The following is a 121896-nucleotide window of genomic DNA, read 5'->3' as shown; positions in this document are numbered from 1 at the left end:
TTTCACCTCTTCTTTGCAAGGGCTTCCTTCAGTTTAGACTTCCTCTTTTAAATGACCCGAGGCCCTCAAGTTTTCCCACATATGAGAAGTGATATATTCGCCCCCTTGTCTTCCCGGGCCACCCTCCTCGAGTGTATTTATGATCACCCCCTCAAGTTTTCTCATTATATAGGAGAAGTGATATATTCGCTCCCTTTTCTTCCCTGGGCCACCCTCCTTAAGTGTATTTATGATTACTCTTTTTACAATCCAATGGGATGGCCCAGGGAAGAAAAGGGGGGGCGAATGTATCATTTCCATATAGACATAGACATAGGCTACTGATGTCTGCACTACCATGTTTTGATAATGAGACTAACAGACCTTGTCTTTTATTTTTTAATTAGCTGCTGAGAGTTTTTTGGGTATTGCAATAGCTTTTGACAGATGGTTCAATAATAAAACGCAAGGTGAGTTATTCTCAGTGTCAAGACATGGTAGAGGGAATATCATTGGCCTAACTATAGGAATCTATTGGTTATCACAAGAAAGGCGCATTAAAAACTCTCAACCAAAATGATTTGAGAGGAGTTGGAGTTGTCGATCACCTATGGTCTGTTTGGTTACCTATTCTTAAGGAGATTGAGGGGAGAACATCTTCTTGAGATCTTCTTGAGATTGTTTGGTTGCCTTTTAAGGTCTTTGACCACTAGAGCTGTCGGACGACGGTCGGGTGATGTGGCACGCTCGAGATCTTCTCTCCAAATTTCTTCAAATCGGTGAAATTTGTGGAGAAGAACTTGGGGAGATCTTTTTGCCCTTAACCCAAATCCCCCTAATATTTGCAAGACAAACCAAACAATGTTTCTTTATGAAGAATTTTAGAATACTTCACTAATTCTTGGATGATTTACAATAGAGCTCAAGGTGTGCTTATATTGAGCACATACATGATAAACATAGAAAGAGATCAAGCAGACTATGGAAAGAGATAATGATCGAATATTCTAATCTAATCTACTTACTAATTAAATCTAGCTGCCTATTCTAATGGGTTGCCTCATTAACCAACTTGCCTAATTTCCCACAAGAAGATCTAACAGTGAGGTCTACACCTAATCCAACGGTGGATCTCACATATTCTAACACTTTCTTCCACCCCTAATCTCCCCGTTGACTGATCTGCTTTAGATCTCCCCTTTAATCTCTCCTTTGACCGTTGGGATATAGATCTCCCAACGAATTACCGGCATCCAAACAGAGCATAGTGCATTCTTTTCGAGGTGTAAAGGGTTTCGTTTAGAAAATAAAGACTGAAGGCTATGTTCCCCACTTAATGCAAAAAACATCATCGAAATTACCAAACCAAATCTCAATTTGGAAGTGTCTCCTTTTTCTAAATGTGGGGTTTTAATGAGAGGAATCAGCAGTTGAGATTTGAAATTGGGGGTGATGTCTTTTACTTAGAGGGCATTTAATATTCGTTATTTTTCTGTTTTCTTCCTACTGGGGAAAAATAATTAAAACCCCTTTACTGCAAACTATAATCTACCTACATTTTTGGGTAATAATGAAGATTCTTTTGAACGTCACTTCTTGCACTTTGTTTTTATAAATGGAATGCTAAAATCAGGAGCGCCCTTGAAAAAAACACTGCTGTAAGGGCGCCCCATTATATCCACATCACCCACATGCATTTATCACGTCCTGGAAACAGTCAAGGAATGATAAAAGGGCCTTTGTTAACGGGTATCACGGGGCACTCGTTGAGGTGTATTGAAAATGTAAATCTACACATTGTTTGAGTAATCCCTATGTAAATTTATTGTAGATTTACATTTTCCACGCACCATAATGAGTGCTCTCGCGTTACCAAAACCCATGATAGATAAAATGCATCTGGGCAAAATGGATGCAATGGGTCACCGTTGTGGTTGTGTTTTTACAATCGACCTTCAAATTCAGCGTTCTTCTTTGAGTAATGCCAGGGAAACCGAGAGTACGATGAAAAAGGAGGCCGGAAATATTCATTATCTCCGCATCATCACAAGTGACATGAGCTACCCTTGGGTTTAGGGAAATAACCAAAAAATTTAATTTTTTTGCACACATGGCATATTCTCACTGTAGGTCCCCTGCCCGGTCGTACTCTCGGTCTTCATATCATTTTCCTTCCTCTTTATATAATAGAAGAAATATATCTAGAGAGAGAGAGAGAGAGAGTATTGCCGATTTTCCAACCTTTTCCTTTACCCGGCCACCCTCTTTTTGTGTGAAAAGAGTAATCATAAATACGCTATGAGGGTGGCTGGAGAAAAAAGGGGGCAAGTATATCACTTCCCTTATACTTATGTTGTAGTCCCACACTCCCACATGATTCAAGGGTCTACCTAGGCTATACAGTTTTGTTGTGCTCTGGCATCATGTTGCTGCTTGAACCCTTTGTTAGCAAGACAATCCTCTAAGCCCAATTTCACTTTACTGAAATGCCCCTGTAAATTTCTCCATTGCCCGGATTGTCCTTGTCCCGCGCCATTCATGCCTTCCTATTATTTTATGTAATTTTCTTCTCACCCATGGAACCATTTCAGTCAAAGCAAAATCGTACATTATATAATGATATAGAAGGGAAGTGATATATTCGCACCCTTTTTCTCTCCGTGACACCCTTCCACTGTATTTAGAACTACTCTTTTTGCACCAAAGGGGGTGGTCCTGGGAAGAGAAGGGGTGGAATAATATCATGGACCTTTTGAGAATCGTTTGATTATTCCAAGTGAAGAAAGTAACCTAACACAGCCATATAGAGAGAGAGAGAGAGATTGATTGATTGGAATGGCCAATCTATTAGACTTTTCCCAGTACTTCCTTCTTATTTAATAGCCAACTAGAGAGAGAGAGATTGGAATGCCCAAGCTTTCAGACCTTCCCCAATACGCCTTTCTTATTTATTAGCCAACTAGTCTGAAGTAGACATGTGATCCCACACTAAGACTGTTATTAAATATTAATCAAAACTTGTATTAGGCACGGTTCGTTTTGGATTTTGAGAATGATACAAGTCCAGAACTAATTATTGGTCTCAAAATTAAGGTCCTGTTGACTCTCTTCTACATTTTGACAGCGGATTAAGAGTCCAAAACTGACTCTTAGACTCAAAATTAAATGTAGATTTGAGTCACTATCAACTCTCAAAGTCGCATGCGTGTGATTTTGTCCAATAATCAGTTTTGGACTCAAAATCCAGTGCTTAAAGCCGGATTAGTCGGATCCGATTCAATCCAAACATCGATCTGATGGATTTAGGCGTGCAAAAATCAATGTCTTTAGGAAGCCTTTTAAATCATTCTTGATCGACGGTCTAGAATCATTCGATGAGGGTGGTATCAAGTGCAATAAGGCGGAGTCGTGATAGCCAACAATACACGCTATATCCGATCGGGCATACATACACGCTATATTCCATCTCCATAATCACTATGATTTGATATGCTTAATCAAATAATGGAAGAAACGTGCTGGCAACCATTGAGGCACCAAGAACCAACTAGATTATGGCCGTTTGTAATGAATTTTAAATCGGCAGCAGTTCCATGACCTCATCTACTAGTGATAAATGCTTTACTGACACAACATTGGGGCCGTTTGGATACAAGCGAAAACCAGGATTTTATAAGCTAAAAGCCTAAAACTGGAATTTTTTAATCCAAGATTCCCCGATTGGATACGCGGATTTTTGAATCTTGGATTTCCTAAAAATCGCAGATCGGAGACGAGAGAAAGAGGCCATCCGTCGTTTTCTGATTTCTTACCCTTCTTTCCGTCAGCAAGAGAGTAAGGGGTCATCCCATGTTTCGAGGTTTTAGAAATCTCATGATGGGCGAGAGATTTCTAAAACCTGGATTTCTTACTTAAAATTCAAGATTTTAAAGAGAGCAAAAAAGACCGTGTGTTTCTTCTCTTTTCTCCCATCTAGGATTTTGAAGAATTCCAAGATTCTAAAATCCGCGTATTCAAAATACTCCCAGTTTTAGTTTTTAAAATCTAGGTTCTGGCTTATAAAATCTATGTTTTAGCTTGTAAAAATCTTATAAAATCCATGTTTCTAGATATGGCCCTTCGTGGTGGAGTTTTTGTGGGCCGGTAATTGGCCGGAATAAACTTTACGTACGAATCCTATACTTTTACTAGCGGCCGCCGGTAAAACCCAAAACTTGTTGTAGTCAAACCACAAAACCAAGGGGGACCAATAAACCAATTTGAACACGATGAAGTTTTCATGCGATTCAGTGAACTCGTAACATTGGCTGCAAATTTAGGTGACCTAACTCCGCTTAGACTTAGCTAAAAAATAAAAATAAAAACAAGAGCAAACTATTAAAATTAATTTATCTAGTATATTAAATTGGCTTATTTATTTATTTATTTATTTGTCATCATCTCCCATCAAAATATCAAATCGATTGAGCTACCAAATTAATTGCGGAAAAATTAGAAATATTTTTGAAATTAAAAAACCAAACAAAAGCAATGATTATTTTACCCCACCGCCCCTCTAAGAGTGGGGCTCATTATCCTACAGAGGGAGCGAAAAGATAAACTCTCCTCATCCTCCGTCAGACAGCTTAGACGGTCGAGGGTTCCGGTTAAGAGCTGTACATTACCGGCGCAAGTTAGTAAAAAGCCTCACGCACGTGCAGTGAGCCCAAACCTAGTCGGCGGCATTTTATCTCTCTATCTTAAGTAAATCAAATAATCAAAATAAAAAAAAAGGAAAAGGACGAAGATATTTTCACCCCTCTGCAGTGCGCATTCCCCCCCCCCCCCCCCCCCCCCTTTTAACGTGATTTGATGTCAAAAAGGGTTGAGTTGCCCACTGTTCACGTTATCAGTGGGGCGAATGATTACTGCAGGGGGTGGGGTGAAAAAATATTATCTCCCGAAAAGGGGGAAATCAATCATTATCCCTGGCAAAATCCCGTCATTAAATATAAAAAAGCCAGAGCAGTTTTAATAGAGATTTTGAAAAGTATAGGGGCATTTCAGTCAATAAAAAATGGGTCCTCGAACGAAGGAGAAATTGAACGAGAGAGGCGGGACGCCCAGGTGATTGGTGGGTATATAAAGAGAGAGGGGGGTGAGCGACAGCAAAACCCCCTCCCCACCACCCAAAAACTCGAATTTTTTTTCTTTTCTAGCGTGGAAAAGTTTTTCCACAGAAAAGAGAGACAACGATAGAAAACTTAGAAAAAAGATAGAGAGAAGAAAAGAAGAAAATCTGAAAAAAAAATGGGAAAGAGAAATCTAGCCATGGCGAATCTTCTCTTCATCTAGACGTTCTGCGTTTTTTTCTTCTTTGTATTTCTCTACTTCTGACAGGTGCGGATATTCTTTTCCTCTGCATTTATATTTTCTTATGTTTTTCTTTGGATCTGGAGCTTTCTGTTCTTTTTACAAGTTCCTTTTTTTCGATTTTTAATTTGTTTTTTTTGGTCTGGAAACAGGTATTCGGATGTTTTCTTTTAGATCTGAATTTTTTAGGATCTCCGTATTTTATTTTATTTTTAATTTTAAGAGACCTGTTTTGAATTTTTTGTAGTTTTTTTTTTTTTAATTTTAGGGTTTTGAACTCTGTTTCTGTTGGCGATCACGGAAAAAGGTCGAGATTTTTTCCTTTTTGAGTTCCTGCCTGCCTTATTTCTAGTTTTTTTTTGTTCCTTTTTTGCGCTTGATTAGAAACTTGATTTTATGAATTTTGAATTCCACTACACTTTTTAATTTGTTTTCTCGTTGAATTCGTTGGAAAACATTTTCCTTTTTCTGGTTCCATTACTCGATTTAGAATAATTCTTTTCGTTACGATATGATTCCGATAGCGGAAAAGAAGTGTTAAATCCTGTTTTTTTTTTTTTTAATTGCTAATTCTCTCTCTCTCTCTCGTTTTTTTTTTTTTTTTTGTCGTGAGTCTGTTTTAGGAAGTGAGATAATGAGATTATTTGGATTCATTTATGCGCGTTTATGCTTAAAAACTCAAGAAGTAATCTAAACCTGTTCTTGCACTTTTTAAAGATTGAAATTCCAGAGTGAAGCATTTTTTATTTTTTATTTTGTTCTTTTTTGTGTCCAATTTTTTTGTTCTTTTTTCTTTTTTTGGATTCATTTATGCTTGAAACCCTAGAAATAATCTAAACATGTTCTTTCATTTTTTGAAGATTGAAATTCAAAGTGTGATGCATTTTGGCGGAAGCTTTGCCAACTCAACCCCCAACTTTTGGTAGTCTTACCACAAGGTGCCGATCTGTGATTTCCATCCTCTGATCCAACGGTTATTCTCTTCTGATCTGTGATTCGCATCGGCCGATCCGGCGGCTCTTATCTACCTTCCTCATCATGGTTGCCACAGCTGCCGCCTCCGCGTTCTTCCCAGTCACTTCTTCTTCCACATCGTCGGCAAAAGCATCAATGATGCTTAGTGGTGGTTCTGATAATTTGGATGCTCGCGGTATCAAACCTAAATCCGCCTCATCAGGGGGTTTGCAGGTTAAAGCCAATGCACATGCTGCTCCTAAGATCAATGGTACAAAGGTGACAACACAGACAGGGAGTGCTAAAGACGAGGATTCTTCCCATTCGCCTCCACCAAGGACATTCATCAACCAATTGCCAGATTGGGGCATGCTACTCGCTGCCATTACAACGATTTTCTTGGCAGCTGAGAAGCAGTGGACAAATCTCGATTGGAAGCCAAGGCGGCCTGACATGCTCGTTGATCCGTTTGGTCTGGGGAGGATCGTTCACGATGGATTCATTTTCCGGCAGAACTTTGGGATTAGGTCGTACGAAATAGGCGCTGATCGTACGGCTTCCATAGAAACACTAATGAATCATTTACAGGTAGAAATCATGCAAGTTGTATTTTGAAGTTCTTTTAATGAATAAACCAGAGATGCTGAGTGAAAAAGAAAGAATTTACTATGTTGAAGGTGCACATCATATTCTTGAAGTTCCAATAAAAAAAACCCTACTATTTGCCCTTGTTTCTGGTATTACATATATACTGATCTGTTCATTTTGATAACATATGTGGCGTGTCTTTAAGTATATTGCTTCCTAACACTCTTAGCATGTACAGGAAACACATCTATGGTGTGTCTTTAAGTCTGTTGCTTCCTAACACTCTTGCGCGTGGGCAGGAAACGGCTCTTAACCATGTGAGGAGTGCGGGGCTTCTGGGTGATGGATTTGGTGCGACGCCAGAGATGAGTAGGAGAAATCTGATATGGGTTGTCACCCGGATGCAGGTTCTTGTGGATTGCTACCCTTCTTGGTAAGTTTCTTCTATAAAATTACCCAGCTTACTACTTTTCATTTTTGTTTTTTTTATTACTCCTGTTTTTTGAAAATTTGATTAGATTAACCTGTTGTGTTAAAGTTTGATACTCATCAATTTGGTACATTTTTCTCCTGTGATAGAAGCTCTCAGCTGAATGTTTAAGCCCAAACCCTGAGGCTCACCTATACAGCTTGTTGGTCATGGAGATCCTGGGCATGACCCTCTCTAACTTGTATCAAGTTGTTTTGCTGCCTTTTATTGATTGATGTAGTTTGTGTCTTTCAGGGGTGATATTGTTGAAGTAGACACTTGGGTTGGTCCATCTGGAAAGAATGGGATGCGTCGGGATTGGCTTGTCCGTGACTTCAAGACAGGCCAAACTCTCACACGAGCTACCAGGTTGGAATTTGATGGCAACCAACTTAATAACAGTGCTAACGCTTAGTAATTAATCCATTTGTATAGTTATTATTAATTGGAGTTTAATAAAAGTTCTAATTTCTCCATGTCCCTGTTGTCTTTCGTTTCTTATTTCCTGTTTTGAAATCAATCATAGTTTTCTTGTTTTCTTATTTCCTGTTTTGAAATCAATCATAGTTTTCTTGTTTTCTGATTGGAGTTCTGGCCTTGTTATTGGTTTTAATGTCAACAAGCAGTGTTTGGGTGATGATGAATAAAAAGACAAGAAAGTTATCAAAAATTCCTGAAGAAGTGAGAGGGGAAATAGAGCCTTATTTTATTGAGCATGCTGCTATCCTGGAAGAGGACAGCAGGAAACTACCAAAGCTCGATGATAGCAATGCAGATTATATCTGCAGAGGTTTAACTGTAAGTCTGGCAAACAAAGTTACAGTATTGGCGTTCATCTTTCATTTCTGCTGTTCCAATACACATTAGTTTATATTGCTAGCAATCACTCTTCCTTCCCTTTTGCCAAAACTGCAGCCTCGGTGGAGTGATTTGGACGTCAATCAGCATGTGAACAATGTCAAATACATTGGCTGGATTCTTCAGGTAGTTCTCACTAAAATTTGCCACTAAGTTGCATTCTTTTGTTTATTTTCAGTTATGTGTATCTGCCTATGTTCAAGTACTTTGGTGTATACATGTCTCTGCCTGAAACAGGTTTATGCATGTCTTAGATATTCTTACGTCCCATTTCTTGTTTTTTCCCCTCAATTCTGTAGGTCCTTACAAAATTATGAAATGGAAACTGACTACTTGGGGCCCACATGAGATCTTACAAATATGCCGTGCTTACTTTTATCTTTTTAGTACGGGTGTTGCATATGATTTGGATTTTCTATTCTTTTTACTCTCTAAGAAATAAAAAATAGATTTTCTATTATTCTCTCTATTTTCTCTCAGTTCTGTTTGCAGAGATATAAACTATGAAACGGATAGCTAATCAATTTGGCAAACTCTCAAGGGTCAGAAGGCCCTACAAGTAACTTCTTGTTGAGACAGCAAATAGAAGCTTTATTAAAAATGAAATACAAAAAACAAGATTACAGAGGGAGGGGCGGCCTCAGATTGTTCAGAGGTGGGAGGCTCCACCCATTGGGATGATCAAATTGAAGTTTGATGGTTCGAGTCTTGGAAACCCGGGACCGGATGGGGTTGGCGGTTTGTGTCGTGATGATTGTAGTAATGTGGTGTGGGCTTATTCCAGTCCTCTTGGGATTGTAGTAATGTGGTGTGGGCTTATTCCAGTCCTCTTGGGATTTGTGACGTGGGGCCGAAGTGAAGGCGGTATATTACGGCATTAAAAGACTTGATAAAGGGAGTATGGATCGATCCATTGTGGAGGGGGATTCACTTAATGTGATTCGTTGGTTGAGAGGGGCGGTGGTCCCCCCTTGGAGATTCTCCTCTATTTTTTATTAAATAGAAGATCTAATCTCAGGCTCTGGCGGCTCTGCTATAGTTTTCAATCATGTGCGGCAATCGGCTAATGGGGAGGCGGATTCGTTTTGGGGGGGGGGGGGGGGGGTGTTTAGTCGTATGGGTTTGGAGTGGTTTGACTTCTTTCCTCCGTGAGAGTTGTATTTCTCCTTTTCTGTTTTTGTGTTTCTTGTTCTCTTGTAGTGGTCCTCCTCGGCCCACTTTCTCTTTTCATTAATAATATTCCTCTGCCATTTCAAAAAAAAAAAAACAAGATTACATACGGGCATATATCACTGATTTTCTATGGGGATTTAAGAAATCTTATTTTACAAATCCCTTTAATCTCATAAAAAACTCTTGCTAGTCTCCATGGATCCGACATTTTATTTTTGGCACAAGATATAATTTTAGAGGAATCACCCTCCACAAGAAGCTTCCCACCAAGACTGGTAATGAAGACCTTAGAATTATCAATGAAGCACGCCCTTCGCTTCATTAGAATCCTCATGCCTGGTCCGGAGAGTGCAACATTAACCCCCGCGCGTGCGAATATAGTAAAACCTCACATTGAGGTTGAAGATATGGTGGATTAACAAGTGCAACGATTAGAGCACTCACAGGAAGAAGTGGAGCTGTTTGTGTGCCAAGATTGGAGTCACTAACATGAGAAGGAAACTTCCATACATTTTTTTGGATGGTATAAATGCATTCAAAAGAAAGGGCAACTTCCATACAAAATTTTTGCAGATCTGAACTACTATTGTAATTAATCTTGTTTTCGATCTATTTTGCAATAGTTCATCTTCTTGGATTTGTTATTGACCTAAAGGTGCTTCCTGTGATTTTCTACAATAAATTACTTCTTAGTTGATCCGAGTTTTGGATTATCTTGTTGAAATCTGTAACCAAGAGCTGTCCATTGATGCTTGGATTTTATTTCTTTTAGAAGCTTCACCCCTCTCCCCCAATCAACAAAGTCTTTCAACACGACCCCTTAGAGTAACCTATAAGGACCGAGCATTGTTTTCAAAGGCATTTGAGGCATACGCCTCAAAGCGAGGTGTTCCAAAAATGCCATGAAACGTTTAAAAAAAACATTTTCCCCTTGAGGTTTAATAGTACACCTTTCATTTGAGGTGTAAGCCTCCAACAAAAGGCGTGATGATTTTCACGTTGACCTCCCTATTTCTTTATTTTTCATCTATTTTGTTTTTCTTCCACGAAGTACCTACTAATGCTTAAGTTATATTAAGTATGGTCTATTAAGATCAATTTGAAGAAGAAACTGGATTTTAAGAGACCTACGAGGGTTTTTGTGTTTTAAGAACTTTTTCTCCATACTTTGTTTTTGTGATTTCTCTCCAACTGTTCAACTGCATCATTATCAGTTTCTTTTCAGTGGTTTTCTTTCATAAAAATGAAGTTTGTGGTAATGAAATAATTTGTGAATGTGCACTCTTTTTTTCTGGAAGGGATTTGCTAGACAATTTCGCGGAAAGCTATTTCACGGCTCACTTTTGCTGAGAACAGCCACACAGGCTCACTTTTTAGCAGATTTTGTTTTATTCATTTAATTCATTAAAGGTGGCTATTCTCTTTTGCAAAAGTCAGCTTCAAAATGGTTTTCTGCAAAATTGCCTAGCAAATCCCTTTCCAGGAAGAAGTATATAGTGTTCGAACCTGATGAACAATCATCAACAGAATACAAGGAACTTGCACAGCAACCTAGATTATTTTATTTGATGGGCTATGATTATGTTTTTTTTTATTTGAGGAGTTTGGGAATGCACACAAATTTGTTAATCACCCAACTCTCTGCTTATCTACTTTTTATTATTTGGTTAGTAACTTGGAAATGATAGTTAAATACTTTATTTTGCTAATATATTAATGGTTGAATGATGATAATTTGTTGAAAGTCAAGCACATTTTTAGATTTTTTTATTAACTTTTGTATTCTGCATTATTATTTTATATTTTAAATTTTTATTTAAAGATTTGAAAAAATCATGAGGGTTACCCCTCACGCCTCCCCTTTTACGCTTCATGCGTCAAGAGGAGAATTTGGCTTACGCCTTATGCATTTACCTCTGAGAACACTGGGACTGAGTAAGCATGAATAAAGGCTCTTAGCTCTGTCACAAGTCCTCCTGAAACCTTACCCCACCTACCTCCTCCCTCTAAACATAACTAACTAACTGCACACTGATCACCATGCTTTCAAGTCTCCACATCTACCTAGGTCTGTTCCCACCTCACCCATTCCGAGATTTTACCATAATGATTATTTTCCAAAGGGCAATGCGCTTCCAAAGCCATTCGTTGAGGAGATGGTTATTCCGCAAGTAAATATTTTCAATCTCAATATCCCATTCCACTCTTGGCCGGCTAACAATCTCCCATTTAACTGAGTGTTTCTATCTCTTATCTTCTTCCTTATGTTCCCAAGGAAAGTCTTTATGGAGCTTTCCAATCCATGTAGCGACACCACTAGTATCTTGGTGAGAGACATATAAGTAGGGATATTAGCCAAAGCTGCCTTAATAAGGGTGACCCTCCTACTAAACAAAAAAATACTCCTATTTTGCCAAACTCCTTACAATACATTCCATTGAGAGACCATATGCGGGTGTTTGAATCTAGGGAACAAAAATTATGGAAAATAATTTTTTTCTTGGAGATTTTTTTATGGGTTTTGTTTCTCTAGAATTTCTTTTTCTACATTTTGGTTCCTATCCATTATTTTTCTATTATTCTAAATCCTATTTTTTGGAGAGAGATGTTCCCAACTCAAATTGTTTTTCTAAAACATGAAACCTAGAAATCTCTTCCCTATGTTTTTTTTTTGAAACCCAGATTTTTGAGGGTTTTTGTTCTCGCGATGACGACGCTTAAGAAGACAAGAATGGAGGACAGCGTCGGCATTTTATTGTAACATTGTTAAAAGTTTGAATTTTGTTTTCTCTGGCCTTGGAGTATGCTCTTGGCTATTCATACTATGTAATACATACGTGTTGGGACCTCTGGTCTCCGATGCAATTTTCATGGTATGAATAAATTTGTCATATTTCCAAAAAAAAAAAAAAGACGAGAAGAAGCCCTTGGTCGAGCAATGGCGGATGATTCTTTCATTAAAACAATGGTGGATGATTCTGAAACTCAGAAAAATGATTGGATGAAACCCTAATTTTCTATGCCCCAGATTTGTGTGAATAATGGTAGATTTTTCTTCAGATGACACAATAATGCATGAAAAACTGACACTATACACATGGAGTGTGGTCTTGTGGCAAAGGCTTTTCATGAAGCTCTTGATAGCAGTAGTTGCAGAAATAATTGCAAATATTGATGTGCTGAAAGGACTATGAGCGAAGTTTGAAGAAGACTTAGAGCCAAAAATTGTGAGAGAACTCCGATCGACCAAGGTTGAAGAAGACTCAGCAGCAATTAAAAAACTCAAAATCGGACCGATTTTTCCAGCAAAAAGGAGATGAAAACATTATCTCAAGGGATTTCATGATTCAGTTATTCAATTTCCATTGCTGATTGATCAATTCCATTTTTTCCCCATCACTGCACTTTACTTATATCTTTTCCCAACATTTGCCTTTGCTCCGCTATCATGGATTACTCTGGATTTTCTATCATGGATAACTTTAGATTTCCTCACTTCTGCTTCAAAGTCATTTGCTCAGAGAGAGAGAGAGAGAGAGAGAGAGAGAGAGAGAGAGAGAGAGAGAGAGACGTTTTTTTCTTGGAAAAGAGAATAACCAGCGTAGAAAGTTCTACTTTCTCAATTTTTAGGAGAAAGTTTAATCCCAGGATTTTAGAAACTGCATTTAAGTAGTTTACCAAGCATTAGATTTTTCATTTTTTAGGAAGTTTTTTCCAAGAAAAAAATTACCCGGATCCAAACATGACCTATAACTAACCAATGTAATGATTTCTCTAGTTCTTGACATAAGTCAAAATTAGTCTGTGACTCTGTGGTAGCTTGTATGTAATTGGAACGTGGTAACCTGCTAAGCTAGAGGATCGATCTTGAAACCCTTGCAATCTGGTAATGTTTTTTCATTTAATAACCCACACTTTTCCACATCGGTCTCCTTTCACTCACAATTGAACTATCGACTTATAGAAGTTGCCTTGGAACTCCCTAAATGGTAACATTTTTCTAATCTTCAATGTTTCTTGAGTCATTTATATATCTCTAGACAGTTACCTCTTGAAACTCAAAATCTGTCTCCCATAGATCATCACTAGCATTCATTTCTATTGCTTTTATCTACCTTACCAATTAATCAAGAAACCCCAAAAAAGTATATATTCTAACTCCGATTCTCATATTTTGCAATGTGATCAAATAATCTTAGTTGCTAGATTAAGTTATTTTATCTTGGATATGTGTTGTTTTTCATTTACGTATAATTTTTTTTGATTTAGTGATTTTTTTTTGAAGGGCTTTAATCTCCTCCTGTACCAGTCTTGAACCCTACACCTCATGGCAATAGTGTACTTATTGCCTCTACCACTGGAGCATGTAGGATATTGGTAAATTGATTTACTGACATTTATATAGCCTAGATGAGGGGATGTCCACATCAAATTGTGGCCCCACCATAGCCCACGTACCCTTTTATGCTACGGTGAAAAACCGTAAATCTTAGAAACTTATTATCTTTTCGTTCTATTGGCTAGTGTAGGGCCCACTACTTAACCTTAAAACATTCCTCTATATAAACGCCCATAAAACCCTTCTAAGACCCAATCTTATAAAAATATTAAAGAGCTCCCCTCCCTAATCGACCTTCTCTCCCCCTCTCTTCCTTCGCGCTCTCTCCTAATCGAACCCCCTCTTTTGATCGATATTTGTCCTCCATCTCGTCCTTTTCATTCCATTGATTTCTCTCCCTCTCTCCCATCTTATCTCCATTTGATCTCTCCACTTCTTTGTCTTCTCCTTCCCTCCTTATTACACTTTTTTCACATTCTCCCTTTACCCTGCCATCTATTTCACCATCTTTCTCTTTTCTTACATTCTTCCCTTCCACTCCCCCTTTCCTCTTTGTTTCTTTCTTTGTAGTCCCATCTCTCTCTCTTCCAATTCTCCATTTTCTTTTGTTTTCACCCACTCATCTGGTTTCATAAACCGTTCTCATTGAGTTGGGTTCATAAATCACTTTCCTTTCTATCATTATCTTTCTTCTTTTCTTGATCTTGATTTCTTTTTTGATCTTGGCATCCTTTCATGAGCATGATCTCTATCTTATTCTTGATTCCCTATTCTTCTTCTTTTGGAATTCCCTATTCTTCTTCTTTTGGAATTCCCTATTCTTCTCTCTCTCTCTCTCTCTCTCTCTCTCTCTCTCTCTCTCTTGCTTGAGATCAGCCCTTGTCTCTATTATACTCTAATAAGCTATCCCCCTTCCTCCTTTTGGAGACTGCTTGCAGCAGGACGATGCCTGAGGCTGGTATGTCTTCCTAGGTATGGATCTCTTATTTCTTTTTTATTCAGCCACATCTTTTGGCAATTTGGAGCTAAGGGATTTTGTTGCTAATAATTACGTCTATCTGTAGCAACATATTCGATTTTTACCATTCAAATAAAGCAACATATTAGATTTGAGATTCTAAGATATATTTTTAGGAGTTTTATATCTTTAGTAGTTTCTATATTTTAGTAGTTGGAAAGTTTACTTTTATTAGGTGTATTATTAGAGGTTTTCCTATTTTTTAGAGGTTTAGTAGTTGTCTTTAGAAAGCTGCTAGGATGAGGATTTTTGTTTATTATAAAAGATGTATCGAACATTTGAAAGGGGACTCTTATTGATTTTATGAAATAATACAGAGAAGGGAGAAACATGGACATTTTCCTTTTATCTTCTTCTTCAATCTGCAATAGTAGGTGTGATTGTAGTTCATCCTTGGTAAAACGCACACACATGTGTAGCTAGGCTACATCACTTTTCATATTAGCCTGCTCTTATTTCCCCCGACTCTTCCCCATAACCTTAACCCTGTCCTTTCCCATCGCTTCTCACTCTGAACATATCAACCCAATTATCTTCATATCCTGTTAGCCTCCTTTTGGGCTTTAGTTAAGCATTAGTTTGTAGATATGATTTATTTGATATATTGTTATTGAGGTATGATTTCCTTGCTTAGTTGATTTCTTTTTTATTACAACATAATTTGTTTGGAACTCTTACTTGGATTTATCGAATTCTATTGATGACTTAATTTTAAAGCTTCGGATCTTTATGAAAATTCCAGTTGCTTTGATTATTATATGCTATTTATTTGATTTGGGAGTTATATGCTATTTATTTGATTTGGGAGGGTACGTTGCTTATAATCTAAATTTGAATCCATTTCTAATCTCTTAAGTTCCCAAAAAATGATCAGTGAACCCTAAGTTTGCACCAATTTGGTATTAAAGATAGGTGTGCATCATTTTGTTTCAACTTTCAAAGTTATCTGTCAACTGGGTTTGAGAAAAGTATTTTCTTATGCTGCTACTAATCTGAATTAGAATCTATTTCGAAGCTCTTAAGTTCCCTGAAAATGATATGCGAACCCTAAGCTTGCACGAAGTTGGTATCAGAGCTAGGTTCACATTGTTTTAATTCTAGGTTTTCTTTCACTTGGGTTAGAGGAAAGTATTTCTATTATTTCCAAATACCTAGCTACTCTCTCTCTCTCTCTCTCTCTCTCTCTCTCTCTCTCTCTCTCTCTCTCTCAGCCGGGCGCGACTGCTTTTTAAAGGTGATGTTAGAAGCCTGGAGATTTTAAAAAGGTGTGGCTACTAGCTTTCCTATTATTATTTTGTAGTATTTTTTACTTCCAAAATGGTAGAAGTGGCACAATTTTCATTGCATGGCTGCATTTGTCCTCTTTTTCTCGTTTTCATTCTTAAAGTGCTTGACAAGAATAAACTAGTTCTGCACTCGATGAATAACAATATAATAGAGCTCTCAACTCAACTCAACTAAGCCTTTGTCCCAAACTAGTTGGGGTCGGCTAATGAATCCTTTAGAAAATTTTCACGAAGAAGGTGAAAGAGTCTACATGGCTCAAATTGACTAATTCTAATTCTGACACTAGTGGATCATTTTCTTCCATTCTCTCCTATCCAAGGTCATGTTCTCTGTTATGTTCCTAGCCATCAAGTCTTTCCTCACTGTTTCTACCCAAGTTGTTTTTAGTTTGCCCCTTCCTCTTTTTACTCCATCAACTTGGCATGAGTCACTTCTTCTCACTGGAGCATCCAAAGGCCTACGTTGGATATTCCCTAACCATCTTAAGCGGTGCTCTCTCATCTTCTCCTCAATTGGTGCCACCCCCACCTTTTTAGGGATGTCTTCATTTTTAATTCTATCTAACTTTGTGTGGCCGCACATCTATCTAAGCATTCTCAATAACATTATAATAGATTTGAGTTATGCAAAATATATCTTGACCAATATTTAGAAACTAGCACCGACAATAAATAATAAGAATTAACTCTAGGCATGAGCTGAATCATCAGACTTTTCTTTCATATGAAGGTGGAAATGTCAAATGGTCACTCTGCTTAGCGACAATAATACCAGTCTTAAGTGTCCTTATTTTATAACAGCCAAAGTTGTCTTTGTCTTTTATCTTCAAAAACCTGACATGCTTAACTCAAGTAATTTGACTAATCTATGCAGTTGATTTTAATTGTTTCTTTCCACCTTCAAGCTTTTTGGTCCTCTATTTTTCTATATGCCTGTCTTTGATAAGGTTTTCATCAAGTTATGTTAATATGGAACAACTTTATGTTAAGATATGTTTGGTATTTCTTGCTCCAATTGTTTCACAAAAACCCTTTTGACTCTAGGCCTTCATCATGGTATATTGAGTTTGCTTGTCCTTTGCCTTCTTACTAGCTTCACTGATCGCAAACTCCTCACAATATCTAGCTTCACTAGATATTGTAAACTTCATACACTAAGTCGGAAGACTACATCAAAATTTGCATATCCTTTGTGTATACAAGCTATAATTAATGAGTTATCTGCCCCTCAAGATTCGCCTACACTTTCCAGCAACAGTGTCCAGTTTGGAGATTAGTCCTGCCCTACGAGTGTTGATCATGGAGCTAAGAATCTCACCTACAAAACACTAATCTTTCATTATCTAGTTGGACTTTTGGGGATTAAAAGTTCGAATCATCACAAAGTTGTGTTAGGATTCTGATTAGGAATATTTTATCATTCAAAAAAAAAGAAGCAATTAACTCAGATGGTTCTTTCAATTGTTAGTGATTTAGTCAATAACCTGATTGTAGGATGGGTACTCTACCTGTAGCCCAAAAGAATAAGCTTATGCACTATTTCAACCCTTGACCTTTATGCAGCAATTGTTTTGTACTATTCACAAACATTTGAATATCTGATATGCTCCAATTCTATAAAAGCTTTGATCAAGTATAGTGAACTCACATTTGCGAATTGATTTTGGAATTTTTTTTCTTCTGCCCACATGGAAATTATTCTTGTTCCACCAAGCAGTTATGTATCCCATGTTATGTATCTCATTTCTTCGGAATTTCTTACCTGTCATACTTATGCCCTGTTCGTTTGAGATTGTGGCAACCGATTGTGGGCCCCAAACCGATTACAGGACTCAAAATCAAACGTAATTTTGAGTCCTGTAATCGGTTTGGAGCCCACAATTGGTTGCCACAATCCCAAACGAATAGGGCCTTAGTAGTTTATCATTAGAATCTAGTTTCGGGTTATTTCATTATATCAAAATTTCATGGATTCTCATTTTTTTTAATCCCTATGGCATTTATTAACTTGAGACTGGTTTTACAGAGCGCCCCAATTTCGATCTTGGAGAGTCATGAACTTGCTGGCATGACTCTCGAGTATAGGAGAGAGTGCGGGAGGGACAGCATGCTGCAGTCTCTCGCCGCTGTCTCCGTGGACTGTGAGGGCAACTCCCCAGAAGGTGGAGTTGAGTGTGCGCACTTGCTTCGCCTTGAGGGCGGGGCCGAAATTGTGAGGGGAAGAACAGAATGGCGGCCCAAGCGCACCCACAATTTCAGAAGCATGGGTCAGATGACTCAGATTCCAGCAGAGACCACATAAGAAATGTATTGGGTTTTCTTGCTGGTGTGTAGCATCTTATAGCTTCTGCGTTTTCATCGCTTGTGTAGAAATCCTTCGTGCTCTGAGATAATTTTTTATTTGGTATTTCTTTTCTGTATTTTTTTTTTCTAATATTGGTTCGATCTCCTGCTTTTTCTTGTCTTTATTAGAAGCCAGTGTAATTAGCGATCCTCTGTTTTCATTTCCCCAATTTAGTGGTTGTTTCTTGCTCTGGAAGAAGGTATTGTTTGAAGAAAGTGATTCAGAAGTTTGAAGAAAGTGCTTCGGAAGAATTTCTAGTAAGGGACTGAAGTGTTATTGTATATTTGATATTCCTTCTCTGTTTTTTTTTTTTATTATTTATGTTTCGATTTCCTGCTTTTTCTTGCCGTTATTGGAAGAAAGTGTAATTAGCTATGCTCTGTTTTCATTACCCAAATTAAGTGGCTGTTTCTTGCTCTGGAAGAGGTATTGTTTAGAGAAAGTGATTCATACTTCTGCTTTTCCATGTCACTTTTTTGGAAAACTTCTCGTGTATGAAAACTTGTGTGGTTAAAATCTACCTCTTTAGGCACTGTTTTTGGACTTTGAGAACCGACTGGGAGTCCGAAAATGATTATTGGACTTATGTTTGGCCCCTTTGGCGTGTTTGTTCTGGATTTTACGAACTAATTGTGAGTCCAAAACTGATTATTTGACCCACACAAAATCAATTCTGGCCCTGTTTGTTTTGGATTTGGGTCCAATAATCAGTTTTGGACAATTGGACTCAACATCGGTTCTCAGAATCCAATACAAACAGAGCCACGTTTTGGACTAACAATCGGTTCTCAAAATCACAAACAGTGCCTTAGTCATGCAGCTCCTAACACATTTTATACGTGATTGATGCAAAATCACTTCTTTAGGAGGTAACAGCTATAACTCTTTCATGGGACGAAACCACATAAAATTTTCACACAGAATTCATATCTGTTTTTTGATGAAGAAAATCTACAGTGAAAACCCACACAAAATTCACAGGACGTGAGAGGAGATTTTCTTCTTTTTTACACAAAGGAAGACCCGCATACGCCTAAAGTTTAGGTGACCAAACCCCACTTAGACTTGGGCTAAAAAATAAAAATAAAAACATGAGAAAAAAATTAAAATTAATTTATCTAGTATATTAATTTATCACCCATCAAAATATCAAATCAACTGAGCTACCAAATTAATTGCGGAAAAAATTAGAAATATTTTTCTCTTGGAATGACCATTGAAATTAAAAAAACAAAACAAAGCGCAATGAGTTTTTCATCCCCCCCCCCCTCCGCCCCCAGTCTAGGATAATGCGCTCCCTGGTGATATGACTTGACGTAAGAGATGTACATTACCGGCACAAGTTAGTAAAAAGCCGCGCGCACGGGCATGGCCCCGCAAACCTAGTCAGCAGCATTTTATCTCTCTATCTTAAGTAAATCAGTTAATCCAAATAAAAAGGAAATGAATCAAAACCAAATAATTAAGGGCTTTGCTAAATAAATAATACAAAAGTGCGCCTACGTGGCTGCTCCCTCATGCAACAAGCGGTCCTCCAAATGCGTTCTACGATGGTCCCTAGCAAATCCCGTAATTAAATATAAAAGTCAGAGCAGTTTTTAATGGAGATTTTGAAAAAGTGTAAGGGCATTTCGGTCAATGAAACAGATTTTCGAGCGGAGGAGAAATTGAACGAGAGAGGCGGGAGAACAGGTGGTGAGCGACAGCAAAACCCCCTCCCCACCATCCAATTTTTTTTCATTTCTAGGGTTGAAAAGTTTTTCCACAGAAAAGAGAGACAAAGAAAAAGGATAGAGAGAAGAAATGAAGAAAATCTGAAAAAATAAAATAAAACCTAAAAAAATGTGATGACCTGAGATGTCTTTTGAAGCTTTATGGTGTCGAGTATCCACGAACAATTGCTGATCCTTCTACCATCAATTCTAAATGGACAATTTATCAAGCGTGAGCAACTGTCCTTTAGATGAAGATCATCTGGAATCTTACGAGTATTTCTATAAGTACCTCATCTATCACATCCAATGATAACTTTCTTGTCCTTTTCCGATTTCTTAATGCTTATAATGTACCTTTGGGATTTTGCAAAATTGGACACATGCTCAAGAAGCTCTTCTCGATTTTCAAACTCCATCTTTAGAGGTAGAAGTATTTCAATATTCTTAGGGCATTCTTCTTGGCTTTGAATGTCCATCGTAGGAAAAAAAAATCTGTTATAAAGTGAAAAAAATATTAGTGAGTTAGATTAAAATGAATAGCACATGCTACGTGGTTACAAACACATCAACTTAAAAGCAATTGATGCAATTCTTCTTGGGAATAAAAAAGAAGATAAAAGCCATATAAGCATTATGTACAAACAAAACAATTTAACATTTCTCTTAATCTATAATTACTACTTGTATATTAAGCCGAGATCAAAGAATAATATCGAAGCAAATCAGAAAACAAAATCCAATAAACAACCTAGTTTTATTTATCTTCTAACTTCACATCTAAAATCATTAACTCATTTCCAATCTAATAACTGTTGTTAATAAATGAAATCTCACAGTCATAAATAACTAAGCTCTAGTCTTAACAAAGAAAAGCAACTGAAAAAATAAATAAAAGCATATGCAGCCATTAATTAACAACAACACCCAATATCTAAGCCAACAAGAAGAAAATCTAATCCCTCTGGTGCATTTCACCGAACACTTGAGAAGCGAATCTAATCGCCCAAAATGAAAAACTCCGGGTTACATAGTCATTGGATACTCTGTGTGTGTGTGAGAGAGAGAGAGAGAGAGAGAGAGAGAGAGAGAGAGAGAGAGAGAGAGAGCATGAAGCTCTCGATTTTGGTCTTGCAAGAGAAAGTGGTAATGAGGGTGACAATAATGGATGCAAATTTGGGGCGAGAGAATACGGAAACTAGGGGGGGATTCTGATCGTGAGAGAGATGGAATTAGGGTTTCATGGAAGGGTATTCACGTCATTGTAGAACTAGGGTTTTTGTTGTAACCGAGCACCCATTTCAGCCTGTCAAAAGGTTTATATGCGGGTGTCCGCATAATGAAAAGGGGCGTAAATATCAGCTCCCATATTTATTTATTTGTTGTCATCATCACCCATCAAAATATCAATCAACTGAGCTACCAAATTAATTGCCGAAAAATTAGAAATAATTTTCTCTTGGAATGACCATTGAAATGAAAAAAACAAAACAAAGGGCAATGAGTTGTTCATCCCCCCCCCCCCTCCGCCCCCACTCTAGGATAATGCGCTCCCTGGTAATGTGATTTGACGTCAAAAAGAGTAAAAGTCTTACTACAGTTCACGTTAACAGTGGGGCGCATTATTCTACAAGGGGGGTCGGGGCGAAAAAACTATCTCCCCTCATCCTCCGTCAGACAGCTTAGACGGTCGGGGGGTCTAGTTAAGAGATGTACATTACCGGCGCAAGTTAGTAAAAAGCCGCGCGCACACGTGCATGGCCCCCAAACCTAGTCAGCAGCATTTTATCTCTCTATCTTAAGTCAATCAATTAATCCAAATAAAAAGGAAATCAATCAAAACCACATAATTAAGGGATTTGCTAAATAAATAATACAAAAGTGCGCCTACGTGGCTGCTCCCTCATGCAACAAGCGGTCCGCGAAATGCGTTCTACGATGTTCCCTAGCAAATCGTGTAATTAAAAATAAAAGTCAGAGCAGTTTTAAAGGAGCTTTTGAAAAAGTGTAGGGGCATTTCCGTCAATGAAATAGATTTTCGAACGGAGGAGAAATTGAACGAGAGAGGCGGGAGGCACAGGTGGTGAGCTACAGCAAAACCCCCGCTCCACCACCCAATTTTTTTCATTTCTAGGGTTGAAAAGATTTTCCACAGAAAAAATAAATAAAACCTAAAAAAAATGGGAAAGAGAAATCTAGCCATGGCGAATCTTCTCTTCAGCTAGACGTTCTCCGTTTTTTTTTTCTTTGTATTTTCTCAGTTTGGGACAGGTACGGATATTCTCTTCATCTGCATTTCTATTTTCGGATGTTTTCTTTTAGATCTGAATTTATTAGGAGCTCCTTATTTATTTATTTTGATTTTAACAGACCTGTTTTGAATTTTTTTGTTTAAAATGTTAGGGTTTTGAGATCTGTTTCTGCTGGCGATCACGGAAAAGATCGATATTTTTTCCTTTTTTAGTTCCTGCCTTTCTTATTTCTATTTTTTTTCTTCTTTTTTTTTTTAGCTTGATTAGAAACTTGATTTTATGAATTTAGAATTCCATTACACTTTTTAATTTGTTGGAAAGAATTTTCCTTTTTTCTGGTTCCATTACTCGATTTAGAAGAATTCTTTTCGTTACGATATGATTACGATAGCGGAAAAGAATGTTTAATCCAGTTTTTTTTTTTTTTTTTTTGCTAATTTTCATTTTTTTTTTTTTTTGTTCTCTTTTGGCGTGAGTCTGTTTTAGGAAGTGAGATAATGAGATTATTTGGATTCATTAAAGTGAGTTTATGCTTAAAAACTCAAGAAATAATCTAAACCTGTTCTTGCACTTTTTAAAGATTAAAATCCCAGAGTGTGATTCATTTTTTTTGTTCTTTTTGTTTCCAATTTTCTTCTTCTTCTTCTTCTTCTTCTCCTCCTCCTCCTCTCTCTCTCTCTCTCTCTCTCTCTCTCTCTCTCTCTCTCTCCTTTGATGATTTGTGTTTGATTTTTCGTGAGTGTTGCTTCTTGATTTGATCTTTGTGTGAACAAGTGACATCAAAGGTTGTTGCTTTGAGCTCTTGATTTTTTACACCGGATGGGAAATTAGATAATTTACTTGGGTAGAATGCTCAGAGATGATACAAGATTCCTTTCGAAACTAATGAGGAACTTAAATAAGAAAAAGGATTGAATAATATACCTTTCGTTTTAGCTCCGAAACCACTTTCATTGGTTATTTGATATTGCTTATTCGAGATTCTTACATTACATTGTTTCGATTTCCTCACAGGCATAACGAAGAGCAATGTCGACTGGATCAGTCCCTCAGGGCCTAACGAGAAGGTCCTCTCGAAGTGCAGCCATGACAACATTCTCTTTGGAGGTTTTTGACCACGAGGTTGTGCCTTCCTCCCTCGGGAGCATAGTTCCAATCATCCGAGTAGCCACCGAGATCGAAACAGAGCGCCCCAGAGTCTCTTATCTCTGTAAGTAGTTGAATCCCTAACCAACAAGACCCGAGTTAGACGTTCATTTTCTTACCAGCTGGGGTTTTGCTTATTTTTTCAAAGGTCGGTTCTATGCCTTTGAGAAGGCTCATCGATTGGACCCTAGCTCCACTGGACGTGGTGTTCGTCAGTTTAAGACAGCCTTGTTGCAGAGATTAGAAAGGGTATCACAATTTCTCTCTATTTCCATTTTCATTTCCCTTCACACACTTGTAGCTAATTTGATTTGAATTGGCACAGACAATAAATCAGGCGAAGCCTAAATCATAGTGAGATCAGAGTTTTTACCCGGTGTAAGCCCTTCTAGTCCCTTATTTTTCAAAAGGTACTGTACGGGCCACACTATAGGATGATCCAAACCGTCCATGTGATGGGCCACAACGTAAATAGGTTGTGCCCAAAAAATCATTTTCTATAGGATGATCCCAACCCTCCGATCTATAGAGAACTGCATGTTATAGAAACCTCTATAGATCGGAGGGCTAAGATCATCCTATGTAAATGATTTTTGGGGAATAACCTATTTACGTTATGTTCGATCACATTAACGGTTTGGATCATCATATGATGTGGTCCGTACAATACTTTTTGAAAAATATGGGACTATTCGGATAGACAGTCAAACAAGAACAAACTTCACTTTACGCAAACGAAGGATGGTGGCGAATAAGGAGAGAGGAGGGATAAAAACCTTAGAAGGAAGGGGCCGCGGAAGCGCCTGTTTAAGCGCATTAGGTATAGCGAAAACGCGAACCTTACCTGCTCCCTTCTCCTTGAAGCCGAGTCTCCCTACGGGGTACTCTGCCATTAATTCATCGTCCGTCATGGGTCGACACCGTATAAAATCTCATGAGATCATATGTTTTACACAAGTGGGCCCTTTCTTGAATTTGTTCCAAACCAATAACCTTGGGGATGGGGTCATGCTGTGGGCCTGAAATGCATTTATTAGGTAAATAATATATTTGCCCCTTTTTCTTCATCAGGCCACCCACTTGTAGTGTAAAAGGGTAGTCATAAATACACTAGCTCATTTGGTTGCTAGTAAAAAAAAATTCCATTTGATTTTTGTGGGAAAAGGGAGGAGACAAGAGAGGGGACAGGCATTTATTAGATAATGGTGTTATTATGAGTGGTGAGAGGGAAGAGAGAGGAATAGAGAGCACCATTACTTAAAAAATTACATCGGAGACTTTCGAGGTAAAGCTGATGTCACCTCCTTTGTTTTTTTTACTAGAAACCAAACGAAGCGGGCATAAAAAAAAAAAAACACTTCAGGGTACTCATAACTCAAAAATAAACCAGTGGCTGTCCCAGGTGAAAAAGGGGAACAAATTTATCACTTCCCACATTAAAAGGGGCGTTTTAAGTTCCTGTGGATTTTGGCTGTGGATTGATATTGTGACTCTTAATTTTGGCATTTGCTAAAGATGGCATTTGCCCTTGTGAAAGTGATAAATTTGGGCTTTTGTTTATGTGTGCTGAGAAGCCAATTTTTTGAGTGGCGAAATCAGTTAACAACCGGGGTATTTTCTCGTTGTTTTCTTTCACACTTCAAGTGTTGGACGTTGATGAAGGTGAGGTGAATTTATGTGGTAGGAAAATGCTACGAGTCTTGCTGCTAGGGTGAAAAAGAGCGATGCAAGAGAAATCGAGAGCTTCTATCAGCAGTACTATGAGCACTATGTCAGAGCACTGGACCAAGGGGAACAAGCAGATCGGTATGTACATCATATGTTTGCATATATTTCTCAGAGAGACATGTTCTCTTGTCTTGAGCTTCATATCACTCTCTCTTGTGTTGTCAATTTTCTATAGAGCCCAACTTGGAAAAGCCTACCAAACCGCAGGAGTCCTTTTTGAAGTGCTCTGTGCTGTTAACAAAACCGAAAAAGTCGAACAAGTTAAACCAGAGGTTAGTGCTTTCTGGTCATTATTATTATGGGTCATTATTTTGAAAACCAAAACTCAGAGTCGCGTATTTATTATTATTTCAATTACTTTGAGCAGATTATCGCTGCTGCAAGAGATGTCCAAGAAAAGAAGGATATCTACACTCCCTACAACATTCTTCCCCTGGATGCTGCAGGGGCTTCCCAGTCTATCATGCAACTTGAGGAGGTATTTAAAACCCAGAGTCACATATTATTATTACAATTACATACTATGTTTTGTAAAATCATGGGTTTTTATTTACCAGATTAAGGCTGCTGTGGCTGCTCTGTGGAACACTCGTGGCCTGAATTGGCCAACATCTTTTGAGCAACACAGGCAGAAAACAGGAGACTTAGACCTTCTCGATTGGCTGAGGGCTATGTTTGGATTTCAGGTCTGTAAGAACAACATTAGGAATAGTGCATTGATTAGTGATTTTTTAATTCGTTAAAGAAACTATCCTGTTGGTTTCATTCATTTGTTCTATGTTGATTTTTCAGAGAGACAATGTCAGGAACCAAAGGGAGCATATTATTTTACTTCTTGCTAATGTCCATATAAGGCTGTTACCCAAGCCCGAGCCTCTGAACAAGGCACGTGCATTTATTTCCTTTTAAATAGTCATTGGAAAGGATTTTGAGACTTGTGTTTGTAGTAGCATTCAATGTCCTGATTATTCTCCAAAAAGCATCTCACTCATAGAAGGATCAGTCACTTAACTTGTCTTCCTTCTGGTTAAAAGTTCAACATTTGCATTCCTAGATCATAGCAAAAGAAGTATTATTTTTTGCATGTAAATAGTGGAAATATTTTATTAGTATGTTCAAGTGGCTAGGCAATAGAAGCTTAAATGACATTTAATTTTGGTATCTGTAGACTGGGTCCTCTGGAGATTGTAGCTTGAGTGTTCCTGTTTTGAAATTTTCCTTCAAATAGACGTTGTAACATAGCCCGTTTGGGAATCACTTATGTCATCCTTATTCAACATTTTATGCACTGTTTCTCTAATTCAGCTGGATGAGCGAGCTGTAGATGCAGTAATGAATAAACTGTTTAAGAACTACAAAACATGGTGCAAATTTTTGGGACGGAAGCACAGCTTACGGTGAGACACTATCGCACTTGCTGGTTCATTTGTTCTTTCCTTTGTGTAAACGTCCTAGGTTCTTATCAAAATCATGGATGGTTCAGACTGCCTCAAGTGCCACAAGAAGTGCAGCAGAGAAAGATACTCTACATGGGTCTCTATCTTCTTATTTGGGGTGAATCAGCGAATATCCGCTTTATGCCAGAATGCCTATGCTACATTTTTCATAATGTGAGTTTTTTTTTTCCATCCATTTTCATAGATTCTCTTATTCATAGTCATCAACCTTTTGTTTTCTGACTATCAGCTATCAACTATATCTTATGTACTAGTTTTTAATGGTAAAATCTCTTTTATTTTCAGATGGCATATGAACTCCATGGTCTGTTAGCTGGAAATGTCAGTATTGTGACCGGAGAAAACATTAAACCTTCATATGGTGGGGATGATGAGGCTTTTCTGAGAAAGGTTATATCCCCATTGTATCGTGTGATTGACAAGGTATATTTCAGTGAAACATGGTGAGCACTACATGATTTTTTTATGGATACAACTTAAACTATGATGTGTCGGTGATGATTATCCAGGAAGCCAAGAAAAGCAGAAATGGAAAAGCTCCTCTTTCATCTTGGTGTAACTATGACGATCTAAATGAATATTTCTGGTTTGTAAGAAATTTGATATACCAAAGATTAGAATCACATTCAGTCAGCTGGTTGCTTCTGTTATTTGCCCCTAACATTTGAGTTGTGTTACATATCATTCAGGTCAGCTGATTGTTTCTCTTTGGGCTGGCCCATGCGAGATGATGGTGATTTCTTCAAATCGACACGTGATTCAAGGACAACAACGCAGGTTTGCAACTAATTATTTAATGGTCAGTGACACTTTTTTGTTTTGTAGGATATTAGCTCCCTTCTTACTAGAAATGGTATGCAGATGGAACAACCATCCCGCAAAAGATCTGAGAAAAGCACTGGGAAGACCAACTTTGTTGAGACCAGAACATTCTGGCACATCTTTCGAAGTTTCGACCGTTTGTGGACCTTTTACATATTGGCCCTGCAGGTATTGGTTGCAAGGCAGAGGTCTACTAGACCAAACTTAGTTATTTTTTTCCCTTTTTAAACTCTAGTATGTCATTAAGCAGCCAATATTCTTGAGTTTTTTTTATCTGCAGGCAATGGTAATCGTTGCATGGAGTGGTTCTTCACCATTGGATATTTTTAGAAAAGATATCCTATTTGCCGTCTCTAGTATCTTTATCTCGGCAGCCTTCCTACGCTTCCTCCAAAGTATGAATATCTTATTAAAAGATAATCGTTATAATTCTTTTGAGTTGTTAATGCCTTTTGCCTTATGTACTTCCTACGCTTCCTCCTTGATTTTTTGTTCTTTTGAGTTTTTAATTCCCTCTTGTACTCTTTTGGGCCCCTGGCCCCTTTTATATATATTGTACTTACCTTTCAAAAAAAAAAAAATGCCTTATGTAGCTTTATACAATATCAATGAATATAGTCGGGAATGGAAAGTAGCTGCTAAAAAAAGTTATGGTCAACACTATGATCCGTCCAAAAATTTAGGGTATGTTATAGTGGACACATTCATGAATTGAGCCATGATACTATGATTATTTCTATTAATCTTAAGGACATTTTGTTATTACACATTATGGTGAGAAATTCATGGGAGTTGCTTTATTTAGAAGTAACCAAGCTGATTTGTAGTGATCTTCTTGATCGAGAGCATAGTTTCAAAACTCGCCCGCGCCATCATGGAATCGCCTGAGTCGAGTCCCTTTTACCTTGGCTGCGTTCTTCTATGAGTTCGCATTTTGCCCTAGAAAGTCAATCAAAGCTCCTTTGACTCTTCTTAGTTATGACCGTGTGAACCGAGTACTCGTCCTCATCAACCGAGCACTCGACTGCGTCATGTCGACTCGACTGCGTCACGTCGACTCGACTGCGTCACATCGACTCGACTGCGTCACGTCGACTCGACTGCGTCACGTCGACTCGACTAGGATTTTCTTTGGCCATCTGGATTTTGAAACACCGATTGAGTGATGTTAGGAACTTACGGTGTACGGAAGGATTAACTTTGTTTGATCTGTTGTAGCGCATGATTGTTAAACCACTTTTATTTTATTGGATTCTGTGTGTGACATGTAGAACCAATTTCCCAAAGATGATGCAGTGGTTAAGGTTGGTTCTCTTCCTAGATGGGCTTCTATAGATTCTTTGCTCCATGAGTCTTTTGGGGGATTTTGATGTGGACTTGGGGAGTTTATGAATTTTTTCTCATATATGTTTTTGACGCATGAAGGGATTTAATCAACTTTCTTTTGGACTTGGTTTGTACTGATAATGCGAAAGGAACGCGGCATTTAATGGGCGTCCGAGTCTATTCGGGCATGTCTAATTCATTGTATTAGTTGATATTTTTAATATAAAGACTTATCACCTGAACATGTTTAGCTTTGAATGTGTATATATATATATATATATATATATATATATATATATATATATATATATATATATATATATTTGTGTGTGTGTATTGAATTCAACTTGTTTCTAGTTCCATTGATTTGGGCTCACTGGGTATTAATCACTCTCATCCTGAAGAAACTGGGACTCCTTTTTTGCATTCTCTTCTTAAATTTTTGTAAAAGAAATCTGCAATACTATGACATGTTATCAATTTATTCGGTGACAATTTTTTATTGAATTAGACAATGTCCCACGAGAAACTCAAACATTTCATAAGCTTCCATCACTGGAATAGGAATACCATAGATGGCTAAGAAATACATATTGCCACATATAAGAGATTAAGAACCAAGTGAGCATCTTTACCTTGAATACTTAACAACGTGACGCACAAAGATATCTAGGATCTACAGGGACAATTTTCAACTCGTGCAGTCATATTTTGCCAAGTGAAATTATAACAGAATGAGGCTAGTGTTTTTTTCCACCTCAGCTCTGAATAAGGCTGATCTATGATCATGATTCCACGTGAGGATGTGCAAGAACAAGAGGACTTTATGTTTTAGGATTGCATGATCAATGAATTGGAAAAACAATAGAAATAATGGAACTAGGGCTAATGTTTTGGATTTCCATGGCGCGCTGAATCTTGAGGCCCTCGACAAATTGATGCACAGCAGTCAAAAGTTCTTCAATGGGAGTCCTTATAAAATGCTAAATGATCTGAAGTTGGTGGCAACAATATTGAAGGGAGATGCATCGACCTGATGGGATTAAGCTCACATGAATCGAGAGAGTGAAGGAATTGAAAGACTAATTAGCAAAGAAATAATGAAATTCGTCAAATCCTAGGCCCGCAGACTATCCAAATTTGGGTTTGTTCATATCTTATTACTTGGTTCAGTGGAAGGATCACCTAATGTGTGCTATTAGATTGATTCCTTGTTCCCCAATCGATGAGAAATCATGTAGCCAAAGGAGGAAAGTTGTCTATGTTCTAAGCATAGCTTCAAAAATCCTCTATGTCATCATGGACTCCCCCCCTAGTCGACTCCCTTTTACCTTGGCCGCGTCTTGTCTAAGTTCGCGTTTTTCCCTACAAAGTCAATCAAAATTCTTTGACTCTCCCAAGTATGGCCTCATGTACTCAGCTGCGTCAACCGAGTAGTCAACCATGTCGTTCCGATTCGACTAGGATTTGGTTTGCCGCATTTTGACCCTTATCCGTGTTTTGAAATACTGGTTTTAACTTTTAAGACATATTTAAGATATTTTCTTTTAAGGATTCGTAAGTGTCCGAAGTTAGGTTTCATATAGATTCATTTAGATTTATTTCTATGATGTGATAGGCTTATGCTAGTCACTTACATGAGTTGCCTTTTGACTGGTCAGTCACGTTATTCTTCAAGGAAAGTATTCTATAGTTTTCTCTTTACCCTACAAGTGATTTTTATATGATCCTAGTGTTTATCTAATTGATCCTAATCGAATTACTACTGATGCATCTTCGTTGTCCTCTATTGATATTTTCTCCTCCATTGATAATAACAGCGTTAGAGGTAAAAATGCTACATCAAAGTCTTGGGTAGTTGGTTTTATTGCATCGTAATTGCTCATCTCTATATATTTTCTAGCTAACAGACCTCCAATGGAATTTTTTGGGGTGGTTAAGAGGCAATGACACTTTCCTATATTATCTGTGTTTCCTATCTTGCTATCCTACCCACTCTCGCATATTTGGTCAAAGGCGATTTCAGTTTGGCTAACAACAACTAGGATACTTCACCATTTTAATTCTCTTTACATTAGTACTTTACATCATCATTGTTAGATGTATGTATATGCCTGAGGGCATAATGGTCATTTGTAACATTCTCTCTTTATATAAATACATAAGTGAGGGGGTTTTCCCTAACTCACTTTTCCTCTTCTCCATCCTTCTCTAACATGGTATCAGAGCCATAGGGTTTTGATACCATCGACACCCCTCCCTACCTCTCCACCCACCCCTCATTGCGACCCCCCTCCTCCCCGACACCACCATAGCCAAGCCCGCGGCCCTTACACCCCTCCTCCACTTCTGTAAACCCCCCCTCCCCCAATGCACACTCCCTCACCCCTCCGTAACCCCAATCCCTCCCCTGCCACCAAAGGCACCCCCCTCACCCCTCCGTAACCCCCCTCTCACCCCTCACCCCTCCGTAACACCCCTCACCCCCTGCACAACTCTCTCTCTCTCTCTCTCTTTTGGTTTCTCTCTCTATCTTCCTCACCCTAATGCCCTATTTCCATACCATATTCCTTAAGTTTCAAACCCTAATCCCCTTTTCCTTTCCTCATGTTTTAGATCCCTTACCCCCTTCTTCTCTTCTCTCCATGGCTCCGACTCCTTATCGTTTCCTTCATGCCTTAGAGGCTCTCTCATGCCTTCTACCTCTGTTGTTTCCTCTTGGAGCCGCGATCTCTATTCTTGACATCTCCGATCTCCATTCTCGGAGTCGTCCCTTATCGTCGTTGGGCCTCTTAGCTTCGGTTTCTAAACATGGATTCCCCCATCAATCCATCATTGAGGATCCCTCTCTAGGGCAGCCTTCTATGGCTCCTGCCCTCCGCCTCGCACATCCTACTCTTCGTATAGTCCCTCTTTTTCGGTGGATGGTTCATTCCCACCCATGACCACAGTCAAGCTTGATGGATCCAATTACTTGAATTGGAAACTGGCCGTGGAGACTTACCTCCTTGCTAGGGGGAAGGTGTCCCTTATTCGTCGTGATCCTTCTGCTACCACTGATCCCACTTATGAGAAATGGGAACATGATGATGCCCTTATACGTACTCTCCTCTAGCAGAGTATGACTACTCAGATTGCGGGTACCATGATGTACCTTTCGACTTCCCGCCATATTTGGGATCATACTGATGCCCTCTATTCTGGGGTGCCTAGCCCACATCTGTGCCACCTATTCACAGTGGATGCATCTTCGGCGTGGTGACACTCCTCTTTCTGCCTATTATAGTCAATTTGTTTCCCATTACCATACGCCCCTTACCACTGATCTGACTACGGCCGCCCAACAGCGTGATAAACTTCGTATTGTTCACTTCCTCGAGACTTTGGGCCCTGAGTTCCTACATCTTCGACAACAAATATTTGGCTCTGGCACTATGCCTTCCCTTTAGGAGTTTGTTTGCGTGCCCAATAACGTCTTCTTTGTAATTCCGTGCCGTCTCCTTCTGTTGATAGCACTGTGACAACGGCATATGGAGTGGGTGATCATGCTACCCGTGGTGGAGGCACCTTTGCTATTTTATGTCCTCATCATGAACCTTTCCCTCTCACTCCTCGGATCTTTGGTTGTGTGTGCTTTGTTCACAACATTGGTCCTAGTCTGGATAAGTTGGATCCTAGATCTGAACGATGTATCTTCCTTTGTTTCGGCAGATGTCTCCTTCTTTGAGACCGAGTCTTACTTTCGCAACCCTCAGGATGATACACCCCACTCTCCTGATTCGGATTTTCCTCTACCTATTCCCGTTCCTCCTGCCCCTGTAGTCACTCCCTCTCCATCTCCTCCCTTATCGTACTCGTTCTCGTAGTACTGCTCATCCTATCTCTTCTGTTGTTTCATATGATTCTCTCACACCTATTTTTCATAGTTTTGTGTCTGTCTTGTCCTCTGTTTCTTTGCCACATTCATTGCTTGAGGCACTCGATCACCCAGGGTGGCGGGCAACTATGGATCTCGAGATGGAGGCCCTTTAGGTCAATCAGACTTAGGACTTAGTACCTCTTCCTTCCATTGCTCGTCCTGTTGGCTATCGTTGAGTTTACACGGTTAAATATTTACCTGATGGGTCTCTTGAGCGCCTTATGGCGTGTTTGGTTGACAAAGGCTGTACTTAAACCTTTGGCGTGGACTATTGTCAGACTTTTTCTCCGATTGCGAAGATACCTTCTGTACGTGTTCTCCTGTCTCTTGCTGTCAACCATGGATGGCCTCTATATCAGTTAGATGTCAAGAATGCCTTCTTTCATGGTGAGCTCACGGAGGTGTACATGGAGCAACCTCCTGGGTATATGTTGCTCAAGGGAGATGTTCTCCTCCGTATGTCGATTGAAGAAATCCATCTACGACCTCAAGGAGTCCCCTAGAGCATGGTTTGGGAGGTTTAGTGATGCTATCATGCGCTTTGGCATGAAGCAATGCGCAGTTGATCACTCTGCCTTCAACTATCAGTCTGCTGGTGGTTGTGTACTATTGATAGTCTACGTTGATGACATCATCATTACTGGCAGTGATTCAGTGGGGATCCAGAAATTGAAGATCTTGCAAAAAGAATTCTCTACAAAAGATTTGGGCCATCTTAGATACTTCATTGGCATTGAGATAGCGTATTCCACCAGGGGGGTCTCCCTCTCTCAGAGGAAATACGTCATGGACTTACTTGAGGAGACATGTTATCTTGGAGTGAAACCTACCTCAATTCCCATGGACCCAAATGTGAGATTGCTTCCCGAAGAGGGAGACTTATTAGATGACCCTGACAGATACAGGAGGTTGGTTGGTAAACTTATATATTTTACAGTCACTCGCCCAAACATCTCCTTTGCTGTTGGTGCTGTCAGCCAACATATGAGTTCACCTCGTACTTCACACTGGGCAGTAGTTCTTCAGATTCTTCGGTACTTGAAAAGTGCTCCAAGTAGTGGTTTGTTGTTCAAAAAGTATGGACATTAGAAGATAGAAGGGTACACAGATGCAGGTTGGGCAGGATCTCCAGCTGACAGGAGATCTCAAGGTTGCCAGAGCAGGAATCGAAAGCGGGAATCGAAACGGGAATCGAAGGCTCCCAGGGAAGAATCCTGCTCAAGGTTGCCAGAGCGGGAATCGAAAGCGGGAATCGAAAGCGGGAATCGAAGGCTCCCAGGGAAGAATCCTGCTTCCTTGGGAGATCTACCACAGGATATCGCGCGTTTGAGGGAGGTAACCTTGTGTCATGACGAAGTAAGAAGCAGGATGTTATCTCTAAATCTAGTGCCGAGGCTAAATATAGAGCCATGGCCCACACAAGTGGAGAGCTTATTTGGTTACGCTCTCTTTTCTCAAGATCGGTTTTCCTCCGTCATCTCCTTCTCAGTTATATTGTGACAACAAGGCTGCAATTCATATTGCCACAAATCCGGTCTTTCATGAGAGGACCAATCATATTGAGGTCGATTGCCACTTTATCCGGCATAGGATTTAGAAAGGGGAGATATGGACTAGATTGGTGGACCAGTTAGCTGATATGTTGACCAAACCATTGAACAAAGCAAAATTAAGTGACATTTGTAGCAAGCCAGGAATGTTTGACATTTACATTCCAGCTTGAGGGGGAGAGTTAGATGTATGCATATGCCTAAGGGCATAATGGTCATTTGTAACATTCTATCTTTATATAAATACATAGTGAGGGGGAGTTTTCCTTAACCCACTTTTCCTTTTCTCCATCCTTTCTCTAACAATCATTTTCTCTTTTTTATCTCAAGGTTAATGTAAGATATTTTATGATATCATCTTTAACACTTTGGCATTCTGTACATATGAAAATATGATTTTTCATTTTTGGTGTTCCCCATTTTCACTTTTGAGATTAATTTTGTGATGTTGAAGCTGGAGTGTTCGTCGATTATTTTGTGTCTTGTTTGTTGATGTAGGTGTTCTGGATCTTGTTTTGAACTTCCCTGGCTATCATAGGTGGAAATTTACTGATGTGTTGAGAAATGTTCTCAAGATACTAGTTAGTCTTGCTTGGGCCGTTCTTCTTCCACTTTGCTACATCAATTCCTTGTCAATTACCTCTATGGCAATTAAAGATTTGACAAAGGTGCTTCGCCAAGTAAAGGGTATACCGCCTTTGTATATCATGGCTGTGATAGTATACTTGCTTCCCAATTTACTAGCAGGAGTACTCTTTATATTTCCAATGCTTCGGCGATGGATTGAGAACTCGGATTGGCATATCATAAGGTTTCTTTTGTGGTGGTCACAGGTACTCTCTCTCTCTCTCTCCCTCTCTCTCTCTCTCTATATATATATATATATATATATATTTTTTTTTTTTTCCTTTTTTCCTTGCTTTGCACCTATCTGTTTTCATGTAAACTCTGATGTCAATTGTTAACCAAATGTAGCATGTTACTTGATCCGAAATGCCCATGAAATGAACTTCTGGGAGACAACTGCATTATACTCTGAATTGGAGTGATGCTAATCTATCTGTTTGAGGAAATCTCTGGAAGAACATAATTAGTTCAGCGATGTTATCTTGTGGACATTTTTGGAAATCCCTAGAAAATTGAAGTATTATCAGTGATGTCATCTTAGAAGGAAAATGGCACAATAATTGATGCATCTAATTGTTGAAAAAGTATTTCATATGACTGTAAAGTAAATACTATATTTGTACATTATTTGATATGAGTGTAAATTAAACACTTTTTTGTTCATTACTGATTACTGACCTTAATTTCAAACTCCAATGATGCTGAGCAAGGAAGCAAGATTCTTCCCTGGGAGCCTTTGATTCCCGCTTTCGATTCCCGTTTCGATTCCCGCTCTGGCAACCTTGAGTAGGATTCTTCCCTGGGAGCCTTCGATTCCTGCTTTCGATTCCCGCTTTCGATTCCCGCTTTCGATTCCCGCTCTGGCAACCTTGATGCTGAGTGCTTTCTTCTTCATGTTCCAATGCAACCACTTAATTGAAAACTTGCACCTTTTGTTTTCCATCCTTAAAAATTTTTCTATCCTTCAAACCTTACTTGTATTTTCTATGTTTTCTTTGATTTTGTGGATTGAATTACTGGTGTTTGCTATGAGGCTGATCCTTTATCATCCCCTGCTATTTGTGATGCCTGTTTGTATAAAATTCATTATATTTTTCATGGTCTAGCGGTTCAAATTGGGTAATTTATATAGGTGTTAACCATAGGTTCATAGCACAGACTGAGAAATCATAACAAAACTTTAGCCTTTCCCAAAAAAAAAAAAAAACAACACCACCTTAACTAAAGTTTATGTTGCTTTTACTGTAAGCCTATGAGTTTAAGCAGATGCAACATGCATGATAAATTGGTGAGGATTTTCAATTTGCAAGCATTCTTAGTGCTGTATATCTAAGATTAGTTATTGAAATTGCACCAGCAGAGCATTATGGGAGTTTTATAAACCTAACATTTTATGTAAAATTTCCAGAACAAGTTAAGATAGTTCACTCATCTTTCTATGAACATCATATCCAGAAGTTTAATGGAAAAGTTGATATGGAGTTTAGATGTTAAAAGCCTAAAACTAAATTAAAAACAAAAAAGGTAACACTTTCTGAGTGGTTAATTTTAAAAATATAATGTAATTTCTCCCTTAAATTACTGAATATTTTAACAGTTCAAAGTTCTTGTCGTTATGATTATCTTGCGTTTAAATCTGTAAATAGGGAGAAGGAGAGAGTGAGTTTGTGAGGTGTGAAAGAGGAGAAAGAGAGATGTGGTCGTAAACGCTTTCTCCCATGATTTTATTATTAGGTGAATGAGTCTTCTACAAAATTACATAAAGTGCTACTGATAAGTGATAAATGTAAATCTCACTAATACCCCTTTAACCTAACATGTGAAAACTAAGGTAAACACACCACTAACACTTTCCCTCAAGTTGGGAATAAGACAATCTTTTTACCCAATTCCACAAAATCCTCCAAAAAATTGTACGACCTAAAGGCTTGGTAAACACATCTACCAACCATCCATTGAGCGGACACACAGAGTACGAATCAGCCATGTAGTCTTCTTCTTCCCAAGAAAGTGACAATCAACTTCTATATATTTTGTACTCTAGTTGAACACTTAATTGGTGACATGAATAGCTTTCTGTTTATCACAATGAAGCACTGGTTGATCATAAAAATCCAATCTCTAACAGTGAAGTGCGAGTAGTATGAGCCATGGGCATATACTCACCTTCAACACTTGATCTAGCCAAATCTAACTGTTTCATTTTTTTTCCATGTCTCCAAATTGCCTCCAACAAAAGTACAATAACGAGATGTAGACCTACGATTTAGAGTAGATTCTTCCCATCCCAATCAACATAAATAAATTATGAAACATGAAGATATCCATGATTTGGGTTAAGAAGATCATAACGTAGAGAGCATAGCCCTTCAAATATCAAAGGATGCGACGAACAACCTCCATATGAGAATCAACATAATGTATGAATTGGATTACCACTCTAACTTCGTATACTTTGACAATCCGAGTTATAGTGAGATGGCAACTTCGCTGTAGACTATAATCAATAGGTGTACTATTTCTTAATAGGTTGGACATAGTTTATTTCAGATATAAAGATTCCTTTCTTAAACTGTTTAACCTTAAACCCTTAGAAAATATCTAAGAGTTCCTAAATCTTTTGTAAATGGTCCTTCAACTGAATAATAGAATCACGATCACCCCCTATCATTACAATATCAACGTAAAAAGTTAAGAGAGTGGTCTACTCTTCACTTTCTTAACAATGACAGAATTATCTTGTTTACTTCATTGAAAACCAACTTCCCCTATTAATACAATATCAACGCAAAAAGTTAAGAGAGTGGTCTACTCTTCACTTTCTTAACAATGGCAGAATTATCTTGTGTACTTCATTGAAAACCGACTTCCAATACAACCCTACTAATTTTGTCAAATTATTCTTTGAGGTATTATTTCAATCTATAAATAGATTTCTTCAAGCAACATGTCTTTCCTTCTAAGCATGAAAAATCCGGTGGCACATCCATATACACTTCTTTTTAGATAACCATGCAAAAGGCATTCTTGACATCAAGTTGGTGAAAGTGCCCATCCACGATAAGCAGAAACTGATAGGATCACACGAATATAAGTATCTTTGTAATTGGGTCAAACATCTCCAAGTTACCTACAACATATGTATATCATTATCCACAGCACTTGGTTTCTAACCATGCTTTGTACCTTACAATAGTTCCATCGGCTCCAAACTGTCTTTTTTTATGACATCTGTCATCTCTTCTCACATTGCCTTCCTTCACTTTGATACCTGGACAAGGTTACTTCTGGTCCACAATGGAGACAAATTGCCACAAATTTGTCAAAAAAATGTCTTAGATGCCAGGACCATACTAAACTGATTCACATCCCTCCATCAGAGCTCCATACTCTGACCTCACCGGGGTCTTTTTCAGCCTAGGGTATAGAAATAATTGGAAATTTTTCTAAAGGATTCATTTAGCCTACCCCAACTAGTTTGGTACAAAGGCTTTGTTGAGTTGAGTTGAGTTGAGTATGGCATACTGCATGATCTGTTTTCTGATGGGTCCCACTTCGAAAAGGAAGTGGCTGCTCTATGTGATGATTTCAAGATCTAGTCGCACAATCCTTAGCCACACTTAATATGGACAAAGAGTAGAGATTTTGGAAAGATATGAACTGTAAGAAGCAAAGAATGATTACACCCAAAGTTGTTGAGGATGGAGAGTGAAATTCCTCTTTCCTTGTAACAATAGGTATGCCATACTATTAATAGTATGGGAATGGAAAGATGTTGAAAAGGGATTAAACATGAAAAGAGAAAGAAGTTGAAAGGGGATTAACATGAAAAGAGTGGTGCACATCTCAAGATGGCTTTTATTAACATGAAACCATCTTAATCCACCATATAGAAGATCTCAAGCACCAAGTCCAAGAGAGAAAGGGGATCTGGCAGCTAAAATGAATAGCGATGAGGGAGGCTAAGAGAAAATGCCAAAGAAGAAATGAGAGGAGAAGAGGGAGAGAATTTGTGAGTTGAGAAAGAGAAGGGGAAGGGAGAAGTGCTCATAAACCCTCTTTTCCACGATTTTATTAAGCAAATGAGACTTCTATAAAATTATGTAAACGTCTCTCAGAAGTGATTAAATGCCAATCCCATCAGTACCCTTACATGCTTGCAATCACACTTGCTACAGTGATCACCTTTAGTCTTATACCTTTTACGATCATGTATTCCCTTTGATTTATCTCTATGCTTTGTCTATCTATGAACATGTTTCATTATTTATTTTGGATGCATTAATTCAATTGCTATTTGCAGCCGAGAATTTATGTTGGTAGGGGAATGCATGAAAGTCAGTTTGCGCTTTTCAAGTAAGTATCAGGAGTACTCATACTTATAGTTTGAATATATGATCATAGTTTTCTTTTTATTTTTTATTTCCAAATCTACTTAATATCAAAAGTCTATTTCTTCTTCAGGTATACTCTGTTCTGGGTCTTGCTTCTTTGTTCCAAATTCGCTTTCAGCTATTATATCCAAGTAAATTTCTAATATATTGTTTTGGGTATAATCCTTGAGAATATTCTCGTGTAACAGGTGGTGATTCTGTTTGGTTTTTTTTTTTAATCTGTCGTACTTGCCAGATAAAACCTTTGGTGAAGCCGACGAAAGACATAATGAATGTTCGCCATGTTAAATACGCTTGGCACGAATTTTTCCCTGATGGTAGCCATCTATTTGTTTGTCCATGATTTCCTGTCTTTCTGTTCATTTTTAATGTGTCTGTTCTTTTTTCTCAACGCAGCTAAGAACAATTTTGCTGCTGTTGTATCACTCTGGGCACCTGTGGTCTTGGTATGTCTCAGTACTTAATTTCTTTTTTGTTTCATTTGAAATATCTAGAAGGTTTTGATATAAATGGGAGTTCATATATTTGACCTTGGCAAAGTATCTCATCTGAGTGGGCAAGTTTGTGCAGGTATATTTTATGGACACTCAAATATGGTATGCAATTTTCTCAACATTGTATGGTGGTGTTTCTGGAGCTTTTGATCGTCTTGGAGAGGTAAATAAGTTCTGATGGATTTGTTTTTAGTTGCAATACAGGATCTGCATAATTAACATTTATTTTTGAAGCTAGGCATACATTCTGCTACAGTGACAACTTTTACATGGAATGTTGCATTCACTAGGGTTAATACTGATACTTTAGGTTCAATATTTTGTAAATTGGTTTGTGGTCAGGGGCTATAATATTTTCTAAAAAGATAAGTTCTTCCATGTAGTTTCATATTTTAGGTGTGTCAGAAAATCTTTGGCTGTTGGAATTTAATTTCTCAACCTAGTGGGCATAGTTCCTGGCTCTTAATTAGTGGATGTCCATGTCAAGTAGTATACTGCTACTGACTTAGATTGTGGAGTACTGATGTCTTAGTTTTTTTAAGGGTTCAGTATCTAATTCTGACTAATTGACACTTCTAGAACTCTACGCGGTGATTAATGTTGGATCTCATGAAGCCTAAATGTATTTTTCAATCGTTATGCATTAGAGATAAGGAAAAAAAATTTAGCTTACTGGGGTCCATTTTCTCTTTGGATATAAGTTTTCGGGACCTTTGATTCCGACTGCTTGGAGGCGAAATATCAAAGCTTTATGGGACCACTGGATTTGGACCATTACATGCTGGAATAGGAATTTTGAATGAAATCTAGATTTTCCAATAATGTTTAGTACTTCTTTATGGGACCATGCCCTTAGTGCTTTTTGAAGTCCACATATGGATTTTTGGAGATGACAAACATGTGACAAATATTAACATCTATTAGTGTGTACTGTGTAGTGCTACATGTGGCTCACCCATATGCTTAAATTGTAGTGAATTAGGGGTTGAAATGCAGAATTCATCTTTGGGGATTATTGGGTGAAACCAAGTCAAATGCACAGCATTGTGTTACTAGTTGACTAATGGGTTTAACTCTACATCACAACTGAGGACTGTAACTTTGGTTTTGGAATATTGCGTATTATAGGCACTAAGATGAAGGAACTTCTACTATGAGATTCTATGTGAGACTAGAATGACCGGGGGGAACATTTTTTTCTTATTGATATCTATTTTTTAAATATTAACATCTAGAGCCTTAGTTGTGATGTAAATAACTAATTTCGTTATGCATTATCAGGGATTCACTATTATTTAATTAAATATTATTGTATGTTAAAAAAATACTAACTAAATAGTGTAAACAATACAACCTTAAGAGCGTAATACCAACCGAGTGTAGCACCAACAACTACTACTCACCTTCCAATTGGTGGGCAGTGAATGCGAATCACTCCCAATGTCTTTGATCATATTGAATCTATCTTTAACCAAATACATTGTGAGAGTTGTTGATTGATGCACTTCTACACCCCGGGCTTTTGGATAATGTAACTTCCGTTAGGTGCTTGATTTTCATATGGTAGGCCTTAGACATCTTCAAGGGGAACCGCGTTGGTGCTAGGTTAGCTTCACAAAATGTAATTAAGTGTTCTTTTGCCAGGTGCAATTTTAGTGATGGATTAAGGAAATTTTTAGTACTTTTTACTAATTAAGGGTGGCTTTGTAGCTTTCATTTTGGTTAGGGTTCAATAGAGTTATTATTTTTTGCAATTGTGTGTGTGTGTGTGTGTGTGTGTGTGTATATATATATATATATATATATATATATATATATATATATAGAGAGAGAGAGAGAGAGAGAGAGAGAGAGAGAGAGAGAGAGAGAGAGAGAGAGAGAGAAGTGTTTCTAGTCTGCCGACTAGAGATCATTCTCTAGTCAGGCGACCAAAAAATATGCGTCCCACCTTATTTGGGTGAGGCAAAGCATTCATTTGATGGGCCCTGACCATGGTTTAAAATTTCAGTTTCGGTAACCGTTTCGGAAAATTTCGGTTTCGGTCGAAATTTAAAACCATGGCCCTGACATAGAGAGGGTGTCCACAAAATATCAGCTCCATAGGATCATCCCAACCCTGTGATTTGTGGAGCTTAAAATGGACGGCTATAAATCGGCACAAATCTGTCCATTTTTTAGCTCCACAAATGGAAGGGTTAAGATGATCCTGTGAAGCTGATTTTTTGTGGACACCCTATCTATGATGGGGCCTATCAAATGAATGCTTTAGATCACCACAAAAAGTGTGGGACCCAAGTGTTTTTGGTCGCCGGACTAGAGAATCTCTAGTCGGCAGACTAGAAACACTTTTCTCATATATATATATATATATATATAAAGAACATTCATCATCTTTTACATCTAAGTGAGATCAGAAAAGAAGGTAGAAGGAGAAAAAGATGTGATTGGATGGAATGCATGTTTGTAGTTTAATTCATAGCTTGCTAGTAATTGCATTTAATTCCTCTCCTTCACTTCTCATAGATACGGACACTGGGCATGCTAAGATCGCGATTCCAATCTTTACCCGGAGCCTTCAACGCATATTTGGTACCAACTGAAAAGACTCGAACTAGGGGATTTTCTTTCAAGAAGCGGTTTGCTGAGGTTGTAATCTTGTACTGTGGAAATGCGAAAGCACAATGGTTTGGTTCATTTGCGTGTGTAGTATTTTGACCTCAACAACTTTCAGGTTTCCCCAAGCAGGAGAACTGAGGCAGCTAAGTTTTCTCAGTTATGGAATGAAGTTATATGTAGTTTCCGTGAAGAAGATATTATAAGTGACAGGAAAGGCCTCTAAATCAAGTTCTATTAATGATTTGTTCTGTTTATTCTGTTTCTTTAATTTGATTCAGTTGGAATTAAACTGGTATTTTTCGTTTAATCCAGGGAAATGGATCTATTACTGGTTCCTTATTCATCGGATCCTAGCCTGAAACTAATACAGTGGCCACCTTTCTTGCTGGCTAGCAAGGTCAGTATTATCTTCTATCAACAGTCTTTGTCATTTTTGTTAATATACATGACTGTTGATTATTTTCTTTTCCAGATCCCAATAGCAATAGATATGGCTGCCCACTTTCGAACAAAGGACTCTGATCTGTGGAAGCGCATCTGTGCTGATGAGTACATGAAATGTGCTGTGCTTGAATGTTATGAGTCTTTCAAAAATGTTTTACAGCTTTTGGTGGTTGGGGAAAATGAGAAGAGGTTTGTTCTATCATTCCTTTGTTTCTTTAACAATTTGGTGCCTATAAACCATTATTTCATGAATATTGAAATGAGGGGAGATCCTGAAATGGACCTCCTTCCCATTACTTCTCATTCTTGCGAGTGATGGGGACCTATGACAACACAAAGGGTATTGAATAAAATGTTAGCGAGGTCCCAGTCCCATCTCTCCCACCTGTGGGATGGAAGGAGAACTTCTTTCCATGGAGGACCGATTTCTTTTCTTGCTTATTTAAATTCAGGCGCTCATTCTGACCGTGTTTGTACATACTATTCCAATGATAATATAAATGATTTTATTTGCAAAATCAGAGATTGAGGTTTGGTAAAATATTATTGTTTTCACTATGTCAAAAAACTATTATTGTTTTCACTATGTCAAGTAGGTGGCATCATGATACCCATTGTAGAAGCTCATGGTTATCACAATTATTTTCTTTTTCCTGCATGAAGTTATACCTTCCTGGCTTCCTTCAATTTGTGGAATTGAATCTTTTAACTTGTACTCTAATATTGAAGGAGACTATAGTTTGAAGTGACTTGATCCAATCCAGTATATTAAAAATCATGGGTACTTTTTTATGCTTTCATTTTTTTGCAATACCATCACTGTAAATAACTGATGTGATTTATATGTGTGAATGCCACTGTAGTTAAATGCTTAATTTTACTATCAATGTAACAGGATAATTGGCATTATCATCAAAGAAATTGAAGGCAACATTTCGAAGAACACATTTCTTGCCAATTTCAGAATGAGTCCTCTTCCTGCCCTATGTAAGAAATTTGTGGAGCTTGTACAGATCTTGGTGAGTCATCTATAAGAAAAATATTTTTCTTTTCTATTAAGACGTTTTGTCAAGGAGATGGAAGATGTGTGCGCTATCTTTGACGATAAGGCTCCGTTTCTTTTGATGTAAAAATGGACGTAAATTTTGGTTTATGTTGTAAAGATGAACATAAAACAAATTTTACGCCCATTTTTATGTCGAAAGAAACGGAGCCTTAGAGAATTATTACTACTCTTCTTCTTAGAAAAAAGAGAATTATTACTACATTTTTCTTGTTGCAGAAAGACGGTGACCCATCAAAGCGAGATGCTGTTGTGTTGCTGCTGCAAGACATGCTTGAAGTAGTTACTCGTGATATGATGGTGAATGAGATTCGGTTCGTAATTAATGACTTTGGCATTCCATCTTTGAAAATTATTTTATATTTATCAAATAACGGTTTTTTTTCCTTAACCTTAACTTTCAGAGAGTTGGCTGAGCTCGGTCACGGTAACAAGGACTCAGTCCCTAGAAGACAACTGTTTGCTGGTACTGATCCAAAACCTGCTATTTCGTTCCCACATGTTGTAACAGCACAATGGGAAGAACAGGTATATACTATCTAAATCCGTCTCCATATTGAACCTGAGCGTGATGAACTGATAACTGACTCAAGTAAATTTATTTTATTGTAGATAAAACGCCTATACCTCCTTTTGACTGTCAAGGAATCTGCCATTGACGTGCCAACAAACCTTGAAGCACGTAGAAGGATAGCCTTTTTTACGAACTCTTTATTTATGGACATGCCCCGTGCTCCCCGAGTCCGAAAGATGCTTTCATTCAGGTCTGCTATGCCTTAAAATGGTTTGACAAGCACATGCCTACTCAGCATTGATTTATTCTTTTTTGGAATAGCTATAATCGATATAATTATTAAGTGTTGTGATTTGTTACTTGGCCTGGCTACCACTAGCTGTATTTAGTGCAGTTTGGCTTAATCTTTGCACCCTTTGGATTTTAGCTTGCAGTGTTCTTTGAGGCTGTTCTAGCTATTAATCTCTACTGTGATGTATAGTTTGTAATTGCTGAAAGAATGATCATATTTAATCCATGTATTTTAATGAGTTAAGAACTAGATTTCATCTGCTTCAGGCTCGAATATTTCGGCCACAACCTGCCCTAAAATTGGGGTGGGGATACCCTATGTCATAAAAAAAATAAAAATTTAGCTACAGATATCTTAATGAATTAATCACTGGTTGCAAGATGATGATGTTTGTATAAATAATGTTAAAGAATATAAGTGTCAGTTCTCAAATTAGTAAGTGCCTAGGAAATGTTGTATAAATAATGATAAAGAAAATACATATATATGTATGTGTGTGTGTGTGTGATGTGGAATTAGCTTAGTGGTTTCTTGGCAGGAACTTATAAGATCAAATTTAATTAAATGGCACATTATAGTACAATACTGCAATAGCAATATTAGTTGAGTTAAAACTATAATGGAAACACGGTCACAGTAGGATAGTTGCGAGTGTGAACAGGAGCCTGAAGAAGATACCATGGAGGGAAGTGGCACCCTGGTTAAAATACGACCAAGTGAGCGTCATCAGTGCTTTTATGAGTCATTTGGGCCAATGACCCTTCTTTTATTAAGGAATAATGTACTACCGAAGAAGGATAATAGGGCTTCTCTACAAATTCAGTATATATGAGGCTGAAATTTTCTTACGAGTTTTATACACGTGTTTTCTTCAAGGAAAAAAATAATTGTTACTTACGAGTCTTATACACGTGTTTCTTCAAGGAAAAAAATAATTGTTACTCATTAGCTTCTCATATAAGCTAGTCTTCTACTTTTTTCAACTGCTTGTAACTATTCCTCTCACATAATTTTAAGAAATCATGATTAGATTATTTTATTAAAGGGCGAGCCTTGGCGCAACGGTAAGGTTTCCCCATTGTGACCTGGTGGTCACGGGTTGAGTCACGGAAACAGCCTCTCTGCAATGCAGGGGTAAGTCTGCGTACATCTAGCCCTTCCCAGACCCCGCAATGGCGGGAGCCTCGTGCACTGGGCCACCCTTTTTTTATGATTAGATTATTTTCTTATAGTGGAATATGTTACTTGAGATTTGCAGTGTAATGACCCCCTACTATAGTGAGGAGACAGTATATTCTAAAAGTGACCTTGAGCTGGAAAATGAAGATGGTGTATCAATCATATTCTACCTGCAAAAGATTTTCCCAGGTTCTTGATTTTTTTTACTAATCTATATCCCGCAACACTTCATCTCTCTCTCTCTCTCTCTCTCTCTATATATATATATATATATATATATATATATATATATATATATATATATATGCACACACACACACACACACACACACAATGTGGTTGGTTAATCTTGTGCCGATATGCTAATGAACTGTACCAGATGAATGGAACAATTTCATGGAGCGACTCAATTGTAAACAACGAAGTGAGGTTTGGGAAAATGAAGAGAATGTCTTGCATCTTCGTCATTGGGCTTCCTTGAGAGGACAAACACTTTGCAGAACAGGTAGCTGTTGCCTTCCATTTCCTGTTAATTTCTTCTAATAGCTATTCATATGTTCTTTGAAAGTGTTTTTGTGCTTCAGTTAGGGGGATGATGTATTACCGACGGGCTTTGAAGCTTCAAGCTTTTCTTGATATGGCCACAGAAAGTGGTAAGACCATAAAAGCTTCTTTTTAGTGTCTCTGATGGAGGAGTTAATTATTGGTGGAAATACATTTTGATTGTTTATTTTCTGAAATTTACAGAGATTCTAGAAGGCTACAAGGCAGTAACTGATCCAGCAGAGGAAGAGAAAAAGAGCCAAAGATCTCTATGTGCTCAGCTCGAGGCTGTGGCTGACATGAAATTCACATATGTTGCCACTTGCCAAAATTATGGCAATCAAAAGCAATGCGGAGATCGACGTGCGACCGATATATTGAACTTGATGGTGAAGTATGTTTACGTTTTCTTGCTTTTGTTCTGACTTTCTCTTTTATGGAATATGATTTCGTCCTTTTGATTAAAATGTTTCGGAATATTTAAGCTAGTCTCATTCTACAAAAATGTCTATAAGTTAGGCTCTCAGTTAAAAATAAAATAAAGAAACAGTGTTGTATAATGTGTTATTTGCAGAGGGGACATTCATTCTGTTTCAAGTAGTTAACAGCTGTCCTTTCTGTGCAGTTATCCATCTCTCCGAGTGGCTTATATTGATGAAGTTGAAGAAAGTGAAGGTGGCAGAGTACAGAAGGTGTATTATTCTGTATTGGTTAAAGCTGTTGATAATCTTGACCAGGTAGTCATTATTTAAATCTTTCTTTAATTTCCATTATTTGGAATATTCTATGAGTACTAATTGATGTTCTATCTTTTCATATAAAAAGGAAATCTACCGTATAAAACTTCCAGGGTCAGCAAAGGTAGGAGAAGGAAAGCCTGAAAATCAGAACCATGCAATAATTTTTTCTCGAGGGGAAGCTCTTCAGACCATTGACATGAACCAAGTAAGTCAGAAGAAGCGTGTAATTCAGTGCAATCATGCTTTGGATGTATTAACTGTCTGTTCTGATGTCTATGCTTAATATTAATCATAGGACAACTATCTGGAAGAAGCTTTTAAAATGCGTAATCTTTTGGAAGAATTCAATGAAGACCATGGAGTGCGCCCAGCTACAATTTTGGGTGTTCGTGAACATATTTTTACGGGAGGGTGAGTATGATATCCGCTCATTCTGTGCATTGAACTGCTTGTTTAAATTACCTTGATACACTCGTTTTCTTCCTAACATGTGGATAATTCTTCCCTGTAGTGTTTCATCTTTAGCCTGGTTTATGTCAAACCAAGAAACCAGTTTTGTCACTATTGGTCAAAGGGTTCTCGCTAACCCACTCAAGTAAGTTGGTTCTCTTTTATTTGCATAAATGGGTTCATAATTAATATCAGCCTATGTAATAATATTTTCCTTTTATAGGGAATAGCATTACTGATGCGGATTGTAGGCCCAAATAAGTGGCATATTTGCCCATTAGGAGTTATTTCCATATTATTTATTTTCTAGTATTCTTATTTCCATGTTATTTAGTTTTAGGATTTTATTTTCCATGTTATTTGGATTTAGGGCTTTTATTTATTTTCCATGGAATTTTATGTCAATTGCATATATATAGACCACATGCATTAGGGATTTTAAGTTTTGGATGAATAAAAATTGATTGAGATTTCTCCCCTCTAATTCTTCTTTTCTCCTACTTCTAGTTCTACTCTTCTTCTTTTTTTTGAAATATTAATATATTGAAGGAAGGAACCGAGAAGGTTCACAAAATACAAAGAAAAGAAAAAGAAAATATAATTTACAGAGGGAGATAATCAAAGCACTCTAGACTAGCCCTGCTAACCCCAGATTTGGCTAGGGAATCAGATTTGCCATTTGTCGTTCTCAGGATATGTGAGAAAACTGCAGCTGAATTAGAAACATAATCAGAGATCTCATCCATAAGACTGAGGAATCTCCACGGCGGCGGAGCAAAACCCGAAAGCCACTTTACCACATTTGCCGAGTCCCCTTCTACTATCACCTTGTCCAGGATGAGTTTATCTAAATGTAATATTCCGGAATAAGCCGCTTTTACTTCAGCTTCAGAAGAATCGCTTATACCGATTGGACCGGAAAAATCCCAAACCACTTCACCTCTATCATTCCTAAGAAGACCACAAATTCCAGCTGCACCCGGATTCCCAAAAGAAGCACCATCAAAATTAAGCTTGAAAAAACCAACGGGAGGAAGAGCCCAATTTTGAATCACCTTAGATTTGGAAGACGACTCATTGCTTGAAAAAACCAACTCTAGTTCTACTCTTCTGCTTCTTCTCTTCTCCTATTCTTCTTCTTCTTCTCTTGTTCTTTTCTTCGTTATCTCTTTCTCCTCTTTCTTCTATTTCCCTTCCCGGTTCTACATCAATTTGGTATCAACGCCAAAGATCCAAGAAAAGAACCCCATCACTTTGGTATCTTCTCCAACATCTTCCAAAGATACCACTGAAGTGTTGTTTCTGCCCTTCCAAAGACCCAATCTCTTAGTTTTTATTCCCAGTTAGGTTTTCCATTAAAACCCAATCCCTTTGCAGCCCACATCTTTCCCGGAACCATCAGCCCACAACCCTTGTTAAAATCCCTGCCAGTGAAACCCACAAAAGAGACGGGCTCTACTAGACTTTATTGGGTTACCTCTTCTTGCACGGCACACTGAGGGTGCGCATGCCACATGTGAGTTAGAGGTAAGTTGTAGAAAAGAAAAAAAATGACTAAAAGAAAGAGATGGCAGCAGAGAGATGTTTCCTTTTTAATTTCTATAGAGTGACAGATAAAAGGCAACAGTTACTTGGTGCCTAAGTTACCCTTGTGTAACTTGGGTAAGAAAGTCAGAGTTACTTTGCTTTCTTCTAGCTACTTGCAAAGAGATGGTAACTTGCCACTTAAGTTATCCATCTGTTTCTAATTAAGGTCGGATGGTATACGAAAAAGAAGTATACCCCCCTTTTTCCCTCCATTGGACACCTTAGTTCAATTAGCTATTCATTTTATATTAACCCTTTTTTTCCTTGGGCACCCGTCTTTTTAAGTCTTTTTCAAAAGTTTTTATCTTTATTTAACACCCCCCTTTTCCCCTTGCACACCCCCTTTCCATTAATCAATATCAACTTAACACCCCCCACTTTCTTCTTGGACACCCCCTCACTTACCCCTCCCCCCTGCGTTAATTGCATTTACCTTATAATATAAGGTAAACATCCCACGCCCACTTTTTTCCCTGGGCACCTCCCTCTTATGTTACGTTTACTTAATAGCAGTGTTGCATGGATTCGGATTGGCGTGTCGGGATCCTACACGGATTCGAGGACTCGGATTCGGCAGAACCCCAAAAGTAGGATTCAGATTCGGTAATTTTTAAATAAAATAAAATTTTCAAAATTTAAAATTTATATATTTGTGTGTGTGTCTATGCATATATATTCATGAAAAATTTGAGGGTAGAGGGCTGACGTGGGTTTTGTATTAAGAGAGTTTAAGGAGGAAGGGGTCGGTCGATGTTCGAGGGTCGAGGCGCTACGGTTTTTACTAAAAGAGTACCGGTTGTGCTTTCATATAAAAAAAGTTAATAGAAAATACGTTTAAAGGGAAAATATAAAGGATTCGCATTTCAAAAGAGACAACAATATATCGGATTCGCTCGAAAAAAAACATGATTATTGCGAGGCACGGCTACGACAAGAATCTGGGTGTGTCCCACGTGAATCCATGTCCGATTCGGATGCAGAGACGTGTCGACACGGATTCGGCAGAGGGGGGGCAAAGAATCCATGCAACATAGCTTAACATATTCTATCTTCTATTATGTTATCCGAATCTGTTTTAAACTGGAGCACGTAACTAGAGAGAGGAAAAAATCAGGAAAAAATATAAAAAAGAACAAAAAATATAGAAAAAAAGAGTTTCTCACATCTCACTCTCTCTACACTCTCTTCTCACCATCTCGTTTACTCTCTCCTCACTCGGGCAATTTTCCCTCGGAATTTGGTTTCGTCATCACCACGAAAGTTGTTTCGAGCTTGAAGAGTATATTGAGCCCACTCTCAGCAGCCTAATCGATTGCAAGCACTAGTTCGATCAACTTTGGCCATTCGTCCATTTTGGTCTGACTGCTAATCCGAGCCATCCTGGAGTTTAATTTGAGATCCGCGAAAAGTATTGTGTTCCATTCGACGTCACAGACACATCTAACGGCTGATTTTCTCAGATTACATCTTGGACCATGCGACGTTGATTCTCCCCACCATGATGGCTGCATCACATGTTCCATGTTTCTATGGTTATGATGACTACTACTATCCCCTATGGAGATTTCGAAGGTGCATGTCTAGAATGGATCAAGGCTCTTAATGCATACCATAAGTACTATGGTTATGATCATCAGATAACCATTCGCCGAGTTAAAGATACTGTGTACAACAATGCCAGGTCGAAATGGAGATTGTTTGTGCTAGAGTGTCGTCATTTGAGCAAGCCACCATTCATCTATCGGAAGAAGTTCATTGTGAGTTTGAGGATTTATTCATATCAGTATTAGAACATGTTACTATGTGAGAGAGCAGTGTATAAACAAAGATTGATGCGTGGAGAAGCTGCTCGACTTAAACGGGAAGACGCAGCCCGCCGTGAGTGGGATTTGCAGAATCGTTTAGCTATTTCTTCTCCCCGACTACCTATTGATGATATTAGTTCTAACGAATGGGAGAAGGTAGTTGCTAACACTATTCCGGAGCCAGATGCTAGTGTTGACGAGACCATTGTCGATTTTGAGGCAATGATTATGTCAGATACAGAGTCCATGATGGCAGGTACAGACTCAGAGATGAAAGATATAGAGCCAGAGAATCTAGTGACTAATGAGGCATTACCGGAGCATGGAGAGCTTGAGCATTGCATTGAGGATATCTCTTCCACATCCGGATAGGAGCACAGTGACAGTGTTGGGTCTGTTGTGGATATTTAGATAGAGGATTTTAGCACATCGGACGGCAGCACTGAGCCTGATACAAATGATTTTGTTGCTAATTCCATTGAGTCAGATTTGATATCATCAGGTGATATTCTTATTGAGGCTGGTCATGGATTGGTACTGCCCATAGTTGTTATGCTGATCCCTCCGATCCAGGAGGAGTAGGTTGCTATCTTCCTAGCCAGTTTACTTCTTCAGAGTGGTTTGTGTTCTTTTGATTCTACACGGGTTGTTTCTTTCATATCGTTCCGTCGGTATTTTATATCACTTTCACGATTGTCCCGAGTATTAGACATCAGGAGTGCCACCGACGGATTACGACTCCTGCTTCAGTGGATCGTCAACATATTTGATTTAGGCGGACTAGAACTCGAGGGAGAGTTCTTTTTAAGAGAGGGAGAATGATGCGGTTTGTAAGCCCAAATAAGTGGCATATTTGCCCATTTTGAGTTATTTCCATATTATTTAGTTTCTAGTATTCTTATTTCCATGTTATTTAGTTTCTTTCCCCGTTATTTGGATTTAGGGCTTTAATTTATTTTCCATGGAATTTTACGTATATATAGACCACATGTATTAGAGATTTTAAGTTTTTGATGAATAAAGATTAATTGATTTCTCCCTCTACAGATTTCCTCTTCTTCTACTTCTATTCTTCTCCTTCTCTTTTATTCTTCTTCTATTCTTCTCTTCTCTTCTCCTATTCTTCTTCTTCTTGTGCTCTTATTCTTCTCTTCTTCTCTTTCTCCTCTTTCTTCTATTTCCCTTCCCGGTTCTACATCAGTTACATATTCCAGAAGGTGTAAGTAATGTTCCAGATGATATATGGAATACCATCTGAATTTTCCTTGATTTGTAATTCTTGTCCTAAAACCACCTAAATGTTTATGATACATTCTAGTTTAATTGAATCCGGACATATCTTCCATTAACCTCATGTTGTTAGTGCTAGTTCATTGGCAATTATTTATCACTAGCTATGAAGAAAAAGAAATAGTTTTGTTCCTGTTGGAATATGTAACTTGCCTAAGGGCATTTAGGACTTTGTACATTCCTTTATGTTTTAGTATAAAGATATGAGTCAGGAGGAGATAATCCTAAGTCATTTATTTTCTCTGTCTAAACTTTCGTCTAACATGGTATCAGAGCCTTAGGGTTTTCTGATCCCTAGGGTTCTCCAGCAACCTCCATCTTCTCCGCCACCCCCCTCGCCGCGAAACCCAACTCCGGGCCAAGTTTCATCGGAGGCAGACCGGCACGCCATCTTTTTCCTCTTGAGGAGGAGTCGTTCTGTCCGAGCCGAAGGCAGCAGCCCAATGGGAAGTACGTGGAGAGCTCATATACTGACTGACAACTCCAACAGCATATGAAATATCTGGCCGAGTAACCGTGAGATATATAAGTTTACCGACAAGCCTGCGATACCTGCCAGGATCCTCCAACAACTCTCCTTCTTCTGGAACGAGTTTCACATTAGGATCCATGGGTGCAGAAGCTGGTTTAACTCCAAGATTGCCTGTTTCTTTTAGCAAGTCCAAGACATACTTTCTCTGTGATAGGAACAAGCCTCTAGAGGAACGAAGCTTGACGCGGCTCCAAGAATGACGGGCATCGACGAAGCTTGACAAGAGGGAAGCCTGGTAATCCAGTGATATCTGTTCCTATTGATGGTTCTGCTCTCGCGACCTATAATGGCAGTACTCGCCCGCCTTGTGGTGGAGCCTCCTCTGGTCGTGGCCGTGGTCGTACCGGCCGTGGTGGTGGTCGTTCTGGTGGTGGCCGTTCTTTTTGCACTCACTGTCAGCGCGAGGGACATTATATTGACCATTGCTATACCCTGCATTCCGAGCTTCGTCAGGCACGCTCGGCTCACATGGGTGCTACTACTGCTTCGGTTTCAGATTGCGCTCCCTCTGCTTCTGTTCCTGCACCAGCTGATTCCACCTATACATTATCCCGTGCCGATTATGAGGAGTTCCAGCGTCTGCGGCTCAGTTCTCATCCTCCCTCTGCAGGTTTCGCCCAGCCAGGTAGTTCACCCACTACCCTTCTATCTAGCTCAGGGTCATGGATCATTGACTCTGGGGCATCCAATCACCTGACTGGTAACTCTTCTCAGCTTCGTTCTTTTCGCTCTTTCTCATCTCCCTCTCAGTCTATCACCCTTGCTGATGGGTCCACTACACCTATCACTGGTGTTAGTCATATCTCCCATCATCCTGCTCTTACCTTATCTTCTGTTTTATGTGTCTCAAAATCACCATTTAATTTACTTTCAGTTAGCCAAATTACTAAATCTCTTCATTGTTCTGTCTCATTTTTCCCATCTTACTGTTTGTTTCAGGATCTCTCGACTGGGAAGATGATTGGAACGAGTCGTGAGGTAGATGGACTCTATCGTCTTGACTGCCGGCCGCCTACTGTCTTACATAGCTCTGTGGATACATTTCAGTGGCATTGTCGCCTGGGGCATCCTTCACTTCAGCGGCTGCAGCAGACTTCTCTGGTTCCCGGACCTTTTTCTAGTTTTCAGTGCGAGTCCTGTGAACTCGGGAAGCACCGTCATGTGTCGTTTCCGTCCCGGATCATTAGTCGAGTGTCTAGTCCATTTGAATTAGTCCATTCTGATGTATGGGGACCCTCTAGGGTCGCGTCTAGTACTGGCTTTCCTTATTTTATTGTGTTTATTGATGACTTCTCACGCATGACCTGGTTATATTTACTTAAGAGTCGATCCGACGTGTTCTTTGCTTTTCGCACATTTCATTCTGAAATTAAGAATCAATATAATTGCAATATTAAATGTCTTCGTACTGACAATGCTAGAGAATATTTTTCTGATACTAATGGCTTTCAATCCTATCTCTCCCAACATGGGATTTTACATCAGTCTTCATGTGCGTACACCTCTCAACAGAATGGTGTGGCTGAGAGGAAACTTCGTTATTTGCTTGAAGTAGGTCGCACTCTTCTTTTTCAGATGAGTGTTCCTAAGGCATCCTGGAGTGATGCCCTTCTCACGGCGTGTTTTTTAGCAAATCGCCTTCCTTCCTCTGTCTTAGAGGGTGCCTCTTCTTTCGAGATTTTATCTCCTAGTAAGGACCAGTTTCCTCTGACACCTCGTGTATTTGGATGCATTTGTTTTATTCATCACCTTGGACCTGGCCGTGACAAACTCGCTCCCCGGTCTGAGCGTTGTGTCTTTCCGGGGTATTCCCGTACGCAGAAAGGCTATCGTTGCTATAGCCCTCGTCTGCGTCGCTGGTTTGTCTCAGCCGATGTTACGTTCTTTGAGTCTGAGACATTCTTCCAACATGACGCGGCATCTTTCACCCCTTCTCTCGAGTCCGAGGTCTCGCTTCCCTTACCAGATCTACCTGCTTCTCTTCCGTCATCTCTTATTTCCGTGCGGCCAGCTTCTGCAGCTTCTACTTCTTCTGCCACGTTGGAGAAGCCAGCTCCACCTAAAATTACACAGCAGTATCAGCGGCGCCAAGTTACAGATAGGTCTCTTCTACCTCCTCTCGCACAATCATCTTCTGAGCCGATGATCCCTCTCTCCCGCTCTCAGGTATCTTCTCTTCCGCCTTCCTCTGTTGTTTCTGATTCTCCTATTGCATCTCGTACGAGATCCCGTTCCACTGCACATCCTATTTCGAATTTTGTTTCTTATGATAAACTCACCAGTACTTTCCAGAGCTTTGTTTCCTCCTTGTCTTCTATCTCTTTACCACAGTCAGTGGCTGAGGCTCTTGACTATCCTGGCTGGCGTGATGCTATGAACCTAGAAATGGGCGCTCTTCATAGTAATGATACATGGGATCTGGTTTCCGTACCCGCTGGTGCCCGTCCTGTTGGTTGTCAGTGGGTTTTCTCCATCAAATACCTCCCTGATGGTACTGTCGAGCGCTTAAAAGCACGGTTAGTCGCGAAAGGATACACTCAGACCTTTGGTGTTGACTACACTGAGACATTCAGTCCCGTTGTGAAAATTCCCTCTGTCCGTGTGTTCCTGTCTCTTGCTGTTAATCATAGCTGGCCCCTTCATCAGCTGGATGTGAAGAATGCCTTTCTCCATGGCGACCTAACTGAGGAGGTGTATATGGAGCAACCACCAGGGTTTGTTGCTCAGGGGGAGACTTCCTCCTACGTGTGTCGCCTACGCAAGTCACTATATGGCCTCAAACAATCTCCGCGTGCGTGGTTTGGGAGATTCAGTGAGGCAGTCATGCGCTTTGGCATGAAACAATGCGCAGTGGATCACTCAGTCTTCAGTTATCACTCTTCAGCTGGGTGTATTTTGTTGATAGTTTATGTGGATGACATAATCATCACAGGGAGCAATTCACAAGGTATACAACGTTTGAAAACCTTCTTGCAAAAGGAATTCTCTACTAAGGATTTAGGTCAGCTCAGGTATTTCTTGAGGATAGAGGTTGCTCGTTCCTCTAGAGGCTTGTTCCTATCACAGAGAAAGTATGTCTTGGACTTGCTAAAAGAAACAGGCAATCTTGGAGTTAAACCAGCTTCTGCACCCATGGATCCTAATGTGAAACTCGTTCCAGAAGAAGGAGAGTTGTTGGAGGATCCTGGCAGGTATCGCAGGCTTGTCGGTAAACTTATATATCTCACGGTTACTCAGCCAGATATTTCATATGCTGTTGGAGTTGTCAGTCAGTATATGAGCTCTCCACGTACTTCTCACTGGGCTGCGGTGACACAGATTCTTAAGTATTTGAAAGGGGCTCCAGGGAAGGGATTGATGCTCAAAAGACATGGCCATATGAAAGTTGAAGGCTTCTCTGATTCAGATTGGGCTGGATCCCCAGCAGATAGACGGTCCACCACTGGGTATTGTACATTTGTAGGTGACAATCTTGTCTCATGGAAGAGTAAGAAGCAGGATGTTATAGCTAAGTCCAGTGCAGAGGCTGAATACAGGGCAATGGCACAGACAAGCACGGAACTTATTTGGCTACGTTCACTTCTCTCTGAAATTGGCTTTATTTCATCTTCTCCTTCGCAGCTTTATTGCGACAACAAAGCTGCAATATACGTTGCCAACAATCCAGTCTTCCATGAGCGCACCAAGCATATTGAAGTGGATTGTCATTTTATCCGTCAAAGAATCCAGAAAAGAGATATTTGCACTGTGTTTACTCGGTCAGGGGACCAATTAGCTGATATGTTTACGAAGTCCTTAAATAAGTTAAAATTGAATGATATATGTAACAAGCTAGGAATGTATGATATCTACATTCCAGCTTGAGGGGGAGTGTTGGAATATGTAACTTGCCTAAGGGCATTTAGGACTTTGTACATTCCTTTATGCTTTAGTATAAAGATATGAGTTAGGGGGAGATAACCCTAACTCATTTATTTTCTCTGTCTAAACTTCCGTCTAACAGTTCCTATAAGCTTTTGGCCTATTGAATTTTTGTTACTTCCTGACATGGATAAGCATTCCAAAATGATTTACATTCTGCATTCTGTGTCATCTATGTCAATTAATATCCAATTGTGGACATGGGCATTTTATTTTGTTTTAGATATTTATAAAAAAAAATTAGAAGTTATCTATGCTTGTGTTTTCTGTTTCCATGGTACTTACCATACAGTATTGTGTGCCATCTATGTTTATATGCTGTTTTCCAATTTAGATCCATACTTATTTGGTACATCCGGGTTTACCTTAAAATTTGTCAGTGATACTTTGGTTATTTTCTACAACTACTTTGGAATGATGATTGACACAGAATTTTGACATTTGTTACAAAAGGAGTTGGATAGCCACCACACTGTTGAAAAACAATAGGAATAAGAACTCTCAGCATATTATTTTTTATTTGATTGGTACAGGGTCAGATTCCACTACGGTCATCCAGATGTCTTTGATAGGATCTTTCACATTACTAGAGGAGGTATCAGCAAGGCTTCTCGTGGAATCAATCTAAGCGAGGACATCTTTGCCGGTAATGTTTCAATCTAAAAAGTTTTATATTTAAAGGTTGCATGAAATTTATTTTCTTTTTGTATCTTCCCTTCTGTAGGTTTCAACTCCACACTAAGACGTGGGAATGTCACACACCACGAGTACATCCAGGTTGGAAAAGGACGTGACGTTGGGCTTAACCAAATCTCACTTTTTGAAGCAAAAGTGGCTTGTGGTAACGGGGAACAGATACTCAGCAGAGATATCTATCGCTTAGGCCATCGGTTTGACATGTTCCGTATGCTGTCGTGTTATTTTACGACAGTCGGGTTTTATATCAGCTCAATGGTAACCTTCATTGTACTTTATTACATGACTATGTTAGGATATTATCTGCTAGAAAAGGGTTGATACTAAAACCAGTTGAATTGAAATCCAGTCAAATTAAAAAAAATCTGAATAAAAAATAAACTCAAATAAAACATCCAAAATGCTGTGTGTATTAGATATGAGGCGGATTAGGAAAAATGTGAAAATGTATATTTTCTATTTTAACGAAAAATCGTCATGAATGGAATAAAAAGGGAATCGTAGGCTTCTTCAGCCAATTTACTGGGTGATTTCGTTTATATGGCAGAAACATCAATTTTATCAATGGTGTTTTTTTTTGTTCTCTCAAACCATCCTAATCGTCTCATCTGTCCTGTGCAGATGGTTGTCATTACAGTTTATGTTTACTTGTATGGGAAACTCTACCTGTCATTGAGTGGATTAGAGTTTGCAATCGTTAAAAGTGCACGCTCTAGAGGAAATGATCCTCTGCAGGCAGCTATGGCATCCCAGTCCCTTGTTCAGGTAGGCTTTTTGATGGCCTTACCAATGGTGATGGAGATTGGACTGGAAAGAGGATTCAGAAGTGCACTGGGTGACATAATCATCATGCAGCTTCAACTATGTGCTGTTTTTTTCACATTTTCTCTTGGAACAAAGACCCATTATTTTGGTCGCACAGTCTTGCATGGTGGGGCCAAGTACAGAGCCACTGGGCGAGGTTTCGTGGTTCGGCATGAAAAGTTTGCAGAGAATTATAGGATGTATTCAAGGAGCCATTTCGTGAAAGGGCTGGAGTTGATGATATTGCTAATAGTGTATGCGATCTATGGAGCTGCGGCAACTGACATAACTGCTTATATACTTCTTTCATTTTCAATGTGGTTCTTGGTGGTTTCTTGGTTGTTTGCACCCTTTCTTTTTAATCCTTCAGGCTTTGAGTGGCAGAAGATAGTGGAGGATTGGGAGGATTGGACTAAGTGGATAAGCAGCCGGGGTGGTATTGGTGTGCCCGCAAACAAAAGCTGGGAGTCTTGGTGGGAAGAGGAACAAGAGCACTTGCAGTACACTGGATTCTCGGGACGCTTCTGGGAGATTGTTCTTTCACTTCGTTTCTTTCTCTATCAGTATGGAATTGTGTACCACCTTCATGTGGCCAACGGTGAAAAAAGTATCATCGTAAGTAACTCAGCCCTGTTACTCTGTCTTTTCCCTTGTCATGTTATTTTCTTGTCTTAATTGTTGTAATAAAAGATGGCATATATTAACATCATCATCATTATCATCGACTTCTCGGTGATTGTTCTTTCTCTTAACGGACTTCTCAAGCTATTACTTTGATTCCATAAACAGGTTTACGGTCTGTCATGGCTCGTCATTGTTGCTGTCATGCTTATCTTAAAGGTTTGTTCTCTGTTCAACTGCAAACCTTAAAGTTCAATACTAGAATTCCATGTTAAAAATTCTGGAATAATATTGGTTTCACATGATTAGTTTTACTAGTGTTCTAAATATGATTTGAGACGTTTTACTGCAGGTGGTGTCTATGGGTGGGAAGAAGTTCAGTGCAGATTTTCAGCTGATGTTCAGACTTCTCAAGCTATTCCTCTTTCTTGGGTCTTTGGGAACTATCGGCATCCTCTTCACATTCCTTAATCTTACAGTCGGTGACATCTTCGTGAGCCTTCTGGCCTTCATGCCAACAGGATGGGCACTATTGCAGGTAATTTCTTCTTTGCGAGGCTCTTATAAAAAGATTGCACGTCATTATCAGAACAGGAGGGTAGTTGATTTATTTGGGTTTTCTGACCTCTTATCTGTGTATTGTTGAAACAACATTGGTATTATTAATAGGATCATACATTCATTTGCTGTAAGCATTATTTAAAAACTCCCCAAGTTAATCATAAACTCGCCCGAGTGGACTCTAGGTGAAGCTCATGGATATTATCGTACCATATCTAAGAGTTAGTCTATTTATTGCTTATTGTAGGAAGATATTGTGCAATGCATGGTTCTATCAATTCAAACGATTTCTTCTAGAAATTTTGAAAATCCATATTATGTTGGTGAGCAGATAGCACAGGCATGCAAGCCAGTGATGAAGGCTCTAGGATTGTGGGGTTCTGTCAAAGCTCTTGCAAGGGGATATGAATACATGATGGCACTCGTGATTTTCGTCCCAGTAGCCTTTCTTTCGTGGTTCCCATTTGCTTCAGAGTTCCAGACCAGATTACTGTACAATCAGGCATTCAGTCGTGGCCTGCAGATTTCACGAATTCTAGCTGGTGGGAAGAAGCAGAACTAAAAAAGGAGACAAGGGATGTCATGTTTTTCAAGAGAATGCAGATGTTGCTAACCAGAGCGGAACACATCATGTGTATTGTATGTGGTCTTCGTTTCTCTTTTGAAGCTTTATTGTAACCTGCAACATAGATTCTGGATGTTATATATGATCTATATAAATCCCGACCATTATTCGATAAATAGCTAAATTTTACGCACATATGTAAGATGTATATCATGTTGTTGACTCTCATCTTCCTCTAATATTTCTGTTTTATTGAAAAAGAATTGATGCACAACGAAGAAAAAGCAATGACTATGTCTCGATAGCATAGATCTTCTTGGGAAAGCTTTCTCCTCGATTACTTTCATAGAAACCTGTTGTAACTGTTAGGTTCAATAAATATGAAAATAACTTTTCTTGGACAAGTATTTTTTTTGGTTTTTGAGAAATAACGATTTTATTGCATGAACGCATAGTCAATACAAGGGGACAAGGAGTCCTGGAAATGAGTATGTCATTACATGCAAGGAAGATAAAGGAAAAAACCCTATATACAAGGGTGGTCTCAACTGAGTGAGTCGTGGTCAACGCCCTCCTTTGCAAGGATGTCCGCTCTTTCGTTGGCAGACCGCCACTTGTGAGCTATTGACAGGCGTAACATGGCCACCAAATCCCGAATCTCGTCGATTTTGTTGGCCAATCTCCATGGCCCAGCTTTCTTGTTAAGGGCCCATGCTATAGCTAGTGGAATCACCTGTTTGGAAAAGTATCTCTCCTGTTTGGATGCTTGTTATCTATAAAAGAAGATGAATAATATGGTTGGTGGCGGCCAAATGTAGGTTATTATTGAGTAACTTATACGTTAGGAAAAAACAACAATGAACCCTACATGTACACTGATTGGTGATCCAGTAGTACGGCTAAGATGGAGGTCCAAGGGCCAATGTCTAAAAGCTCATTGGACTCACGGATACAGAGATACAGTAAAGTCAAAACCTGTTGAGACCCACATGCATAAAAAATTAGTTATATAATAGTGGGGCCTATGGAGGGTCGAATGATCAGACCCAGAACTCTCTTGACCAAGTGCTGGCTCCTTCGTCTTTCTTAGGCTGTGTTTGGTTGCATAAAATCCCGGCAGCCTGTGTTTGGGATTTCATTTGGTTTCCACATTCTCATTGTTGGTTTCTCCCATTGGTATTACGCTCAATTACCATATCATTTTCTTTTGCGAAATGTTATCAGCACAACCATATTTTGATATTTGCACAAACCAAGCTGTCTTTTCTTCTTTACATTGCTGGTGAGAGCTGTTTGGCAAATGTAATAATATCTTGACAGCTCTTTAATAAGTACTAAAAGACAAGGGGAGTGATAAATCGACTCCTATATATCTTAAATCGACTTCCCATGTGTCTATCTCTCTCCGGGTTAGAGAGAGATAGACACATGGGAAGTCGATTTAAGATACTTGGGAGTCGATTTATCACTGCCCAAAGACAATAATCATCACTATTTTCTTTTTTTCACTATTGTTATTTTTATGTGGACTAAAGTGAAAAGCGCCCTGCAAAAGTATACGCAACAAGTATACCCTAGGACGCCCCCATCCGACCCATGCAATAAAAATGCATTCATTATTAATTTATTTTTACATGTTCACATACAATTATAAATCACTTTGATTATGTGGATCCAATGGGGACACTCTTCACTTCAGCATTTCTTTGTTTTTATTTATATTTTTGATTGGCTATTTTTAGGGAAATGATACCACCCCCCCCCCAAAAAAACACAAACACCAACGTTATTCGATAAGTTTTATAGGCAGAGAAAAAAAAAACGTTAAAGGGGAGTGAATTTATCCTCTAGCAATGAACCATTCTCATGGAAGCCGTTATTTCCTAAGTTTTATAGGCAGAGAAAATATGTTAAAGGGGATGAATTTATCCTCAAGCAATGAACCATTCTCACGTAAACCGTTATTTGCTAAGTTTTAAAGGCAGAGAAAAAACGTTAATAGGGTGAATTTATCCTCAAGCAATGAACCATTCTAACGAAACCGTTGGGGAGGGGGGATTTTATCCATTTAGGGGGGATATCATTTCCCCTATTTTATTATATCTTTAATTATATTACTAATGAATGTGGGTAAAGGAACAGCCTATATATTGCATCTGCTGCTGTGGTCCGACATGCGACTTCTGCATGAGCATCATCTTATGTTGCTGCCCCAAGAGAATCAATTGAATGATATATGAACCTCGCCACAACCATCATTTCTTTATTTTTCCTCTTTTTGGTATTAAGAATGAAGGGGTTGTGGGACATCTTCTTTGAATTTGATGCATTTGCTTATCATTCTTCCTAGCTGTATCATCTGCATTGGGCTGGCCCTCAATTGATATGGACCCCTCTTTGGTGTGATCATTTTAGATTGGCCATATTCTACTCGCATTACACCTAGGAGTGCAACTCAGGTCAATTTTTGGGAATTCGGGTTGAGCTTTTACCTTAAAATTGGGTCGGGTTCGGGTTGATTCCAAATTCATATTTGAGCAAAACCTCAACCCGACCGACCCAAGTTGCAGCCCTAATTACACCGAGGATGTGCGGAAGGGTAAAATGGTCTTCATACATGTTGGGAAAGTTTAGATCAAAAGTGGGGTGGATCAGAAGTTTCATCATTAAACTGACCACATTCCATATTTTTCTCTATTAGTCCCAAGTTAGCCTAATCTAAGTGAGACATAGTCTTGGCCTAAGGCAAGAAAGAGAATAAGACTGATAAGAAGAAAGCGAGTACAAGTGTGCAAGAGGAACTTAAATTACTTCTCAAGTAAGAATGCTTACAAGTTGAAGTTCAAAGGTCAAATAAAAATGGGGAGCTCATCTTTATTTACAAGCTTCCTCGTATGCCAAATTGCCAATGCTCTTGATCACGTCACTTTGCAATCATCTAACCGGTAAGCCTACCCTAGAATCTTTTAGACTTGCTACAAATAAGAATGCTTACAAGTTGATTTGTTCAAAGGTGAATTAATAATAGTGAGCTCATCTTTATTTACAAGCTTCCTCTTATACCAATGGTCTTGATCGTGTCACTTGGCAATCATCTAACCATCAGACCTATCCTATAATCTTCTAGATTTGCTTGAAAACTATACTTTTATTTGTAGAAAGAGGACGATAATAATTTAAAAATCTTATAAATATTTACATGACTACATATTTCTAGGTCTTCTAAGTTTTATACTATCTTAGACTTTCTTAATATTCTTAAATCATCGAGGCTTGTGTTGGTCTTCTTCTAGACATATAGAATGAGATCATGAGGGACAAATTGTTTCCGGATGACATAGGCCCACTAAAATATTATCCATGAGTCGACTCTGTCATGGAAAACAACAACAAAAAGAATCAACGTTGGCTGCTATCACTAAACTCCAAATCTGAACAGAAATAGGCTCTAGAGCACACAACACGGTCAAAATCCCTTCAGCACGAGTGGCTCATGCGTTCATTGAGCCCGGGTCTGCGTTAACTATTAAGCCTGTGCCTGTCCATTCCTTTCAAGCGCCCTTAGACTTGTGACGCTTAACGACTTCATGTTGGCTCCGCGCTCTATTCGGCCTTCTACTGAGAGGCCGCGGGAGTCAACTCTATCTCATCCTCACCCCTCGACTTAGGAATAGATGGTTCCTAACCGTTGGATGAGTGACACATGGCATGACCTTATCCATTTGTTGGTTCCATGGAGTCTGCAAAAAGGGGTTAGAGTCCTCATTTGTAAGCATCCTTAGAATTGTAAGCCTCTTTGAGTAAGAAGAGACACTTCCTGCACTGCTTCTTTTGTCATGGCAGGCAAGCGGGTTATCAGGATGTAGTCAAGGAGGTAGGCTTAGAGGCAGCAATTAAGGTAGAGGGAAGATTGGTCAGGACCAAGAGAAGGTTCGCGCCATTCAAGAGTGGAAAGTCCCAGAGAAAGTAACCTAACATTTGAACCCTCAAAAGCCTTTAACACAGATATTGGCTTCCACTAACTTGGAAAGACTAGAGTGATTCGGTTGGGAAGTGGAGCTGAAGATCAAAAATGGAGAGAGAGAGAGAGAGGGTAAGGTTAATCCCTTGCATGTCAAAAACAGAAGGCAACTCGTTCCGCCCCTTGAAATTTTGAATCTCGAATTGTATTCCCATGAAAAAAATGTTTAAAATGTCACCTAATCATTCGTATCTTTGTTGCGAAGTCTATAAATCACCTTTGCATCTCGTAGTAGGGGATGGCACATTTGCTTCATATGGTCACTTTATATTATTCTCCTGAGCCTTATGGATGAAGGGGAGAGTCTAGCTCATGAGAAGTTCCTTTCTTTATAAATCCCATGTCTTTATTTGAGATAAGAAAACCAAACCTTTCTTCCGCAAACCTTGATAAAATTCAAAGGCACCTCCTCCTACCTGGGAGGCCACCACTTCGCTTCCATGGAACACATTCCTCCTTATTGAAGGTATATAGAGACAATCCTTTAATATTAGATATCCGCCCACCTCTGATCTACTCATCATCTCATCTGACGCGAAGCAAAAAGAAAGGTCCCCCTTCCCAAATTGACTATTTCTTCCTCTTTTAGAGGTTTTCCAGAAATGTCTGCGATCAAGCCCCTTTGATGTACACACTGCTGCCTCAGATTTTTCCATTGGTGGGGTGTTGATGCAAGAGGACCATCCTATTGCATTCAAGAGCTGCCTCTTTTCAATGCTGAGATTGTAGTGAGCGTTGCATGAGCTATCTATTCAATCGGAGATGGCGAGCGGAATGCACCTTTTATCATAGGCAATGACATGACGCGATCCGGCTTGCTTGGCTTGACTTTCCCTTTTGCAAACTTTATTGCATGAGGGGAAAATAGAGAATAAGTGTTACGAACCTAGATCGGATCACAACAAATTTGATCTTCTCGGAGGGAAGATCGGCCTCTTGACCCACTTCGAGGGAAGGGTCGTCCTCCTTTGTGCACAAGACACTGTTTTGAAACAATTTTCTTCATTCATCAAAAAGTCCGCATACATGAAATTTATAGAAAATCTCTAATCTAATTAACCCTTATCAATAACCATAGTTTGAAATTTTGGTTCCGATACCGGTTTCAGACCACCCGGAAATCGAAATTTCGGCCGAAATACTGTGAAACAAAGAAAACAGTATTTTATTTTATATAAATTTCGGCCAATTTTGGTCGAAATTTCGGTAAAATATTAAAATAATTCAAAAAAAGGTTTTTTGGGTGAAATTTCTGAAAAAAACTAAATTTCGGCCGAAATAAAATACTGTTTCGGGTAAGTGTGATTTCGGTGTCGGTCTCCACTGAAATCCGAAATTTCGGTCCGAAAGCTTGAAATTTTGGTCGAAATTTAAAACCATGTCAATAACACTCCTACTTATCCAAAACAACTAGAAAGGAAATCCCAAAAGCAACAAAATCTAAACAAACTTATTTCTTCCAAATGGGCACGTAACATTCCTCCCCCCATGAAATCAACCTTGTCCCCAAGGTTGGATTATTGGGGGGGGGGAAATTATTCCACCGGGACCCCAAATCGTATTGGCCATGATTTTGTTGAGCAACAGATCTGACGTTGGACTTCCACCTTCAAAAACAACGATCGTGAACCGTTGAACTCCACCTTTAAAATATCTTGTGATCAAATTGGAAAAGAAATATGATTTTTTATTGCGGCACATTGAAGCGATGGAATGATTGAAAGGGCCGACAAAATCAAGATGAGCCATGGCATGGCGTTCCACGAAATCATCTTCGTCGGCATCAATTTGCACACTTTTCAGATGTAGCTTTCTTTCTTCTCGCATTTCCTTGATCAGCGTGCTTATTTTAATCCGGCCTTCTGAAAATTGTTGTTGTTCTTCGATAAATTTTGAAAAAATCTTACAAAAATCGTCACGCAAAGAATCCCAAATCTCACAACCCATGGCGCAGGATTGACGGCTCTGGTACTACTTGTTACAAACCTAGATCGGATCGCAACGGATTTGATCTTCTCGGAGGGAATAATGGCCTCTTTGACCCACTTCTAGGGAAGGCTCGTCCTCCTTTGTGTGCAAAACACTGTTTTGAAACAATTTTCTTCATTCATCAAAAAGTCTGCATACATGAAATTTATAGAAAATCTCTAATCTAACTAACCCTTATCAATAACACTCCTACTTATCCAAACAACTAGAAAGGAAATCCCAAAAGTAACAAAATCTAAACAAACTTATTTCTTCCAAGTGGGCACGTAACAATAAGGTAAACTAGGGTCAGTACAAGACATAGAGAAAAGATAAAATCTTTGATGCCATCATGTATTGAGTTGCAAAAACGTCTGGATATGTATTACCATTGGGCTACTATGCATATTGGTCTCTATTTTCTCTATCACGTCACTTTTGGGTGTGGTGGAACCCATAATTAGTGTAGCCAAGAAGAAAGTTGTAATAAATCTCTCTCTCTCTCTCTCTCTCTCTCTCTCCAGAGGTGCGACTCGGGTCAGGTTCGACTGGGTTGTGTGGCCAACCCTAGCCCAATCCGAGATACCATTCTCTCAACCCTAACCTAACCAAACCTAACCTCAGCCTTGGGTCAAAGATAGTCAACCCTAAACCAACCCGCTTCTAAATCTCTCAACCATAACCCAACTTGTCAAACCCTTTTTTTCAAAATCGAGGAGGGTTGGGTTGGGGTTAACCTAGGTCCAAACAAAAAAACATATAAAAAAACAAAACATAACCCTAAGAAACCATGATAAAATTAGAGGACTGAGGTCGGGTTCTGATTGGAAGAGGTGAGGTTGCCCAAGGCCTCAACCCTGACGGCCTAACCCAACTACTTGAAATTAACTATGGTTGGCTTTTCCCAACCCAACGCGAGGAAATGCCTACCCAACCCGAGCCCCACCCAAGTCAAGCCCCACCCGAGTTGTACCTATCTCTCTCTTTCATCCAGCTGTCGAAAAGCTGGTGAAGGAATTCTTATCCGGAGCCTTGGATTCCAAAAATTGTTCTTATAAGAAGGCCCTTCAGGTCCAATGTCTTTGTCCTCTTTGCTTAATACTTTAGCTGTTCCTAAAGTTTCCTTGTTTCTGATCATTTGATCCGAGAAGGAAAAAAAGAGAGATAGGAAAATGGATGCTCCTTCATACCAAGAGATATCTTACATGGATCACGTCCAAAAACGCCGAGAAGAGAAAGGATGCCTCTATGCATGGTCATTCTCTATCTCTTTTTTTTAATTATGCCATCTTTACATGAATTTTTTTTTGTCCTGTTCAATTTTTGGTGAAAAACCCAAAGAAAAGTATCCTGTTTTTTTTTTTTTTTTAACTTTTTGGGAAATTTTATCTCGAGTGGTATACTCAGGAAAAGATCACCTCAATTTTTAACTTAATTATACACTGTACTTTGGTATATTGTAGATGATCAGAGTGGTATCACCTTCCATGTGTGCTCTCTCTGTTGATCGTAGTCATGAAGGTCATGTTTGGCTGCCATGAAAAATTATTCCATGGAATATAAGAAAAAGATAATTCCTCATCTCTCTCTCCACTTCGTAATCTAATATTCCATGAAAAATCCCCAAGGTTTCCAAACTTGACCGATGAGTATTGAAAATAGCAGGAAAAAGATTTTCCAGTTTCCCGTTTGCTTTGTTTTTCTTCCGGTTGACTCCATTCCCAAAAATGGTCCCTTTCATGTAAACTGTTAGGATCCATGTAGAACTCACCATTAAAAGCTAGCCTTAAGGGAAGGGTGACCAAGTCCTTATAGGTACTTCCACATCCATTCACTTTTCCGATATGAGACGTTACCCGAAATCTTCCCTTCCCTGAGAGATTTTCTCTATCCTCAAGGGTAAAGTGGGGTTTTAGCGAGAGAGTTTCTCCGAGGGTACACTGGGTTACCCTGCCTCACTGCCTCAGCTCTGATACCACTTGTTGATACCACTTGTTATGACCAAAGAGGAACTCACCATTAATACCGTGGAGGGTGCCCTAGTCGTTAATCATAGGCCCTTCCATATCCATTCACTTTTCCATTGCGGGATCCTTTGCTTTCGTGTGGAACCCCCAACACTGGATTGATTCACAGGGAGAAACCCTACCAGAACAAGCAGGATAAACACCATCATTTCCTTTTTCTTTCTTTCCACTCTTATGATTATTTTTATTATTATTATTTAATTACATTTGGTGGGTATTTGTTGAAGTATAAATGATTAAATAACACCAACTCGAGTAGCTTAAGCTTTTTGAGTTATTGGTTGTTTCACAAGTGTTGAAGTATAAATGATTAAATAACACAACTCTAATAGTTTAACCTTTTGGAGTTAGTTGTTTCACATGGTATTATAGCAATTGCCTAGGTTAAGTTTTGGGTTTAAAACCCAACAACTCCTTGATATTAAAAATCCATGTGTACGGCCAACCCAAAAGAGGTGTCACTCATGAGAGGATGAGTGTTGAAGTATAGATGTAAAGCTTTTAGCCTAATTGGTAGGGCTGCAAGTCGAGCCGGGTTTTACCCGACCCGCATCGACCCGACCCGAAAATAGCCTGGGTTGGGTTCAGGTTTCATGGGTTTCGGGTCAAGCCGGGTTGAGCTTTCAAAAGCCCGCATGAATCTCGGGTCGAGCCGGGTTTGAAGGGGCCCGACCCGAGTTACATAAGTTATAGTATGTACATTTTTTTCTATTGTTAGTTAAAAAGTTCAAAGTGAAAACCCACTCACCCACCGTTATTGTGTGTGAGTGTAATTTATGCTTCTATGAGTTGAGTTGATTCAAGTGATTGATTCAACATTGATTGTAATTACAACATTGTTTGATTCAAGTGTAATGTGAGTGTAATTTCTGCTTCTATGAGTTGAGTTGCCTTGCCAAACAAGAATTTTCCTTAAAAAATTGCGTCAACGTGAAAAAACCCGACCCGACCCGAGATATTTCTAGGGTAGGGTTGGGTTCTCCAAAACCCGACCCGCCCGACCTGAGTTGCAGCCCTACTAATTGGTTGTTTCACTACCTTTAATCATGTTGTTGCTATTATTAATGAATATGGATGTTTGATGAAATGAAATAAATTTGCAGCCTGTTCGCCGCATGTTGCTGCTGTTGCTGTTTCGAGACATGCGAGTGCTGTTTGGACATCCTCTGCTGTTGCTGCCCTTAGACTCTAATTTTTTGTTTATCACAAATAAATGAATTATATTGTGGGGACGTTTTTTTTCTGTTTGTTTGTTATTTAATTTCTCTTCGATGAACTAATGTTTTGTATTTTCACTTTTGCGAGCTATATCATGCAACATTGATTGATATGAATTATACTCTTATACCGTGTTTTGATTGCTCGAAACCGGAATAGGAATAGCCATCCTATTCCGATTTCCATATAAGGTTAATGGGAAAAAAAAATATTTGAGAAAAATCAAATAAAAATTTCATTCTGATCGGGGCGGAATCAGAATATCACCTCTTATGCTGATGCTGCTCTAGTTTTAGGAAACCAGTTAAACCACCTTTGAGAAAATTGTATTTCGAGCGTCTGATATTGGCACTACCATGTTTTGATAATGGGCCAAACTCACTTTGTCGTTCCTTTTTTAATTGGCTGCTAAGAGCTTTTTAGGAATTATGTTAGCTTTTGACAGTTGGTTAAATAATAGAAGGCATTGTGAGTTCGTCCCATTATCAAGACATGGTAGTGCCAATATCAGTAGCCTATATAGAAGTGTTACAGAGATTCAGAGAGGAGGAGGCTACAATACAAAGTTGGTAGAAATGTTACATCAACTCTAAAATAATTTTCAAACGCCAAGTACACGGAATGACTAAATTGCACATCTGAAAGACAAAGTCGAATTCTAGACAACCCTTCTTAGCATTGAACAAGGAATGATCAACTTGGCTAAAAAATTTTGTCGACTGAAAAGGGCATGTTTGCCAACCATGAAAAATTATTCTATGGGAAGTTCATGGGTTCAATTGTGACAAATGAACTGAGGAGGAAGGTGGAGAGGGCACGACAGGAGAGAGCACAAGAAATCAATAACGCACGTAACCATTTTTCATCGATTTCCATAATACTACTAATCTAAAAACTAGGGCTGCACAACAAAACCGATAAACTGAACCGGGCCATTCGGTTCGGTTTGGTTTTTATATCTACCGGTTCGGTCACGGTTACGATTTTCACAAAACCGATCCAATCGGTTCGGTTCATGGTTCAGAAAATATTAATCCACAAAACCGAACCGAACCGCAATTGATATGAAAATCGAACCGAACAGGTTCAGATATCTCTTTTTAGTATTTTTTGCCGTTCAACTTCAAACTTCAAACGGTTCGTCCATTATCCCCAAAATCAAATGGTCCAAAGTTGTCCATTATCCCCAAAATCAAACGGTTCGTCCGCTAGTAATCCATTATGTCTTTTTCTATTTATGACTACCCATTACTTATAGGTAAAATGCAGATAAACCGTGAACCGAACCAAACTGAACCGGTCAAAACCGGTTCGGTTTGGTTTGGTTCAACTGCCAATCGGTTCTGTTACGGTTTGGAAAAAATCCAAACCGATGGGATCGGTTCAAGAAATTCCCTTAAACCGAACCATGTGCAGCCCTACTAAAAACCATAGGAATTGGAGTAAGCAAAGTATGGAGGATACTTATGTCTCTTACCATTGTCAAGGTTGTATGTTCCACCCTCTTTGTGACTCATTTTAGATTTACATATTCCTACTAGAGGACTATCTTCAAATCCCATGCTTTTGTAGTTATTGCTGAAACTCTTTGTACTCTTCTTCAAAGTCCACCACTCTACTTCCAACCTTCTGATCAAACATCTCAACCAAAATTTAATTTTCATAAAAAAAAGTTCTATTATGATTTGCCTTCTGATCAAACATCTCAACCAAAATTTAATTTTCATAAAAAAAAGTTCTATTATGATTTGCGAATCATGCCCATGCATAACAAAAAAAAATCATAAATAAAAAGGGAAGTGTTATCAGCACTAGTGTATTTTGATGATCGCACTCCTCACTTTATTAAAAGTACGGTATGGCCCGTACCATAGGATGATCCAAACCGTCCATTAGATGGGCCACAGCCTAAATAGGTTGTGCCCCAAAAATCATTTCCATGGGTTAATCCTAACCCTCCGATCTGAATGTCAGAGGGTTGATCCTAACCCTCTATAGATCCGAGGGTTAGGATCAACATGTGGAAATGATTTTTGGGGCACAACCTATTTAGGCTGTGGCCCATCTAATGAACGGTTTGGATCATCCTATTGAGCGGGCAATACTGTACTTTTAATAAAGTGGGGAGTGTGATCATCAAAATACACTAGTGCTGAAAACATTTCCCAATAAAAATTGTATACTTTACCTAAACTGCAAAAACATCAAAATGAACACACTAGAGCAAGAAGGAAGATCATCTGGTCAATTCCTTGACATGACCGTAGTGGTATGAGAGCAAGGTTTCACCACAATCTGATTTTTCTTCTTCCCATTCAGGAAGTAAGCCTTCATCATTTCCGTTACATCTTCACTTCTCTATCATATAATGCTATTCTCTTATTTTTTTAATTCAAAAAGTTCGGTTTGTGCACTATGGGCGTTCTCAAGTGCCATTGGGATTGCTGACTCTAATGAGGTGGAAGTAAGAGTTGTTCATCGAGGCATAAAGTTGATTGATCAAAATGTTATAGATAAGGTTACGTCTCTTCCTCATCCTCGGTGGTTTGCACAAACGCTTGATGAAATCATGGACAGAGTAGAGGGATCTTCCATTTCTTTCTGTCATGTTAGAAGATCAGCGAACAGTGAGACGGATAGGCTAGCGAGGGAGGGAGCCTCTAGGGTGGAAATGAAGTTCCTCCCCGATGTGGATTGTCCTGTTCTTTTTCTTTTTCTTTTCCTTTTCCCATGATTTGGTTTTTCTTGTTCTTTTCATGTAGTGATGGGGGACAACTAGTCCCTTGCATCCTATTGTATGGTTGATCTTAATCCACAAAGTTTTCTTTTTCAAAAAAAATTGGAACCTTATTACATGGAAACAAAAAATGATATGTAAAAGAAAGATCAAATACGAAAGCTGAATGTTAATTTGGCTCAGAACTTCACTCATTAGGATGGGATCACGGTGAAAGCTCCCATGAAATTCACTGTGATAATCAAGTAGCAATTCACATCACCTCTAATCCTCTGTTCCATGAGAAAGCAAGGCAATCTTGGTGCGCTTTCTTAAATATGAAGGTCAACCTCTCGACATCCTTATAAAAGCAATGAGAAGGAATAGACTTCATGGTATTGTTATGAAAGCAGGGCAAGAATTCATCAATGTTCCAATTTAAGGGAGAGTTATGACTTACGAGAGAGAGTAGGGAAATAACATTTTTGTCTCCTTCATTGTTTTTTTTTTTTTACGAGAGATCTGAGCATTATATTTGGTACTTGAATAGTTTCATATGTATGATTTCAGTAGCCCAAGTAATCCTTTGTATGTCAAGTGAACAAAGACAGAATTGCATAGGCATGGATTGGTTAGGAATTTTCTCTGTGAAATCTTTCTCCCAAGTGTGTGGACAAATGAAGGAGCCACTACTTTATGGGCAGATTTTGGGCTTGTGGTTGCATAGCCATTCTTGAGAATATCAACAAGCAGAATACACTAAAAAAAAGGAGAATTAGATTAGATAACAGATTCCACTTATGTCTGCGAGGATGGTTCTTTGAAGGACTCGGTAATTTTTGGCTAGAGTCTATGGATTGTCATTCCTTCTGCATGATCTGGACCATCTAGAAAGAAAGAAACATCAGAATTTTTTAGGATAAAAGTGTGTAAAAGTCTTATCTAGTAGGAGCATTGCTCATGGGATCCCCTATAGTGACACGTGCGATAAAACAAAAAAATAAAATGAAGGGTGCGTGTATCTACACAAGTGCAAAAATCATCAAATCGTTCGGCCACTATTACCCTATCTTTATTTCCATCATGGGTTCCTGTTTTAGAAGATGCACCACACTAAACTTTGATGGCTGCTCAAAAGACAACCCAAGACCAACTGGTATTGGCGGCACTCTAAGGCCCTGTTCCTTTCAGATTGTGGCCACCGATTGTGAGCCCCAAACCGATCATTGGACTCAAAATTAAACATAATTTTGAGTCCAACAATCGGTTTGGGGCTAACAATCGGCTGTCACAATGTAGAACGAACAGGGCCTAAGAGATATTAGCGCCGGTTTGTTTTAGATTGTGACAACCGATTGTGGAGTCCAGAACCGATTATTGGACTGAAAATTAGTGCGAATTTGAGTCCAATAATCAGTTGGGGACTCCACAATCGGTTGTCATAATCTAAAACAAACAGGGCCTTAGTGTGGTTATTCTTCAGCGTTCTTGGACCCCTCGGGAGGACTGACTCAAACAAAGCGGAGGTTTTGCGTGCTTATAAAGAGGCTGCATTTTTCAGGAAATGCAAGAAAAGACAGCCATGGCCTAGTGGATTGGCAAATTATATATACATGAAATAGTGCGCATATATGTAGAGATAGGGACAATTGTTTTACACATATCCTATGAGTGCAATGATATTGCGGGTAGGCTCTCTAAGGCAGAGTGTAAACGTAAAAGATTAATTAAGATCAATAGTTAAGAAAGGAATTAAACTAAAGATGTAAACGATGTGATCTTTCAGAAGAAGCCTTGATGCTGCTTTGGTGTGTATATTGGTTTACATGGCAAATAAACCCATAAACACCAAAACAGAAACAAAGCTCTACAGAATATTGATTTTCCACCTATATCTCTTAAATCCATGTTGAGAAGCTCTGATTTTATCAAACCCAAATAACCCATCTCACTCCCTGCTGCAGTAACCATGATCTGAATCATCAGACCATTAATCTCATCAACTTCTCTTAAACACCATCCCCTGCGAATTACCGCTTCTAAAACGGTACGTGGGAGAACAGTTTTCTTCATTGGCAATTGATTTTTTTCAACTTCCTGCATGGATTTTCCCACTCGTTCTGTTTGAAAGTTCCAAAAGTTATACCTCTGTTAGCCTTCTAACTGTAAATGCATATTAGCCATTTAAGCCAGTGTGAAGATTAAGGTCTAGTAAACTTATGTATTTGATGACTCCCTAGTTTTGCCCCATACAGGAAAAAATCCACTCTATAACTCAATCTTGAGGGATAAAATTGCCATCTAACTCCTCATGAAAACTATCCCATGAATCCCTTAACAAAATAATAAGAAAAAGAAACAACTCATGACTGACTTCTGAATTTCAGGGGCTCTTTGGATACATATAAATCATATAAGCAAATGGTTCCGAGTTAAATGTGATTTCACTCAAATTAAGGTTATAATAATTATAAAAATGATGCAGATAATGGCTTCCAAAGAAGTCTTTGAATTGCCATTTGCAAATACTGAAAGATCAGAACAGATTGATCTTATTTTCAAATAAGGAAGAATTTTGGCATCCAAAGAGGACCTTGATGAAAGAATTAAGCATTTATCCACCCAGAGTCATGGTTGATAAGCACATCTCTAACATACATGTGAGGATTATATACAACTGACAAAAGTACACTGCTCTGTTGGTTAGGAATCAGATCTCTTTCCCATATATGAGAGAGAGAGAGAGAGAGAGAGAGAGAGAGAGATGTCTTTCCCCACATTAAAAATGCAAGAGATGAAGAAAAAATTTCATGCACTTGTATATTTATTGCTGGTATTACAGTTACATCAAACTGCTAAGTACTAGGAATTTTCCCATGGATGAAATCAAAGGCTGCAATATAATGAATACATCTTGTCAAAAGAAAAAAAATGCCTATATTTTGCTCTAACGAATTAGTTGTCAGCTAAGCCATTGGATTCCTATCTTCATCAATTTCGACGACGAGAACGTGCTCTGGATCCGACCCACTGGGTCCCTCTGCGTACAGTGTGGGAAGATATGCTTTGTATGCAGGCAGATAACGTGAAACAAAATCAATAACCTGCAAAATAATTGGTAATTCAGTATACCATAATCAACCACCCATGGGGCAAAAGAACTTAAAAGTGTTTAGAAACATGTATGAAGTACAAGAGAACTAGTAAAAGAAAATTAACAGTGTTTGGAAATATGGATTAAGTACTCAAGAACTCAAAAAGTCAGTTCCACTCAATCATTAAAGGACAAATCAGTTTTGTTGAAACCCAAAAGAACTTGATTATAAGGGCCAAAAAAGGAAAAAACCCCAACTATACATAAGCTTGGATTTCCACCTTTTTACAAGATGAGTTTCAAGTTTCTAAACAATAGTAGATAGAAAGTTCCATATGAAAATTAGCAGTTCGAAAGAACAACATCAGATTTTATGTTGGTTTTAGTATATTACATGGTACTATTGTATTATTGCAATGAGGAGAATTAAAAAGAAGATAGAATCAAACAATGGGTAAGGAAATGCACCTCTTCATCAGACATGCCAGTTTTTCCATCTGACCTCATGGCGATCTCGGCCTGCAGTCATAAATGAGACTGTTATAAGGGCAATGGTGGCTTAACTCAAATGAAACACAGAGAACATATATACTGATTATTTTCCTAAGGATTCCCATACCATCAAAATGCAACTATGATTAATAATTCACCGATGTATTACCGAATAACTAACCTGCAATCGCCATTGGAAAACGCAATTTGGCTCCTTGATCTTGATAACTAACCATGACTGTATGAACTTATCCCATGCATCATAATAAGCTTTGAGGTGTCTGTTTACAACCTCCAGCTGGAAAACGAAGTTTTGTGTGAATAAAATTGATCTCATTAACAAACAATAAACAAGTGAATTTCACAAACACAAAAGTAATAAATCAATAATAATACTGGACCTTTTTTTCCTAGGACTAACCTGTGGATCAACTTCTTTGACAACTTCATCAGGAAGGGGTTTGAAACCTAGCATCCAACCCTCAAACAGGAGAACCTGAATGACCAGAACATAAAAGAATAATATGTCAACAAAGACATAGTATACATTGAACTAAAGAGGAAAGCAACCAGAAAGGATAGGGTCCTCTGATATTAATTTCAAGAAAATGTTCTTACCGTTAATGGCCCTTCAACCTCTGGCCATGTCGAAGGATCAGCTCTGTCACCTTTCCCGCCATAGGCCGACTGTATGTGCATTAGAACAATCCATAAATAACTGAGAAACTGTGGAAGCATATCAAGAAATGAATTGTGTCCTGTGTTTGCTTACCTTATCATACCGGGGAACCTTCATCTTCATACCTGAATATCATATATAATTGGTTATTATTTGATCGAAGCTGATGCTAACAAATAATCATATCTTTAAGTAGAAAAGGCAAAAATTAAATTTTTTCCCCTTAGCCACTAAAGATAAATCAACAATAGATCATAACTACATATGCATTGAATGGAGAGAGAGAGAGAGGGTACCTTCTTTAGTTAGTTTCAATAAACCCGTAAGTGTATCAATGGAGAATTGCAAATCATGGCTTCCAGCATTTCCTCGAAGCTGAAAATACAAGGATTAAATAATCATCAGGACATGATTCTCAAACTTTTATGAATAGATAGTTTTAAAATTTACATAATGTCATATTGATTGATACCTCTAAGAGAGAATTTCCCGCATTTTCATTCCTCAATTTAGCCTACAGTTAATAGCATGCACATAGCAAATCAGAAAACAGATAAAAAAAGGGCGGCCCAGTGCACGAGGCTCCGTACATCTAGCCCTCCCCAGACCCCCAAACAGATATAAGAATAATCCATACAGACAATATATCTACCTGATCCTCTGCTGTCAAATACAAATCATCTATTGATAATGTAGCAGAATTCCTGAGAAAAAGTAAGTGGATATCAGTGTAACATTCTTCATAAGCTCATGTATTTTTTAAAGAACTTCCACCAATAACTTAAAATTTTAACTGATCAGATTTCCATAATTTGAAAATCATATGACCTTACCTTCCAGTGAGCCGAAAGAGGTAATCGAGAGCAAAGACAAGTGTAGTCTTCCCACTACCTTGAGGAGCACTAACACCAATCTGCAGCAAAAAAAAAAAAGTGTTATGTAAAGCCCAAATTCATCAAGGTTAATACTATAGTCAGAAGAGATGGAATAGCAGTATACCACTAAAGGAGGAATCTCATCTCCATCTTCAAACTTGGACCTGTGATCCAAGATCTGATCTTCGCACCAGAAAAATACCGGTATATAATAGTGAAATAATCTTGTTTTCTGAGGAATCGTCAAGTTCAGTTCATTCAACTGAAACAGTCGGCACAATTGGACCCCACACTCTAACCACCTGTCTATAGTTGCCTCAACCATTTCTGGAGTTAGACCCAATTTCTTCATTAAAGGACCACTGCATATGAAATCGAAAAGGTCCTGAACAGAGGAAACAATTGCAGGCGATGTTGGAAACACCGAATGCAACTGCCCCAGCTTCGTTCTGTGACCAAAGAAAGTATCACAATATGGGGACGTGTCTTGCATCCAAGCACATCTTCGAGCTGAAGAGTAAAAAACTGGAAGAAACAAAGCTGCCGTTAGTTCCAAAAGTTCCAATGCGTCAAAATAAAAGTCTCAGTACATATTCCCATGGTTACCAGCTCAAGAGGAACACCAACATTTACTATAAACAAGATTCATGAGAAACACCTAATTCAGAATAACAAATAACCTAGTGTGACAGAGGCCTGAAAACTAGAAAGCATGGTAGGGAATACGTATGCACTTGAAAGTTTAGAATAGAATTTACGAACACGAATTAGAATCTCTATATGATCTAACTTTACAAATTACAAAACCCTCCAAATGGCACAAAACTTAGGTTTCAGAATCTTAGAAATCATGGGGAAGATGACATCGGTTAAAATTATTAGAAATCTCTAGTCATTTTGTTCCTACTCTACCTTCAAAGATCTGCGTATAAAGATTAATCTAAACAAGCCCTTGTGGAGAATCATAAGCAAGGTTATTTAAAAAATAATTCTTTAACTTACAATCCAAACACCTGATAATATCCTGTTCTCCTTAACCATATCGTTTACTAAACCAAGAATGTAAATTTAGACATACTAGGATGAATGTTGACTTTGTGTTCTCATGAACTCAAACTAATCTACTTCAAGAAGTGCCAAAACCAAAAGAAGATATAGCGATAAGTAGCACTATCACATACTAGTTTTGGGGAAGATTTGTTGAAGGAAGTTCTAAAGAAAAATAACCGAAAAAGTTAAATAAAAAACTAAGAAACCCCAGGAAAAAAAAGTAACGATCAAACTAGGCCATTCTAAGGGAAAGCTGTCCAGCTGACTAATTTTCAAACAGGACTTTGAGAAACAGAGTTTATCCTTTGCAATTAATCACATGCAAATCTAATAATCTAAAATACAGAGCGAATAAATTCTTGGAATCAAGCCTTTTCAACTAATAGCAATAACAATAATCTCACAAATTAGGGAAAAGGATTAAGTATCAAAAAATCAAATTAGGCAATTTCAATTCATCCTAATATAGAAAAAATAAACCAAAATACTCAGAAGATCAACAAAATCGCAAAGCTAGGGAGCATTTTGCAGAGTCAAAAAAGAGAAACGAGATTCTATCTCCAACAATTTGAAATCACAAAAAAAAAACCCATACATTTTAACATCAAAATTATCATAAAAGAACGGCGAGAAACGCTGAGAGAATTACAATTTTATTATCATTATCCTAGCACTAAAAGAATCATAATCCAGATAATTACTAAAAATACCATCAGTATTCTAATTAAAGCAATTCCCAAACTAACCCAATTCAAACATGTCCAACAAACACGAATTGTAAAGATGGAAGAAGCTAAAATAATTATTGGGTTTAAGGAAAAATCAGCTTCTGGGTCGTGTTCTCACCTGGTATTACTGTTTGGGAAGGCATTTGGGAGAGATTAGAAGAATGGTATTTGGAGAGATTATGAAAAAAGCGAGGTAAAATGATGGGGAAAGAAGAGAGATAAGTTTGGAAAAAAAAAAAGCAAAAATGAAACATTAGTTAAAGGGAAAATCAATCTGTGGGTTCTGTTAAAAGCAATTTCGGTGTATAACAAACAAACATACAAAAATTCTAAAATGGAAGAAGCTAAAAAAAAACATCATATTAAGGAAAAATCAGTTTCTGGGTTGTGTTTAATAAATTTGTGGGTTCTGTTAAAGCAATTTCCAAACTAACCCAATTCAAAGGTGTGCAATAAACAAACAAAAACAAATTCTAAAATGGAAGAAGCTAAAAAAAACATCATAGTAAGGAAAAATCAGCTTCTGGGTTTTGTTCTCACCTGGTTTTGCTGTTTGGGAAGGCATTTGGGAGAGATTGGGAGAATGGTATTTGGAGAGACTATGAGAAAAGGGAGATGAAATGATGGAGAAAGAAGAGGAAAATGGTTTGAGTTTATAGGGAAGAGATGGGCATGAAAGTAGTAGAGGATGGTGGTGCTGAGCTACAACCACGTTCAAAGTTATCATCTTTCCTAACGAAGCTTCCCTATCTCTCTCTCCGTCTTTCTTACGTGTAATTGCGTGTGTGCCAAAAGGCTCGAATTTTAAGCTCCTCGAATCCATCTGTTGTTGCTGATGTTGTTGGCCAAATTACCCAATTGCCCTCTCTGTTCTTTTTTGTTTCTTTCTCTTTGTTTTCTTTCCTCTTAGTTTTTTAATTTTTTAAGAACAGCTTATTGGGTCAGCCGGTTCGGACTGGGTCTGATGGACCGGGATTATTGGACTTCTTTTTTCTTTCACCGTGACCTCTGTCTAAATGGGTGGACCACCACGGAAAAAATAGATTTTAACCAATCAATGGATTTTGCTTTAGGTTCCTTCTTTATCCCTGTTTTTTTCTTGCTCAAAATCTAAGTGACATATGCTCCCCTTTTTTAACTTGGGACAGCCTCCTCTAGCGTATTTATGACTACTCTTTCAGACTTTTACACTAGAGGGGGCTGTCCCAGGCAATAAAAAATGGGTGAATATATCACTTCCCATATTCCATGAAAGAGAAATTCCAGGGTCTAACGGGAATGAATTTTCCTAAAATTGAAAGATAAAAATGCATATAGATAACATATTCTTGAGAAACTCCTAATAGGCACACAATAGAAAATGTAACTTTTCTATTAGGACAATTTTTAGCCAAAGCCCATCAGGTAGTTAATGGGCTTTTTATTTCAGACATCTCTCTCTCTCTCTCTCGCCTCAAAGAGCAGAGGTTCCAATCATCTTCTCCTAAACTCTGCATAGTTTAAACACCGTAAATGATGTATCTGTCCCCTCTTTTTTCCCTCGGGCACCCCCTTGTACTAAGAAAGGGGGGAGAGAGAGAGAGTAAATTCTCACCTTGCTTTCCTTTGGTTGTGGGCTTGTGTGAAACGACTAGTCACAATCACAAGTGCTGAAATACAGAGGAGGGGTGGCCTGGGAAAGAAAAGGGGGAGAATATATCACTTCCCTTTAAACACCACGCCACATATTTAAAGGTGGCCCTAGGACGATGATATTTTCACTCCCCCTGCAGTTCGTATGCGCCCCCCTTATAATGTGAACAGTAGGTAACTTTAACGTTTTTTTACGTCCAATCACGTTAACCGAAAGCCCTTCTGCAATGGTCCCTAGCAAATCCCTAAATTTATACTCGGGTGAGTCAACAATAATTGTTGCAACAAGTTTTTTTGTCGCGGAAATTATACCCATGCCCACCCCCTGGCGCGGGCGAAACGGATAAAATCCCCCCTTTAACACTTTCTGTGAGAATGGCTCACTGCTTGACGATAAATCCACCCCCTTTATTTTTTTCTTTATCTTTACAACTTAACGAATAACGTCCGGGGGGGTATTAGTTTTAAATTAAATAGGTTCTGGATAATTAAAATTTAATTCTGTCACAAGTTATTGAGAAACAACCAATTACTCCAAAAGCTTAAGTTGTTAGAGTTGATGTTTTTTGATCATTTATAATTCAACACTCCTCCTCATGTGCGGACCCTCTTTGTCTGTGTTGGCCGTACACGTGGCACATGAGGCCCTTCTTTTGGGTTGGTTGTAGAGATGATTTTTTTAATATCAAGAAGTTGTTGAGTTTTGAACCCAGACCTGCAGTGCCTTGATACCATGTGAAACAACCAATTACTCCAAAAGCTTAAGTTGCTAGAGTTGGTGTTATTTAATAATTTGTACTTCAACTGTTCAATCTAAATAGGAGAGTGGCTAACACTTGGTATATCTAACTCAAATCTCATTTATAAATATAAGTCTTTTTAACGGGGACAAATAACATTAAGACCTAATGATTTTCATCTAGATGGTCCTTGATCCATCAAGACAATCCCTGGGATTTTATTGATCTGTGGATAAGGACTTGGTTAAATTAGAAGACCCTTCCAGTTATCATTAGTATTTGCAAACAGTAGCATTTTCAACATACAATAATCAATAAATGAAAATCGGATGATTATAACAAGAGGTAAGATGTATTTTTTGCATTATGATTTGATTAAAATTCAAGACTCTGCAAATGAAGGGCCTAATCTTACCGCTTTCACTGAGGCTCTGTTTCTTTGGACGTAAAATGGGCATAAAAACAAAATTTTTTGCTCATTTCGACACTAAAAATTGAGCATAAATTTTGTTTTACGTCCATTTTACGTCTAAAGAAGAAGAGCCTACCAATAAGTCTGTAGGAACATGTGGTCCTAAAAATTTTCCTAAGTAGCTTCCGTTCGTGGACGCATGTGGTGCTAAATTCCTCCTAGGTCTCTCTCATATTAGAAATGGATTTGCCACTGTTGTCAAATTATAGGATCACCCATACAATTCATCTAGAAATCTTTAGAAAACAACAAAACGTTGTATCACTTGTGGTCATGAAATTGAGCCACGCATATTTTTATTTGGCAAATTTCTTGTTTCGTGGCCAATACAAGATACAAGCTTATCACCAAAAAATTTACCCATTGTACAGTCCATAAGCGATATACAGGGGACTAATACCCGCACTGCCCTATTTTTATCATGACACTGCTCATTTCATTTCACTTTTAAACCAGCTGTAAAAGACCATTGCAATTCCCAAAGGCTTTCTCTAGCCTATTTTTAAATTGTAAAACAAGAGATCTGCTAGGGACCATCGCATGAGGCGTTTTGCAAACCAGCTAGCTGCTCTCTCATGCAACAGCCGTTCCGCAAAATGCCTTCTGCAATTGTCCCTAACAAATCCCTAAGGGGCTGTTTCGATACCAGATTTAAGAATCTTGGATTTCCTCAAAATCTTGAATGGGAGACAAGAGAAGGAGTTTCTGATTACTCGCTCTTTTTCCCGTCGAGCCAGAGAGTAGGAGATGGTCCCGTGTTTCCAAGTTTTAGAATCAACTCTTTGAAAGTTGTTCACTTCTAAACCTATTATAACTAATTGAAAACAACAGAATTTAAAAAAAAAATTTAAAAACAAAAAAAAAAAGATGATATTTTTATGTATAGGCGTGAATGCGTGCAACGATTATGTGTAATTGTTGCAATTGAATTGATTGAGTTTTCGGAATAAATAGATCAGTCGATTAACACTAGAGTAGAGATTCAGAGTTGATTAAGGCAATTTTCGTTTAAGATTATGACAACCGATTGTGAGTACCAAACCGATTATTTGACTCAAAAGTACGTTTAAATTTGTGTTCGAATAGGTTGTGCCCAAAAAAAAAAATCATTTCCACAGGATGATCCCAACCCTCCAATCTAGAAAAGAACTGCATATCATGGAAACCTCCAAAGAGCAGAGGGTTGTGTTCATCGTGTGGAAATGATTTTTGGGGCAAAACCTATTTATGTTGTGGCCCATCAAATGGACGGTTTGGATCATCCTATGGTGTAAGCCGTACAATACTTTTTGAAAAATAATGTACCATAGGTGCTTCCACTGTACAAAAACTAGTTTTTAGGCCTCAGGAGGGTGGCCATGGGAAGAAAATGGAGAGATTATAAGACTTCCACTGGCTACACTGATAATGAGCCCAACAAAGAATTGGGCTGTTTTTGTCATTCTTCAAGAAGGAAAACACAATTGCGTAATAAGATTAGATCAGGGGCATTTTGGTCATTTGACGAAGAATGTAGATACGTTAAAGAGCGACGGATTATGAGTCATAAGTAAACCGCCCGAGGAACGACCTGTCCGAGAAAGGCAGGTCCGTGTGTTTTCTAGATGAGAGCGCGTGTGTGAGGAGGAGGTGAAGAAGGTGCAGATAACGATGATCGCGAGAGTTCCAAACCAATTGCCTAACCCTTCCCTTTTAGGAAAAGCCACGCCCCTTTTGACTTCAACTCTTTTATTTATAATGTTCTGAGTAGAGGCTAACCAGCAGCTGCCGACAACCGGTCCCATAGTATGCATGTTTGGCAACTATGAAAAAAAAAAAAAAAAAAAAAAAAATTACATGGTACCCAAAGGCATGGTTTTAAATTTCAACTAAAATCCGAAATTTTCAGGTTTCGGTCAACCCGGAAACCGAAATTGGGGGTACCCATAACCATGCTTTTAAATTTCGACCAAAATCTGAAATTTCGGATTTCGGTGGAGACCGACTCCGAAATCACTATTATCTGAAACGGTACTTAATTGTGCCGAAATTTCGTTTTTCCCCTAAATTACAGCCAAAAAAACCTGTTTTTAAAATTATTTTAATATTTTACCAAAATTTCGGCCGAAATTTTATATTGAATAAAATACTCTTTTCTTTGTTGTATGGGATTTCGACCAAAATTTTGAAATTTCAGGGGTCCAAAACCGGTACCGAAACCAAAATTTTAAACCATGCCCACTACGTTACATTATTTCGACCGAAATTTCAGTGGAAATTTCATCTGAAATTTAAGAAAAGACAAGCTAAAATCTCAATGTTTATTAATTATTTAATATTTTCCCGGCCGAAATTTCGGTTTCCGTGAGGACCAAAAAGCAATCCGAATCGGAGATCTGAAACCGTGCCCAAAGACGAGAGAACGGCAGAGAGGGTAGGGTGAGAGAGTTTAGAGGGTAGGAGCGAAAAGCATGTGATGGGGTTGGTAAACAAAGAAAAAATATTCCCTACTTCGAATTGGATTTTTTTTGTCTTAATACTCTCTTGAGTTTCCTCCCTATCGATTCTCTCTTTCCATCACGTCTTTTCCTGCCTCGGGACCTCATATTTTATAATCGAGGATAGTAAAATTCTGGATTTTACAAGCTAAAACTTAGATTTTATAACCTAAGACCTAAATTTCTTCAAATGTGGTGTCTTGGGTTCAAGGCAAGGCAAGAGCATCGGACCATGGAGATTGGCTAAGTTTTTGGATTAAATTATTTGTATGATTAACGACAATTTTCTTTCTTTTGTTCATGTCCCTCGGAGCACCAACGATTTAGCAGATCGGCTCGCTAAATCCGGGGCATTGAGAGATAGGTAAACTTTCATGGTTGCCAAACATGAAGATACCTTAATGTGGTGCCCCTACTAGACCGTCCATCTGATTGGCTCTTGCGCTTGGGTTTTATATGCAGCTTTTGGCAGTCAACTTTGAATGGAAAAAAAATTCATGGCATTAGATCTTGTTAGACCAAAAATCGGTAACAGGTACAGCAGTGGCGTAAGAGCTGAGAGCGAGCGACGAGGGAGGTTGAGTATGAGTCCTGCGGTGAGTGCTTAGTCCTGCACAAGGCAAGCGAGGTCAGAAGACCAGACCGGGTTTTACTCCGGACAGGCCCTTCGACACTCAAGTCAGTATGAGCAGGAGTGAAGGGGAGATGTCTTAAGAGTTTAGGGAGAGAAGGGATTTTCGCATTACCCATCAGTCTGAGCTTTAGTCCCCTATTTATAGGGAAAATCTGTTGAGGTGTCCTGGACAGGTGTCCAGGACAGGTGGCGGCCTGTGAGAGGCTGGATCTCACCTACTCTGAACAGGTGGCAGCCTGTGAGAGGCTGAGTCTCACCTACTCTGGGACAGGTGGCAGCCTGTGAGAGGCTGGGTCTCACCTACTTTGGGACAGGTGGCAGCCTGTGAGAGGCTGGATCTCACCTACTCTGAACAGGTGGCAGCCTGTGAGAGGCTGAGTCTCACCTACTCTGGGACAGGTGGCAGCCTGTGAGAGGCTGAGTCTCACCTACTCTGGGACAGGTGGCAGCCTGTGAGAGGCTGGTGTTTTCACACCCCATCAGTTGCCCCCCAGTTTTCCAAGTCATTGAAGGACTTGGGAAAGTGTGATCACTCGTTTTTCTGGATGGGGAGACGTTGTTCGGGGGTGAATCGAAGAATTTAGCACGGAGTCCGGAGTTCGCAGTCCGGATTTCGGAGTTCGGAGTTCGCAGTCCGGCGTCCGGAGTACGGCTTCAACCGGACTGGCTCCTGGCGCAACACAGAGTCAAATATCCAGTCCGGAGTTCGCAGTCCGGAGTCCGGAGTTGGGAGTTCGCAGTCCGGAGTACAGCTTCAACCGGACTGGCTCCTGGCGCAACACAGAGTCAAATATCCAGTCCGGAGTTCGCAGTCCGGAGTCCGGAGTTGGGAGTTCGCAGTCCGGAGTACGGCTTCAACCGGACTGGCTCCTGGCGCAACACAGAGTCAAATATCCAGTCCGGAGTTCGCAGTCCGGAGTCCGGAGTTGGGAGTTCGCAGTCCGGAGTCCGGAGTTGGGAGTTCGCAGTCCGGAGTACGGCTTCAACCGGACTGGCTCCTGGCGCAACACAGAGTCAAATATCCAGTCCGGAGTTCGCAGTCCGGAGTCCGGAGTTGGGAGTTCGCAGTCCGGAGTACGGCTTCAACCGGACTGGCTCCTGGCGCAACATAGAGTCAAATATCCAGTCTGGAATTCGCAGTCCGGAGTCCGGAGTTGGGAGTTCGCAGTCCGGAGTACGGCTTCAACCGGACTGGCTCCTGGCGCAACATAGAGTCAAATATCCAGTCTGGAGTTCGCAGTCCGGAGTCCGGAGTTGGGAGTTCGCAGTCCGGAGTACGGCTTCAACCGGACTGGCTCCTAATGCTTCATAGAACGCGTTATATCCAGTACGGTTTTTTCCGGACTGAATTTTGTCTTCTAGCGGCCAGTTCGGTGCGGACCGGACTGATTTTTGTCGTCTTGTGAGAACGCGTTATATCCAGTACGGTTTTTTCCGGACTGAATTTTGTCTTCTAGCGGCCAGTTCGGTGCGGACCGGACTGATTTTTGTCGTCTTGTGAGAACGCGTTATATCCAGTACGGTTTTTTCCGGACTGAATTTTGTCTTCTAGCGGCCAGTTCGGTGCGGACCGGACTGATTTTTGTCGTCTTGTGAGAACGCGTTATATCCAGTACGGTTTTTTCCGGACTGAATTTTGTCTTCTAGCGGCCAGTTCGGTGCGGACCGGACTGATTTTTGTCGTCTTGTGAGAACGCGTTATATCCAGTACGGTTTTTTCCGGACTGAATTTTGTCTTCTAGCGGCCAGTTCGGTGCGGACCGGACTGATTTTTGTCGTCTTGTGAGAACGCGTTATATCCAGTACGGTTTTTTCCGGACTGAATGCCGAGTGCGGAGTGCGGAGTGCGGAGTGCGGAGTGCGGAGTGCGGAGTGCGGAGTGCGGAGATCCATCTTTGGGACGTGAATGTTTACGCGCGTGCTTGATCGTATTGATGGTGGGAGAATGTGTCCGTCATAAATAGGGGACACGTGGCGCAATCCGGATGGCCTCGAGATGCGTGCATCGCATTTATTACCCCACCGCCTCTGAAAAACTATATAAGGAGGTTTACCCCCCTTCACTTTTTACTTTTTACCTTTCATCTTTTTTCTCTTCTTGCTCTGGGAGTTTCCACTTCTCAGTTCGCAGCTCGCAGTCCGCAGATCGCAGATCGCAGTTCGCAGCCCGTAGCTCGCAGTCGCGTTCCAAGATCTTTTAAGAGCTCCACTCACCGGTATTCCTCTCAGCCCTTCCTTTTACTATGTCTGATAGTACTTCCGATTCCGAGTCCGGTACGGGGTCCTCCACTAGCAGTATTTCGGAGTTTAGGATGCCTCAGGAGCCTTTTTTGGCTAGTCCGTCTGATAGGATAGACCTTGTAGATAGTGACGACGGAGGGGATAGGGATGAAGTGATCTTAGATCTGAATGCCACTCCACCCTTGACTGGCAGTCTCCCGCGAGCAGGAGGGAGTGTTGAGAGCGACGTTGCTGAAGCGTCCACAACATTCCTTCCTGGCCGGGCCGTGGAGGTGATCGCTAGAGCGCGGATGGATGCCGATCCAAAATACAACTTGCGAGCTCTAGTCGAGGAGAACTACCTCACCAGGTCTATGCTGGGAGATATCAGGGATAAATACTGTGTGCCCCCGAGATTTGAGCTGAGGGCAGCTATAGAGGGAGACAGAGCCTGCAACGAGAGCCAGGATCTCTGTATTTATGAGGAGTCACTGAGGGCAGGACTCCGATTTCCGTTGCACCCCTTTTTCTCAGCGGTGCTGCGATACTACGGACTAGCCCCGGCCCAGGTAGCTCCGAACTCATGGAGATTATTAGTTGGGTTTTTATACCTCGTCCACGGTCGGTTAGAGAGGAGCGTGACTTTGTCACTGTTCCGTGCTTGTGCACACCTGAAGAAGCATAAAGAAGGGGGCTGGATCTACATTAGCCAGCGCCCTGAACGGAAGATAATCACTGGCATTCCTTCGTCGATTCACTCGTGGAAGAACAGATTCTTCTATGTTGTGGATCAGGAGGCCAGTGAGCCCTGGTCCGTCCCTCTAGTGTGGGACACTCCAGATACCTCAAAACTGAGTCGAAAGCCGCTCCTCGAAGGTGAGGACAGTATAACATTCGCCTTGATGCGGAAGGAGATTGAGCAATCGGGCCTCATCCGTTGTAAGGAGTTTTCTGAAGAGGCGATTCTGGTCGGGCTGGGCGTGAGTGCCGCGACTCCAGAACGTATGTAGCTAGACTTGTCTATGCAATCTGTTTATTTTTTTATATACTTGCTTCTGACCGTTGGCTGCTCATTTGTCTTGCAGAGATGAAGAAACAATCAACCGTCGAGAAAATCAGGCAGGGAGCTCAACCGCGGGCACAAGAAGGTGCTCAACAGGCGCAGCAGGAGCGCCAGAAGAGAAAAGCGACTGTGCTGGGGAGTCCGGCCCCGTCACAGGGCATTCCTCCCCCATCCCAGAGGCCCAAGACTAAGGTGAAGCTAGTAGGCCCCTTTGCTCAGGGCGGTGGCTCTTCTAAGTCCGGTGGTGCTTCTACCGGAGCCGGTTCTGGGGCTCGCCCTCCTGCGGGGATTAGTGAGCAAGTCTTTCGACCCAATTGGGCCGTTCTGAAGGATGACACTGCCTTAGGCGAGAGCCGGGTAGCAGCAGAGCTTATGAGCAAGTGTTTGCTGCAGAAGGACAAGCAACAGGTCCTTTACGAGCCGCCAGCTACAGGAGAGGAGGCTGTGTTGTCCTCCGCTTACCAGGTAAGGAAGTAGTGCTTTGATTTGCTAACTTTCTGCCCATTTCTTCCTTTCACCATACTGATGCCTGTTTCTTTCTGTTCTTTCTTCAGATCTTGCTATACTATAATGACCTCAAGGAGAAGAGTAAGAGCTTCTCCCAAGCCATTACTTCATCTGAAGAGGTGAACGGAAAGTTGGCCGCTGAGGTGCAGGAGCTTCAAACGAGCATTGGGCGAATAGAGGAGGAGAAGAAGTTGTTAAAAGAAGATCTGGCCGCAGAGAAGAGGAAACTGGCCAAGGCTGCTGAAGCCATGGAGGCTCAAAGAGGAAGGGCCACTGACAGGCAGGAGAAGGCAGTAAAAGAGGCCACAGAGGCAAAGGAGGCTGAACTTTTCAGCCTGTCGAGCGAGGCTTACAGTCTTGGATACTACGACTGCCTCCAGGAGCTCCAGGCCTGCAATCCAAATCTATTGATGCAGAACATGACTCTCCCTGCCAGGCCGAAGATTACTGATGAGGAGCCAGATACTCCTGCTGATACTCCTGCTGACATCACCTCTTTTCCAGATGCTTAGAGATTTTTTTTTTTTGTTTTGTCTTTGTTTTGACCTCTTTTTGTAATGGTCCTTGAGACCCTACAGCTTTTACCAGCATGTTTAAAGTGAATTTTGTAATGGCCCTCGAGGCCCCACATATTCTGATCAATGAAATTTGTCTGTCTCTGATACTTCTCAGCTGAGTGATTTGCTTGACTTTGTCTTTTTATTTTGATAACCTGTGAGTGAGGCCGTTGATGGTCGAATTGCGACGAACTGGTCTTTTAACAAGTACCCAAGTTTTGTGAACTGGGTTTCCAGTGAGTACCCAAGTTTTGTGAACTGGGTTTCCAGTGCGTACCCAAGTTTAAGAACTGGGTTTCCAGTGAGTACCCAAGTTTTGTGAACTGGGTTTCTAATGAGTACCCAAGTTTTGTGAACTGGGTTTCCAGTGCGTACCCAAGTTTAAGAACTGGGTTTCCAGTGAGTACCCAAGTTTTGTGAACTGGGTTTCCAGTGCGTACCCAAGTTTAAGAACTGGGTTTCCAGTGAGTACCCAAGTTTTGTGAACTGGGTTTCCAGTGCGTACCCAAGTTTAAGAACTGGGTTTCCAGTGAGTACCCAAGTTTTGTGAACTGGGTTTCCAGTGCGTACCCAAGTTTAAGAACTGGGTTTCCAGTGAGTACCCAAGTTTTGCGAACTGGGTTTCCAGTGCGTACCCAAGTTTAAGAACTGGGTTTCCAGATATAAAAATGACACTGAATTTGCAAGAAGATTTTTTATTCATAATAACAAATATACAAATTTACAAGATCACCTTTTCACGCCGGATAATTCGACTACTGATAATATTTCCTGAGGTTTTTGGAGTTCCATGCATGAGGTAATAGGTGCTCCTCCAGTGTCTCTAGCCTGTAGCTTCCTGGCCGGATAACTTCCTTCACTCGATAGGGTCCCTCCCAAGTTGGGGAAAGTTTCCCTACTTTCGTCGGCTGGGAGACGGCTGCCTTTCTCAGGACCAGATCCCCTGTCCTGAATTCTCTGGGGCGGATTTTGGAGTCGTGATAATTCGACACCTTCTGCTTATAAGCGGCGACCCGGATTCGAGATTCCTCCCGGATTTCTTCTAATAAGTCGAGGTTGGCGCGGAGTCCGTCGCTGTTCAGTTGCTCATGGAAACTGATGACTCTGGGAGATGGGGTGCCTATATCAACAGGTATCACGGCTTCAGTTCCAAAAGAGAGGTTGAATGGTGATTCACCAGTCGTCGTGCGAGGAGTGGTGCGGTAAGCCCACAGAACATGGTAGAGCTCATCTGCCCATCGGCCAGCCTTTTCATCCAGCCTTTTCTTTATCCCTTGAAGCAAGATCCTATTGGTTACTTCTGTTTGCCCATTGGTCTGGGGGTGAGCAACCGAAGTGAATCTCTGTTCAATCTTTAGGTCAGAGCAGAACTTCCGAAAGTTCCGGCAGTCGAACTGTTTGCCGTTATCTGTGATTAAGGCACGGGGAATCCCAAATCTGCAGACCACTGCCTTCCAGAAGAAATTCTGTATATTCTGCTCAGTGATCTGGGCTAGAGGTTCTGCCTCCACCCACTTGGTGAAGTAGTCGATTGCCACTACTACGAATATGCGCTTTCCGGAAGCCGGTGGAAAAGGACCAAGAATGTCCATCCCCCATACTGCAAAAGGGAGTGGACTGATAATTGGGGCCATCGCCACAGCAGGCTGGTGGATGGTGGGGGAGAATTTCTGGCACCTCTCGCACTTTTTAACCAAATTCAGCGCGTCTTGTCGTATGGTGGGCCAATACAATCCTCTGAGGAGTACCTTGATCGCCAGGGCTTTGCCCCCCAGATGTTCTCCGCAGATTCCTTCATGAGTCTCTTGCAATGCGTACGCGGCGTTACTTGGTCCCAGACACTTCAGGTACGGGAGAGTGTAGGACCTTTTATACAAAATGTCACCGCTGAGGGAGAATCGGGCGGCTCTCTGTATCACCTTACGGGCTTCCTTCTTATCTTCGGGAAGTTTCGCGTCCCGTAAGTAATGAATGATCTCATCCATCCAGCACGGCTCGTTCTCCACCTGCATTATATCTGCGGCTTCCCTTTCGATGCTAGATCTTTGTAGAAATTCCATACGTATGCTTCCAAGAGTGGTGTATCCAGAAGCAGCCAGCTTCGACAGTACATCTGCTTTGGCATTTTCTGTCCGCGGTATTCTGATGACCTCGAAACTGGCAAACCGGCTGGAGAGTTGATGAACCTTAGCAAGATACTTAACCATACGCTCATCTCGGGCTTCGTAGACCCCTTGGATCTGATTTGCTACCAGCTGTGAGTCGCAGTATGCTTTTAATTTCCGGGCGCCGGTCTGAATTGCTAGGTTCATTCCGGCAAGGAGGGCTTCATATTCTGCCTCATTGTTGGACGCACGGAATCCGAATCTCAGAGCATAATCCGCAGTGAACTCCTCAGGCCCAGTGAGGATGAGGCCTGCTCCACAGCCGTTTTTATTTGAAGAACCGTCGACATATACTTCCCAAGTTGGTGTGCTGGTCATGGAGTCCTGCTCTGCCAGGGGTTGCAAGATTTCTGTCTGAGTTTCTGCTATGCATTCGTCAGGAACCGCTTTCTCTGCAACTGGGAGTTGTACCGTTTCAGGGTCGGCGACTTGCTGGGGGATGGTGCACTCCGCTACGAAATCTGCCAGTACTTGGGCCTTGATGGCTGGCCTTGGAGCGTACTGGATGTCGAACTCGCTCAGCTCTACGGCCCATTTCACAAGTCGTCCGGAGATATCTGGTCGATGGAGTACTTGCCGGAGCGGCTGGTCAGTCAAGACCTTTACAGTATGAGCTTGAAAGTACGGTCTTAATTTTCTTGCAGCCATTACCAGCGCGTAAGCCAATTTCTCGACCCGCTGGTACCTTGTTTCTGCGTCGTGAAGAACCTTGCTGACATAATAGATTGGTTTTTGCTGGCGGTGCTCCTCGCGGACGAGGACAGCTGCCAGTGCCGTGGAGCTAACGGAGAGATATAGAAATAATTCCTCACCTGGCTCCGGCTTTGTTAATAATGGCGGGGAGGACAGATACCTTTTCAGCTCGTCGAAGGCAATCTGGCATTCTTCCGTCCAGGGCGCAGTTTTGAGGCCCTTAACCGCACTGAAAAAAGGCAGGCATCTCTCCGCCGATTTGGAGATGAAGCGACCCAGCGCCGCTATCATTCCCGTGAGCCGCTGAACTTCTCTGATGGTTCTTGGGGCGGTAAGCTCTACCACAGCTCTGATCTTCTCGGGATTTGCTTCTATCCCTCGCTGACTCACCATGAATCCCAAGAACTTCCCCGAACTGACACCAAAGGTGCACTTGGTGGGGTTGAGTTTCATGTTGTGCTTCTTGAGGACCTGAAATGTTTCTCTGAGATCAGACACGTGGTCCTGTGCGCTTCGACTTTTGACCAGCATATCATCCACATACACTTCCATATTTCGGCCGATCTGGTTCTGAAAAAGTCTGTTCACCAGCCTTTGATAAGTAGCTCCGGCGTTTTTGAGGCCGAAGGGCATGACTCGGTAGCAATAAGTCCCTTGATCTGTGACGAATGAGGTCTTTGGTATATCCGATTCGTACATCCTGATCTGGTTATATCCGGAGAAGGCGTCCATGAAGCTCAACAGTTCATGACCCGCTGTGGCGTCGATGAGCTGATCGATCTTCGGGAGCGGGTAACTGTCCTTGGGACAAGCCTTATTCAGATCAGTAAAATCGACGCAGGTTCTCCACTTTCCATTAGTCTTCTTGACTAGGACTACATTTGCTAGCCAGTCCGGATATCGAATCTCGCGAATAAAGTCAGCCTTCAGAAGCCTCTCCACTTCTTCTTTTATTGCCTGTCGCCTTTCAAAAGCAAAGTGTCTCCTTTTCTGTTTCACCGGTCTGCAGGTTGAATCGACACCAAGCCTATGAGTGCTGATCTCTGGATCGATGCCGGGCATATCGGCAGGAACCCATGCAAAGACATCTGCATTGCCCTGGAGAAACTCGGTGAGTTGATGTTGAATGCTACTACTAAGGGAGGAACCGATCAGAGCGACTTTCTCACCGTCCTCCGGGCACAGTGGGATGGAGAGTAGGTCCTTAGCGGGTTGAGTACCCCTGAGTTCGTCCCTTACATCAAGCAGTTCGATTGGCAGTGATTCCACTGCGTTTTTACCTTTCAGTGCCATTGCATAGCACTCCCTTGATTGAGGCTGATCTCCGCGAACTTCCCCCACACCATTAGGGGTTATGAATTTCATTTTTTGGTGGTAGGCTGAGGCGACTGCTCGGATCAGATTCTGGCCAGGCCGTCCCAAGATAGCATTATAGACCGAGGTGGCCTTCACTACCAGGAAGTTAACCATGGCGAATGCTTGACGAGGTGGGTCTCCGACAAGAACGGGGAGCTCAATCTGCCCCACTACTTTCACGACCTCTCCAGAGAAGCCGAACAAATCTGAGTTCGCCGGCCTTAGACGGTCGTCGCCTATCATCATTTTCTCGAAGGCATGGTAGTATAGAATATCCGCTGAGCTCCCGTTGTCCACAAGAATTTTCTTTACCTCCCAGTTGGCAACGAGCATGGTTAACACCAATGCATCGTCGTGGGGCAAAATAAGGCTGTCCAGATCTGCGTCTGAGAAGGAGATCTCATTCTCCGTTCTTGACTTTTTGCTGGTTGTGTGAACGGCGTTAACTTGCCGTGCATATGCTTTTCGAGCAGCAGAGGAGGTGCCCCCGGCGGCTGGTCCGCCCATGATTGTATTGATAACCCCCCTTGGTTGAGATCGGGGTGCCTCAGGCTGCGCGTCGGTGACCTGAGAAGTCTTATCCTGAGGAGGGGGCTGCGGTGATCTTCGAGGGCTACGGCCCTGGGGACTCTTTCCTTTGCGCCCTTGGGTGCGGCCGTCATTCTGGATGTATTTTTTCAAATAACCCCGGCTGATCAGCTGCTCAATTTCTCCCTTGAGCTGCCAGCAATCCTCTGTGTCATGGCCGTGGTCCTTGTGGAACCGACAGTACTTTGAAGGATCTCTTCTGTTTCCTTTGGAGATCATTCTGGGCGGCCACTTCACAAACTCCTCCTCACTGATCGCTGCCAGTATGTGCTTTCTAGAGGTATTGAGAGGTGTGAAGTTCTCTTCTCTTCTCTGAGGGGGTGGAGACTTCTCTTTCCTGGGAGGTTTATCCTCCCTACGCTGTTTAGGCAGATTCTTCTCTTCAGAGGTTATCCTCCGGTTTGAATTAAGAGCTGCCAGTGTTTCTTCCACTGTTATGTACTCTTCTGCCCCGGCCATGAGATCCGCCAGTGAGTGCGGATTTTGCCGAGCCACCGCTCGACGGAAATCATCAGATCTTGCACCGGTGAGGAGTGCGTTCATAGCCGCTGAGGGATCTAAATTGGGCACCTGTAGTGCCTCCCTGTTGAAGCGGCGGACGAACACCTTCAGGGGCTCATTGTCTTCCTGTCGCAAGGCCATCAGGGAGGCTGTTGTTTTCTTTGGCCTGCGGCTGCTCATGAAGTGGCGGACGAGGTCCTCTCCAAAATCGTCGAAATTGTTGATGGAGTTTGGTTTGATCCTGGAGTACCAGTCTCTTGCCGCGCCAGTGAGCGTCGTTGGGAAGGCTCTGCAGATGAAGCTGTCGGAGGCGCCGTGGAGGAGCATCATTGTTCTAAATGTTTCCAGATGATCCACGGGATCGGTAGTGCCGTCGTACTGAGGGACGGCAGGCATCTTAAATCCTCTGGGTGCTGGAGCACTCAGGACATCCTTAGTGAATGGCGTTCTGCTTGAGAACGCTCTAGAGGCGGGCCGGCTCTGGTCCTTCGCCAATTCCTCTATCCGGTGGTTCATCTCCTCCATTCTCTGTAGCAGCGGATCCGTTCTGCGGTCTGGGGACCTGATTCTTCCCACAAATGGGCTTGCCGCAGAACCGGACTGACTTTCCGGACTCCTACGACGAGGTCGAGATTTTGCCGGTGGCAAACGATCTTCGTGAGGCCGGCGCCTCTGCGTGGAGCGAGACCGCGATCTTTCGCGGTGATGAGGTTCTGTCTGGGCGTGCCTCACTATGGGGCGATAAACTTGTCTAGCGGAGTGATGAGTTCTGCCCTCCCCGTGACGTGATGACTCTCCCCTGTGGACTCCTTGGGCAGATCGCGGGGCCTCTGGAAGAGGTGGAGGGGGTGCTTGAAGTAGTTGTTGGTACTGACCAACAAGGGCCGTCATCTGCTGGAAGAGGGCTTGGACTTGCTCCGAGGTGGGCACGGGATTGTGATGCTCCGAGCGAGAAAGGCTTTGGTCGGCAGAAGCTGCCACTACCATCGAGGCGATTCGACCACTCCGGGTCCTGCGAGGTAGCGCGGCTTGGTCGTTCTGCGCAGAAGCTAATCGCGCACTCTTGCGCCCTGCCATTTTGTAAGTGAGATGTAAGAACAGCTTTTAGTTCTTGGTCCCACGGATGGCGCCAATCTGTTAGACCAAAAATCGGTAACAGGTACAGCAGTGGCGTAAGAGCTGAGAGCGAGCGACGAGGGAGGTTGAGTATGAGTCCTGCGGTGAGTGCTTAGTCCTGCACAAGGCAAGCGAGGTCAGAAGACCAGACCGGGTTTTACTCCGGACAGGCCCTTCGACACTCAAGTCAGTATGAGCAGGAGTGAAGGGGAGATGTCTTAAGAGTTTAGGGAGAGAAGGGATTTTCGCATTACCCATCAGTCTGAGCTTTAGTCCCCTATTTATAGGGAAAATCTGTTGAGGTGTCCTGGACAGGTGTCCAGGACAGGTGGCGGCCTGTGAGAGGCTGGATCTCACCTACTCTGAACAGGTGGCAGCCTGTGAGAGGCTGAGTCTCACCTACTCTGGGACAGGTGGCAGCCTGTGAGAGGCTGGGTCTCACCTACTTTGGGACAGGTGGCAGCCTGTGAGAGGCTGGATCTCACCTACTCTGAACAGGTGGCAGCCTGTGAGAGGCTGAGTCTCACCTACTCTGGGACAGGTGGCAGCCTGTGAGAGGCTGAGTCTCACCTACTCTGGGACAGGTGGCAGCCTGTGAGAGGCTGGTGTTTTCACACCCCATCAGATCTTAAGAAGAGTCATGAGATGATTGGCGTGAGGGGCTAATCAGTAGTAGTGGGCATGTTTCATTGTAATACAATGAAACATGTTGCTTGTGAGAACAGCCACACGGTCCGAGGGATTTGCTAGCTAATTTCGCGGAAAGGCATTTCACGTCGGCCTTTTGCATGTGATAACAGCCACACAGGTTGACTTTTTGGCACATTTTGTCTTATTCGAGGTGGCTATTCTCACATGCAAAAGTCAGACGCGAAATGGCTTTCCGCGAAATTGGCTAGCAAATCCCTATAAAATATAATCCAAAGAAGAAGGGGTGGAAATGCTGGAATCATTTCTCATTTATAAAATATAATCCAAATTTTCAATTAGTGATGAACCTTTGAAACTTAAATAAGTCCCCCCCATATGTCAACATTTATTAGGCAAAATTCCTTTGACAAAATATGGGATTTCCTTTCAAGGAACCTCATAGGGTTTTACTGTTAAATAAGGATATGCTGTGACTCCATGCATAAATCATGGTAAATGTGATAAAGTCTGTTGATTAGCTGGCACTATCTTTACTGGGATGATGCATACGCTGTAAATCAAATTCAATGCATAAATGATGGAAAATCTGATAAAGTCTGTTGATTAGCATTGGGCCCATCTTTAGTGGGATGATCCTAGCCCCACCTTTGGACAGCTTAGTTTGAATGCCACACACCACCAAACACCTTGCAATTACAGGCTGATTGGATGCACAAGAAATAATTTTGTATCATATGCTTCACTGTAATACAATGAGGTGAGCCCACTACAGTATGATGGATCCTACTTTTGACTGATTTGAACTTTCAATTTGAAATATCACCCACAAACATATCTTCCTTTCTTTGATTTGAACTGTCCATTTGTTAAGTTTGAATGCCACAACCACCAAACAGCTTGCAATTACAAGCTGATTGGATGCACAAGAAATAATTTTGTATCATATGCTTCACTATAATACAATGAGGTGGGCCCACTACAGTATGATGGATCCTACTTCTGACTGATTTGAACTTTCAATTTGATACATCACCCACAAACATATCTTCCTTTCTTTGATTTGAACTGTCCATTTGTTAGAGAAAACAAAAGAACGTTTTGAGGGGAAATGACAGGTCGTAATTTAGTATCTCACTGATTATGGTCTAGTTTAGATATTCAATTTTACTGGACTATGAGGGTAATTTGCATGTGTACTTGCAATCCAACCCTAAATCTTAAGACATTCCTTTCAAAGTTTGTTCGTTGAAATGAGAATTGAGCCAAAGAAGACTTCAAATGGCATCTTAGCTGGTCTCTTTTGGTAATACTATGGAAACCCACAAAACTAATAATACCACAGTCTGCATTGGTTGACTGGTGGTTCTGTTTGGATTGCTGGAAAAAAAATTCTAGAAGAAATTTTTTTCCTTGAAACAATTTAGAGAAATTATATGATTGTGTCTTATTTAGACAAATAATATCCTAAAATTTAAAGGTTCTCCTCCGTTTGGTTGCCAGAATTTTTTTGGTTTTTGGGATTTTTGTGGAACAAAAAACTTCCTGGGAGACTGGTGGGAAAAAAAACTCCCTGGAAGTATCCCGGTAAAATAAAAATCCCATGTTTGGTTGACTGGACTATGGTGGGAAAAAAAATGCTTTGTTTGGTTACTTGAACTGTTGGGAAGAAAGAAAATCTTCTGCAAGCTTATTTTTGGTTCGTGGGATTATTTTGGTTTTTGGGAGTATTTTTTTTCCTTCCTCGGGTTCCGTGCAGGGTTATTTTGGTTCCTGGGATTATTTTGGGCCCAGCAACCAAACGTGGGTTTCCTACGGAAATTCAACAAAAGTCCCAAGAACTATAAACGTGGGTTTCCTAGCTGGTATTTCATAATCAATTAATTATTTCCAACCAGGGCCCAGGAGTTAGCTCAAGAGCAAGTGACAGAGCCATGAATTAGCTCCACGGTGCAGAGAATTGGTATTTCATAATCAATTAATTATTAGAAAGACAAAAAATCAATAGATGGCACAAATTTCAATTTAAATATCTTTAATTTAAAAAATCCTTTAATATTTATTTTTTCATGCAAATCAACAATTGAAGCATCTGAGGCTGCATCAATCGGGGATACACGACAGAAGGAATTGTTCTATCTCTAAATTTCACCTTCACCGAGCATAGGTTTATTTCAAAAATCTTTTTTCTTTTCTAGAGAGAGTTTATCCCATTGTCCTAGGTGACTTTTCAAATTTAAGAACAACCTTGTTTTAATTATGGGCCCACTATTGTGGGACCCACGATAAGGAATTGGAGATCATCTGAGCCATTTAATATGTTATGGATAGTTGATCTTTATCATGTGTGGCCGCTAGGTTGGCTGGGTAGATATGCGCACCTAGGTCGTAGTGTTAATGTGTCGTGCTTTGTTCGTAATGCTTCCTTGAGGAGGAAGGGGAGTGGAGCCAACTAAAAGCCAGGACGTAGAGTGGAGGGTTCCCTTCTACAGCCGGAGGTTTCGTGTTCATGAGCATGATGTGACATGTTATTGTGATAATCGTTGGTGAAGCGCCGGCACTAGAGCTGTTGGATCAAATATCAAGGGCAGTACTTTTGACGTATAGCCCACACGAGACTTGACGGTCGGGCACCATATAATTTCTTACCCTGAATAAAACTTCGGATCACGCTGATTTTTTATTTTTATTTTTTTGTGAGCGATGCTCTACGGCACCGATACTGTGAGCTAGTGGGGGACCCATCCAATCTTAGCTCCCCACATTTATTTTGAACATTAAAATAATAGTTTCAGTAATTTTAGCAACAAAAGAGAATTTTGAATAGGTCGAAAAATGGAAATTCTGCAAAACATTTTCCGTTTCTAATATGCCCGAAAATTCCAGCAATCCGAACAGGGCTGCTACTATTAAGCTTTTGGTCACTTCTCACCCCACATTCATGTCCTCTCAAGTCTGCTTCCAACCTTTCCTACCCCTCTCTCCAACCACTTGATAAACTAATATTCCATGTAAAAAAAAACCTTCCTGGCTGCCAAAAGATGGCCTAAATACAATGTATAAGATATCTCTCGGGTCAAATTTGCATCAATCTACAACATCCAATCAATGGCCCACTGCGGACACTAAGGCCACAGCAGCGGCAGCGTGTAGCGGCCCAGGATGAAGGGCCTAGGATCCTATATGAGACCCACCAACATATTGGACAGATCAAACCAATCACACGATCTTAATTATCCAATCAAAAAGCCTATCATTTATAATTTGAGCAGGGCAAAAGCCAATTTGCCTTTTTTTCGAATGGCTGAAAAGCCAATTTGGAAACCTTTGATTAGTGATATTTTTAGGCTACTAGCAGGTGAATTCAACAAGTGAGGAATCCATTGAATGGGAAAGAGTCAAGACGATTAAGCATGGATGGGAATAACATTATGAATATGTTGAAAATTTCAACCAAGCATGGTTTTCAACTCCCACACTTTCTAGATAGCTTTTTTATTCAAAAGAAATGGTGGGACTATATTTGAGAACATCTGTCAATGGGATTCATCTAAGCTCAGCCTGGGTTAAAATCAGGCATAGATCAGATGGTTAGCTTAATTCGAAGTGTTATTTTTTAATCAGATGAAAATTAAGTGCAGCCAAAGTCAAGCTCAAAATAGTAGAATGAAATTTAGAGAAATGCCAAGCAAAAGAAAAGAATAGTCTATTTGCATGATGTAAAGAAGTTTGAGAATATTAGAAATCGAATGACGCTTGCTGCACAAAAATTACCTTCGACCAGTTACAATTCCCCCTTACAACTCACGATATCTATCCCGGATGTCCTCAATTGAATTTACATTGGCTAAAAAGGCTTGAAATAAATTAGCCATTTGGCATTTTAATTTCAAACTATTCAGCCTCTTCTAATGATCCGCGTTACATGAACAGGAGGTTTGGAAGAACCAAATCCTAAACCTGATGAAAAGCTACAACAACGAAGAATGATATTTATAAAAGAACATTAAAGAGAAATTTAAAAATATTGGAATAGATATCAGGTAGACCCGTGTGGTGAATTACCGAAATCCAGAATTGGAGATGACACGTTAGTCGGATAATGGTTTGGTAAATAGTTGATATCCACAGTCAATACAGTCAGAAGAGCGTTTCCAGCAGCTTGGGAGATGTCAAAGATGCCACACACTTGAACTGTTAAAACAGCACTCACAATTTAAACATAAAGTAGAAATACAAAGTAAAAGAAATGTAGTTCAGGGCTATAATATTGCTATGATTGTGTACGAACCATAATTTGAAAACTCAAAATTTGGTGGGATTTGATGAGGGACGAGTTCGATTTGACCCGAAACTCAGGATAGAGCTTACTCAATGTTTTCAATTAAAAAAGGCCGCATAGTCAGATCCGATGTTTTTCAAGTTCTCTATCAACCAATTTCATGTTTTAATAAAAACTTTCTACCCCAATAAGTAAATCAAATGCAGCTCAGTGCTATAATAATGCTATGATTGTGTAGGAACCACAATTTGAAATTTTGAAACTTGGCAGGACTTGCTGAGGAACCAAGTTGATTTGACCAGAAATTCAGGGTAGAGCATAATCAAGGTTTTAAATTTCACAGGCCCGTGTGGTAAGATTTCAAGCTTTTCGAGTTCTCTGTCAAGCTTTTTCAAGTTCTAATAAAACATTTTACCCCATTAAGTCAATTTGAATCTTAATGGAGACAACTGAGATTTTCTATAAATCAAATGGAGTCCTCAAGCAAAAAGCATCAGCCCTAATTTCGCACCAAAAGTTTAACTGTATTGAATATAAAGCAGCAAAATGAAATTTGGCAGGAGCTTCAAATAATTCTAATGCAGTTATCAGATGTTTTATTCAACCCTGTTATGGCCTCAAAATCTAACTAACCTTGTGTTGTCTATACTTTTCACGTATGGCATGGAGAGGGCAACCTTTGGAGTTCATCTGCAAATCTTGCATCTCAATAACTGTAGCCTTGAGATCCAATGCCTTGTAAGTTGTATAGTGCTCCAGCGTTAAATTCTGCAACAAATATAAATGAACTCACATTCTAAATGTTTGAAATAAAGCAACCCGGATCCAAGAAGAAATAATTATGAATACAGACCCATGGGGTTCCAGACTGATCTATTGTCCATCTAGCAAGGAATACAGCAGATGCAGCAATGACCGAGGGAAGGAACTTCAGGAACCCATACTCAACCAACGTCAATTCTGCAAGATAATTGGCCAAGAACTCCAAGATAAGGGTAGGAACCTGCAAGTTAGAGTAATTGAGATCACTAATCCAACTTTTCTTCAGACATCAATTAAGATATGATCCTATGTTATTATCTAACTTAGGACAGGTTCTAGAGAAGCCATCCGTCATACCTTGTAAGAAGCTTGTGCTGCCCGAAGGTATCTCCTGCAAACAAAATGGGAAGAAGAGTCTTTTACTCTTTTAGAAAATTCATTCAATATTATGCAGCGATATGGAATTCTAGCATTATTTAAGATATTAGGTATTATGTGGGATAAGGTAAGTTCACCTCAGAAATGATTTTATGGTGGGTGCCGACAGCTGAAAGCCCATATAGTTCAGTACTTGACTTTCCATTTTAAGCACCTGTCAGTTTACTTGATAATCAGAATTCCCTAGGCGTCCATAAATGCAAATGGACTGATTAAGCAAAAATTTAGACACAAGTTTGCGGCTAAGCAGTGTTTTGAAAAAACCGATGTTTCATGGGCGATCTATACTTCGGCCAATGTCTGGGAAACATGGCTTTTTTATTAATTCTCCCTGACGATTTAAACAAAATGCATCCATTGCCACGGAACGGTTAAGGACATTTAAGAATCAAAGGTAACACAACAGAAGTGTTTTGAGAAATTGGGGGTATGACAATAATTTATGGCCTGGCAATATGATCATCAGTTTCTAAAAATACAAAATATATACTATTTCGTTAATGCAGTTAGGCCGTGAAGTCTGCTCTGGTTCACTTCTGATATCTTAATGCTGATTCTTGCCTTTGGATCATTAGATCACAGGCTTAACGTTTTGCTTTTATATTATTAGAAAGTTATAGTATTCAAAAAGCATCCCAAAACTAGAGTGAGAACTTTCAACATAGCCATTGGAATCGTTGGGTCATTGATGGTTGATGGATGTGAAAAATGGATAAGTGGTTTGAGGAGGAAGGGAGGAACACCCATTAGTCAGTTCCCTTGCTGGGCCACTCATAGGTTCACTTGCGTGTTCCACTCCAGCCTATTTTGTTCACTACTTCATCAGTAGATTAAGAATTTCCGCCGGGGAGGGAGGGGCGGGGGTAAAGGATATCTATTAGCAATTTAAATTCTTTAAAAGTTTTCTTTTAATGGAAACTAGGAGATTTCCATTTAAATGCTTTAAAAGCAAGTGTTCTTTTAAGGGAAACTAGGATTCTCATGATTTTTTAATTTCACTTTAGATTGGAGTTGGGAAAAAAAGTACGCTCAACTTTGGGTGCAATCAGTTTTCCAACAAAAAAATACCTGTTCTCCATGTTTCTTGTTTTGCCTTCTTCATGGAGGACTCTTCTCTTTCACAAAAGAGTGAACAGGACCTAGAGTGGGGCCTACATGTATCAGAGGAGAAAGACTGCTAATTGTGATGATGAAGAGCATCAAGATTCATCCTCATGACAGTTTTGTTTCTTTTATTATTCCATATTATTATTATCGAGTTTTCCTTTTCCATGGACAATGGAAAGTGAGACTTTGGATTGATCATGCCTGTTGTTGTAAAGTCCAGATATTATTATCAATGGTAGCATGCAAATAAAACCCATGGCTGTTGTTGTAAAGCCCAAACATTATTAGCAATGGTAGCATGCAAAGAAAAAGCATTTAAATCCATCGATTTATTGTCTGTTAATCAGTGCAATGACCCATTGCAGAATGATTTCATCTCAAGGGCTTATGTAATCTTTGCATGTTGCAGCTAACAAGACAATTAAATCTCCAACTTGACCTCACCAGCATATTCGTCAGAATTGATAAATCCTAGATCTAACGTTCCACCCCCAAGATTTGTATGTGCCGAGCGATTCAGCATTCCTAAGAGGACAAAATATTTCTCACTAGATGAAATTAGTAGGGAAATTGCTTCATAGTGCATAGACAGTGCCCGTGACCAAAATAGAAGAGAAGGAAATGCTTGATGGTGGACCCCTATGATTTGTGTTTCTTTAATAGACATTATGGTGGGTGCAATTTGCATAGTAATAATGTTGTTTCTATATAGTGGATAGGAAATGACAACAATAAAATATACCCGGAAGCAGAGCAAGTAATATAGAATTGGTGTTGTTTCTTCCCTCCGTATCAAAAATGCTTTCCATTTGATTTCAAATCCATGTAATGATTTGAGTGTTCAACACCCACTGAAATCCAAAGAAGTCAGCAGTACATACCTCTCCTCTTGTATAAGTATTGTCAGTGATGAAGCAGAATTCCTCCACACGTGGCGCACAAATTTCCTCATACTTCCTATGAACCGTTACAATAAAAAATAGAAAATCTCAGATTTCATTTCTAAAGTAAGAAATGTCGGCTACATCAGGCACCTGATTTTTATCAACCTGACAAAAATGCACTTTAACTTTGTCGATAATTATAACATCCTTATTATCTACTGCATTATAAATTTGAATGGACTCTAGGCAACTCCAACATATGCATGAATACAAAGACAAGCGTGATTGATAATGTACAATAGTAACTGATATAGGCTATTCTACTCGATAAAAAAATGAAACCACATTGAATATCCACATATATCAGGTTACATCAATTTTACACAGAATAAGCACTATATCAATTTTGTTCACGTTTACTCAGAATTTAGCAATGTTTGGATGTTCAGTTTACTATTTCGATCTCTATCTCAGATGCTTAGGCTTCCTTTTCTCTTATCAAAGTTTCGAGTTAAAAAGAATGACAATTGAAGCTTCAAACCAGTTTACCACAGAATTGAAAATGTTCCAACAAGAAAATATCTAATTTCCACGATTATCCATGTTCTGTAAATTTTGATTTGCGTCCCAATAGCCGTATAAAAAACTATCTAGAATGATAGTATTTAATGCTCTCTAAATGAGAAGGGAAGAATACTACACATAGATCCAGTATGAAAGGAGAACTTACGAGGCAATTAGCATGCAGGTAATACCAAGAAGTTGGAGTTTTTGCCTTTCAATGTAATTTTGAGAGAGAAATCGATCAATGATATATACTGTGAGGTAAAGTGTATCGGGAACAAGTTTATACTCCTCAGAAACCTGAAACCAGAATACAAACTGTTAGCAACTTAACCATTCTGCATATGTTAGTGTGAGAATGTTGCAGTAAGATGTAATTTGGTGTCTGCCATTCAAAAAAAAATGTTCAAGTAAAATGTTTAAGCTTAAAAATGTTCATTTTATGTAAACCTAGAATTTTTTTTCAATAACATCACCTTCATTCATCAGCAAAACAGAATACAAAATAAAACCCAGATAGAGGTGATCTGGACCCGAACAAGGAAAAACACAACAGAAAATCAAAAGTGTCAAACTAAAACTAGATATTGCAATCGGCAAAGCTAATCTGACATATAATCCCTAATGATCGATTATATTTCATATTGCCTAATATTCACAGTTGGTTGAAAAGAATGTGTAATTGCTTTGCACGCTTCTATCAATACATCAATTGTGTATTGCTTCACCTAGTGATACGCAAACCTTGAGAGGACTTCTAGATTTCCTCTGCCACCAGAAATAGGATAAGGAGGTGATTAACTGTTCCTGCTGTAACTAAACACATACAACTTAAATTCCGCATCCTTCTATTTCTGTTTATTAAGTGATCAATATTGACAATTTTATCCCGAACCACTGTCCAACAAAATGCTAGCACTCGCATGCTGCTGGTATGGACCACAAGGATAAAATCTTTACCACTTCCTCTTCCCTTCCACTATTGATAAATGCATGTGACAGCTCGCATTTATTGATCGAGTCTTATCTACCTAGAAATTAATGTTATCTTGCAATGTTTACCAGACATGCAGATTGCTTCACTACTCTTGCCTTGGCTTTTGTCTCTCGAATCATTCTAGCTCGCGGTATTTTACATTCTTGAAAAGTCTCTTCAGAGCAAATGTTTTCAAACATAGATCCCTCATGTCACACCTACAAATGGTAGGTAATTTTCCCAACATGCCGCTTTTGCTTCAGTGTTAGCCACCACTTTACGGCACCCTCGACCAAAGCTGTCCTCATGATGCCCAAATCATTTGATCATCTTAGGAGTTATGCTTGAGAGAGTGAGCCTTGGCGCAACGGTAAGGTTGCTCCATTGTGACCTGGTAGTCACGGGTTCGAGTCACGGAAACAGCCTCTCTGCATAGCAGGAGTAAGGCTGTGTACATCTAGCCCTCCCCTGACCCCGCAATGGCGGGAGCCTCGTGCACTAGGCTGCCCTTTTTTTAGGGGTTATGCTTCCATATATACGTCTCCAATGCTTCTACCCAATCAAGATGTTCCCTTTCATTGACACCATAAAATTCCGATATGTCTCTAATTCTTATAGATTACGATTCATGGGCTGGAATATTCCCATCATATTCTCGTTATTTAAAGTACCCATTCAAACCTAAGCTCTAATACCAAATTGATGTGAATCCATGACAGCCAAGAGAAAAAGAGAGAGAGAATAGAAAATCAAGATCAAGAAAGAAGGGAAAACGGTGAAAGGGGATGCGATTTATGAACCCAACCGAAAACGGTGAAGATTGAAAGAGGTAAAAGAAGGGAAAAGAGAAAGATAGACCGGAGAGAGAGAGAGAGAGAGAGAGAGAGTGAAACAAGAGTTTAGGGATAGAAAACTGACCTGATGTGAAGGTCAGATCTTTATACATTCCATCATTGATAGCATCCAGGAAAGTGTCTTGATGCTACATATATAAAAGAGAAAAAAAAGAACCCGAAAGTTCTAAAATCCTAAACAAAAACCCCACTTTTGGACTAAAATGACCTCTAATAACTTAAATGACTTAAATTATTCATAATACATGGTGCCTATTTAAAACACTCATAACTCAAGAAGTCAAGTGATTTTGATGGAAAAAGACAATGGTGCCCCTCTATAACTTAAGGGACTTAGAAAAACCTAAAACACACATAAAAATTAGAATATGGGGGATTGAGCCTCTAGCTCAATGGTCAAGGCTTTGGTCTTCAACCTTGAGATCGAATGTTCGATCCCAGCTTACCTACCTAAAAAATTTCAAAATATGGACCAAAGGATGGTCCCCGTCAGATATGATCATCTTATCCATCCTAGTGTCTTCATCTAATGGTTAGAAGACATCCTAACCAAAAGATAAAGAATGCACTTGCAAGCATGAAGGAGATTCTGCCCCCTCATCATGGGCTAAAGTAGCCCTATAAATCACATGCTCCTCTATAAAAGAGGAGGTTTTTCTCTAACTTTCTCCAGTAAGGAATTAATTATCAACCCTAGCCCAGTCTCTCTACACCCTTCTTTTCCAGTAAGCCTCATTTTTTGATAAATACACTCCTCTTTCATAGCTAGTAAGACATCTATCTCAACCACCTTCCCCTAGCTCAAACATATCTTTCCGTTAGTGGATTGAGCACATGAAGATCAGGCTTTAAGGAGGAGCAAGTTGTAGACAACAAAAGCAGAAGACCAAAGGTAGCAAAGAGAAAAAATAATCATCTTCCAAAAGTGATTGTGTCTGTGGGTAGGAGTTAAGTAATGTGATTCTATTCGATTGTATTTCAGCCCACTCTAGTTGATAAAAAATCCATTCTTCATCATCCCCCCCCCCCTCTTTCCCTTGAGCAAGTCGGGCACAAGTAGAGATCGAAAGTGCGATTGGAGTTATCTTCGACTCCTTCCCTGATCATAACCATGGCGGGTCCACAATCTCTGGTTTTCCTAATATGTAGTGTTTAAAAGTACCTAAGAAGGTTGTGACACAACCAAAGGATCCTCATGTGCCCTTCTGATTCCCACATAAAATGTGGCAACTCTTCCCAATAACACGCATCAAAACAGCCACTTAGGAAGCAATGTAAAATCATGTCATTTTTTGTATCAAAAATATAAAAATTGCAGCCTTAATACACCAAAAAGTATTACATTTTAGCTAAAATTGAGGTTGGAGTTTGTTGTCTAAGCCACAAGTTAGATCAACACCTGGAAGCACTAAGCAAGGGCAATTCCAAGTGGAAGTTTGGAATCACAAGGGCAATTCCAAGTGATAATGCTTAAACTAAAATACATATGTTTCATTTAACAATAACCACCAAACAAGGAACACTAAGTCTTTTTCAAGAAAGAACAGAGTTGGTAGAGACTTCAGTGAGATGAAAGCACTAAGCACTATATCTGAAGTAACTTTTAATAGATCTACACTAGAATGAGATGGTTAATAATACAGAAGTATATGTAATCCAAATAAAACCTTCCAAGTAGTTCAAAATTTCAAGCTATTAAATGATTCGTTGAACTTTTGCAGTTTCAGAACTGCAATAGCAAATGAATGGCATTCCCAATTTCTTGATAAAAAGAAACACACAATTAGACTATAGTATAATGTACATATATGAAGCTTATGTAAAAGAAACTACACAAACCTCCACAAGCCAATCAACCAATATTCCTCGCATGCTCTGAGTGATGTCTCGCTGTAATCTTTCCATGAAATCAGGACAAGGTCTTCGAATGAGCTGAGGATAGAAAGGATTTTCTTGTGAGTGATCATAAGCATGTTGAGTACACATGTAACAGGAAACAAATCCAAAACACAGCTGTATTCATATTGAATAACGAGAATGACCTTCTAAAATAATTAAACTTGTCACTAGTGCAAAAAATCATAGAGGAAAAGGTTTAAAGTCCCAGCCAAACAATGGGTGGATTCTAGCCCATTAGCAGGTTGTATACAAATTGTGTAGCTTAGAAAGCAAATGGAACATTCAAATGGTGTAGCTAGGAAATCTACCATGAAAAGCTATGATACAAAAACAAAAAGACGGTCCACTTCCTGCAATTATTAAAAGCAGTTTATTGGATGCAAACCTCTGCAACACGAAGATTAGCATAAATAGCTGGTGCGTATAGGCTACACATTTGAGGATTTTTCTGATCAGAATCAATGTCTGTGAAGTCCAAATCATGTGAACATCCTAGATCCACACAAAGTTTCTCTTCAGCTGCATTAGCCAATTAAAACAGCATCATGCAATCAGTTGCTCAAATCTTATAAAGCAAACTAATTAACCCGAAGAAACCTTCATTACTTAAGACGGCCTAAGTATTCTAAGTTTGCTACAGTGACCCATTTTCTCAAAATATCACCCACCATATACTAATTCCTTTAACAGTTTCAGTAATATGAAGGATTCCGAACCCATAAACCCAGCTCTCAACTTGTTACTAAGAGCTAGGTCAAAGGTGTCTAACGCTAGTTAGATGCGATCTTCATGTCCAAAATAGATGGTGGCAATTTCAGCAAAAAAAATGGACAAAATACAAACCTTTCTTTGAAGGATTCATCACTTCAGACGGTTTTCTAGAATTATGTTTCCCAAGCAAAGGATTTTCCAATTCACATGTTACGTTCTTGCCGTTTTTTACACTACCCATAAGTGGTTGAGCTGATATATTTTCTTCCAGTTCTGCAGAAACTGAAATTTCTTCTAAAATGCCCATTTTCCATATTTCTTCAGCTGTTGTCTTTTTTGCATCCCCTTGAACCTGTTTAGTTTCTACAGAAACAACAGGGGTCACCTTGGGATTCTTCTTGCTAGTAGCCGGTTTAGCCTTCTTGGAAATCCTAGTCTGAAGAGAAGCATTAGCAGAAGACAAATTCAGATTATAGAGAAAAATAGACAAAAAGCTACTAAATCAAACAGTTAAGACATCTATAAAAAAGCTAATAAGAAATCTTCAAATAAATCGCTAGTGAATATTAATAACATCTTAGTAGTTACAAAAAAAAAATGTATCAAATGTTATTCCTCCAATTTGATGAACCATTAAAATTCATTAATTAACTCCTTTCTGCTCTTGCAAAATGATATGTTTCAACAATTGAGCTTGATAAGTTCCCAGCGACGAACAACAACAATTATTTGGATAAAATGGGGGTAGGCTTTAAAACCCCTTCAATTAAATTAAAAAAACAATGGAAATATATATATATATATATATATATATATATATATATATAGAGAGAGAGAGAGAGAGGGAGAGAGAGAGAGAGACACACACATATATATAGGGATTTGCTAGCATCCTTCGCATAAGGTATTTCGTGGAACGTCTGTTGCATGAGAGAGGAGCCACCTCATGAAAAATGACAAAATCTGTTGAAAAGTGAGCATATGTGGCTGCTCTATCATGCAATAGACGTTCCGTGAAATGCCTTTTGTGATGGTCCCTAGCAGTGTGTGTGTGTGTGTGTGTCGATATTTAGAACAGAAGGGTGGTTTCTAACCTGCATTTTCGCTGCATTGACGCAATTCTTATACGAATTCTCGCAGAATACATTTGTGACATCCTTAAGAACAGCCCTTTTTTTATGCTGAAGAGAAGCAGCGACAGGAGCAGTGTGGTTGTTTTCATCTGAAGCTGCTCTTTTTGAATTTCCTCGTAGGACCAACTTCTGATCTTGATTCATAGATGATGGTTTCAAGGGGGGCTTCCCAGCAGTTGAACGACAGGCTGCAGCTCGAGCTCGTGTGAGTCGAGCAGTAGGCTCACCATGACCAGAAATTACTTCATTTTCTTTCATTTTAGTCATAATGGCCTGGGAAAATGGCTGCTACAAGGAGCTCAAATGAAACAGCTAATCAAACCTGCACATTTATGATAATATAGTATTAAAAAAATAATCAGAAAAACAGAAAAGCGAATTGCAGGAAACAGGGTACTGATGAAGATTAAAATAAATGGACCAGTTTGAACGGAGTGAGTGCATGCATATAGAAGCAAAGCATCAAGAACAGGAACGAGAATTTCTCATGTAAGGCAAGGTATTCTGCCCATCTTACAAGCAGAGGTATCCATTCTGTCAATTCATGTTGTGTTACCCAACTGCAAATTTGAGTATTTCAACAAAACTGAGTATTTGGCTTCCACAAAATATGAAAACAGATATCAACTACATCAGTATAACGTGGACTGACCCCTTAAGAAGTCAGATGCACATGATTGAACACAACTCTAGCTGCCACACTTCCTATTATGCATGTCAAGTAGATTCGATTAAGTAATGTGCTAGAGTAAATATAAGGAAAGAAGTGAACGTGAAACGTCAATGTCCTTGCATAATTTCTTTAAGTTAATAGAGGAGATCAATTAGGATAGTTTAGTTATTAAATTTAACTATGTTGAACATACCATGTTGGCTGGCTATTTGATGCTAGCTATTAAGCAGTAAATCTATCTTTTTCCCTTATATTAAGTCTTTCAAATTTCCTCATATTATCATGGAATCAAACTGCTCACATTACATGCGGAACATTGAATGAAGAGAACTATGTGGCCATCATATCCTTGCCACATCTCCCCTGATGACTAACCAATGAAATAACTAAAACAGATATATTTTAAAAAGACAGCATAACACCATGGAAGACATTTCTTGCTTCTACAACCATAACGTCTTCGAGATGAAGGCAGCCAAGAAAAACAACTAGAAGAGAAGCAACGTTAAGATTGTCTCTGAGAACATGAATAAAGCAAATGCATCCAGAAAACACACAAAAAATATGTGCTTAGTTTCTGTTTAATTGATATTCAAAAGATACTATCCACCTAAAGTAGGTCTTACCATGTGGTTAATTAGAGCTGCAGTCACTAAGACTTCAGCTCAAGATCTCAAGGATCCTGAATTTTATTAAGTAACCAATGAGCTAATTCAAGAAATGTCTGTTCACCCTTTCAAGAGTTCCACTATATTTAGGAGAATGAGAATAAGTTGCTTTATGAAATATTCCATGAGAAAAGAGATACCCCTAAATTCATTACAAGAGTACTCACCTCCATTACTAGTTCTCATGATTTAATTGGTTAGTCAAAGCATGCAGTATTTGATAAAACTAGCACAAGTTTTCAATTTTAAAAATATAAATCCATGTGGCTTGCAAATAGTCCATGAGAGTTAAAAAAAAAAAGGCACAGGAAAAAATGATGTCCGGGTATATCAAAATGAATAATATGAAAAGGAACAGAGCAGCAACTTTATACATGAAAAGGAAGTTTGACATGCTTTGGCAATTGAGAAGTAACCTATGCTGCATCAGTACAGGTATGAGTGTCAAAATCTGACACAGGTATCGAGGGTACTTAAAACATGCGATAATTGTAAAGTTGTGGTAGTACTATAAAAAAAAACCAAATAAAAAGATCTAGAAGTGTCTAAGTGAATACTGAAGTATTGGGATCCAAAACGTCGGTTCAGGTACTTAGCCCATTTAGAAGAATTTAGGTAACATGGCAGGTAACAAAAGTCTCAAATATTAAAACTACTAATTTTATTCCATTGTTTTCCCTGATATATCAGAAAGTAACCAAAATAAATAAATCTCCCAGATTATACTCTTTCGAAGAAATTCTTGAGGCAAATAATTGTCACTATATTTACGAACAAGGCAGATGTTTAATAGGGGAAAAACAGAAAGAGCAGGAGAATAATAAGCGGTATAAATAAGTGTATAACTAAATCCCTAAAAGTACTTAAAAAATTCATAGATTTAACATTAACGGCGTAACACCATCTCATGAAGTTAAATATCTTTCTACAAGTATCACTCAAAATGGAGTATAGATGTCAATCATGCCCATTCTAGACAGAATATGTTAAAGATATGACCTGTCAATTGATGCTTTCTGATAAAGTATAATAGATAAATAACGCCTTTCTCCAACAGCTTAAGCTTTTGGAGAAGGTGGTTAGTTAACATGGTATCAGAGCCCAAGGTCTAGAGTTCAAAACCTCCCGGATAGCAAAAATCCACATGCGATGGTCGGCCCAAAGTGGGACCACATGTGCCACGTGTTTGCCAAGTGGGCCACACGTGCGGGGGAGTGTTAAAGTATAAAAGATAAATAACGCCTTTCTCCCTTAAGCTTTTGGAGAAGTTGGTTAGTTAACACTTTCATTAGTTCATATACAAGTTAACCCTCAATTTTGATATAAGGAACGCTGATGATTTCCTTTCCCACTTCCCTAACAAAGTGGCAGTCCAACTCAATATGTTAGTCCTCTCGCTAAAAAGAGGATTAGAAGTGTCAAGAATCACCGCTTGATTGTCGCATGGAAGCTTCATGGAAAGAAGCGCCAATCTAAGAGGGATCCTAAGCCAAATCAAATCACATGTGGGAGCTATTGCTTGATATACAGCTTCGACAGTAGATCTCCCCACCATAGGCTACTTCTACCCTTTCCAAGTAACAGGACTAACTCCAAAAAATGTGCAATAGTCTAACATCGGTCAACTATCAGTTTGTGAATTATGTGGTCTGCCTCAATATGAGTTTTTCAAGGAGCATGTCTGAATCTTCTTACTACACTCATTTCATATGCATGACCTCATTTTACTCAACGCAACTAAGCCTTTGTCCCAAACTAGTTGGGGTCGGTTAATGAATCCTTTAGAAAAATTTATATGACCTCATTTTACTAAAATGTAAAATCGATGGAAAATGAAAATTGGAAAGATTTAAAAAATCCAAATTAGACTCGCAAGCATGTGTAGAGAAGGGCGTAAAGATTTTTTCTTTTTTTTCTTTTTTCTTTTTTTCTTTTTTTTGAATTTCCCTTTTGAGTCAAAGAGGTTACATGTTAACTGCCACTTTTCTAAAAGATGGAGGCAACAGCTATTCTCTAACAAGGGAACATGTGAAAGTTCAAAGCTAACGTGGGTGGTTATTGCAAGTTTCTCTCAAAGGACATGTAGTGGTGGTAAGCATTTAGAAGATCTCCACTCCAGGACATAGAGTAGTGGTAGGAAGTTACAGAAGGCTATATAAAAAAATAACGAATGCCTCAGAGGAAGAGGTCCCAAAACCAAATCAAAACATGTTTTAGTATTTATCTTTATCTTCTACTATCATTTACGATTCCTAGTTGTAGATCATTCAACATAATTAAAGAGCAATTGATTCATCTTCCAAGGTGAGCTTTGATCTTTAATTCCCTATCCCTCGCACTAGCACTTGTCTATGGTGTTTTATTAGTTAGTTAACCAAATGAGTTGTTGGTCCTGAAAGTCATCTGCATTCTGAGTTCTGCGTGCATCGACGGCATCGTTTGCATTTTGCGTGCATCGACGTTTCCCGCAAGTCGTTCACATCATGTGTGTGTCGACGTCTCGTTGTCATTCTGTGTGCGTCGCCATCCCCACATTTGGCGTCACAAAATATTGCAAAAGTCTTTTCCATCTACGTAAAGGCAGCAGGGCCCAAGGAAGAACTAGTGTTCCCCACTTCCTCTCAATCGCCTCAATCCAATCCCAGAGGACGAAAACATTTCGGTCTTCGGCCCCTCGAGTTGGCACGCCCGCGCATTGACCACACACATCCATGAGCACATCCACATCAGTTGCACTGGCCGATCGCGTCTGAAGATTTTAGACTGAACACCATTTTTTAGCACACCCGATGTGTCACGCCCCAAATCCGCTCCCCAGAGAGGGGGGAACAGAAGACGGGGACGTGGGAGGAGAGCGACGCCATCTCTTAAGCATCGGGTTCACTTGTTCAATCCATCACATCATCATAACAATACACATCAAGTATGACATTATTTATATTGCATATCCAGGATCCATATACGACTGCAGTCCACTGGGAAATACTCAACTCAACTCAACTAAACAAAGGCTTTGTCCTTAAACTAGTTGGGGTCGGCTAATGAATCCTTTAGAAAATTTTCATGAAGGTGAAAGGATCTACCTGGCTCAAATTGACTAAGTCTAATCCTGACACAAGTTGGGTTCGTCTACATTGATCATTTTCTTCTATTCTCTCCTATCCAAGGTCATGTTCTCAGTTATGTTCCTAGCCATCAAGTATTTCCTCACTGTTTCTACCCAAGTTGTTTTCGGTATGCCCCTACCTCTTTTTACTCCATCAACTTGGCACGAATCACTTCTTCTCATTGAAGCATCCAAAGGCCTACGTTGGATAAGACCAAACCATCTTAAGCAGTGCTCTCTTCTTCTCCTCAATTGGTGCCACCCCCACCTTTTTACGGATGTCTTCATTTTTAATTCTATCTAACCTTGGGTGGCCGCACATCCATCTAAGCATTCACATCTCCGCTACACTCATCTTATACAAATGTTGCTTCTCAGTGACCCAACATTTTGAGCCGTAAGCATGGTTGGCCTCACAGCTGTCTTATAAAACTTTCAATTCAACTTGGAAGGTATTTTACAGTGACACAGCACTCCTGAAGCATGCTTCTACTTCAACAACCTACTCTTATTCAGTGGTTAACATCCCCTTCAATCTCTCCTTCCTTATGTAGGATGGAACCAAGATATCAAAAGATATCCCTCTTAGGATGTCCAAGCATATTTACTACATCCTCGCCCCGCCTCCTTACATTACTAAAGTTGCACTCCATAGTCCATATACTTTGTCTTAGTCTTGCTCAGTCTAAAACCTTTGGATTCCAAAGTAGTTCTTCACAAATCTAGCTGAGCATTAACTCTTGCTTTAGTTTCGTCAATTAATACTATGTCATCTGCAAATAACATACACCACAGCACCTCGTCCTAGATACCCTCCGTAAGTTCATCCATAACTAGCGTAAAAAGATAAGGGCTTAGAGCTAAACCTTGGTGCAGTTCTATTGTAATTGGAAACTCAATAAACATGACATCTGTAGTTCTAACACTAGTTACTGCTTCATCGTACATATCCTTAATCATATCAACATATTTAGTAGGCACTTTTTTTCTTTCAAGGACCCACCACATGACACTCCTAGGAACCCTATCATGCACTTTCTTCAAATCAATGAAAACCATATGAAGGTCCTTTTTATTTTCTCTAAATCTCTCATTTAAACGCCTAATCAAGAAGATTGCTTCCATATTCGATTTTCCGGGCATGAAGCCAAACTGATTCTCTGAGACCTTAGTCTCTTTTCTTAGTTTATGCTCAATTACGCTCTCCCAAAGCTTCATTCTGTGACTCATTAGATTACTTCCTCGGTAATTGGTGCAACTCTAAATATCCCCTTTATTCTTATAAATAGGTACTAATGTACTCTTCCTCCACTCATCAGGCATTTTCTTAGTCTTCAAAATATTGTTAATAATCTAGTTAACCAAACCAAACCCACATCACCCAAGCATCTCTAAGTCTCGACAGGAATACCGTCAAGCCCCATAGCCTTACCTAAATTCCTTTTCATAACTACTCTAACCTATGATGTTCACATTCTACAAACAAACATTCGATTTAAGCGTTATCAAGTTCTCTCAAATTCGATATGGGTTCTTCATTAAACAACTTATCGAAGTAACTTCTCCACCTCTCTTTAACCTCATTCTCTTTTACTAACAATCTTTGATTCTCGTCTTTGATACATTTTATATGATCAAATCCTTGCTCTTCCTTTCTTTGTATTAGTATTTCCAGTCCACTGGGAAATACTAATACAAAAATCTAATATCTCTTAACATAAACTATCATTACGATATACATGGCATAACTTACATAGACTTTCAACTTCTACTTTTTCCCTCTCTTCTTGCTCAAATAAACTTTAATTACTCTAGAATCAACATTTCTGGCTCTTCATCATCTGAAATTTTAAACATAATGAGCTACAACTAGCCCAGCAAGATACAACTGCTGGCTATGTTTCATGCTAAAAACATGTAATTAAAACAAGTTCATTCATATATTATTGAGTAACCTTTGCAGATCAGCATAAAATCTAATACATATCACAACATATATGATCATATAATGGTGAAACATAATGTATCATGCCGAAATGACGATGCTATCAAATCAAGTTAAAACTTTGTAAGTTTTGCAGTCCATCACATAGTTTGATGCATTTCATAACTTATAATATAACTTTACTTGGTAACTTCTTCTTTGATTGTTGTTCCGACACTGAAAACCTCAAAAACAATCCACCAGGAGCCCATAACACACCGAAGGGCCATCAGAGAACCCCGAAGGTTCATGATTTATTTAAATCCTTGTCCCTTGCATTCAGGAGACATGGCTACGTCATTCCCCTCCACTTGGCAAGAACTCGGCCTCGAGTTAATTAGTGACGTCATTGTAGCATCTCCAACCTCAAAGACCTTGACACGTCGACACTTGTTTCATTATGCAATTAGTAAAATCATCTCAACTAAACCAGGTGCTGGAGATGTTATGGCGACGTCACTTGGTCGGATTTAGCCTCATCTTGTACTTTCATAAGATTTGTAGGCATCATCGAGGTCAGCCACATGCTGGTCGACTTTCATGCTCTTGACCAGCACATTGTTGACGTAGACCTCCATGTTCTTGCTGATCTAGTCCTTGCACAACTTATTCACTGGCCCCTGGTATGTCGCTCCACCTTTTTTTAAGTCGAAGAGCATGACCCGGTAGTAGTACAAGCCATGGTCAGTAATGAATGCAATCTTTGGCACATCGGCCTCATCCATCCTTATTTGGAATGTGGGTTAATGGTCAGTTGCCTATTTGATGAGGTTAATCTCCCTATCCTGCAACATTTGTTTATGAAAATTCCTACGGTAAAGAGTAACTTATCATCTCTTAAGAGAGTCCTATTGCATCTCACTCCCTCACTTAAATAATAATAATAATAGTAATAATGATCAATTATGTTATACTTCCTCCTTATATATATATGAGGAAAGTGTTGGTGAGCTTAAGCTCACCAAACTTATGGTGAGCTTAAGCGCCCAATCACATTGGGGCCTACTTTGTTAGGATGATCCAAAGCATTCATTTGAAAGACCCTTACATAGATGGGGTGTGTACCAAAAATCAGCTCCATAGGATCATCCTAACCGATCCATTTGTGGAGGTCAAAATGGACAGACATAATTTGTCCACAAATCTGCCCATTTTTGTCCTCCACAAATGGAGGGGTTAGGATGATCCTATGGAGCTGATTTTTGGTACACACCCTATCTATGATAGGGCTTTGCAAATGAATGGTTTGGATCACCACAGAAAATGTGGGAACCATGTGATTGGGGCGCTTAAGCTCACCAACACTTTCCTATATATATATATATATATATATATATATATAAGGGAATTGCTAGGGTCCATCGCGAAAGGCATTTCGCGGCTGCTCTGCCGCACGTCCGGCCAGCCACCACGTGAGTGGAGACAAAAGCTGTTGTCTTCATTCACGAGGTGGCTGGTCTGACATGGGACAGACCAGCCGTGAAATGCCTTTTTTGGATGGACCCTAGCAAATCCCTAGATATAATGTGTACAAATATTTATGGAAAAATGTCACAAGGAAACTCAATTGCTCCGCGGACAAATACGAAACAGACAAAAGTGGCTAACGTTTGGTTTTTAGAATACTGAGAAAAGCTAAAAAATTGTAGAAAATTAAAAGCAGCCAAAGCAAATTATAATAAGATCAATAAATATGAAAAGAAAAAACAAGAGAGCAGACGCAGAAAACATACATCTTTATCGATTTAATAGATGGCATTGGAAACCCCATCTGCTTTAGAACAAGATCCATCACACATTAAATGACACAAAATTACATGCCAATTTAACCAAAATTTATACATAACCAAACTCTCCGGAGCATCTTGCCAAAATTTTCAACCATATCCAAAGAAGCGAAAATGTGAATAGAAAAGGACAGCAAAAGAGAAAAGAAAAAATGTGAATAGAAAATCATCTGCATCAAAGATCAACGACCTGAACGTTCAATATTATCGATGTTTCAGCAAAATGCCGAAACCCTAACAGTCTCAAAACCAGAGAAAAAAACATAATAAGAGAACTGCAGTGAAATTCAAACGTGAATAAGAGAAAAATCATCCGCATCACAGATCAACGATTGAACCTTTAAGATTATCGACGTTTCAGCAAAATGCCGAATCCCTAACAGTCTCAAAACCAGAAAAGAAAAATAAACATAATAAGAGAAATGCAGTGAAATTCAAACGTGAATAAGAGAAAAATCATCCGCATCACAGATCAACGATCTGAACCTTCAAGATTATCGATGTTTCAGCAAAATGCCGAAACCCTAACAGTCTCAAAACCAGAAAAAAAAAAACATAATAAGAGAAATGCAGTGAAATTCAAACGTGAATAAGAGAAAAATCATCCGCATCACAGATCTACGATCTTAACATTCAAGATTATCAATGTTCAAGCAAAATGCCGAAACCCTAACAGTCTCAAAACCAGAAAAAAAAAAAAACATAATAAGAGAAATGCAGTGACATTCAAATGTGAATAAGAGAAAAAAAATCATCCGCATCACAGATCTACGATCTGAACATTCAAGATTATCGATGTTTCAGAAAAATGCTGAAACCCTAACAGTCTAAAAACCAGAGAAAAATAGCATAATAAGAGAAATGCAGTAAAGTTCAAAGCCATATCAAAAGAAAATTAACAAATAGATGAAGAAAATGCAGATGACAACTACCGACCTTGCCCTAATTCCGAGCTCCGATACCTTTAATGGCCGGAAAACGGAGAAGGGAATTGTACGGACGACCATACAAAAAATGCAGAGAGAGGGATTGAGAGATAGTGCTCCTTAAAATAAATGGGAGCGTGAGCGGGACGGAAAACAGTTCAAAACTTCAAAATCTCAGGATAACGAAAAAGAAATAAATAACGTGAAATTACAGTAAACACCCTCTTGTAGTAACGAATTGACGGAGGGTGTACAGATTATTTAATAGACTAAAGTACCCTCACTCAATCTTATTATTTCTAGCGTCTGTGCGTACTAGACTACTAGCAGTCTAGCGCACACAAACAAAAAGGAAACTTCGGGCAGTACTGGTAATGTATTTTTTACGACGTGAAATTACCAAAGTACCTCTCGATTTGAATTTTAAGTTGTTTTGAAATATTTTACATGTGATATAACAACTTTATGTCAGAAAAATATCTACTTCCTCTGACGTACATATTAAGAATAAGACAGGTGTTGGTGGTTGAGTTGGAGGGCCACCACTTGGATGAATGAGCTCAAAATTCTAGGCCAACAGACAATCCCAACCGTCCAATCAATGCAACTTTTGCATATCAGATCTTGATTTTTAGGTTTCTAAGTATCCCTCAAAAAGTTTCATCATCACTGCTTGTCACGTTTGGCAACCATGAAAAATTATTCCATGGAATAGTCGTCACTAGTGTGAGAGGAGTAGAAGGGAGAGGGAATGAATTGACTAGGACCTAGTGGAGGGCATAAGAAACTCTTAAAAACTAGTGAAAATATCTATTTAAAATTGTTTTTTTTTCCTTGGTTTTAGGTGCTTTTTTTATGCTCCCAACCACTCAAGTCGCTCTCACCCTCTCTCACTCATGTCTCACAGATAGCCCAACAGATGTTTCGTGGAATATTTTTTCACGGTTGTCAAACATGATTGTGAATCCAAAACTGATTATTTGGACTCAAATTTAAGCACACGCATGTACCTACTGTGGAGGGGTGAGACTCCACCCGCGGGGGCCTCTACAGGATGTTAAGATGACTGGGGCTTTGCCAATGTTGCATTTTAGTGTATTCTACCACCGATCCTAAAAGGGAATAGCATGTAAACTAACACTATTTCACCCTCACAAACTATGGATTCGATAGGGATTGACTAGAATCACATCTAGGATAGAGCCTAGGACCCTATGTGAATTCATTTAGGCATGGTCTTGCTACCCAAGCCTAGTTAAGGGCAATGATTACATGGGTGGAAGAGGTTAGGCACCACCCATGGTTGAGATTACCCAGTCTTCTAGTCCAATTAGGCCTAATCAATGTAATTTAGTTATTGGAATTTGAATGATTAGCTGCAGAATAAGAAATTCAGATTATGGCCTCTATTGCAAACTTACGATGTAACTATTATGGTCTAATCATAAGTCGCTAGGGCTTACGATTGGACCTTGAACTTATTGTTAGAGTTAATGCCCTAAAACTCAATATATTTCGCATGTTAATCAATAAAATGTTTCTTTTCATTATAATTAATGGGTACTAAAAGTTAAATATGTATGATATGTCACTTGTTATTGACACGTATTTGTCCTTAAATAGCAGAGTAGGAAACACATGCTCATGGATTCACAAATCCTAGGGAGCAAGGAGATATGGGATTCATGTTCTTTGTAGACCTTAGTAGTTCCTAGTTGGGGTTGGGGTTGGACACCTTCTCCTGTATACAACTAGCATCTATCTTGCCTACATGCAAGAGATGTGGAGTGACTTATCTCAATCACTTGGGTAGTAGACATTAACAAAAATAGAATGGGTACAACAATGAGATTGCGTACTGAATATGATCACATTATAATAGCTTGTGGACAGGAGAACGTTGAGCTATTCTACCAAACAGGACCATTTATATGTCATTTGACCTGAGGGGTCATATTGGTCTGTTGGCGAGTCTCTCATTTTTTGTCTATGTAACAGTGATTCTCTTAGAGTCATCAGAAGGTAGTACTGGAGTGTGGACAAACCTTCGAGGTCAATAGTGATACCCGACATCTATGGTTTTGGTTAGAGCAGTAGGCTTAAAAAAATACATGGCCATGTAGATTTGATAAAGTGTTTATCAAAAGGATTTCATAAAATAAGTTTTAAAATGGTTTTAGCAAATGCATTAGTGGGCCGACACTGCTTGACTGAAAGGTATACCATGAGTGAGCCCATGGGGTGGTTGATGTCCACCTCCCGTAGGACTCAACTCGGTGGATGTGGACTTGGAGAAAGGCCCTGCACATTTGATGTGATTAAGGGTATGATGATTTGAAGGTTATCTTCAGGGTTACGTCTTGATGGAGGCCACTGACTCAATGCGATTGTAGCATTAGCTATGGAGCAATATTCGTAGTGGGGCTCACTTGTGGGTTCTGCAGGATCTACTGTTAAATCTCTGCTACGATCTCACTCAGTACTCGATTGACCTATTATAATCTATTGAATAGATGTCCCGCATTTATTTGGTTGCTTACACAAACTAGTTGCGTGGCATTGGATGCATTGAAAGGATATACATAATGTATATAGTGTATATGCATTATGGGATACATTGTGAATACCAAAATGGTTAAGTATTAACCATAAGGGAATTTTGGGAATATCATAAATTATATTGGAGCTATAATTCTATTGGATAGGATTGCATTGCATTTATTTAATTGGGAATTAAATGTGAAGTGCAATGAGAATTTGAATTGGATAAGTGAACCCATATGAGACGAATTTGCGTGGGAACCATGTCCACACGCCCCATGCGATGTGCCATTATCAATTTGGAATTCAAATAATATTTAGAATATTATTGCTTGATTTATTTTTCCAAATTAA

The 121896-nt window shown here is 39.6% G+C and overlaps 5 protein-coding genes, 1 long non-coding RNA gene and 1 other non-coding gene across 9 annotated transcripts; 5 read left to right on the top strand and 2 right to left on the bottom strand.

Moving 5' to 3' along the window:
* Window positions 1-5117: 5117 nt before the first annotated feature.
* On the top strand, window positions 5118-18710 carry LOC143858385 (palmitoyl-acyl carrier protein thioesterase, chloroplastic-like). The gene is made up of 7 exons (XM_077369022.1): window positions 5118-5358; window positions 6192-6873; window positions 7173-7306; window positions 7598-7711; window positions 7969-8140; window positions 8258-8326; window positions 18043-18710. Exons 2-7 carry the CDS (start codon window positions 6370-6372, stop codon window positions 18316-18318), a joined length of 1269 nt encoding a protein of 422 aa, XP_077225137.1. The 5' UTR covers window positions 5118-5358; window positions 6192-6369; the 3' UTR covers window positions 18319-18710.
* Window positions 18711-23340: 4630 nt separating this feature from the next.
* Window positions 23341-60007, top strand: LOC143858386 (callose synthase 5-like). The gene is made up of 42 exons (XM_077369024.1): window positions 23341-23534; window positions 23619-23719; window positions 25155-25276; window positions 25374-25470; window positions 25566-25676; window positions 25756-25884; window positions 25991-26083; window positions 26504-26595; window positions 26682-26808; window positions 26941-27078; window positions 27165-27241; window positions 27345-27432; window positions 27517-27645; window positions 27758-27872; window positions 34771-35105; window positions 39203-39255; window positions 39364-39424; window positions 39529-39610; window positions 39690-39739; window positions 39864-39950; window positions 42311-42433; window positions 42519-42614; window positions 42717-42800; window positions 42876-43036; window positions 43743-43866; window positions 44130-44224; window positions 44315-44438; window positions 44523-44674; window positions 45975-46084; window positions 46275-46400; window positions 46480-46548; window positions 46643-46832; window positions 47064-47175; window positions 47264-47383; window positions 47474-47589; window positions 47690-47773; window positions 57297-57409; window positions 57488-57717; window positions 58081-58878; window positions 59053-59103; window positions 59237-59422; window positions 59777-60007. The coding sequence occupies exons 1-42, from the start codon at window positions 23354-23356 to the stop codon at window positions 60005-60007; spliced, it is 5763 nt and encodes a 1920-aa protein (XP_077225139.1). The 5' UTR covers window positions 23341-23353.
* Window positions 46477-46563, top strand: LOC143858859 (small nucleolar RNA J33). Its single transcript, XR_013239056.1, has one exon. It is a non-coding gene; the product is annotated as a small nucleolar RNA J33 (small nucleolar RNA).
* Window positions 60008-66684: 6677 nt separating the features above from the next.
* On the top strand, window positions 66685-69371 carry LOC143858784 (uncharacterized). Its single transcript, XR_013239040.1, has 2 exons — window positions 66685-67254; window positions 69130-69371. It is a non-coding gene; the product is annotated as an uncharacterized LOC143858784 (long non-coding RNA).
* Window positions 69372-74755: 5384 nt separating this feature from the next.
* LOC143858669 (D-glycerate 3-kinase, chloroplastic-like) lies at window positions 74756-79716 on the bottom strand. Its single transcript, XM_077369372.1, has 12 exons — window positions 79419-79716; window positions 77225-77625; window positions 77059-77138; window positions 76878-76929; window positions 76698-76739; window positions 76522-76600; window positions 76319-76350; window positions 76165-76233; window positions 75968-76042; window positions 75728-75844; window positions 75523-75573; window positions 74756-75064 (listed from the first exon to the last, which is right to left on the bottom strand). Exons 1-12 carry the CDS (start codon window positions 79699-79701, stop codon window positions 74927-74929), a joined length of 1419 nt encoding a protein of 472 aa, XP_077225487.1. The 5' UTR covers window positions 79702-79716; the 3' UTR covers window positions 74756-74926.
* A 6965-nt stretch (window positions 79717-86681) lies between these two features.
* On the top strand, window positions 86682-89452 carry LOC143858636 (uncharacterized). The gene is made up of 3 exons (XM_077369331.1): window positions 86682-88055; window positions 88139-88581; window positions 88671-89452. Exons 1-3 carry the CDS (start codon window positions 87077-87079, stop codon window positions 89133-89135), a joined length of 1887 nt encoding a protein of 628 aa, XP_077225446.1. The 5' UTR covers window positions 86682-87076; the 3' UTR covers window positions 89136-89452.
* Window positions 89453-99929: 10477 nt separating this feature from the next.
* On the bottom strand, window positions 99930-119168 carry LOC143858535 (cyclin-A2-4-like). 3 transcript variants are annotated; one of them, XR_013238967.1, is made up of 13 exons: window positions 119012-119168; window positions 109819-110179; window positions 108857-109160; window positions 108399-108532; window positions 107954-108046; window positions 104451-104584; window positions 103718-103793; window positions 101807-101883; window positions 101649-101682; window positions 101383-101532; window positions 101163-101297; window positions 100313-100441; window positions 99930-100218 (listed from the first exon to the last, which is right to left on the bottom strand). XR_013238967.1 is itself a non-coding variant. In XM_077369184.1 (13 exons), exons 3-13 carry the CDS (start codon window positions 110122-110124, stop codon window positions 100388-100390), a joined length of 1497 nt encoding a protein of 498 aa, XP_077225299.1. In that variant the 5' UTR covers window positions 110125-110179; window positions 110375-110417; window positions 119012-119158; the 3' UTR covers window positions 99930-100387. The 3 variants fall into 3 exon arrangements, 2 of the variants coding, with proteins under 2 accessions (XP_077225299.1, XP_077225298.1); XM_077369184.1 differs by adding an exon at window positions 110375-110417 and having other exon boundaries at window positions 99930-100441; window positions 119012-119158; XM_077369183.1 differs by having other exon boundaries at window positions 99930-100441.
* Between the last annotated feature and the right edge of the window lie 2728 nt (window positions 119169-121896).

Source organism: Tasmannia lanceolata, unplaced genomic scaffold, assembly GCF_043159265.1.
Source record: "Tasmannia lanceolata isolate RefF3 unplaced genomic scaffold, GAP_Taslan_0.1 ptg000026l, whole genome shotgun sequence".
NCBI lineage: Eukaryota > Viridiplantae > Streptophyta > Magnoliopsida > Canellales > Winteraceae > Tasmannia > Tasmannia lanceolata.
Note: the sequence above shows the minus strand (reverse complement) of the source record. Positions and strands in the feature narration are given on the sequence as shown.

Coding starts and splice junctions, on each gene's coding strand:
- LOC143858385 (XM_077369022.1), top strand. CDS start 6,370: ATGGTTGCCACAGCTGCCGCCTCCGCGTTCTTCCCAGTCACTTCTTCT. Junction 6,874..7,172: donor CACTAATGAATCATTTACAG/GTAGAAATCATG, acceptor GCGCGTGGGCAG/GAAACGGCTCTTAACCATGT. Junction 8,141..8,257: donor ATATCTGCAGAGGTTTAACT/GTAAGTCTGGCA, acceptor CCAAAACTGCAG/CCTCGGTGGAGTGATTTGGA.
- LOC143858386 (XM_077369024.1), top strand. CDS start 23,354: ATGTCGACTGGATCAGTCCCTCAGGGCCTAACGAGAAGGTCCTCTCGA. Junction 46,401..46,479: donor ACAAACACTTTGCAGAACAG/GTAGCTGTTGCC, acceptor TTTGTGCTTCAG/TTAGGGGGATGATGTATTAC. Junction 46,549..46,642: donor TGATATGGCCACAGAAAGTG/GTAAGACCATAA, acceptor TGAAATTTACAG/AGATTCTAGAAGGCTACAAG.
- LOC143858636 (XM_077369331.1), top strand. CDS start 87,077: ATGTCTGATAGTACTTCCGATTCCGAGTCCGGTACGGGGTCCTCCACT. Junction 88,056..88,138: donor GAGTGCCGCGACTCCAGAAC/GTATGTAGCTAG, acceptor TTTGTCTTGCAG/AGATGAAGAAACAATCAACC. Junction 88,582..88,670: donor TGTTGTCCTCCGCTTACCAG/GTAAGGAAGTAG, acceptor TTCTTTCTTCAG/ATCTTGCTATACTATAATGA.
- LOC143858535 (XM_077369183.1), bottom strand. CDS start 110,124: ATGACTAAAATGAAAGAAAATGAAGTAATTTCTGGTCATGGTGAGCCT. Junction 108,047..108,398: donor CTAATCTTCGTGTTGCAGAG/GTTTGCATCCAA, acceptor TTCTATCCTCAG/CTCATTCGAAGACCTTGTCC. Junction 101,683..101,806: donor ACCATAAAATCATTTCTGAG/GTGAACTTACCT, acceptor TTTTGTTTGCAG/GAGATACCTTCGGGCAGCAC.
- LOC143858669 (XM_077369372.1), bottom strand. CDS start 79,701: ATGGATTCGAGGAGCTTAAAATTCGAGCCTTTTGGCACACACGCAATT. Junction 77,139..77,224: donor ATGAGATTCCTCCTTTAGTG/GTATACTGCTAT, acceptor TTTTTGCTGCAG/ATTGGTGTTAGTGCTCCTCA. Junction 76,234..76,318: donor AGGTTCCCCGGTATGATAAG/GTAAGCAAACAC, acceptor ATGCACATACAG/TCGGCCTATGGCGGGAAAGG.